Consider the following 127,197-nt stretch of genomic DNA (forward strand, 5'->3'; position numbering starts at 1 on the left):
GTCCTTGATACTTCACCTGTTTTCTAGGATTTCTCAAAAATGATAAAAAGAGGTTCCGAGAGTCAATCTGCTAGCTCCTTCAACACCCTAGGATGCAGTTCATCTCGACCTGCATCCTAGGAACTTGAACTCATTTCAGATGCTTAGATATTCCCTGGCCATGTATCTGTCAATCTCAACCTGTACTCCTACTCCTTCAGCCCATCATTACACCTGATGATTCACTTTAAGGATTCAGATAAATTTAAATGAGTTTAGAGAAGAGCAACAAAGATGATCAGGGGACTAAAAACTAAGCTCTGTGAGGAAAGATGGAAGGAACTGGCCTGTTCTCTATCATCCCAGGGCCTCTTTGGGAGAAGACTGAACCAAAATAGGAGTTGAGCAGTTCCACCTTTTCTTTGTCACCTGTCAGCATTTTGCCATCTTTGCTGAGCAGCTGGTCTACCATTACTTTTGTCTTCCTTTTACTTTGAACATATTTAAAGAAGCCGTTTTTGTTAGTATCCCTCACAAACCCCAGGCTTTAGCCTTCCTGACACCATCTCATCAGTTCCAGGAGATCTGCCTGTACACTTCCTTAGTGACCTGTCCCTTCTTCCACCTGTTATAGGTGTCCTTTTTATATTTTATTTTAAATTTTCAGATAATCGCTAAGCTTTTTGTGTAGCCACATTGGCTTCTTCTGTTGTCTTCCATTTTTTTCCTCACTGGGATTGTTTCTGATTGAGACTTTAGTAAATCTGTTTTTAAGGAACTCCCATCCTCCTTAAACACTTCTTCCTGTTAGGTTTCCCTTATTAAAATCAGCTTTCCTGAAGTCCAAGGTGCATATTTGACTATACTCAGCTTTAGTTTGTCCCATTGGTGTTGCTAGCAATGTAGGGAATGCTAATGGGATGTTAAAAGCTAGCCATAGCATGTTAGAGTCACTGATTCCGAGTAAAAAAATATACACAAATAGCATTATTTATGAATGGTGCACATGTATGTAAACTGTGGTGGCTTGCTTGCTAAGTAAAAGGTAAAGGTGTCCCCAACCAGTCGTGTCCAACTCTAGGGTGTGGTGCTCATCTCCATTTCTAAGCCGAAGAGCCAGCGCTGTCCGAAGACGCTTCCGTGGTCATGTGGCCGGCGTGACTGAACACCGAGGTGCACGGAACGCTGTTACCTTTCCCGCCGAGGCGATACCTATTTATCTACTTGCAATTTCTTGCTTTCGAACTGCTAGGTTGGCAGAAGCTGGGTCTGAAGACGGGAGCTCACTCCGTCACGCAGGTCTCGAACTGCTGTCCTGCTGACCTTCCGGTCTGCAACCGCAGCCCCCTGCTTGCTAAGTACTCATAATCAACAGTCAAGAAAATAAGGGACCTCTTTGTGTATTGGAATCAAAAGTCACAGTTTGCACTTGCGGGTGCAATACATCTGATATTATAAACCTTATTATTATGGGTTTTGCTAACATTATAAACAAGTCTACATTATACAAGTAAAAGTTACATTTATATCATCATGAGGAATATAATCTGTTAATACAAGTTTAAGCAAAATGTTGACAGATTATTTAAATAATAAATTCTTATGGTAATATGCATTTTTCCATTATGGATTCCTACTAAAGGGCTTTTTACTAGGCTCATGAAGAATTATTTTTGTAGAAGTTTGATGAACACATAACACCTCTAATCACAATTATGTGTGTACTACTTCTTAGAGTACCATCCCTTACGTTTTTCCAGTAGCATTTGGTTCCCAGAGGTATACTACATCTGAACCTGGAGCTGTTTGTTTGTTAAGTTTGTATCCTACACCTTCAGCACAAAGAGTTCAGCATACAGTTCCCCAGCAACTGCATGCCAGTTGCTTAGGCATACACTTGAGTTTGTTCCCTCTCTCAGTGAAACAATAGAGCCGATTTAAGTAATCCCTGGCATTCCCCCCGCCCCCGCTTCAGTAATCTAAGCATGGGGCTAACTCCTTATTTTTAAATCTGACTGACTGGCATTGCAACAAATAGTATCTTATCTAATAGCATATATTAGATCAAACATTCTGCATTTTCTTTGACACAGTAATCCAAGGATCAAATGAAGTAAAGGGTTGGGAATTATGGACTGGATCCGATGTTGGCCATCTGCCTGTGAAACTGACCCCCCCCCAACCTGCCCTGGAAGGCTGGGGGAAGCTCCAAAGTAGATTGGGGGGACATGAGGGGCTGAAGGGGGCAGGAGAGTAAAGGGAAGTCCTGTTGTGTTGGATGACTTGTCCTCTACTAGGGCTACTAGGGAGCGTCACAGTGCTGACCTGTCTGTGATTAGAATTGTGTGCCTGCTAGTGCTCTTTGCTGTGGGTTATTGGTCTTGCCCTTGTGCACAAATTGTCCCAAGTTTCAGTAGTGTGGGCATTACACTCAGGTGGAAGAGGTCCACAAGCTTGCAACACAAAAGATCACAGACATATCTCTAGATCTATCAATACTATAAGGGTGGCAAATATACCTAGCAATGGGACTGAACTTGTTCTGCAGAATGCTGCCATTGAGTTTGATGGGAAGGAACAAAGTTGTACTAACTGAGATAATACATAACCAGAAAAGAAAGAAGGAGCTTCCATAGCAATACTTAGACTGGTTGTTGTTGTTGTTGTTGTTATATACATGGGCATGGCAAATTAAAAAGTACAAGAGGATAGATTCCTGGCCCAAGGTGCTTGCTATCTAAATATCAAAGGAATGGGTGGAGAATGAAGGCAAGAGTAAATGGGGAGAATATGCAAGTATGTGAATAATACATACTTAAGCTTAGGTGCAGTGGGGTAAGAAGACTAAAGGGGAATGTCAAAGGCTAATTTGATTTATTTTACTCAAAAGGTTCAGGGGTCAATGTGAGCAAGTTTACAGGCAGATGTTCTTTCCCACCCAAACTTTATGTTCAAAGCAATTCAGCTGAAAACAGTCATGCAACATCTCTGCTGTAAATAAGGTGAGGCATCACGCTGCAATACAGGTGATGAGAAGAACAGCAAGGCTGAATGAGCAGGAAGAATGTGCGTTTTCACTCCAGCATGTGCCATGTGGAAGAGAAAGTTCTGAGTTGTGCTTTGCATATAGTCAAAGGGCTGTCAGTTATCCTTCCTTTGTGAAGCAGAACTAGTGATATTTTTAAACCTTCACGGCAGGGCAAATCTGCTCCTGGAATGCAATCTTGTACTCTACAGCAAACAGAATGATGAAAGCCAGGGCTATCGAATTTCCTCATTCATATTTTCCTCTGAAACAAAGGGGATGCTATGTGAAGGCAAACAGCTCTTCCATTGTTCAGGAGAGACATGCAGTAAAAATTTCAATGGATAAACAATCACTCAAGGGAGGCAACCACAGATAAAAGGCATTATTTGAGCAAAGACTTGGATACAAATCAAGAGCCAATTCTAAAATGTATTGCTTACTGTAGAGCAGTGGACAATATTAGACACTGTTTTTCAAGACGCCAAAGAATTAACTGAATTGTGTTATCGTTGTAGAATAATCTTTTGTTCAAATTAAGTGGTTTTTTTTTAAAAGTGGGGGTTACACTTGAAGATAGGCCTGATCTACACTGTGGTACAGCCTTCCTGGGATTGAATTACTTCAGAATAGAGATGGAGGGGGGGTCACACAAGATAATGCTTCCCTATCATAAACAAATTCCCTGCCTATGGAAAGTGAGCATATAACTGAGAATGATTATAATTTAGCCTTTTATCTTATCTGAAGTGCTTGTTTTCTATGTACAGGGAGCTTTTGACATGGGAAAGAATTCAATCATGTAGTCCCTTGCCTGCTTTTGAAATAGTGCTGTTCTCAAAGGGCTTTATCGCTGGTTTTTCTGAATGCATAGATTGGCCCTTTGATTACCAGCATGGGCAAGAATGGCAGAGCAGTGTCTTACTAACCATAGCAGGGAGTATTCAATTTCCCCACATTACAGATGGCATTCTCTAGCAATATGTGGTAGCTTTTAAAAAAAATAAAGTTATTCTGTATTTAGAAAAACTAACTTTCCTACAGAGTCTTCAGAACAGATCCTTTATTAATGCTTTGTAGTATGTTAATTTATCTAATTGATTTGCCGATTGACTAATTAGTTGATCAAATAATTAATCAATTAAACCTTTAGATTACATCAACAGAAGTGTAGTTTCAAAATTATGGGAAATAATAATTCTACTCTACTCCACGCTGGTCAGACCTCACCTTGAATATGGTGTCCTGTTCTGTACCCCAACACTTTAAAGATTCAGATAAATTGGAACGTGTTTAGAGAAGGGCAACCAAGATGATCAGGGCACTACAAGCTAAGTCCAACAAAGTAAGATTGAAGGAACTGGTTACGTTTAGCCTAGAGAACACTGAGGCGGATATGGGAGCAGTTTTCAAGTACATAAAGGGCTGTCACACAAAAGGGGTCGCAACCTGTTTTCTGTTATCCATGACTGTAGGACATGAAATAATGGGCTCAAGTTACAGGAAGGCAGATTTCGGTTGAACATCAGGAAAAACATCCTAATGGTTGGAGGACTCAGATAATGGAACCAACTCTTAGGGAGATGGTGGGTGCTCTGACGCTGGAGGCAGAGACTGGACAGCCACCTGTCAGTGATGCTTTAAACTAAATCCATGGACTGTGAAGAGAGTTGGATTCACTGGCCTAAATGGCCCCTTCCAACTCTATGATTCAGAGTTTTTTTAATTGTTTGTGAACCTACAAGTAAGAAGATGTCCAGTACTGGTATAAGATGGGAGTGAGAGCAGCCCTGGCTCTAAACCTTCACTGCAATTGGAATGGAAAAACAAAAGCATGGTTGGAAACTGCTTGCCTGTGCAAAATCCAGTTCTTATTTCAGATTGTTTAAATCTGCTGGACAGTCAAAGATAAGAAAATGCATCTGTGTAAGGGCTGCCTTGGTATTCAAACTGCAAATAACAGACATTAAGGAAGTGTATGCCTCTGTAACAGAGACATTTGCCTAATGCTGAACATGCCCACACAGTTGAGTCAGAAGAATAAGCTGGGGTTCTGCTTCTGCACTATGTGGGTTGCCCGGATTACGGGTTACCCTGCAGGACAAGAGCAGTTGTGCAGTGGTAAATTTTGAAGTGCAGGAACTCATCATGATAGTCCCCATAGCTGTGCCTTCAATGAGAGTCCAAAAATGCAGGCAGCTGTGTGGAACCATATCAACAAGCTAATTCTCACAGTCTGCATCTCCAACAGGAGCAGGTCTTTTGTAAATGGATCTTAACTGCATATTCCAGATCAAGCCACTGCAAAACCCCTTGCATTAAAACAGGGAACAATATATTGTTGCTGGGAAAATCTTCCCCCCACCCACCAACTACTCTGAGGATTGTAGCTAAGCACAGAAGGAACAGGGAAGCATGAAAGTGGTGGCAGATGACATCGGCATCCCTGCTAAACAAAACATGCTGGTGCTTTGTCCCTGCAAGCCCTGGCTCCACGACACCACTGGACAAGACTGGAGAGAAGAGCAGCTTCCGCCAGAACAAGTGGGGTGTTGATTCTGCTCCTATAAATTGGACAGAGCCTGGCTGCAATTATTTGCAGGCTGTAAAGGGTGTTACAGTCACAGGGTGTGTAATTTACACTAGCATCTTCATATTAAACATATGGATATATATGAAATCAAAGGGACTGTTATAAGATTGGGACTGTTATAAGATTGGGACTGTTGGCCTTGTTGACCTCCAACTCACTTCCAAGTCTGGCTGCATTTGGATGATTGCGGGGGTGAAAGAAGCCAGTGTGACTTCTTCCCCTGTCCTGTGTGTACCACCCCTGTGACTGCGATTTGTAGTGCACGGTAAGGGTGGCTTCTTAACCATGCCACAACCCCTACTACAAGCCATGGGTTGTGTCATGGTAAGAAGCCACCCCTGCCACACACTGCGCTGGGTTCAGACAACAGGGCAACCCATGCTGTGTTGCAGGTAATGATGCAAATCATGGTTGCATGGGCGGCACATGCAGAGCAGGGGAAGAAGCCACAATGGCTCCCCCCCCCCCGCAATCGTCTGAACTGCTCAGTATTTTGTGATTCTAAGAGAGCGGGTGAATTGGCCTGAAAGTTGCCAGATATCCAGCCTCGTGTATTCCATTACTAGGTCAATGAGAGGTGATACATTGCCATGGGATCTAATAGTAGGCTGATGGCTCTTAATGGCTGGCCTTATCAATGGCCAGCAAATATGTAAAGGAGATGCCTCCTCCAACACAGCTAAGGAATAATCCAAGGGCTTGTGCAAAAGAGGTAGCCCAGGGGGTAGGCAACATGTTTGGCCCATGGGCACATGTGACTTGCGGGGGGCACGGGCACATTTTCTTCCCCAGGCTTCCGGGATTCCAACTTTTCTTGGTGGGGATGTTCCGGGATTCCAACTTCCTTGCTCTCCCCTTCCAGGATTCCCACTTTCTTTGTTCCCCCTCCTCCCCACTCTGATTTCCTTGCCCCGCACCTCTCCTTTCCCCTGCTGCCACCCCTGCTGCTCCTGCCCCCTGCTACTTCCCTTCTCACTCCCATTGCTCCACCCTACTCACCCTCACTGCTGCTTCTGTTGTTGCTTCTGCCTCCCACTGTGCTTAGCTCAGCAGCACCTTGTAAAGGCTGCCAGGTTCTGAGTCTGGAAGCAGACTGAGGACAAAGGCAGAACTGAGGTTGGACTTGAAGCATCTTAGGGTACATGCTATTCTCCTGGAAGAGCTGATTTGGGAACAGCGGACATTGGGTGTCTCCTGGAGTCTTGACCCCACCTGTGTTCAACCTGTATACCTGTAAATAAATGCAAACCTTACAAAATGTCATAAGCCTTCTGCAGTTTGGGTTCCTTGTCTCTTTCTGACAAGGAACCCAAACCCAGGTGAGCGCTGCTCAGCACTTGGGAAACTGGGCTGTGAGGATTTTTATTTCACTTTTCACTCTACCTCCCTCAGCCATCCTGACTTTCCTTGGGTACAGGATCATGTAGAGAAATGACAATTTTATTTATTTAAATATGTATAAGCTGCCTTTCTGGATGAAGCCCACCCAGGGCAGCAAACAAAATATACGTTTAAAAAAAGTATACAAGTATGAAAACAAAAATTCAATACTATAGTAGTACAATAACATTTTAAAATAAAAAGCAATACATTACAGTAGCCAATATATAAAACATGCCCAGAGCCATCTCAATAAATCAATAAAGCAGCACCTGACTAATAAATTACATAAATTAAAAGCCATTTGAAAGAGGTGGATTTTCAACACCTTTATAATAACTGCAACTGAGGGGATGACCACATGTTAGTTGGGAGGGAGGTTCCATAAAGTAGGGGCCACTCCTGAGAAGGTCCTGTCCCTAGCACCCACTGATCTAACGGATTTTAAAAGGTGGCCAAAAAGTCGAACCTCTGAAGCTTTGGGAAGGAATCTCAAGAATTTTGGGGCCCAGATAGCTTACTCATCCATCCTTCCAGTAGTTAGAAGAGGGATATAAAGGTAAAGGAAAAGACTCCAGGTGAATGACTGGCTATGAAGGTGGTGCCGACGTGAGAGATTTGGATTCTGGGACCATGGGCTATATTTCCTGGAAGATGGACTGTTGGCAAGGGATGGGTTGAACCTCACAAGGGCTGGGAAGAATGTGTTTGGCCACAGCATGAAGAACTTCATCAGGAGGGCTTTAAACTGAATCCTATGGGGAAGGGAGATGTAAAGTTGGGAGTAATGATGGACCACAGTGGAGAGAACAGCTCTAATAGTGCCCAATAATAGTCTTCACAAACATGTAGGAAGAAAGCCAGACTATAAAGCACATAGTCTTCGATGTCTATATACTAATGCCCAGAGTATGGGAAACAAACAGAACGAACTTGAACCCTTAATACAGGAGGGAAATTATGACTTGATAGGTGTAAATGAAACTTGGTGGGATGACTCCCATGACTGGAATACAGCAATTGAAGGATATAACTTGTTCAAAAAGAACAGAAGGAACAGAAAGGAAGTGGAGTTGTACGATATGTTAAAAATACATATCGCTGCACAGAAATAAGGAGGATGAGCTTGGTAGCCCCATCGAGGCATCTGGGTTAAAATTAATTGAGCAAAGAATAAAAGGAACATGGCGGTCAGAGTCTACTACCAGCCACCCAATCAAGGAGAAGACAAGGATGAAACTTTTGAAAAGCAAATAGCCAATGTTTCAAGGAAGTATGATGTAGTAGTAACGGGGGAACTTCAATTTCCCTGATATTTGTTGGGAGACACATTCTGAAAAACATGGCCCCTCCAAGAAATTCCTGACTTGTGCTGCTGATAACTTCCTCCTACAGAAAGTAGAGGAAGGAACTAGAGGATTGTCTACCCTTGACTTGATCCTAACCAACAGAGATGACTTTGTGGATAAAGTAGCAGTTACGGGATCTCTGGGGGAAAGAGACCATGTTATACTTGAGTTCATGGTTCTAAAGGAAGCAAAAGCCAAGTGTAGCCAAACCTGTACCCTGGATTTTAGGAAAGCCAATTTTAATGAACTCAGAACAGTGATAAGTAAGGTCCCATGGCAAGCGACTCTAATGAGAAACGGAGTCCAAGATGGGTGGGAGTTTTTAAAAAAAGGAAATTCTAAACGCACAATTACAAACCATTCCAAGAAGAAAAAAAGGTGGAAGACAACAGAATAAACCAATCCGGTTTCACAAAAAGCTTAGATATGACCTGAAAACAAAAAACAACCTATAAAGGAAGTGGAAGGAAGGCCAAGCTATAAAGGAAGAGTACAGGCAGGTAGCACAGAAATGCAGGGATGATGTCAGGAAGGCTAAAGCTGAGAATGAGCTGAGGTTAGCGAGGGATGCTAAAAGCAACAAAAAGGCTTTCTTCAGATACCTGCATAGTAAAAGACAGAGGAAAGAAATGATGGTTCAACTGTTAAATAAGGATGGCAAAATGATAACAGATGACAAAGGAAAGGCAGAAGTGCTCAATTTCTACTTCAACTCAGTCTTCTCCCAAAAGAGGGTCTATGTCCCCCCTGGCAAAGGCAAAGTACAGGCTGAAGGGGCAGGATTGCAGCTTGAGATTGACAGACATATGGTCGAGGAACACCATTTTACTTTGAATGTGTTCAAATCTCCAGGGCCAGATGAACTGAATCCTACAGTAATAAAGGAACTGGCAGAAGAACTCTCAGAACCACTGTCTATTATCTTTGAGAAATCATGGAGGACAGGTGAAGTGCCAGATGACAGGAGGAGGGCTAATGTCCTTATATTTAAAAAGGGCAAAAAGGAGGAACCTGGAAACTGCAGACCAGTAAGTCTGACATCAATTCCAGGGAAAATTCTGGAGCAGATGATAAAGCAATCCATCCGTAAGCACCTTGAAAACAGTGCAGTGATTACTCGAAGCCAACATGGATTTGTCAAGAACAAGTCCTGCCAGACAAACCTGATCTCATTTTTTGATCAAGTGACCTCCCTTGTGGACTGTGGGAATGCTGAGGACATAATATACCTCAACTTCAGCAAAGCTTTTGACAAAGTACCCCATGATATCCTGATGAGCAAACTAGCTCAAAGTGGGCTAGATGAAACAACTTTCAGGTGGATCCATGGTTGGCTACAAAATCAGATTCAAAGAGTGCTTATCAATGGGATCTTCTCAAACTGGGGAGAGGCAACGAGTGGGGTACTGCAGGGCTCAGTCCTGGGCCAAGTGTTCTTCAACTTTTTTATTAATGACTTGGAGGACGAGGTGCAGGGAATGCTTATAAGATTTGCAGATAACACAAAATTGGGTGGGATAGCTAATACCTTGGAAGACAGAAAACAAAATTCAAAGTGATCTTGATAGGCTGGAGTACTGGGCAGAAAACAACAGAATGAAATTCATAGGAATAAATGCCAAGTTCTGCACCTAGAAAAAAAAACCCAGTGCACAGTTACAAGATGAGGGATACTTGGCTCAACAATACTACAAGCGAGAAAGATCTTGGAATTACTGTAGATCACAAGCTGAATAGGAGCCAACAATGTGATGCGGCTGCAAAAAAGGCCAATGCTATTTTGGGCTGCATTAATAGAAGTATAGCTTCCAAATACCGTGAAGTACTAGTTCCCCTCTACTCAGCACTGGTAAGGCCTCATCTTGAGTACTGTGTCCTGTTCTGGGCACCACACTTTAAGAAGGATGCAGACAAACTGGAGAGGGTTCAGAGGAGAGCAACAAAGATGATCAGGGGACTGGAAACAAAGCCCTATGAGGAGAGACTGAAAGAGCTGGGCATGTTTAACCTTGACAAGAGAAGACTGAGGGGAGATATGATAGCACACTTCAAGTACTTGAAAGGTTATCACAGAGAGGAAGGCCAGGATCTCTTCTCGATCATCCCAGAGTGCAGGACATGGAACAATGGGCTCAAGTTACAGGAAGCCAGATTCCGGCTGAACATCAGGAAAATCTCCTGACTGTGAGAGCAACACGACAATGGAACCAATTACCTAGGGAGGTGGTGGGCATTCCTACACTGGAGGCATTTAAGATGAAGCTGGACAGCCATCTGTCAAGGATGCTTTAACATGGATTCCTGCATTGAGCAGGGGGTTGGACTCGATGGTCTTATAGGCCCCTTCCAACCTTATTCTTTGATTCTATGATACTGATCTTAAAAGAACCAAGTTCATATGGGCTCAGGTGCTCCTTCAAATAACCTGGTCCCAAGATGTTTAGGTAGGGCTTAAAAGGCCAAAACGTGCACTTTGAATTGGGCCTGGAATGTGAAGTGATGTATACACAGATACAGCCAGCAGCAGATAGTGGGGGTTCTCTCATGAATGATCACAGGAGCTGGAAAAATTCTGCTGCAATCTTGGAAATTGATGGCAGCTGTTGCTGGCTGATTCAAATAAAAATCCAGAGGAAAAATGTTTCTGCCTTGCATCTGTGTCTTGGACCTCTGACATCCCTGAATCTGAATGAGAGGGCGGCATTAAGAAATGGTTAGATGAGCACTTTTTTTTCTCTGAGGTGCAAACTACCCATGATGTTAAACATATGAAGTACCTCCTTACCTACCCCAAGCACATTATTTTATAGACAGATAGGAACATAAGAAGCTTATACTGCATCAGACCATTGGACCATCTAGCCTAGTCTTGCCGACACTGACTAGCAGCACCTCTCCGCGGTTTCAGGCAGGATTCTTTCCCAGCCCTCCCTGGAGATGCTGGGGATTGAACCTGGGACCTTCTACATGCAAAGCAGGGGCTCAACCACTGAGCTATGGCCACTCCCTCTAAAGTATTACCTAAAGAGCTAGTGTGGTGTAGTGGTTGGAGTGTCTGGCTGGGACTAGAGAGATCTGGATTCCAATCCCCTCTCAGCCATGAAGCCAGCCACTGACTCTCAGGCTAACCTACCTCACAGGTTTGTTGTTAGGATAAAATGGAAAGTGAGAGGATCATGTAAGTTGCCTTGGGTTCCTTGCAAGAGAAAAAAGGTGGGATATAAACTTAATAAATAAAATAAAAATAAAATAAAGTTGTCCAGGCTGCCATCTCCAACAGGAGACCAGCATGGGGGTCAGGGCATCTTAACCCCTTTTCTGATGACAGTTTTCTACCTCCACATCATCTCCCAGCTGCTTTTAGCCACCATCATGTATGGGGTGGGGGAAGCATCTGGCGAAATTTGGCTCTGGAAAAACACCAGAAAGGAAAAGAAAGGATATGTTTATATACAGACACATACACACACACACACACACCAATCTCTCACTGAAGTTTGCAGCTTTTAGGTTTAAAAAGACAAAGTGTCACAGGAGGAGGACTACATATGATTAATGCCGCATGTACTTTAAGAACCTAAGAAGAGCCCTGCTGAATTGGACCAAAAGCCTACCTCGTCCAGCGTTGTGTTCACACAGAGGCCAACCAGCTGCCTTGATGGGAAGCCCACAGACAGGGCAACACTCATGAGGTAGGATGCAGCTGGGTAAAATGTAATGCAACAGTTGTCTCTGCTTCAGAAGACTTGAAAACAGTTTGGATATAGGCTATGAAAGGCTCTTGGCAATACTTGTGGAGAGATGAATAGTGACAGTTGCACATTGACTGGCTTGCCTTCTCTGAGGGTAGCTTTAACACTTTTTGCACATCCTATAACGTGCACTGCAGTGTTTCTCAGATATTTTCACTTGAGCTGCCTCAGATTCTAAAATTGTTCTGCCTTCTGACATCCCCCCCCCCCAATCTCCCCATCCAGCATCTCCCACAGCAGAGTGGGAGAGTTAATTGCAAACATGCTATCCTCACTTTCCTGAGTCTTCAAATTATGGTGAAGGTTTCCTGTGATTTAAAGAGCAATCCTATGCATATTTAGACTGAAAAAACTCCTTGGACTCCCAGCATTCCTCCAGCTAGACATGCATAGCTGGCTGGGGAATGCTGGGAATTATAGGAGGGTTTTTTGGTCCAAACATGCATAGCACTGCACCCTTAGTGTCTCGATTAAAAATTAAGTGTAATGATAGAATATTGATTTTATCCTTTTTATTATTCTGCTAGTATATTTTTCTTTCAAAACAAACATTACATGTAAAAAATGCCTTGGAATTCAAGAGACCTACTATACCTCAATAGTGGTGGCTGTCTTACTCTCTTGGTTGCACCTGGGTGGCTAAAGGGCTCTGAGTTGGAAAAGTCACAAGAGTTTATCCTTAGGCCCTGGTAAGCCCTATTTGTTGCATATTTATCAGGTCTTGGCCAATAGTGGCAGCATAACTCTACACCAAACAGAGTGAGAATCTGTCCTTGCAAATGTTGAGCTGTTTGTGCAGTGTGATACTTACAAAACAAACATTATCTTTGTTTACATATTCTTTATCTAGCTTCACAAAAGTGTACATTTCCACAATTGGCATTCCTGACATTTACATTTTACAGTGCTCCTAATTTTCCCTAAAAAGGTCACAGTAACTATCCAAACATCTTCCTGTCCTACTTTTCCCAATCCTAAACTATTTCCATTGATAACTTAATGGTTTAACAGTACAATCTTATACATCCCTACTCAGAAATAGGCCCCACTGAATTCAATGGGACTTACCTCCTAGATGTGGATTATAGAGCCTATGCCTCCAAACATATGCACACTTACTTGGGAGTAAGCCCCACTGTACTCAATGGGATTACTTCTGAGTAAACTTGTAGGGTTAGGCTGCATAGTATTGACAGCAATGCCTATCCAATTCACCTGCATCTTTTTTAAGAGTAGTTAAACCAATGTGGAGGGGAAAACTTAATGTAATGTTCTAGTTTTCTCTAGCAGTAAACAACCCAAGCCACAGTGTGAATAAGAAATGAGCCGATTCACATATCACAGTGGGGATGAGCTGAGAATGCTAGTCATTTCTGCTTTCAATTAACAACTGAGGAACAACTAACCATGGGCAATTGTTGGGTTAACTCTGGGTTGTTTAACCCATAAACAACCTAGAATCTCTGGATTTGCACATCATGAAACAACCCAGGAAAGATTTGTTCCTAGATTGTCAATTAAAAGCAGAAACATCTCACACTCTCCACTCGTCTTCACAATTTCTGGGTTAAACAACATAGGAATTGCCGCTGTTACATGTGAACCGGGTCAATGTGTTAATGATGTCTGTGAAACTCTTCCTCTAAAGCAGGGGTGGCAACTTGTAGCCCTCCAAATGTTTTGGCCTACAATTCTCATTGCCAGCCCTAACCAGCATGACCACTGCTAAGGGAGGATGGGAGTTGTAGTTAAAAACCTCTGGAGGCCATAAGTTTCCCATCCCTGCTCTAAAGACATCTGTTTGGAGTTCATCACCATACTGCTGGAGTGCTTAAAGAAACTCCCATACCAGATATTGATATATTGAGGGTTAAACCAAGTTCGCCTTTTAAATACTTTTTTGCAATTAACCTGCAGTTTAAAAAAAATGTAAATAATATCAGCTGGAGGGGTTGATAATTATTGGGATTGCAGCAAGTGTGGAAGAGGACTTTAACGCTTTCCTCCCCTGCAGCTATCCTGAAAAAAAAAAACCCTTCTCCGAGGCTGCTATTTGTTTACAAGAGAAATTGGCCCCAGTGGAAGGGGCTTGATCCTTGAAGTGAATAGGGGGAAAGGCATAGGTTTTCAACATTGCTTTGGAGCCTGCTCACCTTAGGCCAGCCTTCTATATAAGAGAACAGCATTATCCATAGGAACAGCGTTACCCATTTTTGTTCTGTATAAGTTGCTATATTGTAGTAAGAATACATAGTGTATGCAGAACGTACTTTACTTTCATAATCAGAGAGAAAGTGGTCGAAGGCAGAACAAGTAGAGAAAAGCCTTTAACACTAATGGAAATTTGCAGGTTGCTTGTAGATATAACCATTCAGAGGAGGAAAAAAACTACTGATCTATGTAAACTAGTGTAAGTGGCTACATTTAAAATGGCTCTCACATTTAACAGATGGCATCTCATCTTATCTGAAAGGGGAATATGTGAATGAGCTCAGAGGGCATGGCATTCAGCTCTCAACTGGGGAAAGACTTATGCCAGGCCTGCTTAGAAAACGTTGGCCACCAGAGGGATGGAGAGGTGTAGTCTAGGATCCCTTGCAACATTCAAGAAGCTGCTGAGGTGTATAACACATTGCGCACACCCCTTGGGTCCACACTGCTTCATTGGCATCCCTGAACATTTTGCATGGTGTAGTTGGGTCTGATCTGGAAACAAGAACATCTGAGACAGACGAGGAAAACACCTCCCAGTGCAGCCTTCAGGTTATGCTCCCCCCACAATGAATTTACAGTACAATCCTATACATGTCTACTCAGAAGTAAGTTCCATTGAGTTCACAGGGGCTTACTCACAGGTAAGTGGATATGGAATTGCAATATCTGAGTCTATTCAGATATATCATTCAGCAACAGATCATAACACAACCTTCCCTAACCTGGTGTTCTCCAGAGGTGTTGGACTACAACACCCAACATCCCTTAGCCAGCCATGCTGGCTGGGGATGGTGGGTATTGTAGTCCAACACATCTGAAGGATGCCAGGTTAGGGAAGACAATTATAACAACTGGGATATGAATTCCTATAAATCCACAAAATTTTGAATAGCAGGCATACACAAATAATAAGCCAGTCTTCCTTACCTGGTGTCCTCTAGATGTGTTGAACTACAACTCCCAGCATCCTGACTGGGAATGGTGAGTGTTGTAGTCCAAAACATCTGGATGGCATCAGGTTGGGAAAGGCTGTAATAGTTACTTATACTATTTTAAGTTGTAAATAAAATAAAGCATTATTTTAGAGTGGCTGGGTGACCAGCCAGATGGGCGATTAATAAATTTAATAAATAAATAAATAAAAGCAGGAAGTCCATGGTTTAAGCTGGCTGCAAGCATTCTTAAGGGTACAATCCTATGTGCACACTTACCTGGGAGTGAGTGTCACTGAATTCAGTGAGACTTATTTGTGAGCAGACATGCATTTGTTGTTGTTGTTCAGTCATTAAGTCGCGTCCGACTTCGTGACCCCATGGACCATAGCACGCCAGGCCTTCCTGTCCTGCGCTCTCTCCCAGAGTGTGCTCAAGTTCATATTCATTGCATCCGTGATGCTATCTAGCCATCTCATCCTCTGCCGTCCCCTTCTCCTTTTGCCTTCAGTCTTTCCCAGCATCAGGGTCTTTTCCAGGGAGTTTTCTCTTCGCATTAGGTGGCCAAAATATTTGAGCTTCAGCTTCAGTATCTGTCCTTCCAATGAGCACTCAGGGTTGATTTCCTTTAGGATGGACTGATTGGACCTCCTTGCAGTCCAGGGGACTCGTAAGAGTCTTCTCCAGCACCACAGTTCGAAAGCATCAATTCGCCCTATAAGTCACCTTAGGCATGCTACTCTTAGGACTATCTGCCCTCTCCACAAATGGTAATAATAATAGACTGCCTTACAGGAGTATTTTAAGGATTCCTGTAAGAATATATGTGAAGCGATTTGAACGTTCTAACACGCAGCTATAGCGATGCTATATTAATTTTTGTTGTTATTTATGTAGCTTTTTTTTTTTAAGTACAACCCACCACCAAAATCCGCCAGACACACGTCGTAGTGACCCAAACTACTGTAAGACTACAGTTCCCAGCATCCCTCCCACGGAATGCCGGGCAGCTGCAAGCAGGCAATTTCGTCTTTACCTTTCCACTCCGCGGGGCATTCTCGGGCTGGAGGGGCTCGGCTTGGAGAGTGCTCTCCCCGGTCTCTTTCCCTGCCCGGCCCGCCCCCGCTGCCGGGAGCTCCGCTGCGCCGAGCGGGAGGGCGGCGTCCCGCGTGCGAGTCCCAGCGTGCGAGGGGGAGTTTCCAGGAAGTGGCCATATTGGATTCATTCAGTTGCATCAATCCAGGAGGAAGAGGGCAGGTTTCCAGCCAGGCGGTTTCCTAGATCCCGAGGAGAAGCCGCTCGCCTTTTGGCCCCTGGAGCCCTCCGGCCATGGCCGCTACGGACGTGGAGCGCTTTTCTGTGAGTAGCAGCGAGACCGCGCTGGCTAGGGCAGGGGCACGGGCGGCGCGCACGCTCCCTGCCCAGCACGGGAGGGTGGGAGGGAGGCTGGCTGGCTGGCTGATGGGTTCGAAGCCTCTGTCTGCTTTGTGACTGGTGGGAAGCGAAGGCTTGCCCAGGGGAAGCTACGGGGCAGGTCTCTGGCTGCGGTGGAGGGGTTGGGGGTCTTCTTTTCTCCCTGGGGAGGTCGGATTGAACGAGGGTTGCGGGTGCTCGCCCGCGTCACGGCTCTCTTCGTCGGAAAGGGAGACGCCTTCTCCTGCGAGAGAGCTGGCGCCCAAGCGCGCTCCAGAACACCGGCTGCTTGCCACGGTCGTATTGCCAGCACGAGCCCCACTTTTGCGTGTGTGGCAGGAAGGTGGCTGAGTGAGGCCACCCCGTCAGGCTCAGCTTAGGGCTGGGGCGGGTGGGGTGCTAATCTCCGTCAGGAGCGCGCGGTGTGTATGTAAACGAGGGGTGGTAGCTGAAGACTAACTGCTCCACTAATTGCCGATACTCAAAAGGTATTGTAGCCGAAGGGGGTGGATTCGGGGGGACGACGACCCCCCCCCCCCGGTCTACTGCCTTCCTCCCCTCTCCACCGGTTAGGGACCTGAGCATTCCAATGGAGTTTCGCTCTGGCCCTGCAGCATTTCTTTAAGCTCTGCGGCAGGGGATCTGGGCGCCCGCAATGGGAACTACAGCTGCAGTCGTAAGCAGACTTGCAGCACAGTCCCTCTTTCTTTACTCAAAAGTAAGTCACACTGTGTTCAGTGAGGCTCGTCTGCCCCCCTCCCGAAGCCCCATTTAAAACAATGGGACTTTTGAGGAAGCGGGTGTATGTGTGTTTTAGGGGGCGCGTCTCTTTAATGCTAAACGAGCTATCATTCAGGGAGGTGGTGGTGGTATTACCTAAAAGGGATTCTTCTTGGTGGGGGATATTGTGCATTTAATATCTCCTTAGTGGGAGGGTGGGGAGTCAGGTTATCAACAGAAACATTACCCACAGTTGGTTGCAAAGATGTTGCTGTGTTTGTGATTACATATGCAACATCTTTTAAACTTGATGAAGCTTTAGATAAAGAGAGAGGCAGGGTAATTGGGCCTGAAGATACCTTTGCTGTTTAGTGATGTTGTTCACTCCAGTAATAATGAGAAGCTGTGTTTAGGGGCTCAAGTCTGTAGTAGAACTGAGGTTAAATAGTGTGTTCCTCTTGACATGTTAACCTAATCCTAGAAGTGTACTGTTTCTGGTGCAGTCCCATTTATTGCATGGATACTGCCTCTTACCTCATCCTCTTGGGGATGAGAGTATGCAAACACAGTTGAGACAATATTAGCTTTGAATTCCACAAGTGGTTTCTCACAAGTGTGTGATGCAATGTGCAAGATAAGAGTTCATTCAGCATGGGTGGATGAAACTTGATGTCTATGCTGAATATATAATAAATGATTCATGCTGTCTCTTTCTGGCACGTTTTATGTGCTCTGTAAAGGAGTGGGATATCTCTGTTTCCATAGGATCCTGGGTTACTCCACTTTTATGTATACCATAAATTCTGTTTGGTGTCTACTAAAACAAACAGATATTTTTTCTTTCTCTCTTTCAGAATAGTTTTTTGAAAGCTGATTGTCAGACTTGTGTGTGTGCCATTATCTTTATGCAGAACACAACCAATGTTTTGTTTCAGTTGCCAGATGTCTTTGGCCATTGCAAATCCTTAATTGTGTAAATGTTGGCATCTCAACAAGGCAGAAGCCAGGGATGGCTTTCTAAGCCAGCACTGTGGGTGTCTCTGAATGGCAAAATCTATTAAAGGTTGATTTGCACATTTATAAAATGCACATTAAACTGTGCCATGCTGTGTGTTTGAAATGTCAGATGGAAAGTTTGGAGAGTGTAGTGTATATGTTGAGTCTGAAAGAATTTATTATAGTCCTGTTGAGGAGAACTGGAATATTACATACATAATATACAGCTTATACATTGTGCATAAGTAACTGTATACATTGTATTATAATCTCATTATGCACAGTGAAAGACACTGGTTAGAACATCTGATGCTGCCTTGCATTGTATTTGTATCTGACTGCTCAATTGAGCAATTATGTTTCCTACACTGCCTTTTTAACTTGTGCTGATTCACAGGAGCATTTTCTCTTGCCATCTGGAGGAGACCCTTTTTGTGTGTGCATCCTAAGCCAAAAGCCAAGTGGAATTCTGGGTTGTGAAAGGATCTAACGTACATTTGGTTTATGGCTTATGGCAGTCACGCAAATAGCAACGTTGATTTCCAAAGCTGGTTTTGTGTTGGGCGTTTTCTCAAGATGCGGGTTCTTTAAGTGGTTCTCAGCAACAATATCTGCAAAAATCACAATAAGGTGGGAGAAAACATTTTTGTTTACAGTGCTGATGGGTTTGAAAATTATTTGGTTACAATGTTGAAGCAACTGCAGCTCTAGGGAGCTTGTTAGTATTGATTGTGTTCAAACATGTGCCCCTTTCTAGCAGGCTTTACATGCTATGTATTCCTGTTATCATTACATTTATTTTAGGTTTGTTCAGATATTGCCTTTTCTCCCCAATAAAGTTGCCCCCAGGCTACTGCTGAATTGTCTGCTTTAAGCTGACAAGAGCTGTTGCTGTATACAGAAGCTGATATGCTATATTGTGGGGGCCCTTGTTTGAACAATAACTTTGGTATTTTTCCTGGGATTTTTGATATTAGTGTGGATTGTAGGTGCTAGCAAGAATAGCTGACCAATATGTCTCTTACAGCCAGTTCCAATAGACTTCTGGCATGGGGAAAAAGATAATTGGAAGTACTCCTTGCACACAAGCAGTTAATGGCCCAAGGGGGAAAAATAACAAGTGCCGAGTGAAATTTACTATAGAAATGGTGTTCATGTACAAATTGTATCAAAGAGACAAAATACCCTAGTCCAGTAAACTGAGCTGTATGAGGATGCCTACATGTATAGGGGTTCTGTGTATACAGTATATTGGGACCTTACATGGACTTCTGGCTTGTGGGCAAGCCAGGAGAAGAGAGACTATTGTATTAAGGGAGTCTTCCCCAACCTGCCACCCTTGCAGTGCTCTGGACTACAACTCCCATCAACCTCAGCCAGCATGGCTAATGGTTAAAGGTGATAGGAGTTGTAGTACAAAATGCTTGGAGGGCTCCAGGTTGGGGAAGGCTGTATTAAGGCAAGAGCACGTTTCATTCAATGAGTGAAGTAGCCTAGTTGAGACACAGAGCTGATTCAGATGTTATGCATTTCCTAATGGTAGGAAAAAATATCATGTGGTCATCATGTCCATTTGTTTTTTCACTGCATGTATACATGATCAGAAGCCACCTCTGGCCATGGCTTTCTGGTATCTGTGCATCACAGGTATGTGCAGTGAAATAGAAGGGTGTGTCACACTGTTAATGGCAAGTTTCATACAGACTTCAATTTTGTAAAGTGTAGAGTTTGAAGCCGCCCATGGATGAGGATGATCCATAGTGAGAATGAAAGAATGTGCTGATGTCTGACAGGGTAAAGCACTGTGCTTGGGAACATTATGGCAGTCAGGGCAAAGCTTGACACTGACATGGGTACTGCATGAGTAAGAGGGTACAGTGTGTCTCTGTGCAAAGTACTCAGGGGTTCCTGCAATACGCATCCTCTCTCTGTGATGGCATTTCATGGATGGCAGGATGGCATTTCACTAGCTGAAGCATAAATACTAACTGATTTGTGGTAATTCTAAATTTGTGGGGTGGGATCTTTTAAAAGTTTACCATCCATTATTGGTGTTAAAAGCACAGGTAGGCAATGAGATAAGGGGGATAAAAACAAGCAGAGTTAAGGGTTTTGTTAAAACAACAGGCTCATTTGTATTCCAGTTCTGTGTTGATGCCTTGAAACCTTTCCAAAGGCTTGCTCTCAGTAGTTACTGTATTTCCATCAAGGGTAATTAGCTCAGAAGAAAATTGTTCCAGTATTAATGTGAGAAGCACACGGAGTGCAAAGCATAACAAATAAACATAACAAAAATGGAGCAGGCCTTACATTTTAGCTTGCATGCTGTCCAGAAATCTAAAGCTTTGTTTACATGAGGTGAATAGCGTAGGCAATATATGCTGTATAATTGCTCCCAAAACTTAAGCTAGGTGGGACCTTTTGTAGGGTGGGTATTGTTCAAAAGCTGATGTCTTGCTGAAAAGTTCTTCTGAAGGAATTAGAATAATAAAGGATACTTCCTAAGCTAAACCGATGATGATGGTAGCAGTAATATTTTGAACTAGCATATACACAATTCTTTTTCCTTCCAGATTGAATGAGTCTTTCTGCCTGCTATCTCTTCTCCCCTTAAAAATCTCCAAACAAGAATGTTAAACTGTGCAGCCTGTGCTGGTATTACCCTTGTGGAGAACTCCGAAGCCGGTTTGGTTTCAAGCCGTTATGCAGCCCACACAGTAGGGAGAAAGTAAGCAATGTACAGGGCTATACCCATTTATTTGAATATAGCAAATTTCTAACCAGTCAAGCCTGCCTCTGGAAAACCTTGGTTTTTAAAATTGGGGGCCTACTGAGATACCAGATTCAAATAAATGCAGCACAGAGCAGTTGGTTCATTACTTTCTCCAGGAGAGAAAATGAGGTATTCTGTCCCTGGAATGTAAGACCTAAGCAGGTCCCTAGTGAACAAGAGGACCTGGTAGCAGGTTATAAAGATTTTTTTTAGTCTGAATTTAAAATTTAGATTTACCGTATTCTACAAAATGGCTTTATTACTTTTTTAGGTATTTGGTGTGTGTGTATCTGTACGTTGTATGTATGACAGTAATTGAAATTGAATGTGGAGAGCTTCCCACCAACACTTGTTACGTAAGATTTTTCGAGAGCATCAGGATGCTCTGTCTGTCTGTGACCTTAATGCTGGCTTCTGGAAGATCAGATCAATACTAATTAGTGCTGTGTCCAAACTGAACAGCCCTGCACAAGTATGAATCTTACCAGGCGGCCTTGGGCAAGTCACAGTCTCTCAGCCTGATCCTTCTACAGGGCAGTTAGGATAAAATTTTAATCCGTGCACTAAAGTGATGTAGAAATGGATGCTTTTTATTTTGTGACATCTCCCAAGGCTGTTAACTGATGTTTGTCGAACTGGTGCCCCCGAAGGCATATAATACATATACATATGAAATGGAATCTAAGACTGCATTCCTATGCATATTTGGGAGTAAGACGTCTGTGGGAATCACTGCTGAGTAAACATGTGTAAGGTCAGTCTGCATGTTACATTGGCCAACTTTGATCAGGAAGATGATCACTTCACTTTGTTCAGGTGCCAAAAGACCGAGACTTAGATGGACCCAGGGTCTGACTCAGTATAAAGCAGTTTCCTGTATTCTTATGTTGGGTATTTCTGATCAGATAGTTGAGTGCTTTGTTTCCTGAAATAGCAGCATATCACTTTAATTTGTATGAGTTTAGATGGCTTGTGAGTTTTGATGGATGATGTTGTTCTTATAATCTCTTGTTTGTTGGTTGGTTTGTTTATTATATTTTTAGTCTGCCCAGTAACCAAAGTTATTTGAGTGGATTACATGGTACTAAAAGAATAAAAAGCCAAACAAAACAGGGGGACAGGAACCCTCAGTAGAATCCCTAACAAGATCAAATGGAGCTGGTTCACTGTATCTATACACAGGTTAATCTATTCACCCAGATACTTGGGTTGGCTTATTAATGTCATGTCCTGTTGAAAGTGATATGTCTTTATTCAATTGACGATGTATGACCACCTGCAAGTTTGTCAAATATTAATATTTAAAGACAGTGTGATGTGCATGTAAACTTCTGGTTAGCCAATTTTGTGTGTGAATTTCACTATCATATTTTGATTTTTATAAACATTTTTAGCATTATAATTGAACATATTATGTTTCTTGTATTTGATCTGGTTGGAGAGACTAAAAGAATAAAAACACAGTACTCAGTAAATAAAATCAGCACTGTTTGAACTAGGCCTGGCAACAGACTGGAATCCAGTGCAGCTAACAAATCACTGGCATTAAGTGATTGTATTGACCAGTCCCTATTAGGTTACTAACAGCTCTATTTTGGATTAACTGAAGTTTCCAAACCATTTTCAAAGGCAGCTCCATTTACGTCTGCATTACAGTAATCCAATGGGATTATTATTTCAGTCTTAATATGGAAAATATGTGTTGGAGATGACCTTAGTATGGTTACTAGAAAGAAAGCCCCATTGAGCTCAATTGGACTTACTTCTGAGTAAACAGACTTAGGATTGCACTGCATGCAATACCACTCATTGACTGGGGTTGGACAACACGCTGTGACTCTTGTGGGTTATTTAACTCACAAAACAAGCTGGGGCACCCGCAGACTCCATATTGCATATCCAGCACCCTCTCATGGGTTGTTGTGCGAACCCAGCTAGCATGGGTTATGCGAGGGTTAAACAACCCTCTCATAACCCTAAAACAGACCATGGGTTAGGCGAGGGTTGTTAAACCCTCACATAGCCCATGCTCACCAGGTTTGCATGATATGACAACCCCCAAGCAAGGGGCTTCACATTGAAAATGGCAGCTGCATGCACCGCAGCCTCACTGTGGGTTAAATAACCCATGGTGGGCTGTTGTCTCATGCAAACAGCCCCATAGATTATGCTACTTGATGAACAACTGATTAAAGCTTGAAATGCATTGGATCACATTTCTTATAATAAACTTACAATAAACCTCTCTCCATCTGATTACTGATTGTACATATTTCTGATATATATTTTATCAACAAAGCCATTCTTTGCATTAAATGGCTTGTGGTTTTAATGTTCTATATATTTTAAATTGTTTTATTGTGTGTTGTTTGGTTTTAATTTTTGTGAACCGCCCAGAGAGCTTCGGCTATTGGGCGCTATAGAAATGAAATAAATAAATAAATAAATAAATAAATAAAATCGTCAGATTTGCAGTTCCAATTTTAAACTGTTGAAAACAAATGTTTTCAATTATTGTTTTTTGCTGCATCCAAACTGTGAAGCTGTTTGCCAGGCTCAAAACAAGTCAAAATCCTTAATGCACTTCAAATTATAGTTTAAGATCTTGGCTTGTTCCAAACTGGGTAACTATAGTTTCCTGGTTTTGATGTAATGAGAAACTATGGTTATTTGAAGATTTCTTGGCTTATTGCAGACTGTTCACTAAGAAGGGAGACCCTGTGGCATGAGGATAGAGTGTGTGAGCAAAAGATACATGCATACCTTGACTTATTAAGCTGAGAAATTATCGTCTAAACTAGCCATTCACCTGCCTTGCATGGGATGACAACTCATGGGTGTGAGAGAGGAGTGAGCAAGCATGCTGTCTCCTACCCACTCACCGCTTCCACTTCCTTTGCACTTTTGTAAAAGCTTTTTCTTGAAGCTTTCAAGGTTTGATGGGAATAACTGGGAGGAAAAAGTTCTTCTGTTGGTGTTAGTGGATCCTTAATGTACTCGAAACTTAATTTGAGCCAGGGAGCCTGTATTGAAACCCTTTTTTCAGTGCTATGTTTGGACCCTGGAATATTTGGAGAGCCAATAAACATGGAGTCCTTCTGAGCATGTATAGAATGCTCTCTTCATCATTGTGCATGTTGGGATCTTGTTTAAGTTTCTGTGTATGGGAGACAGAGTTGCTTTCACAGCAAGATCCCATTGTGGACTGTTTACAGGAGACGGCTATTTTGTATGTGTGAATGTCATTAGTGTGTAGAAGAGCTTTGCTGGATCCTTATTAAACGTATCACTCTTCCTCGTCAACTGTTGACACATTTGAAGCTCGGTTCCACATCAGATTTTGAGGGTTTCAAGTCTGTTTGCTTTTGGAAAGATGCCAACACTTCCCAGGATATGCTTTAAAAGAAGCCAGGCTTTTCCCACCCCGCCCCCCTTCCCCTCAATGGCTAAATGCAAAATATGACCAAAGGAACTATTATATGAAGCTGACAATTACAAGTTGAAATGTAATAATAAAAATTTGGTATTGGACAATCTGGAAGCTGGGCTTGTTATGTAGGGCTCAAAAATGCTAATGGTTTTATGCTTCACCTCCAACTCCCCAGGCTTGGTATAAAGCTTTTAGATGATAGGGTGTTCTTGGCAAATAGAAGAGTTAGAAAAACATTTCAAAAATGTTACAAATAACTGAGGCATCAGTGTGAGAACGGGTCATGTGCTGCTCTGCTCTCATTTCGTAACAGACCACAACTGTGAAATGTTCTGCGGAGCATTGCTGTGGGAAAGTTGATGCCTGTGATTTCCCTCTGAGTTGCCTTGGAACTGGTTTCTGATACTTCCTACCTAATAAAAGATACAGGGCAAAGAATCTCCTCCCAAAAGGAACTGTGAGGGTCACGTTTTTAGGTTTGTTTCTCCCCCGCACTGGCTTATTTCCTTTCCACTTGAGCCCTCTTTGAGTGTGGTTTTGTTTTGTAGGAAATTTCTTTAGGAAGGCTATAGGGGTGGTGTACCCAAAATATTATAGTACAATGTGATATATACAATTGCAGTTAAGTCAGATGCAGATCCAACAGGGCAGCAGTAAAAATTAAGCAGAGCAGATTAAAACCAGCTCAGTTATATGCAGGAATGCCTGGAAAATCAATACACCTTCACTTGACATGAGAGGGACATCATAGTTGGTGCCAAGTGAGTCTCCCTGAGGGTAGGGTATTCTATAGGCAGAGTGCCATGACCACAAAGGGTCTCTCCACAATCCCTATTCATGTAATTTCAGTTGTTGGGAGGATACAGAGGACGGCCTCTGATAATTACTGCAGTGTGTAGGCATGCTCATGTGGTAGAATGAGGGATTGCTATGCCTGGACCCATGGTGCCCGTTCCCCGAATCTATTTCCCAAGGCCCCGGATCCATTCCACAGTGTCCATTGGTGCTAATGGAAGTATCCCCCCCTCAATGGACAGAGCAATCCTATGGCCACTAGTCAGTGGCTAGACAGCCATAGGATATCTGGCTTTCCGGGAACTGACCTCAGAGCCCATGCTCTGAGGTCAGTTCCCAGAGAACCAACCTCTCCCCATTTCTATGCTGCCTCGGAGGCAGTGCAGAACAGCCCCATGCTCTGTGCTCACAAGAGGAGTGTGGAGCGGCTGAAAAGGGGTGTTCCCGGAAGACGTTCTGGGGCGAGGAGGGTGGAAATGCCTGTATGACACATCCAATGTGTCGTACAGCAGCTGCCTCGCCCGCTCTGTCCTCCCACGGCTAGACAGCCCCCATCGGCTGTCTAGCCAAAAATGCAGGATAGGAGAAGTACGGAGGGACTGATCCCCTCCGTGCTTCTCCTGCCCTGCATTGGCTAGGTGGTCGCCTCTGAGTTCGGAGGCAGCGGCCTGTCTGCATAGGATTGTGCCCTTAATTGTTATGCAGGTTGACAGTTTTCAAGGGCGGTTGCAGCTGGGAAAGGAAGGTTTAATGCTGGACTTCCCACATGCTTCAATACCGCCCCTCTCCTACAAATCTCCTTCTGCATTAAGGTTAGAAAAAACCTTTTCCCATTGGTTTGGGATCATCTAGGTTAGGGTGCAAATTAATGGAAGAATTTATTTTATTTGAGATTATTTGGATGAAAAATTAATTGTCTGGCTTTGCTTCTTGTGAAACTTATATCCTAGTAGTTATTTCTAAATTTGCATATATAGATATAAATTACATATCCAGATTTTATGCAGATTTGTGTCCTGTGGGCCTGGACCCCAAATCTTTTAAGTGCCTACCTAGCAATGCAAGAGCCAGTCGTTTAGGTGGTACTGATGATCAAACATAGGTCAATGGAAAATTAGTTAACAGGACGGAAGCCACATTGGTTTTCTCTGCAATAGAGACTGCTCGTTTCTGTATAGTGCAGACGTGAGGCGGTGGAAGAGGAGATTTTGTGTTGTTTTTAGAGAGGCTGTTGAGTTTCATCAGAAATGCCAAACAGAAGCAGATGTTAAACTAAAGTAGGTAACTATACGTGAAACAGATGGGAATGCACAATTTCTCCACTACAAAAAAAAAACAAACCAAACATGGACACAGGTCTAGCTACAGAAAAACTGTTTCACTTCTTCCTCAAACAACACTAAATTAAAAAAAAAAAAATGGAGTGGGGACACCGTTTTGTGTGACTTGGGGAGGGGAAAAGGGGACTTGAATGTGTGCGTGGGGCAGATTCTTACCTAGGCCAGGTCTTTGCTTTTTGTAAGATTACATATTAAAAAGAGGTGTATTTGAAGAGCATCTGTCGTGGTTACATTTTTATATCTAACAATCACCAGAAAGATACATACTCCTCTGTAATAAGCATTGCATGTCTCAAACATTGGGAGTGGGAGGGGAAGGGTTGCTTCCCTGCAGGAATGGACAATTTTTGGCTGCCTGCCTTAGCCAGAAAAAAAATTGTGGTCACTGGGACGGGACCCTGCTCCTTTTCTAACAGGTAGGATTCGGGTCTTGTCTCTGATGTTGCCTGGTACTTGGAGCATCTTGAATGGGCAGCATGAGGTCAGGGCTGATCCTCTGCCTTCTTTCTGAGCATGGACAGGGATCATTCCCTCAGTTGCGTTGCACTTTCCAGATTCTCCTAGCACCTCAGTACTGCAGTGCAACAAAGGACTCAATCCCATGCATGTTTAGACAGAAGAAAATTCCTACAACTTCCAGCATTCCCCAGCCAGCCTTGCTGGCTGGGGAATGCTGGGATTTGTAGGAATTCTTTTCTGACTAAGCATGCATAGGATTGCGTCCTAAGAGGAGTATTGCCTGCTCTTTCCCCACCCTCCAGCTCCAAACTCAGGAGAGAACTGCAACTCATCACCTTTGACAGAGCAGGAGGGGGTGCTCACTGTGTGAGTGAACGTTTGGACCCCCTGCTTTCCCTGAGTGGAGACCCTGACTTTAGATGCACATCACTTGCATCTGAATTACAACACTATTCTGTTTTTTCTGTTCATTTAATATATTCATAGCCTGCCCTTGAACTCTGAAACATGCTCAGAATTACTAGCAAAATAGTTATCAATGTTAAAATGTGTAGCAACAGAACATTAAAAATGGTGGTAGCTATGGAAAAAAAAACACATAACTAGAGCTAGGAGGATAAAAACAGTAGCAGAACAAAAACCTGCTGTATGCTAGATGTTCCAAGTATAATCAGATTCACAGTCTATAAATAAGAGACCACATTGATTATGGTTTAGTTATCACTGAAAGATCTGGAGATCCCAGCATGCATGTATGCTGTGTAGTACAGGACACAGAACCCATGGTCCTCAGAGCCTCCACAGTTTTGTTTGAGCTCTTTTAGCTGCAAAAATAAGCTCAAAAATGTGACAGCAATGTCTGTAAAAACCTGGAAGCAGAGGTAGACAAAAGGAATATTTTTTAGGGCTCAAGTGGGGACCTCAATGCTGTGCACAGCTCCCTTCTGCGTATTTCAATGGCGTTTGTTCCCGGTTAATTAGGTGTAGGCTTGCAACCTTAACTGACATAATTTATACAGGACACAGAAATAAGCTTTTTCTTATATCAGAATTTGAGGGTATTATTATTATTATTATTATTATTATTACTGTTTTCTAGTGCAGAGCAATCTATACCTGCATTTGGTGAAGAACCCGAATGAAAAGGGCTTCAACTGCAGGGGCACTCACCCCTTTTTACCACTTTTACCAGTGAGATGTTGTGGACAGGGTGTCAGTCTGGGGCATGGTTTGACCCCTGCATAACTGTGAAGCACACCTTGAACCGGTCTCTCCCCCTGACCCGCCCCACAGAGTTGCTGTAAGCCTAAAATGGGATAACCCTCTCCACCAGCCTTCCCCAACCTGGTGTCCTCCAGGTGTGTTGGGCTACAATTCCCATCCTCCCCAGGCAAATGGGCATGCTTGCTGGGGAAGATGGGAGCTGTACTCCAAGCACCTCTGGAGGGTGCCAGGTTGGGGGAGGCTGCTCTGTATGACCCTGAACTTCTTGAAGGAAGGGCCTTGTCCAAAGGTGAGAAATACTGACCCCCACGTCTGGGGCCTGAGCTCTAAATTTCTGAAGATTTGCTTAATGGAGCTGTAAATAAGCAGCAGCGCTAGGATTTTGAGCCCTAGATTTCAAATGTGTGATGTATCAGTATAATATCTTTCCATTTTTTAAGAGCTCTGAGACTAGTGGTGAGGAATGAATGTTCTTAACTCCTCTAAAAAATTTTAAATGAGCCATGGCTTGTTAGCATTACTGATTTGTTCTTTCTTTTTTTAAGCCAGACACTCTTTTTGTTTTTCAGTGTGACCTCATTTGGAGAATGGAATTCTTGTGCCGCTGAAATCATGAACTCTCTCATCCCTTAAGGTCATTCTGGAGGAAATGTCTTTCATTTTTTTGTTTTGTTTTATGGTTTCCCTCTGTGTTCATTAACTCCTCCAAGGCATCTTTTGGGTCTACAGAAGCGTGTTCTGTTCTGTGCATAGTGATAGGATCCTGATTTGCTTGGTATAGCTGTATCTGGCATGTGCCACAAGGCTGCATGTGGGGATTTCATTGCTCCTCCAAATGAAAAAAATAAAATAAAATCACTGCACATAGAAAGCTAGCATGTCAGGGAAAGGGGCTGTAGTACTGTCTTCACTTTTACATGCTAGTTTTGTAAGTACTGGAAATGCTTCTACCGATGAGCACTGAAATAATTTGAGCCCCACTTGCAGACTGAAGTGGTACAGCCTAGACATGAGTTCACTACTTCAGTGAGAACTGAAGGCTAGACCAAACCCTATTTTCACTCTTTTCTCATCTCTAAACATTAGGTTGCTTGGGGCAAAAAAAAACAAGCAATAACCCTCAGAAAAACTTGGTAGGTGCAGCATTCTTTCAGTTTCTGCTTGGTGGGGAGGCATCATTCCTAAATCCTTACCCATCTGTATAAATACTTGGGCAGCTATTCTTTTAGTGAACACAGATTGACAGGGGTTTGAGCTTTGACCTGAACTGTTTGGGTTTGACTGATTTGTTTGGCCTAGAGAACTTATCACAGTTTTAATCTATAGATGTCTGTCTGGTTTTGCAATGGAAGCTTCTAGAAAACTTACTTTCAAGGGGCTTTGTGGGAGGGTAACTGGAAAATATGCTTGGTGGGTAACAGATTTTATAGAGACAGCACGGCAAAGACATATTTATTTAGGCAGGCCTGGCCCATAAGCTGACTTGGAAACATGTTATAATTTTTAATTTGTTGTTATTAATTTCTATTGCTGTTTTAGGGCACAATCCTAATTAGACAGGTGGCCACCTCCGACCTCGGAGGCGACCACCTGTCCAAAGCAAGGTAGGAGAGGCATGGGGTGATCGTTCCCTCTGCGCCTCTCCTGCCTTGCTCTTTTTTGCTAGACAGCCGTTTTCAGCTGTCTAGTAGTGGGGGGCCGGCTGGGAGAGGAAGCTGCTGTATGACATATAGGATGTGTCGTACGCGCAGCTCCACTCACCCTGCCCCGGAATGCCCACAGCGCCGCCCCTTTTCAGTCGCTCCACGCTTGTCTTCCAAGCGTGGAGGATGGGGCTTCTCCGCGCAGCCTCCGAGGCAGCGCGGACAAGGGGGAAGGTCAGATTTCTAGGCACTGACCTTGGAGCATGGGCTCCGAGGTCATTTCCCAGAATAGAGCATATCCTATGGCCCACTAGACAGTGTCTAGCGACCATAGGATTGCGCTTTCCACTCTCTTGTTTGTTATAGTTTTAACTTTGGGTTTTATTGCTGTTTCACTGAATGTTATTATATTTTATTCTATTTATAAATAGAATAAATAGGTGCTCTTCATCCCCTTGAGCACCATTGGTGGAAAGGCAAAATACAATTTAAACAAATACATATTGGTACCCTTTTTAAAAAGTACATTTTGTGATGAGGGGATCTAGACATTGGCATTATGTTGCAGTATTTAAAATCTGAACAAAGGGCAGGAATAAAAGAACTCTGTGAAAATGTCTGCCAGCGCAGTGGGGACCTAGTGGCTCCTGCAGCAATCAGAAATGAGCATAAACACTTGTTTCTGGAACGGCCTGAGTCAGTGGACCTAGCAGAAGTGAGCTCTACCGACCTGTCCCATCGTGAAAATAAGTTTAAATGCTCATTTGCAGGGTTCCTTTAGCAAGCGCTAGTTCCTGTTGTGGTTGTGGTGGGTCCTGCAAGCACAACAGAACCAGCAGAGGCACAACAGCTGTACTGGAAACTGCCCTGTGTGTGTGTACACTGGGAGTTCCAGATTTCCCCTGCCTGCACTGAATTCCCATGTGCTGCATTGCCATGCTTCCCTGGAGGGCCCCCTGACCGTCAGGAACACCTTTTTGAGGGAAACAAGGGGCTTTTTTGGCCCCCTTCTCACTGCAGCCCTAGTACATGAACTGAACCCCATGCAGAGTCCTCTGGGCCCCACCCAACCTGTGTTCCCCAGATTCTGAAACACTTAGATTCTATCCCTTGTTTCATTAAGGAAGAGATTACAATGCAAAATTCCACATGATTTTCAAATGCAAAAGGCAGAGGGCAGCAATGCGGAGGGCGCTTGTGCCCTAACACCCTCCAAGACCTCCAAGTGACCCACCAGACTCCCGTAGCCCTTCCTTCCTCCCTCCCCTCCCCTCCCTCTGTTGCCACTGCATGTGCACTGCCTCTCCTCTCCCCACTGCCTCACATTTCCTCTTCCACTGTTGCCCCCAGGCACTTCCTCCCCCCACCCTGGCACAGCCACCACAGCTTTTCTTCCCCCCTCTGCTGCTCCTGCTGCTGCAGTGTGACCTTTCCTTCCTATGTCCCCCTCTGCTGCTATGCCCCCCTCTGCTGCCGCCTTTTGTCCTCCCTGCTGCCCCGGCTTCCTCCTCTCTGCTGGTGCTGCCATGTGCATGCAGCTGCCACGGTCTTTCCTTCTTGCCCCCTCATGCAGCTGCAGTGGCCTTTCCTCACCCTACTGCTGTTGCTGCTGCTGGATGCGCTGCTGGAACCTTCTCTTCCTTCCCCTGCCACCACCGCGGCCTTTCCTTCCCTCCTGCTGTGCTTCTGCAGTTTGGGAGATAAAGTGAGCATGGCAGGAGTTGTGGGGGAGTAGAAAGGAGTTGTGAGCAGTAGGGGAAGGGCAGAGGAGGAAGGAAATAGTGAGCTGTGGGGCGGAGGAGAGGAAGAGGAAGAAGGAGGCAGCGGCCATGAGTGGGTTGGGTGGGGGAAGAGGAGGAAGGACATAGAGAGGGGGGAGGAAGAGGAAGAACCCACCCCATCCACCACAACAACAACTTTTGGTGGTGCCCGTGGATATATTTCAAAACGTAAAACATGCCTGTGAACCCAAACACCTTGCCTGCTGCTGGCATAGGGTGTAATGCGAGCCAAGCATGGCCAATTGAATAAAAAGCTGAGTTTGCATTTTGATGTTAGATGGCTGTATGTTATGTCCTCCTTCCTGATATTCAGAGGTAGTCTTGCTGCACTACATTCACATCTGCTATAGAAATGAAGTTAATCGAGTGCAGTCGGAAAGGCAAGGGGTGTGTGTGGAATCAACTCTTTGCTGTCCTGGCTGGGATGAGCAACTGGCAGAACATGTGTTTTTGGACTAAGCAGCTACTTCTTTCACAACTTAAGTTTTTAATGCCTTGATCATTTGTAGGCTTTTCTTGGCAATTAAGATGTTGGGGGTTGGTTGAGCAATCCCTAATGTTTGCTTTTGAGGACAAGTCCAAAAGCAGTGTTTAGATAAAGGAGATTAAATGTAAGACCTTTGATTATGTGCTTATAGGTAGAGCAGAGAGTGTCTTCTCTTGGGAGATGTTGAAGTATAGAGTGAAGAACCAGGATCCTAGTATTCATTATATTTTTATCCCATCCGTACTCTGAGATGCTCAGAGTGGCATGCGTAGGGTGGTTCAGTTTCTATCATTACACCAATATTGCCAGGTAGGTTAGAATGAGAGGTGGCTGCTGGTCCAAGGGCAGCCACTGAGCTTCATGGCTAATTTGTGAATTAGCCTAGGTTTCCCCATTCTAAGATCAGTGCTCTAGCCCAGCCTTCCCCATCCTGGTGCCCGCCAGATGTTTTGGACTACAACTCGCAGCATTCCTAGCCATTGGCCCTACTGGTTGGGGCTGATAGGAGTTAAAGTCCAAAGCATCTGGATATAAATCATGGATTTCATCTGTAGTTTGGCCCTCCAATGTTGCCTGATATTTTTTTTAACATTCTAGGAAAGAGATAAAAGGGTTGTTGTCTTTAATTTTCAGTTAAATCTTATGCACAGTGGTGGAGAGGCTGGGTACTGTTTACTATCTCAGCTCCTTTGAGAAATCAAGTGATCCTTAGCTGTGGCTACATATAGAACTCTCAACTCCCAATACCGCCCAGGGGCTGCGCTCTCACCGGCATGTGCTGTCAAACTGTGGTGGCAGTGGCACAAAACAGTTGGTGGGTACACCAACTGCAGTGGTGGGCTTAAAAAGGCCAAGGTTAGCTTTAAAACTAGGCTTTAAAACCGATTTTGCCAAAATTTGGTGGCAGACTGCCAGTTTGTTTTGCCACTACTGCGACAGTGGCAAATTTGGCAGCAGGGGCCATAGTTAAGGCTGGGGTGCGGAGGCGGCCCATGGACTGCATGTGCCACCCTTGGTTTAGTTAGTGCCGGGTTGCTTGGTAGAAGCCACAGTGCGTTGAATAGCCTTCTGTACGTGTGCTGGGGCTGTTGAGGGGAGGGCATTTTATCTTGCAAGAGAATTCAGTTTTGAATTACTGTCCATATACTATCAGCACCATGGAGATGCTTCTCAAAGGTCAGAGAGCAACATTGCTAATAGAGCTCCCGCTCTGCTGAGCGGAAGCAAATATTTTCTCTGTAGAGGTCTGCAGTTTTAACACTTACTTGCAGCAAATTATGGGGAGTCAGTTTATCATCATAGTGAAACTTACTCTTCGCATTGCAACATAGATGGCTATAGCTGAGAGTATAAGAAGAGCTGGATATTATTGTTGGTACATTGTCTGCTGTGTGTGGCAAGGGGAGACTGAGGAGTCAATGAACATTTTCTCTCTGTAACTCAGTTTCCCCATTAGGAAAGCAGTAGAGTTTATTTTAGAACTGCTTGAAGCTACAGAGTTGGATGAAATGTTTTGCTGCTCCATGTTCCAGCTCAGTAAAAGTAGCATCAAAACTGAATATGTTCAACGATTCTTCCCCCTTCTTCCCTGATCTGCATTCTGGGATTATACTGCAGTCTATCATTGGAGAGAATGTAGCCCTTCCTATGTTCTTTTCCAGCATTGCACAATCTGCCCAAGTTGGCTACTGTGTTGCATTCTGGATTTTTGAAACACTTGATCCATATTAATGAAAGAGAATCTACTTTAACAGCATTTTGTGGCATTTTCTAGAAAAAATTATTCAAGGTTGATACGTGGTTGCTGATGAGAGTTTTGTCTGCATAAACCGAATGGAAATTTAGCCTTAGTTCTCCCTGAGGAGGTTAACTTGCCTCTGGGCTGTACCACTTTGGACAGCGGGTGGAGGCGCACATAACTGAACATCCCTCTATACAAAAAATAAAACAAATCCCTAATCCACATAGATGTTGGAGAGGAGGATTCGTATGCTGGTAGATTATATATGATAAATACTGAAACTTGTGAACTCCCATGGTTGAATGCTCCTCTTTACAGCTGCAGTGGTTCAGTCCAGACGCAGGTTTATCTCAATGAAAACTAGAGTTGGCTGCTGTTTGGTGCAGTATGGCTAGAGGCTACTGTGGCCATTTAAAACCTCAAAATTTACTTACAGTGGTTGATCAAGTAACCATTTTGTTTTTGGCAAGAAGGGGTGGTCCCTGCTGTCCTTAGTGTAGTGTGACCACCCCTGAAGAAGCCCACTCCAGACCCAATGGTATTAAACAACTACCGTCCAGTTGCAAATGCCCCTTTCACAGGGAAGGTACTTGAGAGGATCACGGTGGAATATTCTTGGAGGATACTGATTATCTGGACCCATTCTGATCTGGGTTTCATCCTGTTATGGGATTGAATCAGCCTTGGTCACCCTGATGGATGACCTTTATCAAGAGTGGGATGGGGGAGCGAAACCCTCCTAATTCTGTTCGGTCTATCATCGGCGTTTGATACCATCAACCATGGTATCCTCCTGGATCGACTCCATGGGATAGGCATCAAAGGCACTGTGTTACAGTGGTTCTGGTCCTACCTGTGGAGGCGAATTCAGAGAGTAACATTGGGTCACCATTCTTTAGCCCCTTGGCAATTGAGCTGAGGGGTTCCACAGGGTACCACCTTGTCACCAATGTTTAACATGTATGTGAAGCTTCTGGAAGCAGTCATTAGGGGATTTGGAGCCAAGTGCCATCAGTACACTGAAGACACACAACTCTTATCTCCCTGTGACATCTGAATCAGGTGAGGCTGTGTAAATCCTGAATCAGTGCCTAGACTCAGTGATGGGCTGGAGGAGGGCCAATAAATTGAAACTGAATCCTGGCAAGATGGAAGCCCTGTGGGTGAGTGGTTCCTGAGCCTGGGAGATAGGCTCATTGCCTGTTCTAGATGGGATTGCACTCCCTCTGAAAGATCAGGTCCGTAGTTTGGGGGTAATGCTAGATCCATCACCGTTGTTGGAGGCCCAAATGGCCATGGCGGCTCAGAGTGCCTTTTACCAGCTTTAGTTGGTTCGCCAACTATGTTCTCCCCTGGACAGGGATAGCTTGGCCACAGTGGTACAGGCATTAGTAACATCAAGACTGGATTACTGCAATGCTCTGTATGTGGGGCTGCCCTTGAGGCTGGTCCGGAAGTTGGAGCTAGTGCAGAATGCAGCAGCTCAGCTGTTGTCGGGAGCTGCTCCTTTTCAGCACGCAACTCCTTTGCTGAGGAAACTGCACTGGCTGCTTATTCACTACCAGGCCAGGTTTAAGGTTTTAGTACTAGTGTACAAAGCCCTAAACACCTTGGGACCAGGATACCCGAGAGAGCATCTTCTCCCTTACCCACCTGCCCGGTCACTGAGGTCATCAGAGGGCTTGCTCCTGCTGGTTCTATATGGACCTGTGGCCTGACTGGAGTCCACCTGGAGAAGAGCTTTTAGTGTGGTGGCCCCCTTTCTTTGGAACTCCCTGCCCACGGAGGTCAGGCAGGTGCCAACACTGTCGTTGTTTCCAGCGCCTTCTGAAAACATCTCTGTTCCAGAAAGCATTCCATAACTGCCCAGCCAAAGTTTTTATTAGCATTCTATTTTTTAAAAGAATAATTTTAATATGGTGTTTTAATCTGTTTATCTTTTTACTATTTTACCTTTTATGTTCACCACTGAAATCTGTTTTCGATATGGAGTGGTATACAAATGTTGTAAATAAAAAAATAGTACGTTCTTTTAATGTGTCGCAAAACCTGCCCACAGCTGAGGACTCCGTATTTAACAAGATATGTTGGGTTGCTCTGGTCACATCTTCCGTACATGCAGAGAGAAAGTAATTCAGAGTAGAGAGAGCTGTTCTTTGTATGTTTGTTTTTTCTGGAATGCCTCAAATGTTTGACCAGCTAGTGTTACACAAACAGGACTTGGTGGCTATGGGACAAGGCTTGCAGGAAATGCAAATGCCTCCTAAAAAGTGGTCATGTAAACAAGGCTTGAGACACTAAAGGGAAATGTGATGATCAGTTCCAGCCTTGGGTTGTAGCCAAGCTGCTGAACAAGTGCTGCAATAACTTCAGAGTGCCAGTGAGCAGCTGGTCAGCATGGAAAGTCACAATGGCAATTCATTGTGAACTAGAGGGCTGCAGCCAATTAGCATATTTAGTTGCATGCAATTAATATAACCATTACTTTCTGGCCACCCCAAAACAATTCTTCATGAACTACAGGCAACGGTCATTGGGGTGGTTCACACTGTGGTTTATTTAAGCCACGGTGGGCTGCAGCGCGGGTGGGCAGCATCCCTTGTATAACCCATGGCCTGTTCTAGGTTTGGATGACACAACAAACCATGGCTGTCACTTGAATATTCAAAAACCACCAAGCATGCGGTGGGCTGAAGTGACTGTGTGAACGGGATCATTTTCTCAAGGCACATTTCTGCTCTGTTCGTGCACAAAAGGACACTCAAATGACTCTTCCCCCTGCCCCCTATCTCCACACACACTCAGGCCCGCCCACTCCTGGCTTGCATTGTGATGTGACTGCTTACTGAAGAGAGACCGCCTTTTCCCATTTACTAAGCTAAGGAGCCTGTTTAGTAATTCTTTCACTTTTCCAACCCCTGACTCCTTGAGCAGGTTCTGAATTTTTGCTGGGCTGCAGGAAATATTCTTCTATAAGCCAATACAAACCAAAACACTCCAAGTGCAAGGAACCAAACAACAATGCCCTGGACCAGTAATTCACTTTTTATACAACATTTATAATATTAAATGGTACACTGAAACGCAGTAATTATTTGAAATACTCATATGAACAGTCAATAGATTTTCAAAAACCACAGTATCAGTAAAGGTCATAACAATCAGTTTCACAAAAGAGTTATACCAGCCAATGGATCTAGGAGTCTACACGTTTTAAAACACACCAACTGTATCTGGCAGTTTGCTACACTACTACCGACCTGCTGTGTCTGCGACTGGTCATACGAGTATTGACTTTTGGGGAAGGGTGAGCCGAAGAAACAAGAGGGATTATCTCACCATTATTCCACCAAGAAATAGGCTATTTTGCCTTACCAACCTGCAGACTCTTGACAGTTCAGTTGTTTAGGAATGTTAAATGGGTTTTCTAACACTATCAGTCCTTACAAACTGTCATGTGTTTTGTAAATTATTATAAACTGTTATGAGTTATGTCTATCTGAATACCTGAGGAAGACTTCTCGTTCAAAACGGAATCTAATCGGGGGTCCGTATTGTATTAGTTTAATGGGAACCTTGTTTTTGCTTAACAAACATTCTTTTATAAGCCACCATGAGAGGGTTCTACCTTTTATAAGCCACCATGAGAGGGTTCTACCCTAAAGGTGACCTAAAAACTACTTAAAATAAATAAAATAGAAGATGTAAAGGAATGCCATTTTAATCAGTGCCTTTTGCTTGGAGCAAAATCAGAACATTTGAGGTATGTGCTCCTATGCCACAGAAGGGTGGTGTTGCGCTCATGCCCTGCTTGTGGCTTCCTGGTTGACAGCTGGTTGGCCACTGTGTGTACAGAATGCTGGACTAGATGGACCCTTGGTCTGATGGCTGTTCTGATGTTCTTAAGGACATGCAAAATGGCTGAATTAGTTTCTGTCCTACTGCTCAGATGTTGGAGTTCTGATGAGAATCCTTAATATTTCCCGTGAGTATGTTCATTGACTATGCTAAAGCCTTTGATTGTGTGGATCACAACGAACTCTGGAAAATTCTGAAAGAGATGGGAGTACCAGACCACCTTACCTGTCTCCTGAGAAACCTGTACAAGGGCCAAGAAGCAACAGTAAGAACCAGACATGGAACAACCGATGGGTTCAAAATTGGGAAAGGAGTACGACAAGGCTGCATATTGTCACCCTGCTTATTTAATTTATATGCAGAGTACATCATGAGAAATGCCGGGTTGGATGAATCACAGGTCAGAATTAAGATTGCCAGGAAAATTATCAACAACCTCAGATACACAGACAATATCACCCTAATGGCAGAAAGCGAAGAGGATCTAAAGAGCCTCTTGTGGAGGGTGAAAGTGGAGAGTGCAAAAGCTGGTTTGAAACTCAACATTAAAAAAACGAAGATCATGGCATCTGGCCCCATCACTTCCTGGCATATAGAAGGGGAAGAAATGGAAGCAGTGACAGATTTTATTTTATTTTCTTGGGCTCCAAGATCACCACAGACAGTGACTGTAGTCATGAAATTAAGAGACGCTTGCTCCTTGGGAGGAAAGCTATGGCCAACCTAGACAGCATAGTAAGAAGCAGAGACATCACCTTGCTGACAAAGGTCCATATAATCAAAGCTATGGTTTTCCCAGTAGTAATGTATGACTGTGAGAGCTGGACTATAAGGAAGGCTGAGCGCCGAAGAATTGATGCTTTCGAACTGTGGTGCTGGAGAAGACTGTTACGAGTCCCCTGGACTGCAAGGAGGTCAAATCAGTCAGTCCTAAAGGAAATCAACCCTGGCTGCTCATTGGAAGGACAGATACTGAAGCTGAAGCTCAAATATTTTGGCCACTTAACGCGAAGAGAAAACTTTCTGGAAAAGATCCTGATGCTGGGAAGGATTGAAGGCAAAAGGAGAAGGAGAGTGGAGGACAGGAAAGCCTGGCGTGCTATGGTCCATGGGGTCACGAAGAGTCGGACACAGCTTAACGACTGAATAACAACAACATGAGTATGTAGCTTTTCAATGCCTTATCCTGTGTTTGAAAGTGGTGCACAAAGTATTCAGTAATAGGTATCGATCTGGTTGCAACCTGCAACTGTGCTCTAATTGGGTACCTTAAGGTGACATCAACTAGGTCAGAGACTTTCTTTTATGGGTTTATTTTTCATGTGATCAATGGATCCTGTAGAGTGTTCTGAATCTTGAAGATATCTTTGTGTGCATTACATATAATCTGAATTTACAACTAATTTGTGAACTGCCCATAGAGCTTCAGCTATTGGACAGTATCAAAATGTAAAAAATTGAAGTTACCAACAATGGGCAGTTAAAACAAGCAAAACACGTTAAAGGTGCCCGTTGGATTGTATTGGAAACTAAAGGTGCCTTGTGCCAAGAACTGGGAGTGAGATGGGTGAAATCCACCCCCTGCCAAGAAATGTGTTGCCCCAGTCCTTGGGGAGAGCTAGGATTTTGCCCCCACCCCTGATTTTCAACACAAGGTACCTTTAAATCCTTTGCCAAAATTTCTGCACAGTGGTCTTGCCACCACCCCGCGGGGTGGGAAAAAGAAGGGTTAAAATTACCCATTTACCTGTGGGTTTCCCAGTCGTGCGATGATGGGGGGCATTGGGGGTTCCCCCATATGGCCCCTAACTCCCCCTGGCACAACCTTCTTCCCTTTAAAAAAGCAGGTTTATCCTCAGGGCGGGGCAAAGATCTTTCTCATGGCTTGACTTTTGGCAGTCAAGAAAGATCTTTCCCCCGGCCTAGGGACAGGTCCTCAATACAGGCTTTCCCCTCCTGCACCCTTGTATGTTTGCCAAGTGCAACATACAGGGCTGCAGGAGGATCAAGCTGGTACCCTTCGGTTTCCTGCTGTTGTGCACTTGCACAACTGAGGAAAACCAAAGGAAAAAAATAAAAATTCCACACATTTCCTGGGCACGGGGAAGTGCAAAAAAAAATTCACGGTCCCATTTTTGTGCAAAAACTGGACTGTTAAATTTTTTTAAAGGCCTCCAAGATTGTGATCGGAGCCGGGAAGGGGGACTTGGCAGCAGACAAGACAGTTCTGCTGCCAGGTTCCCTGGGGTGCTGGGTAGAGGACTGAGGTGGAGGGAGTGGGAACAAAGGGCTTCTTTGCCCGATCATCTGGGGGGTGCGCTAACCATGGCTAGTCACTCAGCATGGGCTGGCGTAATGTGTGAACAGGCCCAGAAGCTGTTTCAGGGCAAGAAAATGTCTGTCTTAGGAAACTCATTAATATATTAGTGTTGCAGCCCAGATGAGCAGGAAGACAAAGAAAAGGTTGTGGTGATTTCCGTATAAATTTGTATTTTATTTGTAAAATTTTATATCCTGCCCTTCAGCCTCAAAGTGTTCATAGTACAGCTAAGTTAAAGACAAGTCACTTAAAATAACCAGTCTTCATTAACAAAATACTAAAAATAACACAGTTAATATACATATATCAGGAGCGAAGGGTAGCCTAGCCTGGAAGCCTTTGAGGCAGGTTTTACAATCAAATGTGCAATGCAATTAAGGCTTGGTACATGTGTGTGTTTCCATCATAATGCCTCACTGCTTATTGTCCGAACAGCGAAGGGGAGAAGAAAATAAACTATCCTATGCATTTCTACTCAGAAGTAAGCCCAGCTGAGCACAGTGGGACTTACTCCCAGGGAAATGTGTATAGAATTGCAGCCTTAAACAAGAAAAAGATGAAGTGCCATTAAATCGACATGTCTGCTGGAGAGTTTCCTACAATAAATTTGTGTGGACTTCTGACATGTGATCTGGAAGAAGATGACTGGAAAATGTGGCCCTGTAGCTAGATCCACAGAAAGAAAAGAAGATGAATTCAGAGACCAAAAATGCAAAGTAGGAAAAATACAGTGGAATAAAAGTAAGAGTGATTAGCCGTAGTGGGTGTTGGTGCTCGTCCGCAACTCCTTCATCCATTTTAGTGGCCTTTGGCGCAGATCCTGATTTTTCCACTAATAGAAGGAATTCCAAGCTTTGTGGGGGTTCTGCTGCCTGCCAAAGCTTCTCCAGGAGTTTGAATACCTTCTTCCCCCACCAAGCACACTCAATAGGCATCATTTAGCAGACCAATTCTGTACAGAAGAAGAAGAGCTTCTCTAGGCATGCACAAATGTCAGTGTGTGCATACTGGGAACATACATCTCTCTCCCATCTTTCCTTCCCCCTCAATTGCAGCTCTTCATCTTGCAATGGAAACCTCTTCTGTATGTCTGCCAGATTTCAGGCACATCATGTCAGGAGGTCTGGGGGCTGCTTTTGGAAGGGGAAGCTTTAGAAGCACTGCTTAGCTCACCATAGAGCTTTTTGGCTCATGGCTCAAACTGGGTATAGATTATTTTCAATGAATTTCTTTCTGGAGAATAAGAGATGAAAGATACCTTCTTACAGATTTTGTAGCAGCTCAAGGTCTGGTTTGTGTAGGAACTTGCAAACATTCAAATTACGCAAACTCTTTGCTGGATAGAACAGAGAGGTAGGTCTCAGCCTATGTAAGTTGGGGACATTAACATTAGTTTTCCTCTAGTCTGCCTTGTAATACTCTTGTTAACAGAATACCAAATAATTTCTCAAGTTTATGTAGGCATCTAATATTTATTTGTTTAACATATCTGTGTTAACATATATAGTATCTAAAGTCTGCTACCACCCACCAGAACTTTACAAGCAAGAATCTGCACTATAGATGATGCCTCTATCCAGTAGTGGGGTGCCATTGCTGCCAAGTCATTTGTGGTAAGAGGATCTGTTAAGATTTCATGTTTTCTGCCATAATCTCTGAGCTCCTGGGAGGCATCCAATATGCACTTACCTGAGAGTAAGTCCAATTGAATTAAGTGGGGCTTACTTCTGACTAGACACATATAAGATTGTGCTGTTATGAATGTCATATTGTGAGTGTTACAAACTGTACTTTCATATATATAACAGAATTTGGCATAGGCTTTTAAACATATTCTTAAGTTCTGTTGCGGGCTATGTTGGTGTTGGCAATAAACCTAAAACATGGCTTCTGTATTCTTAGGTATATTTAGATCCTGTGTTACGAATAAAGGGCGCTTACACTGTGTGGTACACACTGCTGGAATCAAAGACCCTCCCTAGGATCAAATCGGAGATCTCTTAATTGAGAGCAGTGTATCATAGACAGTATCATAGAATCATAGTGTTGGAAGGAGCCTACAGGACCATGGAGTCCAACCCCCTGCTCAATGCAGGAAGCCTGATTCCCAGGCAGTCTCCCATCCAAGTACTAACCAGGGCTGACCCTGCTTAGCTGCTCACACTTCCCCAACCCGATTCTCTCTGGATGTGTTGGACTACATTTCCTATCATCCCCAGCCAGCATGGCCAGGTTAGGGAAGGTTGGGCTAAAGAATGGAGTGTTAAGTATAACAGGGTCTTTACAGCACTATCAACAAACTAATTAGGCATGTGTAGTCTTGCTGAAGCAGCACATCTATAGTAGCTTATAGAGGGAAGGTTGGTCAGCTGTTTGTAGATTACAGCCTTAGGAAATGTTCAAACACATCTCCTTCCTCCATCCCTGTTCAGCTTAGTTTAGAAACAAGGTGATCTTTTTCACTTCTAAGAATTCCTTGATTAGTTGATGGGCTGCAATGTTTTTGTATATCATGTATTTATTTTACTTTTCTAGCAAAAGTAGAAATGTTGACCTAATTCAAAATTATTTATGGTCATAGGGAATGACCCAGCCAAAGTTCAGCACCCTTAGGCCCTGTTGAGTTCAGTGCGAGAGCAGAGAATGTGCTCATCCCTCCCATTGAAATCAATGGGCCAGAGCTGGACCAATAGGTTGTTTAGGGGCTAGGCAACCCCAAGGTTAATCCATATATTGTTGTTGGATTAACGGTGAGCCACTTACTCCTAAACAACCCATTGTTTGAGGTCAGACAATGTGCTCAGCAACGTACGAAAGAGCTGATGGTAGGTTGTTCATTAAAAGTGGAAGTGGCTGGCATGCTGCAGGCAGCACCCCTCTCTCTCCCACTCGTCCCTGACAGCCCATGGTTTGTTTAGCCCATGGGCTGTTGTTACATGTAAACAGGATTGTGTCAAGGGCTCCTTGGAGGCCTCTCTCAGTCTAATCCAGTAGCCAAGTCCAGACACAGACAAAGGAATTCCTTTCCAAGCTTTATTCTTCTTTTACAACTTAACAACTCTACAGGTAGCAACTAGATCTGAGCAGCAGAGTACCTATGCTCTAAGTTGGAACAGTTGGTCCCTGTTTGAAAGGGAATTACTGGCAGAGCCCTGAACTTAAGGACTAGGGAGAGTCCCTCCACTTTTCCCTTGGATCCTCTGGGCGCAGCTGTTGTTTGCGCGCCAACCGGGCACTACGCCTCCTTTCTGCACCCTCCATTTGGCGCCGCTCTCTGCGTCGGCATCGCGCGTCCACCAAGTCTGCTATTCGCGCTCTGTCACTGCCTGGACTGCTATCTAATCTAGGAATGCTGGTGGGAGGAATCTCCGTCAGCTGTGGGCCCTGGGAAAGAGGAGCGCGCTCCTCTCCCAGGAGCGACTGCTCTTCCTCAGAATCAGAACTACTCGGGGATTCTATGGGCTCAGTGTCCACCCTGACAGATTGTTGTCTGAACCAGCCCCACCCAGCAAACTATGGTTTGCAAGTGATTGCCAAACCAGTATCTGAAACTATGGTTTGACGTTCATTTGCAAATCACAGTTTGGGCAAACTCATTTATCATGACATCTGAACAGACAAACCACAGTTGCTTCATCCTCAGACTCTGTTGCTTTGGGGATTCTCAAGGAAGCCAGAGGAAAAGCGAAGTAACACAAAACATATTTGCCTGTATGTCTGGAATTTAAGTTGCACTTAGGTCATTTCTCCAGGTGCATCAACAGAGAATGCTGACCAGCTGGCTCTGTGGCTCCTTTTGTGTGTAATCTTTTGTACATACTCTGGCCATGATCTGGGTCTTTGACTTTTTGTAGAATTTGAACCTCTGCTCCCCCTTGCTGCATCACAGACTACCTTTGAGACCCCATTGAGTTTCAAAGGTAGCTTGCTATGCCCCATGAAACAAGTCAAAAGCCCTGTAGCTTTTGCTGGGCCATACCATTTCAGACTTCAGGTTGCTGGAGCACATATTTGAACACTCCTCTGTTTGTTACCAAACATGGAGCACCTCTCTGCATGATAAGTAGTGGGGTTAGCTTTCTCCCTGATGTATTCATTGATTCTGGCAGCTGTAGAGACGACATCAACCCTGCTCAAGTTGAATTTGACCACAGTTTGGCATGGTGAGACATAGAACAATGACACATCATTTTCAAGGCAGATTCTTCCATTTGTTACTAATGGAGCATCCCTCTTCCTCTTATCAAGGCATCGTAGGTTTGCACTTGGGGCATTATCTTTGACTGATGCAGAACAGGCAGCATAAGTGCCCCAGTATCTCTTGTGGGCTGTTATCTAGTTGTTAGCACAAGTCAAGGTACAGCCTTTGACCTCTTAATCTCTAAAGAGTTTGAGTTCAACATACCAAAGAGATTCCCTTTCATTTTATGGTCTATGATGTTTGAAGAGGAATCCTCCCTGCACCACATTTGGACAATGAAGACTCAAAGCAATTGAATCTTTGCTGAACACCAAGGTTGAGCATCTTTTGAAGAATTGCAGAGATTTGTTTGGCTTGGTTTTTCATGGTGAAAGCTAAACTGGAAGGAATAGATGCCTTTTATATATATATATATATATATATATATATATATATATATATATATTTGCCTATTTTAAATCAGTACTGTTTGCTTCAACTTACAAAGACTAGACAGCCAACAATAATTTGAGATGGATTTCTTCTGACTTCCTCCCAAAATGCCTACCTTGCAGACTGTCATACAAAATTTATAACTACTGTCTTTCCCCATCCATATTGAACTCTAACACCCCTTGTCTGGTAACACAAAACGTTTACAGTGGAATGCATGGATAGGCTCTTATTAGTAAGTCAGTATTTTTGTCAGCTGGGAATGTGATTTTTTCACATGCCCATTTGGTTCAGCTTCTAGCAGGCCAGTCCGTACTTTTAAAAACCAATATTTCTGGCACATATACTAAAGTAGTGGTTTAGAGCTAGCAAGGCTATTGGTCCAATTCACTGAAGTACCAACACAGTGTGGAAGATTCTGTACATACGTCCCCCTCCAAAGAGGCTGCCATGCCAGAATTGGAATGTGTCTCCAGGCAGGCCAGCTGTCCCAAGTGCAGGAACTGAGCCACCTCTACAAACCTGTTTTTGCATGCAAATTGACAGAAAGCCTTTATTGAACTTGAAACAGTAATGCCCTCCATTGGTTTTATAGTATTACTTTTATAGTATTACTTTAGCCTGTACTCTGAAGAAACTGTGAACACCTCAGGGGGGATGGGGGAGGTCCCAAGGCATTTATTATCTTTTCATCTTGCCTTTTCAGATTATTTTACTTTGTGACTTGGCTTGGCTATGAGGGAGCTTGCTTTTAAAGTTTAAACTCATAATACTGATTCTGGCTGTTGCTTAGAAACATGTCTCTGGTCTTTGGGGGCATTCATATTCTAATCATAGTTCTCTAGCAAAGCCTTGTTTACTTCCTTTCCTGGCATTGGAGATGATGAAGCTCTGAAGGTTTCTGTTTATATTTGCATTTCATTTCATTTATACTTAAAATAAAATGGGGGTGAAGAGTGCCTCACCTAGCCAAATTTGCATTTGGAGTACACTTTCTCACTGTATTTAATTTATGTTCACATTTTGATAGGAAAAGTAGGCCTGTAAAAAGCTACTTGCCTGGCTTTCTGTGATGAGGAAGAATGATCAGATGACCAGAAAAGAGAAGCTTTTGTAAACTGGAAAAGAATTGGTTCTTTTCCTCTCCTTCTTCCCTCCCCGCCCCCAGGGCTGCCCCTACTGTTAGGCAAAGTGAGGCAGTTGCCTCAGATGGCAAATGCTGGGAGGCAGCAGCCAAGTGTTGAAGGAGAGAACGGTATGCCTTGTGGCCTGCCCCACAGCCCCTAAGTTAACCTGCTGCCTTCAGGTGTGGTGGAGGATGCTGTCCCATTGTTAGTATTGAAGAAAGATTCAACTGCAAGTTCAGCTGGCTTTTGTACATGGAAAGGGAGGGGATGCCATTTTGTTCCTCTGCTCTGGCAGCAAAATGTCTTGGGCCAGCCCTGTCCGCCCATCCCCCATTCAGTGACTAAGAGCCAAACTGTTGTTGTTGTTCTTCAGTCGTTCAGTCGTGTCCGACTCTTCGTGACCCCATGGACCATAGCACGCCAGGCCTTCCTGTCCTGCGCTCTCTCCCGGAGCGTGCTCAAGTTCATATTCATTGCATCCATGATGCTATCTAGCCATCTCATCCTCTGCCGTCCCCTTCTCCTTTTGCCTTCAGTCTTTCCCAGCATCAGGGTCTTTTCCAGGGAGTTTTCTCTTCGCATTAGGTGGCCAAAATATTTGAGCTTCAGCTTCAGTATCTGCCCTTCCAATGAGCACTCAGGGTTGATTTCCTTTAGGATGGACTGATTTGACCTCCTTGCAGTCCAGGGCACTCGTAAGAGTCTTCTCCAGCACCACAGTTCGAAAGCATCAATTCTTCGGCGCTCAGCCTTCCTTATAGTCCAGCTCTCACAGCCATACATTACTACTGGGAAAACCATAGCTTTGATTAGACGGACCTTTGTCGGCAAGGTGATGTCTCTGCTTCTTACTATGCTGTCTAGGTTGGCCATAGCTTTCCTCCCAAGGAGCAAGCGTCTTTTAATTTCATGGCTACAGTCACCGTCTGCGGTGATCTTGGAACCCAAGAAAGTAAAATCTGTCACTGCTTCCATTTCTTCCCCTTCTATATGCCAGGAAGTGATGGGGCCAGATGCCATGATCTTCGTTTTTTTAATGTTGAGTTTCAAACCAGCTTTTGCACTCTCCTCTTTCACCCTCAACAAAAGGCTCTTTAGATCCTCTTCGCTTTCTGCCATTAGGGTGGTATCGTCTGCATATCGGAGGTTGTTGATAATTCTCCCAGCAATCTTAATTCCGACCTCTGATTCATCCAACCCGGCATTTCTCATGATGTACTCTGCATATAAGTTAAATAAGCAGGGTGACAATATGCAGCCTTGTCGTACTCCTTTCCCAATTTTGAACCAATCGGTTGTTCCATGTCTGGTTCTGACTGTTGCTTCTTGACCCTCGTACAGGTTTCTCAGGAGACAGGTAAGGTGGTCTGGTACTCCCATCACTTTAAGAATTTGCCACAGTTTGTTGTGATCCACACAATCAAAGGCTTTAGCGTAGTCAATGAAGCAGAAATAGACGTTTTTCTGGAATTCTCTTGCTTTCTCCATGATGCAGCGAATGTTGGCGATTTGATCTCTAGTTCCTCTGCCTCTTCGAAACCCAGCTTGTACTTCCGGTAGTTCTCGGTTCACATACTGCTGAAGCCTAGCTTGTAGGATTTTGAGCATCACCTTGCTGGCATGTGAAATGAGCGCAATTGTGCGGTAGTTTGAACACTCTTTGGCGTTGCCCTTCTTTGGAATTGGAATGTAAACTGACCTTTTCCAGTCTTGTGGCCACTGTTGAGTGTTCCAGATTTGTTGGCATATTGAATGCAGCACTTTAACAGCATCATCTTTTAGGATTTTAAATAGCTCGGCTGGAATACCGTCATCTCCGCTAGCTTTGTTGTTACTAATGCTTCCTAAGGCCCACTTGACTTCACTCTCTAGGATGTCCGGCTCAAGTTCAGTGACCGCACTATCATGGCTATCAGGGACATTCAGATCTTTCCTGTATAGTTCTTCTGTGTATTCTTGCCACCTCTTCTTAATCTCATCTGCTTCTGTTAGGTCCCTGCCTTCTTTGTCCTTTATCATGCCCGTCTTTGCACAAAACGTTCCCTTGAGATCTCCAATTTTCTTGAAGAGATCTCTAGTCTTTCCCATTCTGTTGTTTTCCTCAATTTCTTTGCATTGTTCATTTAAGAAGGCCTTCTTGTCTCTCCTTGCTATTCTCTGGAACTCTGCATTCAGTTGGGTATATCTTCCCCTTTCTCCCTTGCTTTTCGCTTCCCTTCTTTCGTGAGCTACTTGTAAAGCCTCATCACACAGCCACTTTGCTTTCTTGCATTTCTTTTTCTTTGGGATGGATTTCGTTGCTGCCTCCTGAACAATGTTACGGACCTCCGTCCATAGTTCCTCAGGCACTCTGTCTATCAGGTCTAATCCCTGAAATCTATTCCTCACCTCCACTGTATATTCATCAGGGATATGATTTAGGTCATACCTGAATGGTTTAGTGGTTTTCCCGACGTTCTTCAATTTAAGCCGAAATTTTGCAAGAAGCAGCTCATGATCTGAGCCACAGTCAGCTCCAGGTCTTGTTTTTACTGACTGTATGGAGCTTCTCCATCTTTGGCTGCAAAGGACATAATCAATCTGATTTCGATATTGACCATCTGGTGATGTCCATGTGTAGAGTCGCCTCTTGTGCTGTTGGAAAAGAGTGTTTGCTATGATCAGCATGTTCTCTTGGCAAAACTCTATTAGCTTTTGTCCTGCTTCATTTTGTACACCAAGGCCATGCCTGCCTGTTATCCCGGTGATTTCTTGACTTCCTACTTTAGCATTCCAATCCCCTATGATGAAGAGGACATCTTTTTTTGGTGTTAGTTCTAGAAGGTGTTGTAGGTCTTCATAGAACCGATCAACCTCAGCTTCTTCGGCCTCAGTGGTTGGGGCATAGACTTGAATTACTGTGATGTTGAATGGTTTGCCTTGGATTCGTACTGAGATCATTCTATCATTTTTAAGATTGTACCCCAGTACTGCTTTTCCCACCCTTTTGTTGACTATGAGTGCTACTCCATTTCTTCTAAGGGATTCTTGCCCACAATAGTAGATATGATAGTCACCTGAATTAAATTCGCCCATGCCTGTCCATTTTAGTTCGCTGATTCCCAAGATGTCGATGTTCAATCTTGCCATCTCATGTTTAACCACCTCCAGCTTACCTTGATTCATTGATCTGACATTCCAGGTTCCTAAACAATATTGTTCTTTACAGCATCGGATTTTCTTTTCACCACCAGACACATCCACAGCTGAGTGTCCTTTCGGCTTTGGCCCAGCCGCTTCACTCTTTCTGGCGCTACTTGGAAATACCCTCTGCTCTTCCCCAGTAGCATATTGGACACCTTCCGACCTGAGGGGCTCATCTTCCGGCGTCATCTCGTTTAGCCTTGTGATACATTCCATGGGGTTTTCTTGGCAAGAATACTGGAGTGGGTTGCCATTTCCTTCTCCAGTGGACCACATTTTGTCAGAACTCTCTGCCATGACCTGTCCGTCTTGGGTGGCCCTTCACGGCATAGCTTATGGCTTCATTGAGTTACGCAAGCCCCTTCACCACAACAAGGCAGTGATCCATGAAGGGGAAGAGCCAAACTACATGTAACTTTTTAATTACATTTATATACTACTTTACCTCCAAGGAGCTCAAGGCAGCACATATGGTCCTTCCCCACTTTTATCCTCCCAACGGCGCTCTGAGGTAGGTTAAGCTGAGAGCAGATGACTTGTCCAAGGTCACCCAGTGAGCTTCATGGCTGAGTGGGGATTTGAACCTGGATCTCCCCAGTCCTAGTCCAACACTATTTTTTATCAGTGTCCAGGGTGGGGTGGGGGGAGAAGCAGAATTGGGACTGTGGTACATAGGAGGGAGGGTTTACCCTTTTTCTGTACACTGTAGACCTACTACCCCCCCCCCCACCTAAGAAGCTGAAATTAGTCCTAGGAGGGAAGCTTCCATTGGTTCCAATGGCTGTTTCTCTCCTGGGCTGAAACAGAAGTTTTTAGTGTTTTAGGGTTAGACACGCCCCTCTCTGCATGATGGCCACTTCATAATACTGAACAGCTGCATAGGGCTAACTTATGGGTCCGGGTCTTGTGTTGCTTAATAAACTGTGCTCAGCTTTTGGTACTCCAAAATAACTTCATTAGTGCTAGAATGAAAAACCTGCAAGTCCCACTGGGACGTTTGGGGTGACAGCTTTATTACCTGTTGGTGAGCTTGAGCACAGTCAGTGCTGATGGGTTTAAAAATTGCAGTTGATGAGAGTGGACCAAACTATCACAGCTGGATTATCTTCTTATCTGGCTACTCCCGTTGAAGGCACTTGGGCTGCTCTTCATCTGAGGGAAGAAGAAGAAAAAGGAGCAAGTGTTGATCAAAAGGTTCAGTAAAAAGGATTACCATTTCAAAGAGAACTTGAATGCCAGAGTTCCATCATAGCCAAGAAAGCTGCTTTAGATTTCTTGCCTTTTAAAATAAGGAAGCATGTGTTTGGAGGAGGGTATTAAAAAGGTTTGGGCTGTGCTTAAGTTGAACGTATTTAATATTTTGTTTAGTAATCTTTGGGGTGGAGGGAGAGAAGAGAGAAGTCTCAAGCTTCAGGTCCTCCTTGGGAATACATTTAAAAACTGGCAGCCAATCAAGGCTTCCATAAACATTTAGCTTCTGTTGACTGTTCTGCATGCTGGAACATCATGACAATTTATGCGGGTGGGAACTGAGAGACGTGATCCAGAAGCAGAGAGATATTTATATTTTTCCTACTGTCATCTTAAACCTGAAGTATTTGATAGGGGCATTAAAATGGGTTGACACTAGAATTGCCAGCTTTTTCTGTGGCAGGGCTCCTGTGCCTAGCACCTGCATGAGGACCATATATTTAATACGTGAAGCCTTTCTTGGCATGGAGGTGCAGCAATTTGGGGGAAAGCTTTTCCTGTTGTAACTTTTACATGGTGGTTAAGGGCACAGAAGTCGCACCAGTGAAAAGCTGGCACTTCTCAAGTTGCAACAAAGACGTGATTCCCATAAAGCTAGATGGCTAAAATAGTCGAGGGGGGCGGTACGATATCAGGCACAAGCAGGAACTGGTAGTCTTTGGGCTGGAGCAGGTTGTAGAAGGCTTGAGTATGTGGAACGCTTGAGGAGTCCGTAGCTCCGTAACATCATAACAGCCATCATCCCACTTCCTTTTTATGTAATGCTGTTGGCTTTATTGCATGCCACACAGGCAGGGCTTCACTTAAAAAAACAGTTGAACAAAAAAATCAGCGAGGAAGAGGCCAAGAAGAGCCTTTTCTGCTGTGGAAAGAGCTCCCTTCATCTGGCACCTGTGTTGTACTCCTTCTCATGCCAGGTGAAGTGCTTTTTATTTTCCCAGCATTTCAGCACTCTAGTCTTTTAGCTCTGCTATTTTAAATCTGTGTTTGAAATCTCTGCATTGCTGCTAGGTTTTATTCTGGTTGTACTTTTATATTGCAGTTTTAAGCTTTCATATTTTATGTCGTTTTATGTTGTACTTCATAGTTTTAGTTTTTGTGACCAGCCCAGAGAGCTTCAGCTATTGGGTGGTATATCAATCAATCAATCAATCGTCTAAAGGCACAATCCTATGGGTTGTGCTTCCATTAGAAGGAAGCCTCTGGAGTCAGAGGCTTCAGATTATTCAGTGCAATGCCAGGCTACTGGCAGGAGGGTGGGAGGAGTGACAGAGGCAATTTTTGCCTCCCTTTTTATAGGAGACAGCCACTGCGCCTGTCTATAAGAGGGGCAGGTCTGGGTTTGGGATGGCTGTAGGATTTTTCATGTCCTGGCCTCTCCCCACCTACCAGAACCCTGCCTTTTTGACCTCTTCAAGGCCCTCTGAGGCCGATTTGCGACCTTGGAAAGAAAATACTGTGGTTCTTTCCACAGCGGCTGCGAAGGGGAAGGGAGGGGTGAGGGATTGCGTTTTGCAGGCCCCCTCCTGAAGTTATAGCAGTGTCTACAGCTTTGGGGGGGGGGGAATCTGAAAAATCTTTTGGTTCCTGGGATGCTCTTCAAGAACTATAGAATTGTACCCGAAGCCAGTTTTCATTTGGCTGGTTCACACATAACACTAATCCATGGTATGAGTTGTTGAATTCAGGCTTGTCGTGATGTGTGAATATAGCCATGCTAACAAACCATGCTTTGTTAACCATGAACAACCTATAAAGAGAAGCCATGGTTTATTGTTGGATTGTGAACAGTAGATTGTTTCAACTATTCATTGTTATGTGTGAACCCAGAACTTCATAGAATAGTAGGGTTGGAAGGGTACAAGACCATCGAGTCCAACCCCCTGCTCAATGGAGGAATCCAAGTCAGGGCATCCCCAAGAGATGGCTGTCCAGCCTCATCTTGAATGCCTCCAGTGTGGGAGAGCCCACCAATTACCTCCCCAGGTAATTGGTTCCATTGTCGTATTGCTCTTACAGTCAGGTTTTCGTGATGTTCAGCTGGAATCTGGCTTCCTGTAACTTGAGCCCATTATTCCATGTCCTGCACTCTGGGATGATCGAGAAGAGATCCTGGCCTTCCTCTCTGTGACAACCTTTCAAGTACTTGAAAAGCGCTATCCTCTCTCCCCTCAGCCTTCTCTTCTCAAGGCTAAACATGCCCAGTTCTTTCAGTCTCTCCTCATAGGGCTTTGTTTCCAGTCCCCTGATCATCTTTGTTGCCCTCCTCTGAACCCTTTCCAGTTTGTCTGCATCCTTCTTAAAGTGTGGTGCCCAGAACTGGACACAGTACTCCAGATGAGGCCTAACCAGTGCTGAGTAGAGGGGAACTAGTACTTCCCGGAATTTGGAAGCTATGCTTCTATGAATGCAGCCCAAAATAGCATTTGCCTTTTTTGCAGCCACATCACATTGTTGGCTCATATTCAGCTTGTGATTGACAGCAATTCCAAGATCCTTCTCACTTGTCATGTTGTTGAGCCACGTATCCCCCATCTTGTAACTGTGTATTTGGTTTCTTTTTCCTAGGTGCAGAACTTGGCATTTATCCCTATTAAATGTCATTCTGTTTTCTGCCCAGCGCTCCAGTCTATCCAGATCACTTTGAATTTTGTTTCTCTCTTCCAGAGTATTAGCTGTCCCGCCCAATTTTGTGTCATCTGGAAATCTGATCAGCATTCCCTGTACCACCTCCTCCAAGTCATTAATACAAATGTTGAAGAGCACTGGGCCCAGGACTGAGCCCTGCGGTACCCCACTCGTTACCTTTCCCCAGTTTGAGAAGGTCCCATTGATAAGCACTCTTTGAGTCCGATTCTGTAGCCAACCATGGATCTACCAGATCGTTGTTTCATCTAGCCCACTTTGAGCTAGTTTGCTCATCAGGATATCATGGGGCACTTGGTCGAAAGCTTTGCTGAAGTCGAGGTATATTATGTCTACAGCATTCCCACGGTCTGCAAGAGAGGTGACTTGATCAAAAAATGAGATCAGATTAGTCTGGCAGGACTTGTTCTTGACAAATCCATGTTGGCTTCAAGTAATCACTGCATTGTTTTCAAGGTGCTTACAGATGGATTGCTTTATCATCTGCTGCCGAATTTTCCCAGGGATTTGGAGAAGACTGAGCCAAAGTCCCCCATTACTAATACATCATGTTTCCTTAAAACATTGCCTATTTGCTTTTCAAAAATTTCATCCTCGTCTTCTCCTTGATTGGTTGGCCGGTAGTAGACTCCGACCACCAGGTTCCTTTTATTCTTTGCTCCATTTATTTTGATCCAGATGCTCTCGATAGGGCTGCGAAGCTGTCTCGCGGGACCACCTTCGTAGCCAGTCATTTCACCCAGAGTATTTTTCATTCCCTTTGTATCCCTCTTCTAACTACTGGAAGTATAGATGAGAAAACTATCTGGGCCTCAAAGTTCTTGAGTTTCCTTCCCAAAGCTTCAAAGTCTGATGTGAGTTCTTTGGTATCATTTGTTCCCACATGGATGAGAAGAAAGGGATACCTGTCAGTGGAGTGCAGGCAACCTTTCAGTCACATCTCTAATCCGTCTTCCCGGGAGACAACATACCTGGTGAGTCCATGGGTCTTTGCGACATACTTGGGTCTTGATCCCACGCAGCAAGGAGTCTCCGACTACTTCCACTCTTCTCTTCTTCGTCTTGTAGGCCTGGGTTTCATTGCCTCTGTTTGACCTTCAGCCTCTTGCTCACTCTCATGTAGGTTCCCCTGTGATTCTTCCTCTGCAGGCTGTCCTCCAGTCTCATCCGCAAGTACCTGGAATTGGTTCCCTAGTTCCACTGCTTCCACTGGTGCAGAGTGGCGTCTAGTTCTTCTTCTCCTAACTGTCACCCTTTTCCAAGGAGTATCCTCTACTCCATTTTTCTTCTCAGCATTTCCCACTTCTGCCTCATCTTGCTGTTGCTCTTCAAGCTTCTGGTCTTCCCTTTGCTGCTGTAGTTCCCCCATTCTGTCCAAAAACTCTTCGTGTTCTCTTATTCCCCGGAGGGTCGACAGTCGCCGCTCCAGTCCACTTACTTTTTCTTCCAGCAGCGTGATCAACTTGCACTTGTTGCAGGTCTAGGCTGTGTTGTTCTCAGGCAAGAAAACAAACATTGCAAACACCTTGCGGGTCACCACCACTGTGGAGAGTCTTGTCGTTCCATAGCCTCTTTTCCCTTTTTGTGTCTAGCTTTGTGATTGTTCTAGACGAGCCTGTGCCTGCTCCTCTACTCAGTAGAGGTTAAAAGCAGAGTCCCACTGGTGTGGAAGTGTGTGTTACAAGACAAATAAATGGGGAGGAAAAGTTTGTTGAAAATGGAAAAAAAATGTTAGGGGCCTCCCCCTTGACCTCCCCCTTGACCTCCCCTGGCCAACTCCTGTTTGCTTTCCCTGTCCACTCGCTCTGGTTGTTCGCTCTCTGGGAGCTTGCTTGCTTCTGTAGTCCCTGGACCAGGTGGAGCAGCTTGCTCTGCTCTGCTCAGTGGGAGGCAGGAAACAGACTGAAGCTTCCTGCCCACTCAGGAGTACTCAGGAGCTGCTGGGAGTACTCAGGCCACACGCACACACCCCAATTCAGTTGGAGCTCTCAGAAGCACCTGGTGAGCTCACAGCCACTCAGAAGGATAAAGGGCAGCCCCCTGGGCTTCCTGCAACCCACTTACCTCTTAGCCTCTGTCTCCTTTGTCTCTTCTACCACTGCAACTCCCCTGGCCAACTCCTGTTTGCTCCCCCTGTTCACTCACTGTGGTCGCTTGCTCTCTGGGAGCTTGCTTGCTTCTGTAGTCCCTGGACCAGCTGGAGCAGCTTGCTCTGCTCTGCTCTGCTCTGCTCAGCTGGGAGGCGGGAAACAGCATGTTGGCTTCGAGAAATCACTGCATTGTTTTCAAGGTGCTTACAGATGAATTGCTTAATCATCTGCTCCAGAATTTTCCCAGAGATTGATGTCAGACTGATTGGTCTGTAGTTCCCAGGTTCCTCCTTTTTACCCTTTTTGAAGATAGGGACCACATTAGCCCTCCTCCAGTCATCTGGCACTTCACCCATCCTCCATGATTTCTCAGAGAGAATAGACAGCGGTTCTGAGAGTTCTTCTGCCAGTTCCTTTATTATTCTAGGGTGCAGTTCATGTGGCCCTGGAGATTTGAACTCATTCAGAGGAATTAGGTGTTCCTTGACCATATGCCTATCGATCTCAAGCTGCAATCCTGCCCCTTCAGCCTGTACCTCGCCTTTGCCAGAGGGGTCATAGACCCTCTTTTGGGAGAAGACTGAGCCAAAGTAGGAATTGAGCACTTCTGCCTTTTCTTTGTCATCTGTATTCATTTTGCCATCCTTATTTAATAGCTGAACCACAATTTCTTTCGTCTGTCTTTTACTGTGCACGTAGCTGAAGTAAGCTTTTTTTATTGCTTTTAGCATCCCTCGCTAACCTCAGCTTGTCATCAGCTTTAGCCTTCCTGACGCCATCCCTGCAATTCTGTGCTACCTGCCTGTACTCTTCTTTTGTTACTTGGTCTCCTTTCCACTTCCTATATGTGTCCTTTTTTGTTTTCAGGTCATCTCTTAGCTTTTTGTGAAGCCACATTGGCTTCTTCTGTTGTCTTCCACCTTTTTTTCTTGTTGGAATTGTTTGTAACTGTGCCTTGAGAATTTCCTTTTTTAAAAACTCCCACCCATCTTGGACTCCTTTTCTTGCTAGAGTCGCTTGCCATGGGACCTTACTGATCATTGTTCTGAGTTTATTAAAATCAGCTTTCCTAAAATCCAGGGTACGGGTTTGACTACACTCGGCTTTTGCTTCCTTTAGAACCATGAACTCAAGTATAACATGGTTGCTTTCCCTGCAAAGTTCCTGTAACTGCTACTTTATCCGCTAAGTCATCTCTGTTGGTGAGGATCAAGTCAAGGATAGCCAATCCCCTAGTTCCTACCTCTACTTTCTGTAGGAGGAAGTTATCCGCCACACAAGTCAGGAATTTCCTGGAGGGGCCATGTTTTTCAGAATTTGTCTCCCAACAAATATCAGGGAACTTGAAGTCCCCCATTACTACTACATCATGCTTCCTCGAAACATTGGCTATTTGCTTTTCAAAAGTTTCATCCTTGTCTTCTTCTTGATTGGGTGGCCAGTAGTTGACTCTGACCATCAGGTTCCTTTTATTCTTTGCTGCATTTATTTTAACCCAGATGCTCTCAATGGGGCTACCAAGCTCATCCTCCTTATTCCTGTGCAGAGATAAGTATTTTTAACGTATAGTGCAACCCCACCTCCCTTTCTGTTCCTCCTGTTCATTTTGAACAAGTTATATCCTTCAATTTCTGTATTCCAGTCATGGGAGTCATCCCACCAAGTTTCATTTACATCTATCAAGTCATAATTTCCCTCCTGTATTAAGAGTTCAAGTTCATTCTGTTTGTTTCCCATACTCTGGGCATTAGTATATAGACATTGAAGACCATGTGCTTCATGGTCTGGCTTTCTTCCTACGTGTTTGTGAAGACTATTATTGGGTGCTATTAGAGCTGTTCTCTCCACTGTGGTGCATGAGCCTTTGTCCATTGTTACCCCCAACCTTACATCTCCCTTCCCCGTAGCATTCAGTTTAAAGCCCTCCTGATAAAGTTCTTTATGCTGTGGCCAACCACATTCTTCCCATCCTTTGTGAGGTGCAACCCATCCCTTGCCAACAGCCCATCTTCCAGGAAATATAGCCCGTGGTCCCAGAGTCCAAATCTCTTTCATCAGTACCACCTTCGTAGCCAGTCATTCACCCGGGGTATTTTTCTTTCCCTTTCTAACCCTCTTCTAACTACTGAAAGGATGGATGAGAAGACTATCTGGACCCCAAAGTTTTTGAGTTTCCTTCCCAAAGCTTCAAAGTCTGACATGATTTCTTCGTAGCTCCACTTAGCGTTATCATTTGTTCCCACATGGATGAGAAGAAAGGGATACCTGTTGGTGGGCTTTATGAGTGCAGGCAACTCTTCAGTCACATCTCTAATCTGCCTCCCGGGAGACAGCATATCTGGTGAGTCCATGGGTCTTCGCGACATACTTGGGTTTCGATCCCACGTAGCAAGGAGTGTCCCACTACTACTACTCTTCTCTTCTTGTAGCTGCAGGCCTTGGTTTCATCGCCTCTTGCTTGCTCTCATGCAGGTTCCCCTGTAATTCTTCCTCTGCAGGCTGTCCTCCATTCTCATCCTCAAGTACCTGGAAACGGTTCCCTAGTTCCACTGCCTCCACTTTGGGTTGTTGATGGGTTGTTTTGCTAGGCTGCAGAGTTGACAGTAAAAAGAGCAGTAAAAAAACCAGCAGCCACTCCACATGCCAGCACTACACTGCAATAAAGGCATTTGGGATACTGGGAGGGACCAGGCAAGGATGGTGGGAAACAAACAATCTGCAGATTGAGAAAACAAACCTCTGGACAAACCCAGGGTAGGGCAACAAACCATGGGTTAAATAAGCAATGGGTTAGCTCTTTGTGTGAAACTGGCCTTAGAGTTGATTTATTTTCCTGTCAGTGGCAGGTGGAGAGTGAGTTAATAGTGGTAAAATGTAATCTGTGAAAAGGGTCTTGTTGGCTGTGTTATTAAATTTTGCAATTTTAATACCTCATTTGTAACCCTTTGGGGTTCAGGAGGGTTCTCCCCCCATGCATAAATTTTTTGGATTCTCTTGTATGACCATGGCATACTACCCACAACTACACAGGGAAAGTTTGGTGGCATAGAGTTGGATCCAGCATCTAATTGCCACATATGGAGGTTATTTCTGTGTGTTGTGTTGTACATTCTCTGTCTCTTTCTTTCTCTGTGCCAGTTTCAGTAGAGACATTGACCTGGTTCGCATGTCATGACCAGCCATGTTGGGGGAGAAATACCTAGAGCCCCTGCGGTATTCCTAGGTTGTTTTGTAATCTGGAAACAAAACAATAAGCGGTCAAGAGGCAGGGTGCTCGCTCCCATGTGTTAAACTCCCATGGGTTTAACAAATCACGGGTTACATCTGAACGAGGCCAGTAAGTGTATGTGTTGTCATATATGTTGCATTCTTTGCAGAACGTGGCTTGATTTGCAACTGGGTGAATTACTTGACTAGAACCTTTCTGTTCGTGACTAATTGTGGCACAAACCTGCCTTTAGTATTAGTTTATATGTGATCCCTTCTAATTCCATGCTTTGTGCATGGCATTAACTCTAAAATATTTGACTCATCTGATATAAACAAAGCTTCCGGAAAAGGTTGTCAGCCTAACGGTTGGCATCGAGAGGAAAGGAACAGATGGAAGTTCCTGGAGATGGAAAAGAGATGATGTTAGAACAAGACATTGCTTTAACAAGAAAAACTGGCTTAGTCACAGATGGCGTGGTGAAGTGGTTCAGCAGTCTTGCAGAGCCGCCCCCACCATTACTCCCCTTGGGAGTGTGATTGAACAAAGCTGCTTATGGCTGAGTTAAAGGAAACTGATCAAGGACTCCTGAGAAGCACTGCTGGCGAACGTGATTCAGGTGCAGGACACTTTAGGAAATGAAAGGATTGAAAGTGGTAAATCATGTGCATTGATTCCCCCCCCCTGCTTCTTAGCACTTAGATCCTATTGTATTTTGATTTTTCTTTCAAAATGACTTCACAGTTTTGTCTCCTGTCTCTTTAAGATAATTCTCTGTTAAGATCAGAGAGGGCTCCCCCCCCCCTTCTGATGCTTCACTATAATTACCAGTATGTCTGGAATGCGGCATATAAAAACATAATAAACCTCTGCGTGGGCAGCTGTAGGATTACTTCTGTGACTTACGCAACCTGCTGTACTTCGAGTAAAATGGTAGCATTTCTTACACCTTTTAAATGTATTTTTTTCCTCTAGCTCTCATTAATGTCCCGTCCAGTAGAATCCTGCTAACTAGTATCATTGCCTTTAACAGAATGAGGAGAAACGAAATCTCTCTCTGGGGGGCCATGTTGGATTTGACAGTCTTCCTGATCAACTTGTCAGCAAATCTGTGGCACAAGGCTTCAGCTTCAACATCCTCTGTGTGGGTGAGTAGAGTGTTTATGGCAAAGGAGAAGTGCCTGGGGATAATAACACGCAGAAATCAGCTTGCTAGAACCAGGGGAGGGGCCATAGCTCATAGGAAGAGCATTGGCTTTGCATGCAGAATGTGCCAGGTTCAATCCCCAGCAATTCCACTTAAAAGGATCAGGTAGCAGGTGACGTGAGAGACCTCTGCCCTGAAGTGAGACCTCTGCCCTCTCAGACCCTGGATTGCTACTGTTAGTCAAGGTAGACAATGGGCAAATAGTCTGATTGGTATCCTGTATTCCTCAGCCACTGTTTGAAACCAGCACCTTTAACCATAGCTAAATCTAAATCTAACACCAGGAAGTTAGATCTCCAAAATCTGGGATGTGGCATGCTCTGTCTAGGGTAGAGCTAAAATCTCATTTCACAGAATTTCAACCTCATATACCCCTTTTTCAAGTGACAGGAACCCAGTTTGAAGCATGCTCCTGAGTGCTCTCCTCCAACTTGCTTCGTGGTACTTTGATTTTTGCAATATAATTATTATATAAAAATGGAGTACATAACATAAATATACATAATATAAGCGAAAACTATACATGACAAAAATACAGAGGAGTGTGAAGAGACAGGAAGGAGAAAAAGGTGTGTGTGTGTGTGTGTGTGTGTGTGTCTGTGTGTGAAAGACGGGAATAATATACAGGTACTTTTGACAGCAAGCAAAGTAAAATTAAAGTATAGTAACAATGCAGTTCTTCATGTACTTTGAAATTTGTTATTACAAAAGTTAGTAAACACTGATCATCTGTCTCTAAATCTGTATATTTGTGTACCACTATAGTTTCTTGTCAAATAGGTCAATTAAGGCTATCCTTCAGATTTTCTCAAACCATTCTAAAACTTGTGAAATGTTTTATTTTCCAGTATTTAGCTCTATATATTTTTGAAGCCATCAGTAAATTTTTCATGAATTGTAAGTCTACTGAAGCTGCCTTTTCTTTGAGATATCCCAATAAAATTATGTTAAGTTCAGGGGGACCAGTATCCCATAATTTGATCATTTTAAGTAAAAAATGGCCTTCCAGAACATTTTAAGAAGGTTTGAAGTTGCCTTATTTCAGTAAGCCATAGTTCATAATAGCCACAGCCTGTTCAGTTTGGGACATAATGGCAAACGGTGGTTAATTAAAAATGGAAACAGAAGTTTTTGTCTCACTGGAGGGGGAGTGGCGGGCGCATCCGCCCAAGGCAGCTATAAACTGTACTTTATCACTGACCTCAAATGCAGCCATTATGCTTAAGTTTTTCTCCCGTACCTATGTTGTGATATCATCATGTCTGGTACTAGCCCATCCCACATCAGTTGCTGACAATGGGGCCAGGATTGCTGGGAGCCAGAATGACATCCCAACATGGGTAGGTTTGTCTAAACTTTGTGGGGGAAGGTCAACACAGGTTTGTTGTGTTTAAGCAGCAGCCCCCATGTTATCCACGCACCAGATCAATTTTTTTGTCCATTTAGTCCAGCATTATCTACTCTTGATAGGTTGCTGCTCTCCAGGGTGTCAGGCAGAGATTTTCCCCATCACATGCTGCCTGATCCTTCTAACTTCAGATACCAGGGAGTGAACCTGGGACCTACTACATGCAAAATGTGTGCTACCACTGAGCTATGGTTCCTCCCGAATGATATTGAGCATATTGTCCAGCTATGCTCCTAATTACCATCTTTATCTTACCTTGATCTGGATAGAAGATTGAGGGAGGTCAAATGCAATAAAATGTATCTCCATGAGCTACATCTGAATGTGCGTGCGAGAGAGAGAGAGAGAGAGAGAGCGAGCGCAGTCATGTGGGGGCACTTCCCAGATCTTTGTTTTTTGTCAAGACTGTATGATGAACTTGTGGATCAACGAGAGTCGTCCATTATTTGCTAATTGTACCGTGTGGCCTGGTTTCATATTTGAAAACTTTACCATACAACCCATGGTTTAAAGCTGCCTTGTTTAGTACTTGACTAGAGTTTGTGTTAACGTATGATTCCTGTTTGATAAGTAACAACAAGCCAGGAATAATAGAAACTGAATCCTGATTAAGTCCTCTTTCTGGCCATGGGGGAAGGGGTAGGGGGTGGACGCAAGCTTGAGGCTTTGCTCAAGCTCACAGAGGCTTGTCCATATAGCACTAAATCACAGCTTGGTGTTATGTGCGAACGTAGCCACGGAATACCAGAATTTTTTTAGCCTCTCAAGCTGCCTTGAAGTGAGCAAAGGAACTGTGGTGCCCCAAGTTAGCAGCCTTCCTTCTTATTTCCTCATCCATATTTTGATGGATGCACCTCCCGGTTCTTCATGACTTTCACAGAGAGCATTTATGTCAGGCTAGTATACTTGTTATCAGGTTTGCAGGTGGCAGTGATCATTCGTGCCTTTGATTTTTTGAGATGCATTAATGCATACAATCTTTGTTTTATCAGCAGGGAAAACAAGTTTTGGCTTGCATCTCCAGAAAGTGAACTGATCTGCAAGGCCAAATTCATGCTTTGCTTTCTTTGCAGATTTAGCTGAAACAAAAATTCCATAAATACCTTCTGTGCTCATTATAAATTAGCTGTCCAGTCTGGAGATTATCAGGAAAGACTTTACTTCAAAGCTTTTAAGTAATATGTTTTTCTATGTGCTCATGCTCTTTGTTTAGCAAAATACCTTGGGAAAGAATTTAATGCATACCAGGTGTCTCTGGGTAGCTGTAGATATATACCAAAACATCTGTGTAGTTTTATGATCTTCTTGGTGAATCTCTCGGCTGGGTGAAACCTCTTTTCCTTGTTTTTCACATCACATCTTTCTGCTTAGCTAAGTTATTTAACTAGGTAAACACTGTTCCTCATTCAGCAAAGATGCCCCACGTTGTCCTGGTCCTGTATTGCCTCATGAAGCATCTAGCCTTAGTGCTAGAAGAGGACTCCCTCTCACTGTTTAACGTGCCCAGCTACTGATGTCAGCAACAAACTGCCAACTCACAGGATGATACCTCTAGCAAAACAGTAAGGCTCAGATGCTTTATAAGGCCACCAGGACAATGTGGGGCATCTTTGCTGGTCCCAGGCAGTCCATCCTCCCCATCTGCATTAGGGCCTGAGAGACTGAGGAAGAGTTTGGATGCATGGAGAGTAAGTTGTAAGCAAACACAGTTTGTGAGATTGTACAACATCATCACTGATCCTCATCAGTTAAGGCATCAGCATTACCTTCCAATTTCCTGGCTTTATGGAGCTTGAGCTTAACTTTGTTCTTAAACTGTCAGGGTTTTTTTTAAACCAGTGTTTTTTATCACACACACACACACGCACACACACACACACACACTAACAACTTGTAGTTTTAAAGGGCTGCGGTGGCTTAGTGGTTAAGACGCTGAACCGCAGACTGGAAGGTCGGCAGGTCAGCAGTTCGAGACCCGAGTGCTGCGTGACGGAGTGAGCTCCCGTCTTCAGTCCCAGCTCCTGCCAACCTAGCAGTTCGAAAGCAAGAAATTGCAAGTAGATAAATAGGTACCGCCTCGGCGGGAAAGGTAACAGCGTTCCGTGCACCTCGGTGTTCAGTCATGCCGGCCACATGACCACGGAAGCGTCTTCGGACAGTGCTGGCTCTTCGGCTTAGAAACGGGGATGAGCACCACACCCTAGAGTCAGACACGACTGGTTGGGGACACCTTTACCTTTTTTTTAAGCTTTTGAGGGCATTTGATGTGTTCCCTAGAAAAAGGAAAGAAGAGCTGGATGTTGATTTTTAAGGACCCAAATGAACTTTGAATGTAGCCTGGGTGCTGCATTCAACACAGGTTCATGTAACAAACAAACATGATCAGTGCTGATGTAAATTTTGACAGTGAAGCATAAAGTGCTAATGCAGCACTGTGGGTGGGGAGAAGGGATTAAGGCTAAAGGCCATTAATCCAAAGAAATGTATGAGCAATCTTTCTGCAGCTTGGAACGTCTTGAAAGAATCTCAGTTACTAGTGGGCCTGGGCCAGCGTTAAAAACCTTTTGTTAACTTGTGTTTCAAAATATACCCACACTTCATTGCCTCTTTGACAAAACCACTTCGCTATTTCACAAGCCTGGGTAGCTGCCAGCCATAGCCCGGAGCGAATATTCCCTGATCCAGTTCCCGTTTGCTACTCTGACTCTGCCAGCAACACATCCTTGCATCATAAAGCACCAACCCAGGAGTTTCTGGGACTCTGCCATCTGTCAAACAGGTCTGTGTGGAGGATTTGAGATATAGTGAAATGATTATACTGCTGCACATTAATTCCTGGTCTTTCAAAGGGGTCTTCTGTCAGTAGGTTTCCTTTCTGCTAAAGTCCATTCATTCTCATTCATTCTCTCCTGAGGGGGAGAGCAGGAACATTTCTCCAGCCCTGTTGATAGGGCTGGAGGATTCTGTTCATGGTGGGGGGGGGAGGCGTTCCGTCTCTCCCCCCGGAATCCTCAGCGGGGGGGGGGGGAGGCGATCCAGTCCTCCCCCCCGGAATCCTCGACAGCTGGCTGTGCTCCGTGGCGGCGCCGCGGAGCAGCCGGCCAGGCCCAGGCCAGGGCCGTCTGCAGCCGGATTTCCGGCCACGGAGGGCTCTGGGTAAAAAACAACAACAAAAAAACACGTACGCAAATGGTGGCGGCTGCGTCAATATTTATGTAGACTAAGACGAAGAAAAGAAAGGGGAACGTAAATAGCATAGTGGGTGCTATTTGCGTTCCCCTTTCTTTTCTTCGTCTTAGTCTACGTAAATATTGACGTAGACTAAGATGGCAAAAAATAAGGAACGCAAATGGCGGCGGCCGTAGCCACCGTCATTTGCATACGCGTTTTTTTTTTTAAACCCAGACGTGATAGGTCTATCACATCTATGGGGGGGGGAGACACAGACTGCAAATGGCGGTGGTGGCAGCCGGTTGGAAGACCAGCCGCTGCTGAAGCCGCCGCTGGAGCCGCCGCCATCCGGAACATCCACCCCAGGTAAGTCTTGTCCCGGGGGGGATCCGCAGGGGGCGGGGGTGGCAGGCCGTTCCGCGGTGGATTTCAGGGGGCCGAATGCACTGGCATTTGGCCTCACCGAGATCCGTCACGGAATTCTCTGACGTCCCTACCTGTTGAAAGGCCTCCCTCACTAAGTCTCCTCCTCCCTCAGCTGTTGCCACCAGCACCGATTCCAGCCAGCTGAGATGAGAGAGAGGAGAAGGAGAATAGGGCCATTCCACTAGCCCTGCTAAAGGCTGATTTTCCCCCTCTTCCCTCCCCATTCCTTTTTCCTTGTGCATTGTGTCGTTTTATATTGTAAGACTTTGGGCAGGGACCGTCTTTCTTAATTATCATATTTAAGCCACTCTGGGAGCCTTTCTGACTGAGGAGCAGCATAAAAATACTTCAACTCAATAAATAAATTATAGATAGATATAGATAGATAGGTTTTTTTTCTCATACCATAAAGAGGATGAGTACTCTCCTAGAATTGCAATGCATTAGCACATCTTGCTGGGAGACTGCGCAAACATTGGCCGTGCTGGTCTTCGCCTCTTGCTGCTTGTTCTGTAGCTAGTGAAGCACTGCAAGCCCACGGCTGCTTAGAAGAGCAGAGGACAGAACCTGGTTGAACATTGTACTTCAAAAGCTGAAATGTTTATAGCTGTGAAAGGACTCTGTTCTGTGCTATTAACGCAAAGGAAGTGGGAAGGGGACAGGATACACCGTTTACATTTCAACAGAGGTTGAGGAGTTGTATATACAGAAAGCTTGTTCATTAGAAGCTTTTGGGAAGAAAGGCAAATAATAATCAAAGGCGGTGACTTTATTTCTAACCCCTGAGGGTTGTGCTGCAATTCTCTGGAACCAATTTGCTTTGAAATCATGAACAATCCCCAGTGGAGGAAAAACATAACTGAAGCCTTTTTTCTTTCTTAAATTTCTTAGGTGAAACTGGCATTGGCAAATCCACACTGATGAACACTCTCTTTAATACAACATTTGAAACGGAAGAAGCCAGCCACTATGAGCATGCGGTCCGCTTAAGGCCACGGACATATGATCTGCAGGAAAGCAACGTCCACCTGAAACTGACGATTGTAGATGCTGTGGGGTTTGGGGATCAGATAAATAAAGACGAAAGGCAAGTCACTTTCTGATTTGGCCCCAAAAAGCTTGCAGCCGTTGGATGTGTAAAGGAATGTAATTCTTCTTGGAATCCAGTTGGATCATAGTTCCCATGATCATCTGCTTACAAGATCTGTCATGGAAGGCTTAGAGGACACACCAGTCAGGAAGCTTTTATTGTCCATCATAAACCAGAATAGAGCAGTAACAGGAAACTCCTGACTCTACAGCCAGATACCATTAAATCCAGCGCCACCTAGTGACTAAACTGTATAATGACACTATCCACACAGCCTACACATTTAATAACTTTTTCCAGATGTGTTGTGCTTGGTAGGAAACTGCAGAATTCATGTTGGCCATGAACCTCTGACTTTTGGGTGTGTTACCTATAGAGACGTGAGGGCCTGGGGAAAAAACCATGAGAATTTGGGAGGACTGGAGAGGATTTTTTCCCCCCTCAAAGATAAAAGAAGGCTCTAGGAGGGGATTTTCCCCCCAAATGTTTCTGTTCTCCCCCCCAAGTTCTTTTTCCATGCCTTCACATCTTTAGTTGGCTACATTCTTTCTTGTTTCCTCAATTGGACATAGTGCAAACTGCTGTGTTATGTGCAGGTTAAGGGGACAGCTAGGGAGTTGAGGTACTGCTGCTTCCCTCCATCAGCTGTTTCCACCCTTCCCTGATTCTCTTCCTGAAGTATGATGGCTGTGGTTAGTTTTTTCCCTATTTTATTGGCAAGATGGTGGCTGCTGTGCATCTTCCCTCCAGACGAGGAAAAGGAAACTTGAGAGAAGGGATTTGTAGGTGGAAGATGCCACTGACACTGAGTGGCAACAGGAGAGAGCTATTGCTTTAATGTCCTGCTTGTGGACTTCTGAGGTATCTGATGGGCCATTGTGGGAAACCAAATGCTGGACTAGACAGATCTTTAATCTGCTGCAGCAGAGCTGCTCTTATGAGGATAGTAAACAATGTAGTATTTCCTCTATTGCTTCCTGACCCTTTCACTCTGCATGTGGTGTCCCCCCACCCCAGCTTCCATTCCTAGAAACAAAGGGAGTAAAAGATGCAGTACCAGAAGGACCTTGCAGAATAGGAGGGGAAGGAGGAGCATTCCTAGCTCATAGGGAGGTAGTTCAAATCCTGCCATTTCTGTCTCCACTCCCTGCCCATGCCTGGAGGAATTTGGATATACTCAGCCACTCTGATATGTGTCAAGTACATCTTGCCTAATAACGAATTGTAGGTTAACTGTGGGTTATTTAACCCTGAATTAATCCATAGTATCCAGGTTCGGATGCCACAGAGCAACCTCCAGTTGGGCCAATCGGAGGTTGCACATGCAAAATGGCGGTGGCACACACCCATCATGCACCATGGCAAATCGTGGATTAATTAATTAATTAACCTACAAATTGCCACCAATACATGCAAAATGAGTCATTGTGTAGAGAGCAGCTCTAGTTCCATGTTATCTCTTCTTCTTTATAATAACATCATCCAGCTCAGTACGTCAAAACATGGCACACACCAAAAAGCTTTTTTGGCAGTTGTTTACCATTTTCCTACTCCTTTTGTGAACCACCTTATGCTAATTTAGCTTTGACCTTGTGGTGTAACTTGCCAGTTAGTGCTAAAGGCTTTTTAATGTCTTTTGTACCAAATTCCAATCAAAGCTTGGTGGATGGGAAAGACCGAGCCCGTTCTTCTTGCAGATGTTTCCAAGCGATGCACCTGATAGTCATTGTGTATGAAGTGTGCCGCCCATTCAGGTTGCTAATGGAATTAGTTTGTAGTTACAGGCCGATAGTAGAATACATTGACACGCAGTTTGAAAACTACTTGCAAGAAGAGCTGAAAATCCGGCGCTCCCTCTTTAATTATCATGATACAAGAATCCACGTCTGCCTTTACTTCATCACTCCAACTGGCCACTCACTGAAGTCCTTGGATCTGGTAACCATGAAAAAGCTGGACAGTAAGGTATGTACTTGAGGGCATGCACGTCTCACAAGCATCGGCTTTCAGTTACGTTTGTCTTAACAGTAGCTGTGGTTAGCACCTTTCCTTCACTGGACATATTTTGGATTCCAGATAATTTGGACAAAACCCTTTGTCAGGGTTCCCCTTATGGCCTGGACCCCCTGAGCAACTCCTTAAAGATCTCTTGCCTCCTTAAGAATCCCTTTCCTTCTTTTAAACTTCCCCTTCCCAGTGATGTGGGTTTAGACTGTAGACGTGGGGTGATTGGCACTTCGGATACTTGGGTTTTAACCACAACAGTTTACTGGTAAATTAAAGCAAGCAAATCACAATTAAAGCTATTTACACGATAGAGCTGAGTGATACAAAAGACATTAAGAAAAAATAAAAGTTGCAAAACACAAGTTCCTTTACCCTAGCTGACCTTCGACTTCTCCAGGCTGCTTCTTCCTGCTCCTTCTTCAGGCTCTGGTCTCCCCTACTCTGCTCTTACTGGCTCTCTAGCTGTCTTTAGTGGCTCTCTCACTCATCCGTCTAAACCGAAAGTACTGCTTCAAATCTGAAGAAATGAAACTTAACTGGGGAAATTAAACTTCTCCTCTCAGGGATACCCCCTCCCAACAAAAAAAAACCCAGGCCTCTAAGCCTGACCTTTTTACTTGGCTCTGTAGGCCCCAAAACTTCATACCCTTGTAGGATACTAAATCCTCTCACTTGCCGTACTTTTATATAAATGTTTGTTCTCTCTCCTTTTATATACACATGTGCACATGCGTGCACTGCAAAGGAAGTATAATATATTCTGTTCTCAGTAGCCTCTATGGGTATTTCCCCTCCCCACTACATTATGATCATTTTGAGCAGGGCTAGTTCAGTATTATTAAATGTGTTAATTTTCTAAATGCCATCCTTCTGGAGATCCGGAGTGGTGTGTACATCTTCAGTGCTATCACTGATTCTACTGAGATGCGCATGAAGAGAGAATAGGTTAGGGAAAGGAAATCCAGCCTGTGCATGGAGCTTAATCATTACTGCTCTGCTTACAGCAAGATCATCCTGACGGTTGTGTGGAAAACAGCTTAACAGGCAAGTTATGAGAAGATGGTTAATATGGTAAATCAGTTTGCATGAGTTGTGGCTGTTCTGATGCAGTAGCCACCAGGATATATTGCTCTCTTGGGATGCTTCTAAGGCAACAACCATTTGTGGCAGTAGTAACCAAGCTTAACACATCTTAGGGACGCGAATAACTGCTTCCTTACAGTGTGTTTCCAGTGAGCCTGGCTGATAACTGGCCATTTGATTTATCACATGGTGCTGAAAGAGAAAAAGCAAGTCCTCTGTAGTGCATGCTGTGAGGAGAGCTTGGGGCAAACTGCAAAGCTCACTGACATCAAAAAATTCATGTTCAAAAGAAAAAACAGTCATGTTTATGTCATATTTCTAATGAGTGGCCTTTTTAAACAAATAATATTAAACACAAAACAACCAAGCAATGCCCTTGTCAAGGGCTCTTTGGAGGCCTCTCTCAGTCTAATCCAGTAGCCAAGTCCAGACACAGACAAAGGGATTCCTTTCAAAGCTTTATTCTTCTTTTACAACTTAACAACTCTACCGTTTGCAACTAGATCTGAGCAGCAGAGTACCTTTGCCCTAAGTTGGAACAGTTGGTCCCCGTTTGAAAGGGAATTACTGGCAGATCCCTGAACTTAAGGACTAGGGAGAGTCCCTCCCCTTTTCCCTTGGATCCTCTGGGTGCAGCTGTTGTTTGCGCGCCAACCGGGCACTACGCCTCCTTTCTGCGCCCTCCATTTGGCGCCGCTCTCTGCGTCGGCGTCGCGCATCCACCAAGTCTGCTATCCGCGCTCTGTCACTCCCTGGACTGCTATCTAAGCTAGGAATGCTGGTGGGAGGAATCTCCGTCAGCTGTGGGCCTTGGGAAAGAGGAGCGCACTCCTCTCCCAGGAGCGACTGCTCTTCCTCAGAATCAGAACTACTTGGGGATTCTATGGGCTCAGTGTCCACCCTGACATCCCTTTCTTACATATTAATAGGAACATCTAATCTGCTGGAAAATAGAAATGTGCCCCCCTCCCACTATCTTTTTCTGCTACCCACCTATAGTTCATCGCCTTCACTCTATGTGCTGTGTACCCTGGACTGGACGTGTAGAGCTTTGCATGTTACCTTTGTGTGGGGCTGTGGCTATTTGCACACTAGTCTCCCCTTCCTTCACCAGCAGCTGCTTCTGAGAGTGTCACAAACCTAATTCTATGTGCATCTCTCCTTTATACTTGATAGGCTACAGGCTGGCCCTGTCATTAGGCAGAGTGATGCAGCTGCCTCAGGTGGCAGATGCTGGGAGGAGGGCAGCAACAACCCTCCTTCAACTGCTCCCCCTCACTCCTCTAAGCTATCCTGCTGTATGCTCACTAAGCTAGCCAGCTGCCCTTGGGTTCAGTGGAAGATGTTGATCTGTTGCCAGTCTTGAAGCAAGATTTAACTGCCATTCTTCTCCAATTCCATGTACAGAATTGTGTGTGTGTGCTTTGTCCTTTGCCTCAGGCAGCAAAATGTTTTGGGTGATCCTGAGAGATTACATGTGATGATTATGCTCAAGCATGCGTATCCAAACAGAAAAAATAAAGTGAGAATTATCCCCAAGTAAACATGCTTAAGATCTGGTTTTAGCTCCAAATTGGCCACCCTTGGCATCCAAAGTTCTTAAGTGTGAGACATCAAGCCAAGGATCAATCTGTAAGAACAGTGGCTAACTAGAGTTGTGTGTTTCCACCACGGAACTTATTCATATTTTGCCCTCCCTCATTACAGCCTGGCTCAAGTTCTTAAATAGCGGCATGGATTCTAACACAATAGTAAACTCTTTGGAAGACCAGGAAATGTAATCCCCATTTTACAGAAGGGGAGTGAAAGGATATAAGGATTCAAGGGCAGTATGGGTAGATCTGGGTGACAAACCTCTGATGAAGGTATTCAGGGTGTGTGAGGTAGGTAGGAAATAATGCTCTCATTTTCCAGCTCTCTCTTCTGTCTCTTCTGGAGTCTAATATGGATTAGATACTACATTGGCTTGAGATCAGACATCTGCTTAGTGAAGATGTCTTTTGGTAGGCATCTGAATTGGTTATACATAGATGGGGGCAGCTGTTTGACAGCTCTGCAGTGTCAGCAGGATGATGTCAGAGATGGGGTGGACTGTCTGGGTTTCCTGTGATATTCTTGTATCTTGTTAATCAGAGTGACTTCTCCAGGCTTTTCCAGGGTGGAGGATCTTTCGGCAGAGTTTGCTCTTCTGTCATGCATTTGTGTGCGGCTGAGCTCATAACTAAACCAGCTGTTGCCTACTGTATCTAATTACTTCCAGACAGCCAAAAAGTCATCTTCAAAGCTGAATGCTTAAGCTAAATCATAAATGCCTCAGAGTGCAGTTGAAACAAGTGGGGTAGACTGGAACTGAACCATGTCTGGCTGTTCATATGGAACAGCAAAAAAGTTGAAAGGAGTCAGTCCCATCTGATATACCACTTTATCTTAACTCAGTGTACCTGTTGGCACAATAAAGTAAGGCTGTTTTGGAAAGCCACCTGCCTCTAAAAGGCCCTTTGTGATCTACACATGTTTTGTTATATTGGTTTGAATATATGATATAATAAGCAGGTGTTTTCCATCTTTAATCTAGTTCCATACGTGTTCTTGTGGTGGCCTCAGCCTATAGATTCTGGCTTCATTCCCAGCTCTGGAAATAAGATTGGGAGATGAAGACAAAAGGATCCACTAGATGTCACAAGTGGATGCAATTTTGAGAGGAGTGATGGATTATCTGTTAGGAAATTTAGAGATGAATCTTGCAATAATCAAAAGACATGTAGGGCATAAGGATCCTTACTCAGAGAATGAGTTCACTAGTAGTATATATAGGATATGGCTAGCTAGGACTGAACTGAATTTGGAATCACAGACGTTGGCTCTTCCAGTGCTCGTGTGAGCACTGTCTTGTTCATCCTTTTCCTGAGTGCAAACCTTAATATGCTGTAGTCTGCAAATGGGCATATATTGGCCAGATGGCTAGCCTTCATATTCTTTGGCAAGCCATCGAAATAAAAGCAGAAAATAAGCCAACTATTGATCTGCAGAGACAGCTTGGTATATAAAGGTGGCCTATTGATTTGACTCACCAATTTCAAATATGGGAAACGCTTTAAAAAGTTGAATTGCATCTGATATAGGTCGCTACAGTGGGAGGAAAGATACTGTCCTCCTGTTCTAGTATGTGGAGAAAATGCATTCTAAATTGTGACTGACAACATGGAGCCAGGGCAGTTCACTCTATCCCATCTTACTTTTTCACTGTTCAGTTGTAAACCTTCACAAGCAACATTGTTTTGGTGCTGCTGTGGTCCAGCAATTGTACTAATTCCAAGGAGAGGGAAAAAGTTACTGGGAAACATTCTGGTGAGCACCCAGGATGCTCTCTTTCTTGAAGGGTTTAGGGAACTTACCCAGAAGATAGTCAACCATGGAGGGAGCAATCCTATGGCCACTAGTCAGTGGCTAGACAGCCATAGGATATGTCGGTTCCCTGGGAACCGACCTCCCCCCACCCTGCTGCGCTGCCTCATAGGCAGCTCGGAATGGCCCCGGGCTTGGAAGAGGAGTGTGGGGTGGTAAAAATGGGGGGTTCTGGGGGGCATTCTGGGGTGGGGTAGGTGGAAATGCCGGTACGACACATCCTGTGTGTTGTCTGGCAGCTGCTTTGCCCGCTCTGCCTTCCCACAGCTAGATATCTGAAATTTGCTGTCTAGCTGCAAATGGAGGGCATGGAGGGGATGGTCCGCTCCGAGCTTCTCCTGCCCTGCATTGGATAGGTGGTCGCTTCTGAGTTCAGAGGTGGCAGCCTATCCCCATAGGACTGCGCCCTTAAGGATTTGTGTTCAAATTTAGTGTTGGATTTTTAAATATGTGTCTCAGATGGGGCAAGGGAATCCTTAAAATGAAGGGTATAGGGTGTTGTGGTGGGGAATGCGTGCTCATTATATACGAAATATATGCCATAAATGATTGATTCTACAATCAAATAACCATTAAATTAGTCAGTCAAATTACTTCAGTCAATTCAGTGTGAAAAAGCACTTAACAGATTAAATCATTCCAGTCAAAATGTTAATACTGCCAAGGGAGCATTCTTATGAAGCTGTCTATTCCAGTAACTTAGAGACCAGTTCCAAATTTCATAAAAATTATTTCATTTGACATTTCCCTTCCTTCACTTCACAGAATCTTGCCAAATGCAAAACATATAAGGTATTCCAAGTCCTTTTTAACCAGTCTACTGAATATGGACCCTTCAGCCTCTTTCCTTTTGCTATTTATCTCAATTCTAGCTGCAGTCCTAACCAATATTAGTATTTATTTTTATTTATCATATGGCACATTCACGTCCGTTACAATTTAAAAACATAGAGCATAATAAATATGAAATATAAAATATAGACAGGAAGATCACAAACATATGTCTAGGTTACAGATGTAGTTTTTTGCTTCAGTTGTCACAGCCAGGAAATCAGCAAAGTCTCCACTGTAGGCTCGGTTTTGACACTCTGTCACTATATGTTGGATAGTTTGTTTTTCAGCCCCACAATCATAATTTGATGATGCTATTTGCCCCATTTATAAAGGGCATCTGCACATCTACCATGATAATACAATTTTATAACCAATCCTTGATTATAAGGATGATAAGCCTTAAAAATTGGGTTTTAATTATGTCCAATTGTTTCCTTCCTGCACAGGTGAACATTATCCCTATAATTGCCAAAGCTGACACCATCTCCAAGAGCGAGTTGCACAAGTTTAAGATTAAGATCATGAGTGAACTGGTCAGTAATGGAGTCCAGATCTATCAGTTCCCCACAGATGATGATGCCGTAGCTGAGATTAACTCTGTAATGAATGTGAGTAATGGGCTTTCTGCTCCACGCTTGTATAGTTTTGCATTTATAGCGGTTACATTTCAAAATGGAAGACTATGTGAACTGGTGGACTCTGTTCATGGTGGTGCTTAGGTGCTCCTCCTCCCATTTCTTAACTGGGTGCTCCTTTTATAATGAGGAGGCAGTGGAATCTTCTCACACTGGCTGTTTAACTTAATTTATGTAGAGGCATTTGAGCCTTGCCAGTAAAAGACCCGTAGGGTTACGCACATTTTCCAAAACAACCTGATTACCAGAATGGGAGACATTTTGTGCCTCTTGCTTAAACTTGCAATGTGCTAGCCTTCCCCAACCTGGTACCTTCCAGAAGTTTCAGACTACATCTCCCAGCATTCCTCATTATTAGCCGTGCTGGCTGCGGCTGATGGTGATGGCGGAAGGCTGCAATATGGTATACTTCATCATTATTCCTGCGTTAAGCAGGGGGTTGGACTCGATGGCCTTGTAGGCCCCTCCCAACCCTACTATTCTATGATCATAGCAAATCGCACTTTTGTCAGGCAGCAAGCAAAGACAAGACATGACACCTTGGATAAAATGTAGGGATATGGACCTTTCCCCTGCATACACGTCAACTGTCCTTGGTGCTGGTGTGTGTGTGTGTGTGTGGGGGGGTGAATTTACAGTGCCAGCCAGAAGCATACCAATGCATGCAGGCTTCGGATGGAAATAATGTATGAGTTCCCTCTTCATGCGTTTGAATAAGGAGCAGACTGGGGAAGCTGAGGAAATGGTATATCAAACATTTATAGTGCTTCACATGCATTGTGTCAGTACGAGAGCCCAGTGCAATAGAACAGTGTTAGGAGTCTTCTAGGAGAGGGGAGGGGGCTGAGGCTTCGCTTGCGTACAGTCATTTAGTGAGGTGAGATTTATTTACCACATCCTACCTTACTTACAAAGGGATTCAAGGCAGCATACATGGATCTCTTCCTCCTCCCATTTCATTGTCACAACAACCCTGTGGAGGTCAGCTAGGCCGAGAGGAAGTGGCTGGCCTAGCAAATTTAATGGGAATTTGAATCTGGCTCTCCCCAGCCCTAGTCTGACACTCTGATCTCTACATCACAGTGGTTCTGCCCAGACACTTTTCTTGGCTACTACACTATACTAGCTGAACCCTGTAGAGTGCAAAAAATACTTCCTAGTAATCCTCTAATAATCCACAGTCATAAGGATTTTCAGTGCTACACAGGCATTCTTCTGCTTCTATCTGCTGAAGTTAACCTCCTCTAGCCACGTAGTACACTTTTGAGCAAGGTTACAGGAAAGAGCCAAGTGGGATGTTGGGAATGTGGTGTGTACAGTCCACCACAAAGGATTATTGGTAAAATCTATGCACTTAGAAATTCTCTGCATGACTACATAAAATCTTCAGTTATTGTTTGGTTGAAAATCCTGGAATGTTTAAAGTATGTAAGGGCTGACATTTTCTCAAGATGAGTGTTTAGTTTTGGCAGTTTCGCCTTCACAGCATGCAAGTACCACAGACATGGAAGGGTCAAATTACTTGCTACATTAATTACGTAGCATGTAGTTGACCTAAGTACATGTGGTCCAGATTTGGATTGGGACCACTGTGCACCAGGAGTGGAGGATTAAATCCACCCCCAGTTGTTTGCTTCCCAAAACTTGCCTCCCCCCACATGGGAGAAAAACGAAAAAAGCCTCCATTGGCATTAAATAAAACAAAAAACCTCCCCCATTCAAGGAGGGGGGCGGGATTTTAGGAAGCAAAGAATGGTGGCCATGTCCTCTTGGTGCATGTTGATCCCAGTTCAAATTGGGGCAACACACACTTTAGAGTAAGAAAATTAGAGGGTTCAGCTACATGCTATGTAATTAATGCAACTTGGGGTTTGGCCCTGAGAAAATTGAGTTTAAGAGCCAAATGAGACTAAGAGAGAAAATGACCAGTTCTATGAGACTAACAACTAAAGTTTTATCTTTTGCTTGTAATTCCATGGTGACGTGTCATTTTAGGCTCATCTACCCTTTGCTGTTGTGGGAAGCACAGAAGAGGTAAAGGTTGGAAATAAAATGGTGAGAGCTCGGCAATATCCATGGGGTGTGGTACAAGGTAAGTCAGAAGCTGGGCCTCTCCAACAGTGATGTGCATCCTTGCCTGTAGTGGCTGTTAGGGAATGTTTCCTACTCATGTAGCCATTACAAGCAATGGGTTAACTAACACTGTTTTGTGGCCAGTGGCAGCTTGCCTTGAATTCCTGAGAATGTCATGGTCATACGTTAGTTGAACAGTCTTTTGCACAGGAAGCATATCTGTAAGCCACTTTTCCAACAAAAAATCTGGAGCGCAGAGTGACTCCCAATGATATAAAAGTATTAAAAAGTGTATAAATAACATTTCAGTCAATCCATCAACTTATCTGTATTATTATAATTTATTTATTATTTATTATTAAATTTATTAATCGCCCATCTGGCTGGTCACCCAGCCACTCTGGGCGATGTACAACATACAATAAAACAGTTTAAAACAATAAAATTCTACAATAAAAACATTTTCTAAAATACCCTAACCCACCCCAAATGCCTGCCTGAACAACCACGTTTTTAATGCACGATGGAAGCTCATTAAAGAGGGGCATGACAGAGTTCCCTAGGGAGGGAGTTCCACAGAGTGGGGGCCACCACAGAAAAGGCCCTCTCCCTCGTCCCCACCAGTCTAGCTGTCCTGGCTGATGGGACAGAGAGAAGGCCATCCGAGGCTGATCTTGTTAAGCGGCCTGTCTGGTGCTGCTGGAGGCGCTCCTTAAGATAGGCTGGGCCGGAACCATATAGGGTTTTAAAGGTCAAAACCAACACCTTGAATTTGGCCTGGAAAACAACTGGTAACCAGTGCAACTCCTTCAGCACTGGAGTGATGTGATCTCGCCGGCGGCTGCCTTTAATCAGGCGAGCCGCCGCGTTCTGTACCAGCTGCAGTTTCCGAACCATCTTCAAGGGTAACCCCACGTAGAGTGCATTACAGTAGTCTAAACGAGAGGAGACCAGGGCATGTACTACCGATGGGAGCAGATGGTCGGGAAGGAAGGGGCTCAGCCGCCGTATCAGATGGAGTTGATACAGCGCTGTCCGGCTCACAGCTGACACCTGAGCCTCCATGGACAGCTGGGTGTCCAAAATGACCCCCAGGCTGCAGACCTGGTCTTTCAAGAGTAGCCGTACCCCATTCAACACCAGGTCAACATCCCCTAGCCTCCTCTTGTCTCCCACCAAAAGTACCTTGGTCTTGTCAGGGTTGAGCTTCAGCTTATTCCTCCCCATCCAGCCACTCACCGTCTCCAGACATTTGGACAGGGATTCTGCGGCCAACCTTGGTGAAGATTTGAATGAGAGGTAGAGCTGCGTGTCATCCGCATATTGATGACACTGCACCCCAAACCTCCTGATGATAGCCCCCAGCGGCTTCACATAGATGTTAAATAGCATCGGGAAGAGGATGGAACCCTGTGGCACCCCACAAGTAAGTGGCCACGGGTCCGAAACCTCCTCTCCCGGTGCTACCCTCTGGTACCTGCTGGAGAGGAAGGACCGGAACCACCACAATATGGTGTCTCCCATGCCCACCCCCTCCAGGCGGTCCAGGAGGATACCGTGGTCAACGGTATCAAAAGCCGCTGAGAGGTTGAGGAGAACAAGGAAGGAGCATTCACCCCTATCCAGAGCCCTCCTCATATCATCTACCAAGGTGACCAAGGCCGTTTCTGTCCCATGCCTAAGCCTGAAGCCCGACTGAAATGGGTCTAGATAATCAGTTTCTTCCAAGTGTGCCTTCAACTGCACCGCCACCACCCGCTCAATCACATTGCCCAAAAATGGCAGATTTGAGACTGGGCGAAAGTTGTTCAGAACTTGGGGATCCAAGGAGGGCTTCTTTAAGAGCGGTCTTATCGCTGCCTCCTTGAGGGCTGATGGCATCACTCCCTCCTCAAGGGAGATGTTCACCACCACCCTGATCCCCTCACCCAGTCTCTCTGCAGACCATAATGAGCCAAGATGGGCAAGGATCAATGTGAAAATTATAATGTGAAAAGCAGAATGTAAAAGTAGTGCAAGAAGAAGAAAAAACAATGCAATAAACAATTCAAAGAGTTTGAATGAAAAAACATAGTTTTTTCCCACAAAAATCAAAATTTAATATATACATTTCCATGCAAACAAGGCTAAAAACAGAGCAAAACAACAATATGAACAATATTAATTATATATCATAATATATCAGTGTGATTAAATTAGGCTGCAATCCTAAACACAACTGCTAGGTAGTAAGCCCCTTTGAACAGAGTGTGATTTCCTATGCATCTTCACTCAGACTGCACTATAAAACTTGCTAATCCTGCTGTGTGAAGCTTTGATCCTGTTATCAAAGGAAGCACTGTTTTCATTTTACTTCGGATGTTATTCCAACAAAAGAGATTCCAGGGTTTTGAGACTAGTTATTTAGTAACCATTTTTTAAACGTTGGTTATGCTTCTTCTCTTTGTGTAATCAGTTGAAAATGAAAGCCACTGTGACTTTGTGAAGCTGCGAGAAATGCTGATCCGTGTCAACATGGAAGATCTTCGGGAGCAAACTCATGCTCGCCACTATGAGCTCTACAGGCGGTGTAAGCTAGAAGAAATGGGGTTCAAAGATACTGATCCTGACAACCAGCCATTCAGGTGAGAGAGCATCCCCTCAGTTATTTCTTTCCACTGGTGTACCTGCACGGATGTGTGGAAGCTGGAATATCACGGATTTTTGCGAGCACAATGAGAGTAATGTGACATGTTTTAATGCTAATCTTCTGTGTTGCTGCCAATCCAAGGTGTTTTCTGTCTTTGACATGTGCACCCATTGCAAACAAGCGTATGCAGGCATATCTTTACAGCTGTTAATAACATTTCACTATTTTAAAAAACTTTTTAATGTCACCATGATTTGGGGTTTCTGTGTGTTGTGTTTTCAACCAGCCTTCAAGAAACATATGAGACCAAAAGAAAAGAGTTCCTCTGCGAATTGCAGAAGAAAGAGGAAGAAATGAGACAAATGTTTGTAAACAAGGTCAAGGAGACAGAGTCGGAACTGAAAGAAAAGGAGAGAGAAGTGAGTGTGGCAGAGCGTGAATCTGGATTACAGATTGATCTACTAGAAAGTACTAGTTTTGTGTACACCTGTGATTAATATGCTATAAGAAATGAATCCCAACACTAAAGAGCTAAGAAAGGGAGAATTACCTTGCTGGAACAGACTCAGGCCTGTCTAATCCAGTATTTTGTCTCCAAAGGTAGACCGCCAAATTCCTCTCGAAGCTTGAAAAAAGGAAATTAATGGGATTCTTGTTCCCTGGTTTTTTTCAGGAGCATCTTAGTCCAGCTAATTAAGAATTTCAGGATTAAACTATGACAAAAGTAAACTACAATTTTTTGAATCATTAAAAAGTAAACTGAATTGGGACAACAAAATAATTTTTGTTTGAATTTTGATTTATAAAGCTTAGAATTTTTTGGCTGGGGGACCCTTCAATCTTTGAATTTCCATGTTTGACTTCATTGGATGTGTTTGGACAATCGTAGCAGGGGAAGCAACCATCGTGTCTGCTCCCTCCACCCCTGTACATGTGCCCGCCATTTGTATTATTCCCTGCGCCACAGCATGGGTTGGCGTGTTGTCCAAACCCGGCGTACGGGGCCGCAGGGGAAATGTCGTACCCACCCGACAACCTCTACTGCACGTTGTGGCTTGTAGGGTGGGTACGATGCCGCCGTGCCCCCGGCCGCATGCCATGCTCATCCAAACCACACTGCAGTGCAGGGAATAATGCAAATGGCAGTCGCACCCAGGGGCAGCAGCCACAATAGTTATTTCTCCTGCTGCGATCATCCGAACCCAGTCAGAGATTTCATAAGATCTAGTCAGAGCGTTAACAAAATGGCTTCTAGTGTCTAAAAACCTTGGTGAAGTAAGCACAAAACCTTTGACTGCATCCACGTTGCATTTCCAGCACTGCTTTTCCTGAACCAGGACATTCTTTCTATAATTTTTATATATTAAAAGAAATCTCCCAATGAACGTTGAAGCCGTGTCATCACCCTTCAAGGGCAGAGGGACTAATTTCACACGCAAAGGTCAGGCAGCTGTGTGTTTGGTTGTGAGGGAAAAATTCATACATTTACTCTTAATAAGTAAGGGTCAGTTCCTATATTAATGGAACGGAGCAGCTGCTGCTTTCACTAGAGTTGGCACCTCTGCCCTTCTGGTGATGTCTGCAAAGAGCAACCATATGTGTCATGCAAATTATGTGCTTTCTTCCCATGCTGGTGTGCGTGTGGACAGTATTTAATTAACCCATCCCTCATGACCCCTCATTGCAGGTATTACCAGACCAGCAGCAACAAAATAAACAACTCAGACAATTCAGTTCATTAATACTAACATTATCACATTTTAAACACATTACAAAGTAGGCAATATCAACCATTACAGTACAATGCCCTGGCTCACACATAATGACAGCCCATTGGTTTAAAAAGTGATGGGTTGTCATGCGTGAGCAGGAGAGAGGGGTAACATTGCCTGCAGCATGCCCACCTGCTTTTACTCAGAAACCCATGATCGGCTCCTGCTGCATGTGGCATCCAAACCCATACCGCTGGGTTGTTTAGGGACTAAATAACCCAGTGGTTAACCCATGGCTTGTTGTTGGGTTAGCTGCTAGGTTGTTTTAGGGGCTAAACAACCCAGTGGTCCAGGTTCACACATCATGCTGCACAACCTATGAAGGAGCCAATCATGGGTTGTGTTGTAAAGTGGAAGAGGCGGGCATAGTGGAGGCAGCACACCCACATGTCCCCAACAACCCATTGGTTTTTAAACCAATGGGTTGTCATTATGTGTGAACAGCCCCGATATAAATTGTTGTAACTTATCAGTAAAGTGTAAGCCAGACCCAAATACATCAAGCCTTTCCAATGCATTGAGACATTAACAAACAACACAACCTGCAAACGGCTAGCCTCCAAAGTACAAAATTCATGAAACAGCAACCAGATTTCTTACAGCCTGCATCTCTCCAGTGCTCCACTCTCTCATTTTGATGCAGTTCTTAAAGCTTCAGCAGAGACAAGGGTGAAGGTGTTTAGTCTCTTCCGCTGTGTTCTGGATGTTCCCCACTGCTCCAGCCATGCTGATGTGGCACCTAAGTTGCTCAGTAACATTTAAATCATCCCCCGCTGAGTTCCTATGGGACACTCCTGCTCGAGTGGTAGGCCCCTACTGTAGGTCAGGAGTGGGTCCTCCTGCCAGGTAGAAATGAAAGCAGTGTTAATTGAATTTCTGTCTTTCCTTCTGCCAGCTGCATGAGAAGTTTGAACATCTAAAGAGGATACATCAGGAAGAGAAGAAGAAGGTGGAGGAGAAGAGAAGGGAGCTGGAGGAGGAGATGAACGCCTTCAACAGGCGGAAGGTGGCAGTTGAAACGCTGCAGTGTCAGTCTCTGCAAGCCACTTCACAGCAACCGCTGAAGAAAGATAAAGACAAGAAAAAGTAAGCAGTCCAGCTTGAACGTTGCTTTGTTTCCATCTTTGCCACGGTGCACTTAGGGCACAATCCTATGTATGTTTAGACAGGAAAAAGTCTTACAATTCCCAGCTGGGAGTTATAGGACTTTTTTTCTGTGTAAACATGCATAGGACTGAGCCCATAGGCACATAAAATGACTTGTCCATACAACACTTAGGGTGCAATCCTAACTAGATAGGCAGCCGCCTCCAACCTCGGAGGCGACCACCTATCCAAAGCAAGGCAGGAGAGGCACAGGGGGATCGTTCCCTCCGCTCCTCTTCTTCCTTGCTATTTTTCACTAGATAGCTGTTTTCGGCTGTCTAGTGGGTGGGGGGGCGACCGGGAAAGGAAGCTGCTGTATGACACATTGGATGTGTTGTATGCACAGCTCCGCTCTCTCTACCCCGGAATGTCCCCCAGTCCCGCCCCTTTTCAGTCGCTTCACACTCCCCTTGTGAGCACGAGGACAGGGCTTCTCTGCGCTGCCTCAGAGGCAGCACGGACAAGAAGGGCAGTCGGTTTTCTGAGAACCTACCTCAGAGCACGGGCTCCGAGGTCAGTTCCTGGAAATGTGCCTATCCTACGGCCCATTAGACAGTATCTAGCGGGCCATAGGATTGCTCTCTTAGTCATATAAAAATATTGCAACTGCTTAGTTACTTAAAACCTCTAAATATTTTATTATATTTAGCAGTATATAAATACCACAGATAAATGAATAAATAAGCCTGTGAGAAGAGATTTAGGTGACTGCCGGAATTCTAAAGGAGCACGCATTTCTTGCTCAGAACTGCCTCAAAGCTAATAGGAGAAGCCAAGGCAGTACTGTATAAATGTTAGCCTTGGCTTCACAACCATTCCAGAGATAGAGAGTGGACAGACCTGTATCTTCTCAGACTCGTGAAGGTGATCCAGTTAATGCTTGTGAAGGCCCCAGGATAGCCTCGATTTTCCTAGCATCTTCAGTCTTAAAGGAATGCTGTGTCTGCTGGTCACCATGGAAGTAAAATAAGGATGTTTTATATTGACAAAGCAGTGCAGTATTCTGCAGTGTTTAACCATTAAGCATCACCAACAGTGGCTGGGATTTTTGTTCCATAGGATTGCAAAATCCAGTTGGCTAACTTTTGGTACTTCTGCAAGACACACAAATTGGGCTTTAAAAAGTGAAGAGTAGGGTATAGCAAATTGGGTACATTCTCCATATTTTTGACTCCATAGCATTAGTTAGAGTAGGTCTGTGTTCCAAATTGCTTTACTTGTTTTATTGAAAAATACGTAACAAATGTGTGAACATGCGCAGCTGCCATATACTGAGTCAGACCATTGGCCCATCTAACCCATTACTGTTTGACTGGTAGCAGCTGTCCAGGGTCTTAAGCACAGATTTTCCCCATTGATGCCACCAAAATCCTTTTAACTAGATATGCTGGGTACCTTCCTCTTGCAAAGCAAGTTCTGTACCACTGAGGATTAGCTGCTCCTGATGGGCATGAGATTTGCCTTATTGGATCGAGTCAGCGGTCTGCTGAGTCAAACAGTTGCCAGCCACGTGTCCCTGAGCAGGCCACAAAGAGGTCATAATGGAGAAAACCGCCATCTGAAGTTTTCCTCCAATGTCTGTCAACCAGCATGATAACTAAAACAGAACTTCCTTACTCTAATAGCTGTGGATTCGTCTGATCCCTTTGTAAAAACATCTAAGGGCCAAAACAACCCAGGTCTAGCAGCTACATCTTTTTTCCCCCTTCATTTGTGCTCTAGGAGCTGGGGGCCCAATTTTGGGGGGGGGGATCCAGCATTGTGGTTCCGCCAGCAGTCCCCCAATCCTCCAGAGGGTATTTGGAAGATGCAAGGGTGAGGTGTGGCAGGGGATGGGGGGAAGGAGAGGGTGTGGAAGTCCTGTTCTTCCAGCAATATTCTGCTGGGGGCACCACAATGCTGTATCCAACCCTAGACCTTTGAAGCCCTCCTACCCACTATGTTAGGGTCTCAGTCCAGAACCACCACCCCCTCCCCTACTGTAGAGTAAAAGTGCATAGCTGCTAGACACAGATCTAAAGTCATGTCTGTTTTGGCCCCAAGCCTCTTGTGTCACTCAACTCCATAAAAATAAGTCTTCAATATACAAATAAATACATTTTGTCTGTGATGAATCAAGTGCTAAAAGGAAACATTTCTCCAGTGTGCCCTACCAGTAGGTCACTGCTCCTTAGAGCTGCTGTTGAGCCATTACGAAATGGAAGGAGTTTAGAATAAAAGTCATGCTATTCCACTGCTATACATGATATTTTATATTCCTTGAATTAAAATATTAATGCTCAAGGATATTCAGACCTTATTTTTCTTAACCATTCATGATAGTGCTAATAATGGAGAGACTACAAGGCAAGGGTTAGCAGCATCATATTTCAAGTTGACACTTGAATACATAGCTTCAGGGTTTGCTTCTTTCTACCCAAGATTGTTTCAAGGCCATGAATTTCCACCATTGAGAATTAACGGTGGCGTTTTCCTGCTCAGAGTGTACTAGAACCTCTGTAGCATATTTTGTTGTCCTGCCAGTACCACAGGGGGACACCTACCTTTTAGATCCTAAATAACAAATAACGTGACCTGTAAAGTCCTTATGTGATTGTATCATGAGGCACGTTGAGAAGAACAGTCTACCTGTGAGCAGTGGGGAGCTGATCCCTGGTCAGTTAATTGCTCATCACTGTTCAGACTTAATCCATGCATCTTGGGAAGAATTGCGTGCTGCTAAAATGGGAGGAATTGCTTTCTCCTAATGATAAATATAGGAGGTGATTCCTCCATACGTTCCGCGGTGCCAGCAAACTATTGTCTCTGCAGCTACATCACAGAATTGGAATAGCTGAAACATCACAGTGCGCAAGAGCTCGGGAGGGTACAGAAGTGGAAGAGGTGCTTTAGGGCAAAGTTAGGAAGCTGCCTTTTCAAAGTCAGACCGCTGGTCCATCGAGCCCGGTATCGTAGACGCTGACTTGCAGTGGCTCTCTGGGGTTTCAGACAGGAATCTTTCCCAGCCTACCTGGAAACGTTGGAGATTGAACCTGGGACCTTTTGCATGCAGAACAGGTACTCTACCACTGACGTGTGGTCGTTCACCTGAAGCAAAGTGACATGAGCTTGTACAGCCAGCCAATTTCTAAGTTACCAAGCGTATTTAAAGTGCATTCTTAAATATTAGCAAGTTGAATAGTGTTTGCCTCTACACATCTTAGTAGTATTGAATTAATTTCTTAACTCCAATAGAAGTGCACTAGTGATCGTTATATGCTTGACATTCTTTCCTGTTTTTTCAATAATTTAATTTAATTTTATGTTCAGGAATATGATAAGCAATTGTACAAATATTATGAACTTGACAGATTAGTATGAACTGTCCAGTTGTAGAGCTAGATGATGTAACATTCAGTTCTTCATCTGCCTTAATTATGAGATGAGCATAGTGTATTTTTATTGACAGCCTAGCTAAAGATGCAATTTCAATGACTGGTGTCATTAAAATACAGATAGAAATTTTGCTATGGGGCAAAAGTAGCAAAAGGCAGCTACAGTAAAAGGCAATTTTTAAATCAAACCTGGATTTTTTTTCAAATTTGACTGAGCTGACATACCACTGGTATCTGGGCAGCTATTAAGAAAATGTAGTAGTAATCAAAATCTTAGGTAGTACAGAAAGCAGAATTTAGTTGTTTATTACAAGAAATACTTTTTCATTGTGTGATATCTTAAGGTTTGAACTTTAGCGAAGTTGTAATTGTAAGTTGATAGTTGGCTGTGTCTGATGAAATTGCTCCCTGTATTCTCGCATGAACATTTGTTTTATGGTAAACTTAGCAGCATTTAATGTGTTTTTAGGAGTGTGTTTTCATGTCAGAATAGTCGAGTAATACAGTGTGATCCACTTTTTTAGTACATACTTACACCAGGTAGCAGTAACCTGATCCAGTAGGTGGCAGCTGCTGTTAGAGAAATTCGCCGTCTCTTACTATGAGTCCATACCAATGCATCTAATGCAAGACCTAGAGAAGTTAGAGAATCAGACCACAAGATTGCTGCAGCGGCTTCGATCTTGGCACATCTAAGTGGTTTCTTTGGTCTTCACTCATATGCCAAGTTTCAGCTTTTATTGTCCTCCACGAATTATGGATGGTGATGATCTGAGTTTGTGCTTAAGCTTAATATCGGCGTCTCCTGTTGAGAGTTCCCCAGCTAGCATTCTTAGTTATGTCTCATATTGGTAGTAACTATTCCTCGGTTTTAATCCCAGTAGCTTTGGTGAACAATCAATTTAAGCACAGTGTGTTCAGGGGAATTGGTTAATGTACGAACGACATCCAGTGATAACATGACAGTCATTTCTGCCACGACTTCAAGCGTAATGAGCCATACACTGAGTCACAATCTCCTGGCATTGGATATTGTGGAATTGGCATTATCAATAGCATTGTCAGCCATGGCTGATCCAAGTTCTCAGGCAGAGCCCAGTCCTGCTACCAGAGATCATACAAACTGGGAGATGTCAGTGATTGAACCTGAGGCCTGGTAGAGCTTAGCTGTAGTGCAGTTACTAGGTGGGGAATTTTTCAAAACACGTATCATTCAGTTTTGATCTCATACTGGTGCTGTTCACACAACACGCTAACCGGTTGTTTTGAACAGTGGGATGTTGAACCATGGTTTAGCGTGTTGTCTGAACACAGCCAGGGTGGCTTATTAACCATGCAGTGTGTCTTATTTTCTCAAACAATCCATCTTGAGAACCCATGATTTGTTTTTGGGTTGTTCAAGTTGGTTAAAAAGCCACATGGCATGGTTAATAAGCTATCCTGGCTGCATTCAGACAACATGCTAACCCACATTCAACAAACAACCCACTGTTCATAACAATGCACACTCAACCACTAAGTGTGGGTTAGCGTGTTGTGTGAACAGCCCTACCACATCCCGAAGGGTCACATTGCCTTTTTAGCCTGATTTGCTGTTATGTTTTATGTTTCCATTGTATTTTAATTTCTATAGTTTAATTCATGCTTTTTATGCTTTTGTTTCAGTTAATCTCACACACAGACTTTCATGCCGGGAACGGACTCTGTACATTCATACGTTTTAGTTGCTTGCTTTTCCACCCAGTGAATCCTTCTATCATACCATTTGTGCAAGTGAGACAACATGAAAGACAAATTGACCATCTTCTGCCTTTTTCAGTGAATGGATTGTGACTGCGTGGGATGTTAACTTTGTTTAGAAAAAAAAACTTGTCTTTCCAGATTCCCTGTGGAAAGTGCTTCATATGTCTAGTTCTGAAATGTTGGGCATTTAATTTCTTTAAACTCATCGAATCACCATCTATTTATAAATGGGCCCTAAATCTATCTAATACATTTTAAAAATCTAGACTAAGGAGTTCAACATAAAAGTTGCTGTTAGGAACCTCTTTTGTTATTATTTTTGACATTTATTTTGATATAAAGAACACCAAAATTTTATTTTTGGTCAATAGTTGTAAAATGTGTTAAGAGTTTGAGGTGACACTTTAAATTTCTTATTTGAAGGAAACACTTTTAACGTCATAACTTGCACACTTCCACGCTAGTGTGTTATTTAAACAAACCCCTTCAACATCTTGTTTGTTGTGTGTAGTATGCAGTAGTAATATAAAAGTAATATGTCAAAATTTAGCTTTTCTGTTGCTGAAATGCAACTTTATTAAATAGGGATTTCAAGAGGGATCATGTTCACTGTATGCTATGGGAGAGACATGAAATTCCTTTTCTTTCACTGGTGTATGCTCCTGTCCAAGTAGATGTTTCATCCTCAAATCTAAAAAAAATACTTTAATAACATCGCCCTAAACAAAGGTAGGAAGTAGAAAATCGCAGTTTAAAAAAAATCAGCATCTATCTCCACTCTTTCAAGGATGGTGCGTCTTCCCTTTATACTGCCGCCATTTTTTAAACCTGTTGATTTTTACTATCTTACAAAGACGGAAAAAGTATATGGGACTTGAGTATTTCATTAGCTAATGGAAGCTACTGTAAACAACGGAAGTGAGACAATCAGTGGAAATGGCATTAATAGCAAGAGCTCCATATACTTAAGAATTAGGCAGAGTTGTCAGCTAAAGTAATCCGCAAACACTCAGATGTGGAAATGTATTAAGATCATGCCTTTGTGCTGATTTACATTCTTAATTGAGCACATAGACACATACACGATTGGGGTGATTAACTGACCAAATTCAGAAGGCCCTTTAGACACTTGGCTAAATGAAAATGGAAAGGCAAACTGACATAACTGGCTTTTCCAAATACATCCTGAGTTTTTGCCACATGCTTTGTGAAAATAGGCATTTGAAACATGGGCCTGTGAAAGGGCTCCAGCATACCTTTAGTAGTTCCCCAGCTTACTAAACAGGCAATCCTGGGATGTGGCAGGGTAACTCACTGTTGGATACATGTTGGATACATTCATGAGTTAGAATTCAAAATGGAGATTGGTGAGTTCAAGGACCTCCATAGCGAAAGATCTCCCTGTGATGGGAAAATCAGTTGCATGACCTGACTAATTATGTTAATGAGGCTGCAGGGCAGCAGAACAGAATTTGATCAGGTTAGATGTGAGCTTGCACTAATACCTTTGAAGAACACAGTCTATTCTTTCTACAAGAAATGGTAAGCAAAGCCATATGCACTACTAGCTGTTAGAAGCGTGAAAGAAGCATTGAGTGTCTCTCACCAATTCTTTTCTCCCATAGCATGCAAAGTGGAATGCATCTCTTACCCACAGGAAGGCAGCCATGATCCCCAGAAGTCATGCTTGGTTGGGTTTTTTTTTACCCCTGCTTCCATCTAATGTTAGCAACTGTTCACAGATCTTGTTGCTCTGGAAGCATTTTACCTTCCAATTAAATTCCCTTCAGTGCTGTAGCATAGCCTATATTTTATATTTAAAACATGAAAGGCATTTTTTCTTGTCTTTCCAGAAGTAGCATTTAGTTGTATTGTGGGCCTGAGGTTCTTCATCTTATGCATCCTTTAGAAGTTTTGAGATATTGAAATATTGTCTTCTGTTGATTTTTTCACTTAAGGCCAATGTCTGAATATATTGAAAATCATGTTACAGTATTACTTGATATTTTTAAGAGAAAAAAACCTCATGAAAAAAATATATACAGGTACTTTTTAATGGCAAACCACATAATGGTGGTATAGGGGATAGTTAAACTTTTTTCAGGAGTTTGTTGTAATCTGACTCTCTTTTTTTAAAGGCTGTGCCTCTATTAAGCTAAATATATATTTTCTAAAAGGTAACTTTCAAAATATTAGGGATGGGGAATAGCTGTGTACAGGATCAGATACATTGTATTGTTATGTACATGATGACAATCCTGACACATGATTGGTTAAATTTGCAAAGCAAACCATGTTTTCCTTTGTGAGACGAAGATTTTGTATAAGCCTACAAAATTAATACGAAGGAGGCTGCAGGGCAGTAGAATAAAGTTTTATCCAATATGCAACTAGTGCAGCTTGAGAGTTTTTCTAGCAATTGCTAAAGCCAACAAGATCTTCTATGCAAATATTTTCTTTCTGATCGGCTTGCTGAAACTCAGTTTGTTCCTGCCCTTTTTTGGAAGTTTATGAAAATGTGGTAGTAATAATGAAAAGATAAAACATGTAGAAAACATGCCATAATGGCAATATATTTCTGATGAAGACATTCAGAATGTATGTAACAATATATTAATTATTTTATATATGTATGTGTGTATGAGTGTATATACTTATACTTTATGTTGTGCTGACAGTTTTGTCATTTTTAGTGATATCCTGGCCTCAACTTTGCCTTGGTCTTTGTTAATCTTTTTGTAACAGTCTTCCCCAATAGAAACCAATATTGTTTTCTTGGTTGGGGTCCTATTTGGTAGTACTTGACTTCACATTTTTGTATGAGACCAAATGGCATATTGTAGTTCTAAACATTATTTCTTATTTAAGAAGTTACTGGTTGTTATAATGTGACACTAATCTTAAATTAAATCTTAACTAAGTTGAAGATTCACCTCTTGTGTGTGAGGTAAGAAAGGCAGGAAAACACAACAATCAGTTCAAATTTTCCTGTTTTTTTTTATTTATATATATATATATATATATATATATATATATATATATATATAGACTAATGGAAAGTTGTATCTTTCCTTTGAACTTTAACTACCACATATTTTTTTCTGTTCTCAAAACTTGTCTATTTTAGCTGGATATTCATATTGTAGTTTGTGTGTTGCAATGAGAGCAAAGCAGAAGATTCCACCCAGAAGATCACGTTGAATGAAATTTGCAAGACATCAACAGGAAAACCCATAGAGCAGCTTTCATGAAATGTTAGCATGTCACTCTCATTTTTGTTTTACCAGGTTTTTTTTAAAAGCTTTCACTTTTTTCAATTTCCTTTGTACTTCTTTCGTTTTATTAAATGTTACCTTTTATTTTGAATTGTGTTTTATTTTTTCACGTATCCTTCAACCTTATTAAGCTTCTAATGGAAAAATAATCAACAGTGACTTGACAGTTCCAAGATTTTCATGTACTGCTGTGATCTATCACACACTTAAGCTGATGTACCTGGGCTGAAACCATAATCTCATTGATGTCAATGAACCCAAGCCATTTTACATACAGGAACATCTGGAATTACATTTGTCTGGGTTTAAAAATAGGTGACTCAGTAATATATGGCTTATACCACAAACTTAAAATCATTTTGCTCCAAAGGTGGAGAAAATTCATGCATTTTTTACACTGCTCTGGGGAACATCAAAGCATGCCTTGCACTTGACAGAGTTGCCAAGATGACAGCATAAAGTGTAAGGTCAACCTTGCTCCAAAAGGACATGAGCCTCATTTCTGGTCAGGTTTAGGGCACATGAGAGTCTTGTTGCTGGACTTGTTGCTGTATTTGTAAAAGTATGGTGGAGTGCCCAATGTGCACTGTGTATGTGTGAGGAGTAGTGTGCTGGGTAGATGAAGTTGCATTATAATATATTACAATCTTTGGCTTCCCAAGAGCAATCACGAGGCTAGCTTTAACTGTGATTAAGGGATGCATTGACAACATAAAGGTGCCAAGTGGAGAACCTAAGGAGATCCTTCCTATATTGATAGAATGGACTAAAGGAGTAGGATAGCAGGTTTCCAGCTGCTGTGCTGGAGCAATGAGAGGGTTTGGATGGGATCTACTTGAGTTCCATAGGCTTATATTGTGCTGATAAAAGTGCCTGGAATGCACACAGTGCAAAAAGCCTAGAGACCAAGGATCGCGAGCATAACCTACCAACTGTTGTATCCTCTGTTCACTTTAAAAGGGCCTGCATTTTGCACAAGTCCAGTGAAATGAATGGATATTGAGTAGCAGCAAGGTTTACTGGATTGCACTTGTAACCTTCTATTGACTGCTTCATATTATAGTGGGAGTTGCATGCATTTATGCAGGGCTAAGGGATTTCACAGTACAAATCTGGAAAATATATCTCTAGAATAGACAGATAAGGACGTTTTGAGAAATATGTTTCTTTGGACAATGACAGCATGAGTAAGAGGAACTCAGATTATTCTTGCATTTAATACATAATCTCAACAGCAGAGGGATTTTAGCATATAATACCATCCCACTGTCCTAATAGGCTGAGTTGTAAGCTCACCATTGTGAAATGCTGCAGTGTTCAGTTTAATAATTTGTAATAGTGGCACCAGCATTCTTCTGTTGCATGAGTTATATTGTCCCAATCTTCCCGCCCCCTGCCCCCAAAGGCTCATTCAGCTGTAGTGACAGAAGAGTATGTGGGAAACGGAATGGCTGAATGAGCACATCCTTTCTTGATGACAGCGTCATAGAGGCATAGAGATCCTTTAAGGATGGCAAGTCCCTGCCGACAGTCAGTGTTCAATCTTTTACTGAAAGCAGGGTAAATCTCGGCTCATGCCTGGAGCTGCTTTATGTTCTGGTAACTGCAATGCTAAATGAAAATGCTTGGCTAGGCAATCTGGTAAAATGGTTCTTGAATGAGATTTGCATTACAAAAAGAATATACACATTTAGAACTCTTTCTAGACTTGAAGCAGCTTTCCATACTGAGATGCAAAGACATGGGGCAACTTGCTCAAGTCAAGTCAGAACCATGGGTAGATATCATTTTGGAATGAACAGTGTCTGCCATTTACTACTAATTTTACCAGTTGGATTGCTTCTAAGCAAGCCTTCCCAATGTGGTGCCCTCCAGATGTGCCATACCACAGCTGCCAGTACCCCAGCTATAGTCCAACACATCTGGAAGGAACCAGGTTGGGGGAGGCTTTCTAACCTAAGGGTGGGCAGAAAGTAGATCTCCAGATGTTTTGGGCTTCAATTCCCAGTGGCCCCTGCCAGCATGACCATTGGTCAGGAATGCTGAGAGTTGAAGTCCAACACATCTGGAGCTCTGCCTTCTGACCACCCCTGTTCTAACTCATGCAACTGCAATGCTATCTATGTCCATGACTTGTTTTCTCAAGCTTTATTGAAGGCATTTTTTTTTTGATATTTGAGTGATTTGCGTTTAGTGCATGATTTCTACATCTTTAAGAGAAAGGTATTTCTTACATATCATGGGAAGACAGAAATCCAAAGAAAACACAGAATTGGTTCATATGATTAATGTAGTTAAGCTTTAAAAAGCATAAATTGGAGACCAAGAAGGAAGAATTGAACCACTTGGCTTCCTTTTGGGCTCATCTTACACCAGGGGTTGGTAGAAGGTAAATCTCCAGATGTTTTGGACTTCAGCACCCAGAAGTCCCTGCCAGCATGGCCAATGGTCAGGAATGCTGTGAGCTGAAGTCCTAAACACCTAGAGATCTGCTTTCTGCCCACCCCTGTCTCACACTATAATCCAAACAGTGGCATGAACTGTGGGATGGCCAGACCAACAGCACTGAAACCTGTACTTTGTGGTCAAATACATCACTTGAGAATCGAAGGGAGGAAGTTGTCCTGGCTTGGTTAAAAATTGGGCATGAAGCCTCAGTATCTATTGAAAGAGGAGGTCTCACCCATGTGTATCCTGTCATAGTTAAACAACTCTTGCTGGAGTGTCTACAAGTCTCCAGTGCATGATAGGCCTTTCTGCACACCCAGTTCCCTGCTCCAAACTTAGCCACAGGCCAAACTACACATTCTACTCATTGCATTGTTGTAGTTGAGTCTGCTGTTTTCGTTACAATTGTGTGAGTGCGTATGGTCCCAATCTGGACTGGGATCATGGTACTCTGGGAGTGTAGGGTTTAAGCTCCCCCGTTTCCCCTCCCAAAATTCCACCTCCCCAGGGGGTTTAAAAATATTCCAATGGAGGCTTTTTTTAGCCCCCCCTCACTCCATGGAATTGCGGGGGGGACAGATGGGAGGAAGCTTAAACCCTTCCCTCCCAGAGTAGCCTGGTCCTAATCCTGAGCTCTGTTGACTTGCAGTCCTGGTGTTTTTTTTTTAAGGATTGTTTGAACTATTAGGAGCAAGTAACTGGTGACAGAATTTCCATGCATTTGAAAGAAGGCTAGTTTGTAGTGTGGTATGGCCTAGCTGCCACAGTGACATAAACTTTAATAGACCTATCTGCATACCTGTATACCATATAAGTCTTCTGTATAAAAGGTTGGTGGCCAAATATCCCCCTAAAGTTTAGCTGCAGGTTTAAATATCCTTGTTTCGAAATGGAAGATGGGAAACATTCCCGTATGTGTCACTGGGTTTTCATGCTTCTCTGAGTTGAACAAGGTGCAACTGTGCTCCCTCCATTTGTAGAGAATGTGCTTTCATGCTGTGCACTTGATGTAAATAAGTAAACCTGCAAGCTAAATATTGGTTCTCTCTTGTTCTTTCTGTAGCTTCTTTAGTCTTCCCAGCTCGTGCTCCATAACGTCAGGAAGATATGTAAATTAGAAGATTTGTTAAGGCCAAAACACTTCATGCAGAAGAAATTTAATTGGTGCTTCTACTTTTTTTATGTTTGCAATGTATTGCACAGAAGAGAGTCTTAAGCAAGAACTGATTTGGACAACAATGCCTGACCAGGTTCCTTGATTAAGTAGAAACTCTGATAATCCAACTATATACTGTTAATTCAGGCTAAATGCATGGCATGCACTAAAACCAAAGTACTAATCTTCTTAGTAGATGGGGAAAGAACCCCAAATAAAAGTTTCCCAGTGGCAGATTGAACACATTTGGGGAAGTATTCATCACGAGGTAGATGTTTCAGACTCACTGCTTTAAACTGCCAATTGCAATTGGAGGCTTGATATGTTAATCTATAAATGTGACTTTGATTCAGTAACACCCTGTATCCTAAATATGCTACATGGACAAGTGTCCCACTCTTTTCTAACTTTCTTTTGTGGGACTAATAACCACTCAATTGTATTTAAGACTGGGATTTAAAAGACCATTAAAATACCTAATCTGTCTGTGAAATTTTGATATCACTTAGTGCTAAATATTTTGCAGAGGGTTTCCCGTGTAAATCTATACTGAGAACTTTTCTATGGAAGGAAAGTTAATTGCTCAGTTTATTAATAGTTTCCTAATAATAATGTACCTAGTTTCATAGAGGAACTTCTCCATTCTTCTCTCCCTGACCCATTTTTTCCCCTTCCATATTTCTGTATTTCCCACTGTTTCTTCTTTCAGGAATGGCCAGAGTGCCCTAAATCCTTTCCTGTCTGCAAATAATGAATTGAACCTGATTGTGAAACCATTTTTGAAGGACAACTAAATGGGGCAGGGGGATACATGTGATTTCCTAGCATCCTAAAATAACAAAATGTATAGCCCTCTCCCTTTAAAGAAACAGTGAACAGGTTTGTATGACCTTGATGTATAGATATTGTCCTGTTCAAGGTAAGGTAAGATCCAAGAAAGTGAAAGCCAAACTTATCCAGGGCTAGGAAGCAAAATAATTTTCTGCATTCAATTTGTAAACCTATCGCTTGTCACTGAAGACTAAAAGGGAAAATTGTCGGTGTAAGCCTGAAGGCTGAGGTGGGAGTAGAGTTGCTCTGCCTTAGTAGGGGTTATTACGTGCTTTGGTATATTTTGTACAGTTCTGGAATTTTCCTATTTGCAAATCAGTGAAACCCGTAAACAAAAATTGACAAGTGTTGGTAGGGCAAAATTTGAGGTGAGTTTTTATGAGATTAGTCACCTGTGGTGTTCTGCCATGTACTGTGGTGCATCCAGGGCAAGGCTGTGGGGCAGAGGTGAGCAAAATGAGGAGGGATCCCAAATGTAGCAAGGTTGGCTTGCCACATCTTGAAGTAAGTGAAGTAATACACATTGCCATCTAAACAGGGTGGCCCCCATAAGGCCATTAAGTCTCGGAGGGTGAGAGGGTGCATAAGACCATTAAATCCAGAGACTAAAATGATCAAAATACAACACTGAAAATGTAGCAGACTGTTAGTTCTTGCCAAATTTAGCAATCCTCTGAGGGTTAATGTAAACTGGCCATTCCCTCACTTCCTGACAGTTGATGGATATGGGGAATGGCTGTTGTGAAGAGATAACAGCATTCAGCAGCCATTGACAGGATAGCTGTCTATTTTCGTAATTCCAGCTACCAGATACAGACCTTACATGTCCCTGCCCCCTTTTTTGAAGATTTCTTCCACTCACCAAAACATCCCAAGAAATTGGTGCTCTATACTGAGAGTGCCTGTTTTCCTGTGGTCTTAGAATCTGATGAGTATATATTTAATTGTGGTCATAGCTTTCCATCTTAAGGACCATGATAAGATGTAAGGAAGGAAGCAATAGCAGCTGTGGATTTTACAAATAAAAAGAAACTGCTTGAATTCTGCCTGGAAGGCAAGGGAAACTAAAATAGGGTGTGGTACATTGCTGTAGCTGTTTCTGGCAGTCCAGCCCTATCCAGAGGTATGTTGCCAAATATGCAACCAGTACAATCTTGAAATGTTCTTCAGAGAAGGAACCTCATGGAGTGTGATTGTCTTGAAACGGTGAAAGCATTACCAGGAGGGAAAGCTTCAGGTGCAGCTGAGGGGTTCCTTAGCTACGGCCTTGCTACAAAACATGTTTTGGGTGCTGTGTCCATATTTCATCATCTTTTGGGTCCTAAGGAGTAAAAGACTAATCAAACCATCTAGTAGCTGGTTCTCTTTGAAGTTTCCCTCAGGATAGCTGGTACTCGTAACGCATAGGACGTGAAAGATGGTGAACTATGCCTGGACAGGGCAAAGCCAGAGGAAACTCTGGTGGATTTGCTCCTGATGTGCAAATCAGTCATCAGACTTGAGTATAGGGGCTAATTGAAGCATCTAGTAGCTGGTTCCCTCCAAACTTTCCCTCAGGATAGCTGGCTGTATCCATATTGCTACAGTACTCGGAGATCCCCTGCCATTATTACCTCAGTCTTGTCTGGATTCAGCATCACTTGGCTGAAGGGAACATTGGAATACAAGTAACTGAACCATTTCAGGGTTACTTTTGTATTCAAGAGTCTAGAATTCCTGCACTGAAATGTGTTCTACCTTCTTTTTGGCAAAACAGCCTTTATATTATTGGACAATAGCTGAACTTTCCACTGACAAAGAGCTGGATACAGCTGGATACAGCTTGAAACATGTTGGGTCTTTATAGGATCACATTCTACCAAAAATCCAGTTTTGCACTTAGTTATTGACCATTTGATTTTGAGTCCTTAACCACAGCTGGACAATTTCCCTTCAGAAGGCTGAGAGGGTATTACTTTGTCGTTGTTCAGTTGTTAAGTCGTGTCCGACTCTTCGTGACCCCATGGACCATAGCACGCCAGGCCTTCCTGTCCTCCGCTCTTTCCCGGAGTGTGCTCAAATTCATTTTCATTGCATCAGTGATGCTATCTAGCCATCTCATCCTCTGCCATCCCTTTCTCCTTTTGCCTTCAATCTTTCCCAGCATCAGGGTCTTTTCCAGGGACTTTTCTCTTCGCATTAGGTGGCCAAAATATTTGAGCTTCAGCTTCATTATCTGTCCTTCCAATGAGCACTCAGGGTTGATTTCCTTTAGGATTGACTGATTTGACCTCCTTGCAGTCCAGGGGACTCGTAAGAGTCTTCTCCAGCACCACAGTTAGAAGGCATCAATTCTTCAGTGCTCAGCCTTCCTTATAGTCAAGCTCTCACAGCCATACATTGCTACTGGGAAAACCATAGCTTTGATTATACGAATCTTTGTCAGCAAGGTGATGTCTCTGCTTCTTACTATGTTGTCTAGGTTTGCCATAGCTTTCCTCCCAAGGAGCCAAGCGTCTTTTAATTTCATGGCTACAGTCACCATCTGCGGTGATCTTGGAGCCCAAGAAAATAAAATCTGTCACTGCTTCCATTTCTTCCCCTTCTATATGCCAGGAAGTGATGGGGCCAGATGCCATCCAACCCGGCGCTTCTCATGATGTACTCTGCATATAAATTAAATAAGCAGGGCGACAATATGCAGCCTTGTCGTACTCCTTTCCCAATTTTGAACCAATCGGTTGTTCCATGTCTGGTTCTTACTGTTGCTTCTTGACCCTCGTACTGGCTTCTCAGGAGACAGGTAAGGTGGTCTGGTACTCCCATCTCTTTAAGAATTTGCCACAGTTTGTTGTGATCCACACAATCAAAGGCTTTAGCATAGTCAATGAAGCAGAAATAGACGTTTTTCTGAAATTCTCTTGCTTTCTCCATGATCCAGCAAACGTTGGCGATTTGATCTCTAGTTCTTCTGCCTCTTCGAAACCCAGCTTGTACTTCTGGTAGTTCACGGTTCACATGCTGCTGAAGCCTAGCTTGTAGGATTTTGAGCATCACCTTGCTGGCATGTGAAATGAGCGCAATTGTACGGTAGTTTGAACACTCTTTGGCATTGCCCTTCTTTGGCATTGGAATGTAAACTGACCTTTTCCAGTCTTGTGGCCGCTGTTGAGTGTTCCAAATTTGTTGGCATATTGAGTGCAGCACTTTAACAGCATCATCTTTTAGGATCTTAAATAGCTCCGCTGGAATGCTGTCATCTCCGCTAGCTTAGTTGTTAGTAATGCTTGCTAAGGTCCACTTGACTTCACTCTCTAGGATGTCCAGCTCAAGTTCAGTGACCGCACTATCATGGCTATCAGGGACATTCAGATCTTTCCTGTATAGTTCTTCTGTGTATTCTTGCCACCTCTTCTTAATCTCATCTGCTTCTGTTAGGTCCCTGCCTTCTTTGTCATTTATCATGCCCGTCTTTGCACAAAACGTTCCCTTGTGATCTCCGATTTTCTTGAAAAGATCTCTAGTCTTTCCCATTCTATTGTTTTCCTCGATTTCTTTGCATTGTTCATTTAAGAAGGCCTTCTTGTCTCTGGAACTATGCATTCAGTTGGATATATCTTCCCCTTTCTCCCTTGCTTTTCGCTTCCCTTCTTTCCTCAGCTACTTGTAAAGCCTTATCAGACAGCCACTTTGCTTTCTTGCATTTCTTTTTCTTTGGGATGGATTGAGTTGCTGCCTCCTGAACAGTGTTACGGACCTCCATCCATAGTTCCTCAGGCACTCTGTCTATCAGGTCTAATCCCTTAAATCTATTCGTCACCTCCACTGTATATTCATAAGGGATATGATTTAGGTCATACCTGAATGGTTTAGTGGTTTTCCCCACGTTCTTCAATTTAAGCCGAAATTTTGTAAGAAGCAGCTCATGATCTGAGCCACAGTCAGGTCCAGGTCTTGTTTTTACTGACTGTATGGAGCTTCCCCATCTTTGGCTGCAAAGGACATAATCAATCTGATTTCGATATTGACCATCTGGTGATGTCCATGTGTAGAGTCGCCTCTTGTGCTGTTGGAAAAGAGTGTTTGCTATGATCAGCATGTTCTCTTGGCAAAATTGTATTAGCCTTTGTCCTGCTTCATTTTGTACACCAAGGCCATGCTTGCCTGTTATCCTTCTTGACTTCCTACTTTAGCATTCCAATCCCCTATGATCAAGAGGACATCTTTTTTTGGTGTTAGTTCTAGAAGGTGTTGTAGATCTTCATAGAACCGATCAACCTCAGCTTCTTTGGCCTCAGTGGTTGGGGCATAGACTTGAATTACTGTGATGTTGAATGGTTTGCCTTGGATTCGTACTGAGATCATTCTGTCATTTTTGAGATTGTACCCCAGTACTGCTTTTCCCACCCTTTTGTTGACTATGAGTGCTACTCCATTTCTTCTAAGCCCACAGTAGTAGATATGATGGTCACCTGAATTAAATTCGCCCATGCCTGTCCATTTTAGTTCGCTGATTCCCAAGATGTCGATGTTCAGTCTTGCCATCTCATGTTTGACCACCTCCAGCTTACCTTGATTCATTGATCTTACATTCCAGGTTCCTAAACAATATTGTTCTTTACAGCATCGGATTTTCTTTTCACCACCAGACACATCCACAGCTGAGTGTTCTTTCAGCTTTGGCCCAGCCGCTTCACTCTTTCTGGCGCTGCTTGGAAATACCCTCTGCTCTTCCCCAGTAGTATATTGGACACCTTCCGACCTGAGGGGCTCATCTTCCGGCGTCATATCTGTTAGCCTTGCGATACATTCCATGGGGTTTTCTTGGCAAGAATACTGGAGTGGGTTGCCATTTCCTTCTCCAGTGGACCACATTTTGTCAGAACTCTCCAGCATGACCTGTCCGTCTTGGGTGGCCCTGCACGGCACAGCTTATGGCTTCACTGAGTTACGCAAGCCCCTTTGCCACAACAAGGCGGTGTTCCATGAAGGGGGGGGTATTACTTAGTGTGTCATTAACCCTTATTGGACTTGCAGCTGATCTTGGGAACTGCTGGGCTCCACTGAAAACTATTATGTTTGAGGTGAGTGAGTGAGTGAGTGAGTGTGTGTCACACATCATTCTGTGGAAAGTGCCTTCCTCAGTATTTGCAGCCAAAATGAGGGCTGGGAATAGTAGTTTGAGGACAAGGATTATTATTCCCCCTTTCACTCCATTTCTTAGCACCCATTTATTTTACGTTATTACATGTCTATTTAGCTGAAACTCTATCCACTGCTCTCTTATCCTCTCTTGACTTTGTGCCTCCCCTTCCTCCATTTGATTCTGGCTTCTCCTTCCACACATGCCTTAAGATGCCATATATCCATAAGAAATAATATATAACAAAGGAGAATTAGTCAAGTTGAGAAAACGTGCAGAAATCTGATGGCAAAATTGCCAGCCTCATCCTATGTATGTTTACTCAGAAGGAAAACCCATTGAGTTTAATCGGACTAACTCCCAGGGAAGTGTGTGAAGGATTGCAGCCTTAAGCACACTTGCTCTTTTCCTGTTTAAAAATACCCCCCCCCGGCCCCCAAATGCATATGTTAAAAGAAACACAAAACAAGTCAGACAAAAGATTTCAATTAGGTTTTTATTTATAACAAATTTGGGTGGGGAGGGAGAAGCACCCACCTTTTAAAATATAAAACAAAAACAACCCAAGTTTTGCCTACATTAAAAATACAGTCAAGTCACAGTTTGTGATCAAAGAAAATGGCAGTGCTTTTGGTCCCACAACTGAAAAGCAAGATCAAGAACTGCTTGTTCCAAACTTTTCCTTAATAACAAGACATCCAGACATATGGAAAGCCTCAAGTAGATACTGCAGCCTAATATCTGCATAATTTAAATCCCTATGCCCTAGCTTATTTACTGTGTATCAGCAGCACTCCTGCAGCCTGGTGCTAAGGCACTGCTTTGAATTCTTTAGCACTAAGCAGAGCATTCACAGCTTGGGTAGATGGGAGGGGGTTGCTGGTAGCCTTCACGCTGCAGCTTCCCTGATATATTCCAACACTTGTTGAAATGTGCACTGCCACATGGGCCTTCAGGGGGACTCTTCACACAGGCATGTGGTTATCACAAAGCCCCTGAGAATGCTGTGTGGGGCAGCTGAATGGGTGCATGCACAGTGTCTGTCATATCAGCTTTCCTCAACCTGGTGCCCTCAAGATGCATTGGACTGCAACTCCCACATTTCCCAGCCAACATGGCTATATATATCATCTGTATTGCTGGCAGACAGACACATGGGGCAGAATGAATTGGTTTCTGAAATAACACAACAGATGTTTGTCTCTTGAGCATTTGTAGTGGTACATGCCTACATCCAGCTGGCAATAGGCTGAGGATCTGAACATCACCTATGGTTTTCTATGGCTACCATGTCACACGGTCCTCTTTGAAAGTTCCCCCCTGTTCATATTAAACATCACTTGGATATTTTCACCTTGGTACATTTAGCACCATTTTGCCGTTTTCTTTTACACACATCTTTCTAGCCCTACCATTAGGCAGGGTGGAATAGCCCACCCCAGGCTGCAGAGGCATGGGTACTATTAGCCAATTATTGTCAATTATTGAGTATATTATTATTTTACTGTCAGGGTGGGTATATCTGGATTTTCTGCCTTGGGTACCAGCGTGTTTGGGGCCATCTCTGAACCAATTTATTTTTAAGGTAGTCCCAACTGGGTTATACGTGAATAAATGTCTTCAAGGATTTGGGGCAAAACATCTCAGGTATCTCCATATTGATGTTTTTATAACTTGATTCATGGTTTTTCAGTATGAAACCACTAGTTGGCATGAGCACATAATGAATTTGTATATTGTGATGAATACAGCTATTCTGCAGTATTGCCAATGTGTGTGGGAAAACTGTTGTGTGTTCATTTTATTGATCTTTATGTTAAGTGAGAATAGGGGAGAGACAAAGAGACTGCTCATCCGGCAATAAGGGAGCTGCAGTATCACACACACCCATCTTTTTCTTTTCAACAGCTTGCTGGAGTCTGCAACTCCAATTGATCTACAGTTTCTGTGAGTACTCTGGTATACTCTCACTCAGTCTTCCCCAGGCTGGTGACTCCAGATGTGCTGGACTACAGCTCCCAGCCAGCAGGACCACTGGTTGTGCTGGCTGGGGTGATGGGAGTTGTAGTCCAGCACATTTGGAGGACTCCAGCTTGGGGAAAGCTGGTCTAGTCGCAGCTAAGCTATTTTTGCTCTATCCTACCCTGCAGCGTTATGATGCCATAGCCAATTTTATGGCACAACTCAAAACATTTGTGCTGTAACACCCTAATGGGGAGATGCTTCTCACAATGAAATCTCTTATCTGTTGAATCAAGGGTTTGGTCCATCATAGATGGGGCTGTGTATATATACTTTTTTAAACCTCAAAATAATATGCTAAAATAATAAATGCTGCTTAAAGGAAAGGAAAGCTAAATTGTGAGCTGTGTAAATTTATGAGAAATAAGCATCTCTTTTCTTATTTTGCACAACTTATTCTACTGTTGCTAGTCATTAGGAAGACTATATGTTACCCAGGGGACTGAAACCCCTCCCTGGATCACTGGAAATCCTTTGTCCTCTTTGCTTCTGAGATTTCGCCAGCCAGGGAAGCCTGTGTTCAAATCCTCACTCAGCTGGACAAGTTTATATGAGTGACCTTGGCCAGCAAGCATCTCTCTGCTTTAACTGACTCACAGGGTTGCTGAGAGAATAAACAGAAAAGGGACTGTGTATGCTGCTCTGAGCTCTTTGAAAGAAGGGCAAGACAACTGATTTTAGCATAGAAAGGCAGGGGGTATAAATGTTTAAATAATTAAGAATCTAATCTACAACTGTAGTCTACATCAGGCAGCTCACCAGACATGGTGCCCTGCTACAGCTTCAATAAGACAGCTTTTATTGCCTGGTGGGGATTAATAATAACATAAGAACCATGCTGAATCAGATCAAGGGTCCATCTCATCCAACATTCTGTTTACACAGTAGCCAACCAGATGCCTATGGGAAGCCCACATGAGTGCAGTAACGCACTCCCCTTCATGTTCCCCAGCAACTGGTATACAGAGGCTTACACCCTCTGATATTGAAGGTAATACCCAGCCATTGTGACTGGTAGCCATTGATAGCCTTATCCTCCAAGAATGTGTTTAATCTCCTTTTAAAGCTATCCAAGATGGTGGCCATCACTACATCTTGTGGTAGTGAATTCCATAGTTCATGCACTGTGTGAAGAAGGACTTCTCTTGTCCTGGATCTTCCACCAATCAGCTTCATGGGATGACCCTAGGTGTAGCATTACACTTTCTCTACACGTGTATAATATTGTACTTCTCCATCATGTCTCCCTTCACTCACCATTTTTTTTTAACAATCCTAAACATTGCAACCTTTCCTTGTAGGGGAGCTGCTCCAGCCCCTCCATCTATTTTGGCTGCCCTTTTCTGCATAACATTTTTCTGGACTACAAATACAAGGGGGCTGATATCCATAGTACATGGCTTGTGGATTTGAGCTGGGTAGGTCACAGTTTCTGCAGCCATACTTTGCATTGCTCTATAGGGACTAGAAAGTTTTTAATTAATACAGAGAGGAAACAGATTCTTGGGATGGTCATTTCTACACTATTCCACAGATGTGTGGCATAAATGAAATAGTACCGTACTCAAAGACCATGTGCAGAAAATGTTGCATCTCTACCTACTGATGACATAGGAACTGGAAAGTGCCAGAAGGCCACACTTTGATACTGTGTAACAGTCATTTCTTGCTAGTGAAGCTCATCTGATGAGGAAGGGACATGTGAAACAGATAGAAAGCATATTCACCTGTCTCAACCCAGGTTTGCACCATTCTTGGACTGAGGAATAAAGCACCAGGTGCTAGAGGACTTCACTATCATCTGCACAGTTGGATGAACGACATGATTTGTACGGCCTTCACAGCGGGCTGAGTCACATGACCCTTGGGTGTGCGCCAGGCTTCTTTTTTTCCTATCTGACCTGACAGACCAGATTCACACCTGATTTAGCACACTATTGTAAAACAGCCCTAACATGGGATGCTAGTGGTGTGTGCCCTGATGCATCAGGGATTAATTATATGGCTGCTATATCATGAGCTCATTTGAATGATCAGCTTGGAATGGGAGGGGGAGAGAGAGAGAGACAGCTTACATGCATTAGGGTTGTATGAATGTAACTAGTGATGAATGGGAAAAATATGACTTCCCAACTTTGCAGGATCAATGTCCAAGACTACATTTTTCAATTAATATATGAATAAGCTTTAAATGCTGCCTCTACTCATTTTTTTTTTTAATGTTACACTTAAACTTCCCCTGCAACCAGTCTGTTTTCAAAGTGTAACTTTCTACTTACATCAACTTGTTGTGGAGAACTGGTGATGAAGAAGCCAGAGGTGTTCCATACTACATTGTGAAGAAAAGTGCTGATGCATTAGGGCAGCCTTTCCCAACCTAGTGCCCTCCAGATGTTTTGGACTAGAACTCCCAGCATTCCTGACCATTGGCCATGCTGGCTGGGGATGTTGGGAGTTGAAGCCTAAAATATCTGGAGGACACCAGGTTGGGGAAGGCTGTGTTAGGGCTAGTCCCACAGACCATGGATTATGAGTCTTCAGTAAGGTTCTATCCTGAAATGTGCTGAGCATCCAATTGTTCTTTGACTTCAGAGTCAGTCAGCAGGAAGAAGCACTGAATAGTTCACTAAAGCTTGATTCTTCTTGTGGCACAATTACTATCACTTAAGCCCGACTCAGTTCAACCAAGTGGTGATTGCTACCTTGTAAGTGTCTAAACTGGACCTTAAAATGTCAGGCCCATAGTCTTAAGACTCATGCAGCTCAGCTAGGTTTGTTATTAGTGCTACCCATCCCTACAGCTAATCATGAGAACTCATCCACAGCTCATTAATGCACAATAGTTTAGCATGTGCAGGAAAGCAAAGTTACTGTCTGAATAAAACCAAACTCTGAAGCTGCCCTAAAGAGAAATGTAGCACGCTCCAACTTCTTCCTGGAATTGGGTTTGATCTGTATTTCTAAGCAGAGCACTATCGGCTGAATGTTGATCCCTGAGGCTTTTGTCTTTCGGCTGCTCATAGTTCAGATCTGCATCCTTTTGATTTATATTGTGACAATGCTTAAACAAAAAGGTATGTGGTTTTGCAGGAAGCATTTAAAAAGGTGCAGAGTTAGAGGCTACAAAATAGGAAGCGCTCTTTGGAAGGACACCCCCCGCCCAGCTCTACTAACCTTTCAAATACTAGAAATCACCTTTAGAGCCATCTGGACCCTTGTCGCTATGTAGGCCTCACTAGTTAAAATGAGGGGCAGGCTGTAATGGTGGACAAGTGCTATTACTTTCCTCCTGCCTCTGATCATAATGAGTGCCCATCCTGCTGGTCTCCCCAGCTTCTGGCATCTCATCCTCGTTGTACAGGTACTTGAATCCATCATAGAATTCATCAGTCTGCATATCACCTTCATGGGCTTTTGCTCTGAGAAGTGTGGAAGCTGCTGGGGCTGGCCAGTTCCCTCTGGCTCGTGAGCTAATTTGTATTGCTTCCTTCACTGTGGAATAATAGCAGCAGGGTAACCTTTCGTCCAGGTGAGTTTGGATGTTTTGGTTTGCAGGATTGAAAATATAGACAGCATTGGATGTTTGGAAGCCCAGGAGCTGCTGATCCACAAGCTCTTTACAGTGGATGAACTGCATGCTGTCAATCTGTAATGCAATATATAACAACATTTTTCTCTTGCTTCTGACATCAGCTGCCGCTGGTGTACTTTAACTGACGTGTAATTACAAGCATGCAAAGATGGAACATTTTATTTCCAGTATCCCCGGCTATGCAGCTATATTAAACTAGTTGAGTCAAAGTCTACCCCAGGGGATATGTATAATGTAGCCTACAACTCCCATCAGCCCTAGCCAGGATTGCCAATGATGAGGGATCTAACAGCTCCTGTAGAGCTTGAGGGGAAGAGCCTGAGTTGCTCTGGATCTGTCTCCTAAAGGAACTGGAAAGTAAGGCAAGGTGTAAAGCTCTGTGCTATACTGTGTCCCACCTAACCCATATGGTTTGATAGTGCTGACCTTCAGTTGGTCCATTCCACCCACCCCTACCTCCATTCAGCTCCATGGTAATTGGAAGGTTGTATTAGCGGCTAGTGCCAAATCTAACCACTCCAGGCTTCCCTAGATCTTCATTTAGAGCTTGGCTTGGTGAATTGGAGATGGCCACCCAATATGAGGCCATGTGAGACTTCAACGGATTATAAAGCTAAACCATGCAACAGTTTAGGCAGGGGTGTCATCAATTCTCAACAGCCAGAACAGTAGTGATTCTCTTGTTTTAGATGAGAACATCTGGGGTACATGCTGGGCACTCTTGAAAGTGTGATCTAAAGCACAGTGTCATGATATCACATAATCCAATAATGGGCTTTGAATAGCTATTCTTCATCAGGACGTTAACCCTCATTACACTAACGTGGAGTTTTGCATCCAGCAGAAATTTCATCCTAACAAAGACATGCAAGCACTCCGGAGAAGTACATTTGTAAAAACGTGCAATGGTTTTAAAGTATTTGTGAGTCCGTCCCCCGCTTTTTCAACCTTTGTGTTGGCCTCAGATTTGTGCTGCAGAGGCCATCATGACTCCTACCTGTGCTTTTTTTAGCAGATCAGTAATTACAGGAAACCAGTCAGGAGTCAGCCTCTCCAGCTCTAAGGTGATGATCACCAAAGCCAATGTGGAGCCTTTAAACTGCAGTACTTGGTGGCATGCCATACAGTGCTGTAGCTGTTTGGTCAAGAATGCGACATGGCGGGAAGGATTCCTCTGAGGCAGCCCATTTAGTAGATGGGGCCACTTGGACATCACCATGGCATGGAACTGGAGAGAAGATAAACATTTATTTATATTATAAATATATATATATATATTTAAACACCCACATATATCTGGATATATATATTAAAAACAAAACAGAGGTCTACCATGAACTTTGTACGTTTTCATATGTCATTGACCAGAAGTGCAAACTAATTCTTAATTCATGGCAGGAAACCTCTAAATTTTATTATTTTTGTGTACCACTGTTACCATTTGTGTCGTATTTGCCAAATATTGAAATGTTTAAGCTTATACTGATGTAACTAATTCTGAATTCATTGCATTGTCGCAATCGTAAATTCAGAAGGTTTGACTTCTCATTTGTATAATTAAGAAATAGTGATATTCAAGCCAGCAAACAGAAGCAGAAGAGGGTGAAAAAAAACCCACTGGCAATGCTTGAAGCAGATTGAACACCATGTCATCATCCTGGTTGTGACAGGACACTTCCCCAAACAATGGACTAAGAATCCGCCCTTTCCCATAAAGAGATAAGCTTCGAGACATTGTTGTATCACATGATTTTTGCCTTACTATAGCACATGGTAACTTCTTAAAGGGGAATTTTCTTTCTATAAATGTTTAGCAAATAAGATGTGACTTAAGTGCCAGATCAGAGTGATCTATTTTGCCTAAAATGAGGGTCAAGTGTGTTTATGCAGGGTGAAAAAAGAAAAAGATAGCTGATCTGAGATGCCCTATTTGTGAAATGTAGCAAAAACTCTGAAAGCTTTTTATGTACAGTATTAAGAGTGCAGATAGTTAGAAATATTTTTGCAGTGTGCATTTAAACAAAAAAAGATCTCTAGTGGTATAGTATAAGTAACTCTTTTTAAAAGTTCATTTTAGTTGTCCTTTCAAAATGGGAATCTACATTTGTAAATCAGACTGAACCATTTGGAATAGTGGGGTGTTCAAATGGAATTTAATGGTGATATACTTCAAAAGACTTGCAGATAGCTAAGAATATGTGGTCTTTGAGGTTAACTAGAAAGGAATGTGTGTCCACCATTTCTGTTTTTTAGTCTTATTTGGTACAAAAAAAAAGTCTAATCCAGACTTTTGCAACAACAACAAAATATGTTTAATGCTTACCATGTTTAAGAAATCCATTGATGTTGCTGTGTAAAGATCCCAGTGAAGTTTATCAAGTATGATTCTTTCCATTCTCAAAATTTCAGCTGGAGAACATTTACAACCACTCTGCGCTGCAAGCTTCTTTACTGATGGTATTATCTGTTTTTAAAAAGAAAGGAAAAATAATAAACGAAGCCCAATTCCTATGAAATTCTGTGTGGTGGTGGTAGTGGTGTGTGTACAATTACCTGAAAAATGGAAGAGTTGCCTTTTAGACTGTTTACTTGAGTAACAACTAAGTGGTCCTTGAAATAATTGCTCTCTGAAATTAAAAATCCAAGGCTATGTATTAAAGGGCAATATAAGGTTTTAATAAATCTAATTTGCCCCTGTACTGAATTCCCTTATGGGTAAGGTTAACTCCACTGAGGTAATCCATATTGAGGATACGCGTGAAAAGAATAACTTGTCCTCAATTGTTTTGTTTTGTGTTCTGAAGCTATAGCTGGACTGCTCTTTCTAAACCTATATACACCAACCTATATATACAGCAAATAAAGGCCCGTTTAAGGTCCTTGGGAATTCTGATAAAGTCTGCTGCTGTTCTTTACATGCCAGATTTCACAAGATTCTTGTTGCCTACTTGCATTCTTGCTTCCACACCGACCACATTTCCATGTCATAAAATCAAACCTGGCCGCTAACACTCAATTTTAAACGATGTTTCAAGAAAGGAAACCGTTCTTTTACAGGCGGATTGGCTGAACAATAGAGCTTATAAGAACTTGCAGGAATGTAATGTTGCAGCTTGCATTATTTGCAATGTTGCCAAGGATATCCTGTGGCATCGCAGCATGGGTCAATACTACCACATCAGCAATCACCATCTACCAAGAACGTAGCAAAGCATTAAGGCACAATGAGAAATGGAGAAGGGTGAGTGTATGACACCAGCAGACTACAGCAAGTCTAGACACCATTCTTAAGAGCACTTTTGCCACTAAAGAGCCAACTACGTCAAGGAAAAAGCAAAAGTGGTCTTGCTGGCCATAAATCCCCACCCCCAAATCCATATCAGGGTAATACCTTTATTGGGCCAACCAAAATGTCACAAAACAGTGTGCAAGTATTTTGAGTTTTCCATAACTCTTCATCAGGGTAGATGGTAAACAAAGCGGGTGGGTGGGTGATAACTTCAAGTGGATGATACTGAAGCCTTGGAGTTTGCATTTTGTCACAGTCTTAAGACGGAATGTAGGAGGAAGCAGCAGACATTCAAATGAGGCTCGGTATACTTGGATGACCTCACATTTTTGAAAATATAAAATCCAGCTGTTATCTTTTTAAAGATGACAGATAAACCATTGCTTGTTTTCTTCATCCCAGCAATCCTAAGTGGGGCCACTGCTCAGTGGTAGAGCACACGCTTCGCATGCAGAAGGTCCCAGGTTCAATCCTCAGCATCTCCAGGTAGGGCTAGACATACAACCCTGCCTGAAACCCTGGCGAGACGCTGCCAGTCAGTGTTGATAATACTGGGCTAGATGGACCAATGAAGCATAGGGTTGGAAGAGGCCCACAAGACCATCGAGTCCAACCCCCTGCTCAGTGCAGGAAGCCTGATTCCCAGGTGGTCTCCCATCCAAGAACTAACCAGGGCTGACCCTGCTTAGCTTCCGAGATCAGGTCTGACTCTATATAAGGCAGCTTCCTATGCTTAGCTTGAAACCATCATAGCAGCAAGACTGAGCCCAATTTGAATGTTTGCTACCTCCTCCTATCTTAGATTCTATCTTAGGTTCTATCTAATTCTATCTTAAGACTGTGAGCATCTCTACACCAGCCTAAAATCCCACATTTAAAACAGGGCTTTCTGCTTCTGTTTTAAATGCAGGATCACAACTGACTCCCTTTACACGCACTTCCTCCCCCCTCTTTTCCCTCCCTTATCTGAGTCTTCCATATGTTTCATTATACAGCTGCTAGATGGCGCTGTGGTCTAGCTCCTCTTACTGCAGGTTTTCCTCTTTTCAAGAGGGAACTAGTGCTGTAATTTGATAGCTCATTATCTCCGATCTTTTAAAAATGGGATAAAGGTAATTTAGTGTGGGAGATGCCCTGGAGGTTAACAACATAATTTAAAGGACCTGCAAACTTTGGTGAGTAACCAATCTCAACAGAAGGATAAAAGCTTCCTGTAAAGAAACCCTGTGATTAAATGGCTTCAATATAAGCCATCTTTGCGTCCAATGGCTTCAATATAAGCCATCTTTTCCCCTCCCTTCCTACCCTCCCTCTTCCACCCACTTTGTTAACCATCTGGCCCGCTGAAGAGTTCTAGAGAACTCAAATGCTTGCCTACTATTTGGTGACAACTCTGTCAGTGTAACCCTACACACCTGATACACTGACCTAAGCGACTATAATGGGATTACAACTGACAGGCAGCCTAGAGGAGACAGATGAGCCCCACTAGTCATGCAAAGTTTGCCCTGTAACTCCATTAACTTCCACAATGGGTTATGCCATTGCAGCTACACCCCATTTATAACAGTAGGGTGGACATCCTCTTAACGTAAGATGGATCCCTCTGTTAACTTATATTTAAAACCAAACATACCTCATCTTCTTCATTGATTTTTGCTGCAAGCACCAGACAAGCTATTGCGATGCATCGTAGGTATTTCAACTGTGCCTGAAAGAGAGGAGGAAGAGGGGGAAAAAGAATGGAGGATGGCACCCAAGTGGGGAAAGAACTACTGAAAACCATATAAAGAAATATTACAGTTGAAGCTTCTGAGCTGGTTTGCTGAAGTGCAGCAAGTAACAAGAGAAGCCTGCCAGAAATTGGAATGTGGAAGTTCAGCAGCAGGCAACAGGGAAATGCGGAGAGGACAGGCCCAGCAAGCACATCCCTTGCCCTCATGTAATTCTAATTGCATGAGGGAGGGATAGAACAGTTGCATAGGTTACTGTTCATAATATATCATCATAAGTAAGGTAGTGGAGACAATTAGAGTAAAACAGCCTGAGAGGTGACGCTCACCAACTATTGAGTGAGTTAGTTGGTGCAAGTTATGTAGCCAAATCATATTGGGGTGTGTGGGGTGGTGGCGGGGGGGGGGAATGCATTTGTATTTAATTGGAATGTGTTCAGAAGCTTGAAGGGCTTCCATATAGGAGAGAAACAGAAACCATGGCTTGGATCCAGAATTGTAGTTCCACCAGCAGAAGGATACTGCTGGCAGAATGGAACTTCTGCATCCTCTCCTCCCTCCTGCAGTGCCCCCTGCCCCCTCCAAATCTCCAGGGGGCACGCAGGGGGTGCAATGGACAGGAAAGGATGCAGAAGTCCTGTTCTGACAGCAGTGTCCTTCTGCTGGTGGAACAACAATTCTAGATCCAACCCCATGCTGCCATAACATTTTTTAAAATTCAGATTTCTTGCTTGCACTTGCTGAGTAAGTTTGTACATAATCATGGTCTCTGGAAATTGTATCAATCTGATTACATATGATACTCGACTTTGCTGCTGTATACAATTACTTTTCAAGGTCTTCATGCAGGCATCTGAGGTCATTAGGTTCAAAATGATGAAGCAAAGCTTTAGGAGTTACCTGCAGTCTGATGTAGAGACATTTTTGGCAGTACTCGCCAACTACGCTCCAGAATTCCTGCACTGTTGGAAATTCCCATTAAAGGTGACTGACTATAGTCTGGATATATTCAAACAGCCTTGCTGTGGTAATGCACCATCTGCGGAGACTTTTGTATTGTGCTTCCTTTATAATTGTGTTGATTGATAAGGTTGCAAAAGAGGTCGCAATTCACTGCAATCATCTTCTTCCAAAGACTCACCTGAGGCATTCTCACATTGCCCCTACTTTATGCACATGGTAATGCACAGCCAACTGCATAATAGTGGCACATCCCATTGTATGAAAGGAACATATATCTATATTTTGCTTCATTACACTTTCAAATACCTGTGAGTGGGAGTGCAAGGTGTTGAGTACATCTCGGTTCCAAGCCTTAGGGATCTTCTCAACCACATAATTATAGGACATAGGACACCCTTTCCTCCCGACTAAGTTAGTTGCACTGAAGTCCCACTGAAATCAGTGGGACTTAATTCATGACTTAGGGTGCAGTCCTATGGCCTGCGCCCTCACTACTTGGAAGCCCCCAAACTTGGAGGCTTCCGAAATTCCTATGCCCTGCTATGCTGAATCCAGCAGGGTGAGAGGAGCGGTGGTGGTGATCTTTGCCTCCCTGTCCTCCATTCTTTGCTTCTTCGCTACATGAGCTTTTCAGTTTGTCTAGCGAGGGGGAGGGAAGGGGGCTAAAGGAGGCTCAGGATAAATCATATCCTGGCCTCTCTGGTCTCCTCCCCTCCCACTGGAAAACTCCCCTTTCTCCCCCTCCAAGGTTGATTTTCTGACTTTGGAGAGGCACCCAACACAATTCTCTCCACAGTGGCTGCGAGGGGGTGGGGGAGGAGGGGGAGGATCTCTGACTCTCCTTTCTGACCTCGGGGGGGGGGGGTGACTCCAAGCCATCCTACGGTCCCTGGGACACTCATTCTTAACTTTTCACACTGATTTCAGTGGGACCTAAATTCAGCTTACGAAGGCTGCAATCCTATATGCACTTTCTAGGCAGTAAGCCCCACTGAATACATGGGGCTTATTTCTGAATAGATAGGTATAGGATTCTGCTGTGAGGCTGCACTCCTACACACACTTATCTCAGAGTAAGTCTCATTGGGTTGGATCCAGATTTGAGCTGGACCAACTGCACTGATGGAACTGGGCTTCCCCACTCCCTCCTTCCCACAGCAGCCCCTCAGCCCCCAGAAAATGCTACACAGAGAGTCAGGAGACCTGGCTGAATGGGCTGAGCTGTGTGGGGGAGGGAGGATCCTCCAAAATTGGGCAGTGGAAGGCCCCGCTCACAGAAGGCAGATCCTGGATCCAACCCATTGAACTCTGTGGGACTTATGTTTGAATAGACACACTTAGGATTATGCTGTAAATCTGGATCTAACCCCCTGAGATTACATGTGTGTGCATGTTGCAGCAAAGTGAGATCTCCATTACACTTTTTATTGTTAGTATAAACAAGAGGGAGGGGCCCAGGTTCCTTACCTTTACTGATGCCAGCAACCGGTTCAGAAAGCTGATTGCCAGGGCAAACGTTTCAGAGCAAAACTGAAACTGGGAGCTTAATTCTCCAATCCACAAAACTGCCTTCTCATAATACAGTGGAGAGATGTCTGTGCCCTAAAATGGAAGAATTGAGTTAAAACTGATGAAACAATCATTTGGGATGTCCCAGAGTTTAAAGATCATCATTGTGAACAAGGCTGGAAATGGATTTCAAATTCCTGGGTGCCTCGTACATTTTTTTTAGGCACATGCTAAATAAAAGCACTTAATATTTTGCTCCAGCTTATAACTGCTGAATGTAATGGGCACATGATGCTCATTTCTAGGAAGAGGTTTTTCAGACAAACAGACCCCAGGCCTCTCCTCCTCCTCACAAGAGTAAGAGGGTGATTGGCAGGTGTAGCCAAAGAAACTGAGAACACAGCTCTTCATTTTCACCCAGGTTCAGTCTTGGGAAGGACACTGTCCTATGTAAAATGTTACTAAGTGTATGCAAGCTATGTAACACCCATCTAGCTAATGGGCAGCAGTGCATGTGGAAAGAACGCGTGGGTGCATATGATGGCCTAATAATTACCAGTCTTAAGGTTGGGAAAAATTAGTCTAGCAGGGTGTAATTCTCATATGCATGTGGGTCTCAGACTGCATATATCATAGTTAGTCCTTTCATATGAAACCTGGAAGAGCATACCTTCAATGTGAAATCGTGGAAGAATGGCACCTTCCAAATCTTTGCCTCTCTTGCTAGAGCATGCTCCAGCGCCAAGGCAAGTTTCTGGCTCTCCGAAGGCCCTGTGCACTTCATAGCTGTTACTGAATAGGCCTGTTTCCTCAAAAGGAACCACTATCTGCAACCAGAAAACCAAGTATTATTTTATTTCCAAACTACAGTCTCATGTGTCAATGTCCAGTGTGATGCGAAGGCCCATCTTGGCACAGCGACCCATTTTAAATATATGAGTTAAAAGTCTGAAGCCCTGGCAGCCTTCCCAAGCCTGGTGCCTTCCAGATGTGTTGGACTATATCATTCCCCAGCCAGCATGGTCATTGGCTGATGGGAATTGTAGCCCAACATCTGGAGGGCACCAAGTTGGGGAACGCTGCATTGCCAGAATGCTATGACTGCCAGACTACTGCAAGGGGCAACCCTTTCTAGACAGGCCAGTATACCCTGGCTAATTCTAACCCTAAATGCAAAGTGTCATGATTAAGCAACTTAAATTAATAAGACAGTAAATAATAAATCGAGCACCCTGATTATATTTTATTGCCTTCTGGCTGGTAAGGCTTCCTCTGTTTTTAACCTCCTCTTTTCACACCCTCCTGGGTGGGGTCCAGTAAATATGTTACAGCCACCACATGGAAGGTACTTCAAAGGCACAATCCTATGCATGTTTAGACAGGAAAAAAGTCCTACAACTCCCAACATGCTCCAGCTAGCATGGCTGACTGGGGCATACTGGGAGTTGCAGGCCTTTTTTCTGTCTAAACATACATAGGATTGCACTCTAAATCACTTCACCTGGCAGCAACTGTTTCCATGTGGCAAGCTATTTCCATTCAGCAGCTCACACTGTGAGAGAATGATTTCTGCGATGTCACGACAAAGGCCCTCCCCGAAATGTGGAATGGTGAAGTGGAGAAAATTGCTTGACCCACACGAGGAGCAGGGGCACAGAAACAGCTTTATTATTTAACCCTCCTAAACGAGTGGGATTGCTGTGGACCCAAGCAGTTGTTCCAAATATTCATAAAACATTTTTAGCAAACCTAAACCATTTCATAGTCCATGTATTCCTCAGCAATTATGGGATCAGTTGTCCCACGGTGTTTTACTGTGCTATCAGAGGTCTCGTTTACCCGATTGAAATGAATGGTAAAGTAAAACTAGCAAATACCTAATATAACTGGACTCCATTCTATCCCCAGCAACTTCTCAAAAGAAGGTAAGGGAAATAACTTGGCATTTTGCCTGTCTCATAAATTTTGTGGCTATTTCTTTACAAGTATTTCTAAACCACTTTCATCTCAAGATTTCTCAGCAGTATACAAAATGCATAGAAACATAAAAAATAAAGATGAATATATAGAACAGATCATATCTACATAGGATGGTAGACTGCAGTACAGAGGGAAGGCCTGCATAAACCGATGGGTCCTCAACATCTGCCTAACATGTGTTGGCACATGTCTAATGGCAGGAGGAAGATCATTCCATATAGCAATACCACTTCAAGAGCACTAGAGTACTTTTTTCCTGCTCTTGTAATTTTTTCCTGTACATTTCTGTGTGTACAAAACTCATTACAAAGCACTACATGTGACCACTAGCCCCGAGGAGTAAGTTTTACCCAAGGACAGGTTTCCCCAGTCTTTTGAGGCTGGTGGGCACATTTGAAATTCTGAGAAAGCATCAAGGGTGCCGTTACAAATTAGCTGCTGTGGTGGGTGCAGCTGGTCACAAAACACGCATTTCACAGAATGTTCACAGAAAACTGGTGAGGTTAAAGACAAGTAATCTTGAGTATAAGGCAGAGGTGGGGCCTGAGCCTTAAAACATAAACCCACTCCTTTGAACCCTGTCTTTCCCTCCCAATAACTCTCTCTCTCTTTCCCTCTGCTGGGCTTGTAGCTCAGGGAAGCTGCCCCTCCACATTTTCTCTGCCCCTCTACTTTTTTTTTTTTTTTTTTACAAAAATAATAATTAAAAAACAGTTTACAATTTTGTCTTTGAAAGGCCTGCACACCAGATGAACTGCCCCCCACTTCCCTCCCCCCAACTTTTAAGCTGGCTACAGACTTGCTCTCTGCCCCACCTCACACTCCTAGCACACATGATCCATTAATCCCAGTCATTCATTCACATCTCTCTTTTGGGTTAAAAAAAAAGGTAAAGGTGTCCCCAACCAGTCGTGTCCGACTCCAGGGTGTGGTGCTCATCTCCATTTCTAAGCCGAAGAGCCAGCACTGTCCGAAGACGCTTCCGTGGCCATGTGGCCGGCATGACTGAACACCGAGGTGCACGGAACGCTGTTACCTTTCCCGCCGAAGCGGCACCTATTTATCTACTTGCAATTTCTTGCTTTCGAGCTGCTAGGTTGGCAGGAGCTGGATCTGAAGACTGGAGCTCACTCTGTCACGCGGCACTCGGGTCTCGAACTGCTGTCCTGCCGACCTTCCGGTCTGCAGTTCAGCATCTTAACCACTAAGCAACCGTGGCCTCTTCTCTTTTGAGTTAACTCCCCCCAACTCTTCCCTCTCTTACACACACCACCACCACCACCACACACAAAACACACACACACACCCTCCCCACTTTCTCCCCTCCGGTCAGATTGCCCTGCAGGCCTCCCCAACACCTCCTGTTGTTCCCCACAGCCTTTGCCACCCCAGCCACCCAGCTTCTTCCCCTTTGCTGGGTCATCCCCAACCCTCCCCACTTCATCCTTTCCCCTGGTCAGGTTGCCTACTGCCTTCCCCTAGTTGCCCACTGCCTCCCCAAGTCTCCCCCTTACCAGGCAGTGGTGACAGGGCCTCTTCCATCTTTTTCTAGGTGGCTAGGAGTGCGTCAAAGCAATGCTTCTAGCCATCCCTCATCTTTACTTGCTAAGAATGCCTCTGGGTCCATGTGGGGCCCAGAGGCTTTCTGGGATGTAAAGATGGTGGGCAGCTGGAAGCCAGCACTCCACTTTGAAGAGCTCCCAGCTGCCCCCTCCCAAATCTTTAAGTTTAAAAATCCCAGTTACGGAGAGTGCTTCCTGGGCACCAAGGGAGGTGCCCACAGGTGCAGTGCTGACCCTCTTCCTGGGGAATTAATTCTGCCACAAGTTGGCTTTACCTTGATATAGCAGTTAACATTCTCATAGCAGAAATTGAATTCTTATTTGTAAGGGCAGGGGAGAATAGGCTATTGGGATACGTTGGACTCTTTCCATTATTTACTACAGTCTTTCACCTAGTCATTCATTTTTGGTTTCTGTTTTGTTTTTCCTTCTACTATGAGTGCAGTATTTCACCTAAGCATTTTTTCATGCACTTTGCCTTGCATGTAGTTGTGTCCCTCTGCTCACGGAAGCAAGGGCCTATGCACCAGTGGAATCTTCCATGAATGGAAAGGGGAGGGAGGCCATAGCTGCAAATCCCCCCTTCTCCTGCAGCTCCCATACCACCTCCCATGCGGTTCCAAAGGGCCCCCAATTTAAATATATTTTAAATTGGGCAGTGTGTGCTCTCCTTGTCCAGTTGTAAGCATTGCCTTTGATTAAAGACTTCTCCAACTGGGTGCCTTCCAGAAGTGCTGGACTAGGATCTCATCATCCTCAGCCAGCACGGCTGGTGATGGGAGTTGTAATCTATGACATTTGGAGGCCAGCAGCTTGGGGAAGGCTGTATTAGAGGAAGGAGAAGTCCATTTTGTCTCTGCAACAAGGCTATTCCCCCCACCCGCAAAGCAAGGCTTCTCCTGTTGTTCATTATCTTTGAACAAGCTGCTAAAGCAGGGTTGGGGCCAGTGCACCATACCAGCATGGGGAAATAAGTCCAGAAATAATCACCTGTACACACAGCCTGTCCCACTGCTTTCCCCATGTATGTATGTGTCCCATCCCCCCTGCCGCTGCCCCCAGTTCTTTCAGCAAGCTCCTGTGCTGCCTGGAACCTCATATTCATTGATCACCCAGAGACCTATGAGAGCATGATTGTGTGCAAATGGCCAGATGATCTGTAACAGGGGAAAGGAGGCCACTCAAACGCATTGTCCAATCAATCATAATCCATCGTTAATGTTGTTTTAAGTCATATTGCCAGTTGAATCTGGGAACGTGTACACATGATTGACACAAAGATTTATGGATCTACATTCAAACATACAAATGATTAAAACATAATAATAATGACAACACAGGGTAGGTGAATAATATGCTGGAACATCTCACTCACAGATGGATCGAGCAGCTGTCCTGGATGGGCGAGTATTGAATAGCTGTGCTAGCCTCCTGGTTGATCCATGTCTTTGTGTATGTGTGTGCGTCGGGAGTGGGGGGGTGTCCCTTTGTGAAGTTCTAATGCATGGGGCACCTTTTGTGTTGCAACGTTATGTCCTACAGCAGGGCTGGAGAACCTGCGGTCCTCCAGATGTTGCTGGACTCCAGCTCCTCTCAGCCCCAGCCAGCAGGGCCAATGGTCAGGGGTGATGGGAGTTACAGTCTAACAATATTTGGAGGGCCACTGGTCTCTCTCTCTCTCCTCTCTCTCTCTCATACACACACCGATCTACACTAACCAGACATCTGGCATAAGATCCTTCACGTAGCATGATAGCGAGAGATCAGATTGTGTCATACATGTCAGGATTCCCCTCAAAACAACAGGTGGGACCTATTCAGCTGAACAGGTGAAAGCACACAAGCAAGCCGTGATGATGTCACGCACAGCACCCCATGTCCTATGCCAGGTATCCTGTCTGAAACTGCATGTTCTGGGTCAAGAAACAGCAGACAAGGTGAGTTTCCCCTCAATTGAAGACAGAGAAGGTAGGTGGAAGGGCTATCTCAGGAGAAGGCCCTCTGGGTAGCTGAAGAGATGGGATGAGAAGTTAAAAATGGCCTGAAATCCATTTGTACAATACTGCAATCACAGCAGCCAGAATGTTCCTGTGACTGTTTTAGGACTACATCTTATCAGGTTTTGTAATGCGTCCCACACATTCTCCTTTACAATCCAGCTCTGAGCACAAATTTTTGTTTCTGGAGCACTGAAGTGCAGGTGTTAAATACACATCCCTAATATATGTCTCTCTCTGTGTGTGCACGCAACTCATTGGTTTCTTCCTGTTTTCACTAAGCAGGAGCTTGAAGTCACTGTGCCTATATTTCTGCTCACACTTTAGGGTGACCTGTTTATAATCTAAACACTGTTGGTTTGGTGCAGGCTTTAGCCTGTTCCTTCAAAGCAGTTTCATTTATAACTATGGTGCTATGCCATGGAAACTATCTGAAAGCTCTGCAAAGTCCCAGTCCCACCCCATCTGGACGCAAGGGCTAATATTCACATTTTACACGGCGCTGGGAATACATTGCAGTAAACGTGTTAAGTGTGAAAGCCTGGAAACACACGTCCCCAAGCACTTAGGACCCTGCAGTGGCCATGCTCCAGGGAATCATGATAGTCTGTGGATGCTTGTCACGTGTCTACTATCTCCACTTCTCACTTTGCATTTTCAGTGCTGCCAACACCAGTTTTACACAGAATGCTACATACAGTGTGAATTGGCTCAACACAGCTACCCCAAAACCATAAGCCTAGCAACATAATCAGAGACTCCCAGAGATGTAATCAGAGACATCCAGGCCAGATTAATCATCCTCAAATCTGAGACTATAAAATCAGGTTAGAGCAGGGCTAAAGAACAACAACAAAGAATTCATTTCTTCACCACAATTGATAACGCCCTTGGGTTAACTCCTGGAATAATGCCACAAAGTGGTGTATTGTCCAGGCCATGGAAGGCTTGCAACTGATTCTAGGTGCTAACAGGTCACAAACTGTTAGCGCTTAGCAGCGGGTAGCAGTGTGAGGCTTTCCAGTGGTAAAACGGATCATAAAAAGAACCCTCTTTCCCTATCCTGAGAGGCCCACCTGGTGCCTACCTTGAGATCATTTCAGCACCAGGCATGAACTTTTAAATTCTCTTAGGCTTTTTAATTGTCTGCAAATGGCTCTTGAAGCTGATCTGGTCGTTTTATTTCTGCCAAGTGACTTTTATGCTGCTCTTTTAAATGGTGGTGTTTTAATGTTTTTGTTTTAATTTGCTTTTATCGCAGGGTTTTGTGTTTTTTTTTGTAAGCTGCCCTGGGAGTGTTGTTGAAATTCCACAAATAATAAATAATTAATAACGCCAGCGATGGGCTATCGCAAAAAACAAAACAAAACCCTGCGCTACATACATGTAGTGCCCTTCATAACTGGGGGGGGGGGGCGCACATGCTTAAACTGAGACCTAGTCAAAAAACAAAGAACAAATTGAAAGTAAGGTATGAAGTGGCTCTGAGTAACACTGTTGCTGAACACATCCTGTCTGAAGCTTTAAAACCTGCCTTGCACAAGAGAAAGAAGGCAAGAAAGCCAGTCACCCGAGCAGACACAGCCAAGCCGCTGGTCTCCTTCCGTTTTCGTGAAAGCAAACAGGAAGCAAAACACGTGACGTCGATCATCGGAGTGGCTGGCACTTTTTAAAGCAAGGAAGAAAGTCAGTAACAAACGCGATCAGCCTCTGGAAAGCGCGCTCCGGGCCGGGGCGCCTAGGCAGGCAGGGGGAAGAGCTCAACAACATCACGGGCAACATATCTCCCAAAGTGTCGTCCTCAGGCCGTGAGACACATCCGGCTACCGTCGGAGAACGACCCTCTCCACACACACCCCTCCTCCCTCGCCTTGGGTGGGCTCTTACCTCCCTGGACCGGCCTGACGAGACATTAGAGAGTCCAGCTGCGACGGGGGGTCTCTGCCCGGGACGCCTTTGTTGTCTCGCTCATGCTGTTTCGCTCCACTTCCCCGGCAAAGGTGCGATCGGTGGACAGGAGAAGGAAGAGGAGGAGACGTCTCCGCCTGTCATACTTGTCGGTGAAGTTGGTGGTCCCTCTGCAGTTGCTAAACTCGGAGTGGGCAGAGCAAGGTCTTCTGGCTTCTAACCCCCCCGGGGGGGGGATCAAATAAAAGAACAGCGATAACAAATCGTGCTGCCTCCAGAGCAGCAGCCCCGCCGATTGCAGGCGCCCTTCCCAGGAGCGCGACGGCCAGAAGACAGCCCTTCGAGGGCGGGATCAACCGCACCAGGCTCCGCCTTTGTGCTTGGGGGTTGCTCCCTCTCCTCGACATCGCCTTCACTCCGTTGACTCTTGGGGGGTTGCTCGGGTGAGCCAGCTACGTGACGCACTGCATGAACCCTCCATGGGTGGGATGGATGGGGCGGGGGGAAGAGACAAATGCTGGTTTAGAACTTACCCTTCAACTGACTGAATTCTGATTTTTTTTTTTTCCACGAGGGATCACCACTATTTGCATAATTTCTGCTGTCCCACCCTTCTGGGGGAATCGCTAGTGTAGCGATGTCTCTTTAACTGCCCCCCCCCCGCGCGCGCGCCAACTATAACAGCATGACCAGGCTTTGTTTGAGCTGTTCTTCGGAGCGAATATCCAGGCCAGATCTACAGCTTGTGTTGTATCATTACGATCCCGTCATAATAATGCTATATCCTCCTTGTGCATTTAGACGTCTTAGGACGCACAATGGCATTTTTTGCGGCATATGGGATAATGTGGAATACAAAGCAGGAAATAACACTACGAAAGCGGTATATTGAATGTGTAAAGTGCCCCAACAGTTATCAGTGCATGTCAATACCACTGTAAAGCAGTAGTGTAGATACGTTGTTCAGTCGTTAAGTCGTTTCCGACTATTCGCGACCCCATGGACCATAGCACGCCAGGCCTTCCTGTCCTCCGCTGTCTCCCGGAGCGTGCTCAAGTCCATATTCATTGCATCGGTGATGCTATCTAGCCATCTCATCCTCTGCCGTCCCCTTCTCCTTCTGCCTTCAGTCTTTCCCAGCATCAGGGTCTTTTCCAGGGAGTTTTCTCTTCGCATTAGGTGGCCAAAATATTTAGGCTTCAGTATCTGTCCTTTCAATGAGCAGCCAGGGTTCATTTCCTTTAGGATGGACTGATTTGACCTCTTTGCAGTCCAGGGGACTCGTAAGAGTCTTCTCCAGCACCACAGCTGGAAAGCATCAATTCTTTGGCGTTCAGCCTTCCTTATAGTCCAGCTCTCACAGCCGTATGTTGCTACTGGGAAAACCATAGCTTTGATTATATGGACCTTTGTCGGCAAGGTGATGTCTCTGCTTCTTACTGTGCTGTCTAGGTTTGCCATAGCTTTCCTCCCAAGGAGCAAGCGTCTTTTAATTTCATGGCTACAGTCACTGTCTGCGGTGATCTTGGAGCCCAAGAAAATACAATCTGTCACTGCTTCCATTTCTTCCCCTTCTATATGCCAGGAAGTGATGGGGCCAGATGCCATGATCTTCTTTTTTTAATGTTGAGTTTCAAACCAGCTTTTGCACTCTCCTCTTTCACCCTCAACAAGAGGCTCTTGAGATCCTCTTCGCTTTCTGCCATTAGGGTGGTATCATCTGCGTATCTGAGGTTGTTGATAATTCTCCCGGCAATCTTAATTCCGACCTGTGATTCATCCAACCCGACGTTTCTCATGATGTACTCTGCATATAAATTAAATAAGCAGGGCGACAATATGCAGCCTTGTCGTACTCCTTTCCCAATTTTGAACCAATCGGTTGTTCCATGTCCGGTTCTTACTGTTGCTTCTTGGCCCTCGTACAGGTTTCTCAGGAGACAGGTAAGGTGGTCTGGTACTCCCATCTTTTTAAGAATTTGCCACAGTTTGTTGTGATCCACACAATCAAAGGCTTTAGTGTAGTCAATGAAGCAGAAATAGACGTTTTTCTGGAATTCTCTTGCTTTCTCCATGATGCAGCGAAAGTTGGCGATTTGATCTCTAGTTCCTCTGCCTCTTCGAAACCCAGCTTGGACTTCCGGTAGTTCTCGGTTCACATGCTGCTGAAGCCTAGCTTGTAGGATTTTGAGCATCACCTTGCTGGCATGTGAAATGAGCGCAATTGTATGGTAGTTTGAACACTCTTTGGCATTGCCCTTCTTTGGCACTGGAATGTCAACTGACCTTTTCCAGTCTTGTGGCCACTGTTGAGTGTTCCAAATTTGTTGGCATATTGAGTGCAGCACTTTAACAGCAGCATCTTTTAGGATCTTAAATAGCTCCGCTGGAATACTGTCAACTCCGCTAGCTTTGTTGTTAGTAATGCTTCCTAAGGCCCACTTGACTTCACTCTCTGGGATGTCCGGCTCAAGTTCAGTGACCGCACTATCATGGCTATCAGGGACATTAAGGTCTTTCCTGTATAGTTCTTCTGTGTATTCTTTCCACCTCTTCTTAATCTCCTCTGCTTCTGTTAGGTCCCTGCCTTCATCGTCCTTTATCATGCCCGTCTTTGCACAAAACGTTCCCTTCAGATCTCCGATTTTCTTGAAGAGATCTCTAGTCTTTCCCATTCTGTTGTTTTCCTCGATTTCTTTGCATTGCTCATTTAAGAAGGCCTTCTTGTCTCTCCTTGCTATTGTCTGGAACTCTGCATTCAGTTGGATATATCTTCCCTTTCGCTCTTGCTTTTCGCTTCCCTTCTTTCCTCAGCTACTTGTAAAGCCTCATCAGACAGCCACTTGGCTTTCTTGCATTTCTTTTTCTTTGGGATGGATTGAGTTGCTGCCTCTTGAACAATGTTACGGACCTCCGTCCATAGTTCCTCAGGCACTCTGTGTATCAGGTCTAATCCCTGAAATCTATTCCTCACCTCCACTGTATATTCATAAGGGATATGATTTAGGTCATACCTGAATGGTTTAGTGGTTTTCCCTACGTTCTTCAATTTAAGCTGAAATTTTGCAACAGGAAGCTGATGATCTGAGCCAGTCAGCTCCAGGTCTTGTTTTTACTGACTGTATAGAGCTTCTTCATCTTTGGCTGCAAAGGACATAATCAATCTGATTTTGATATTGACCATCTGGTGATGTCCATGTGTAGAGTCACCTCTTGTGCTGTTGGAATGTAGATATACCCCTGTGATCTATCAACTCTCTGCCTGAAGGCTGCAGAAAACACAGCTGGTCTGGCAAATGATTGGATATGGGAATTCATTAGCAGCCATAGACTATAACTAGAATTCTCTTTCCCTGGGTACTTGCCAAAGCCAGAGTAGGATGGCCACTTGTGAATCAGCAAAAAAGGGGACCCGCATCAGCAAAAACGAGGACAAAACAGGACAGTGGTTTGCAAATGCTACTTTATATGTATTTATGCACATTTAGAAATTATTGTAATTTAAACAGAAATACAGTACATCTTCACCCTAGCAGGGAAGACTGTGACCAGGTGACCTGTGTGCCTTTCTCAGTCTGCTGTCCAGGTGCTGTTGATGGGCAACTTCAAGGCCCAGCTCTCCCTTCTGATGATTCTTTATCTTTAAATTAGATTTAGATTGGACAGCCCTTCAAACAGAAGATGCCTTCAAATGGAGGGCTGTCCTCTGTAAAAAAGGACACATGGCCATCCTAAGCCAGTGCCTGTGAGGTTTTTTTGGACTGGTTTTGGGTGGCACTTTTATAGGCAGAATAAGTAAAATTGTCACCTAAGGCCTTTGGGATGAGGCAGACTATATATCCAAATAAAATAGATCTAATTAAACAGGTACAGAGAGTATAATGTTAGCCTTAAATTTTGGGAGGTCATCTGTCACACACTGATTACATGGGAGCTCATAAATAATTAACTTGTATGACCAGTACACTTGATTCCCACCCCCAAATGTTGATTATAATCCCTGCAATAATGAGTGATAGTTTCTCATCTCAACACCTTGAAAAATCAGGTACGCCATGCATTCCTTACAGAACCCTTCTACAACCTGGCACTCTTCAGGTGTGTTGGACTACAACTCCCATCACCCCAGCCTGCATGCCCATTTGCTAGGGTGATGGGGCTTGTAGTCCAACACAACTGGAGAGTGCCAGATTGGGGAAGACTGCCCTACAGAGTGGAATAGAGTCAGGTGGGCTACTTGAATCATCTGGGACTGTTGCTAAGGCTGCGTTCCCCTCCTTCTTTCCCTCAGATAATAAGATGAAGAGCCAGGGAGGGCTACAAAGTGTTTTTCTTTATATTAGTCTTCTTATCTTCTAAAATAAGGTAAAGACCTGCTTCAAGTTTCCTGCTATACAGGAAAACAGTTCACTAAGAGACGGGGCCTTTTCAGATGTGGCCCCAGTATATTGGAATTCCCTATCTAGGCCTGAGCCCAGCCTTGGCATAGCTTCAGGAAACTGTGCAAATTCTTTACAGTTACTAGGAATGCATTTACATTGCCCTATGAGATTGTATGTGTGGTGTTTTTTTTTAAATGAAGTCTTACTATTGACTTCTTTAACATTAGTGTTTCATTGATCTAATTTCTACTAAGGACTGTCTCATCCTGCATGATCGTGCCCATCTGCTCGAATCTTGTGGGGAGGCTCTCCGTAGCCCTCCTCTGTTCTGGTTAATGCTATAAAAAGGGATTTGGGATCACTGCTTTTTTCTCAATATGGAGGCAAAGCAAAGAGGAACAGTAGCGGTTTAATCTCCCCTGAAGGGACAGTATGCATATTACAGAAGTGAAATAGTTCACGGCTGAAATTAATATAGAAATAATCTGCTGCTGAACTGGGAAGTAAAAATGTGTCACAAGATTTACACAGAATACACACCAAACAAAGGTTCGCAGCCCTGTGTATAAGTATTTGGAAATAAATTCAATTAAAATCAGTGACACACAGCTGTTATCGAATGTCCTCTCTAGAAACATGTACAAGTGTACAAACGTTCGGAGATATACCTGTCTAAAAGACCTCTGAACTTTGGTTGTAGCATGTTTTGGCAGAGGTGACTAAGCGATAGACACCCAGAGATCTCTTCGAAAATGGGAATTTTATTGGACACACAAGAATAAAAAATATATACGCAAAGATTGCTCTTTGGGATTAGCTGGTTGTCAATAGGTACTATATGAACTTTAGAATAAGAGTAATCAATTGATGCATTATGAACAAACCTATTAAGCAAATGGAACAAAAGGCAAAATGAATAGGGTAGACATCCATGCAGGAGAAATTAGCTCAAACACCTGTTCAGCAGCCAAACTGAGTGCTGCAGGGTACAGAAGACTAGGCCACAAGCATTTGCAAAGAGTCTCCAATGGTGGAGAAATTAGCTCAAAGACCTGTTCAGCAGCCAAACCAAGGGCTGCGGGGCACAGAAGACTAGGCCGCAGGCATTTGCAAAGAGTCTGAGTTGGACTGGCTTGGACTATGGTTCTGAGGGAGTTATGGAGGTCATGGCCAAGCAACCTGGGGCCCTAGTGCTGCTGGGACAGAAAGATAGAAAAGAAAGTTTGGGGAGGTGCGACTGCAAGGATGAGGGGAAAAAGAGCTCACAGAGCTCTTTACCAGCGGGCGGGTGCACCAAAGCTAGTCCTTGTGCAGTCACAGTGACAAAAGGGTAGGGCTGGACTTGGGTTGTCTATATCCAACTCCAATTTCCAGTGCCTTGTGCTCGATTTGCTTTCTCAAGTTCCCTTCAACAATCGTCCTTTGGACCATTTCTATTTTATCAAACCGGCACAAAGACTTGCCAAAAAATAGAAATGGCTCATTGGAGAAAGGGAAGCAAAGGGGACCCAAAGGGGGGTTCCAGCTGCAATCCTTCCCACTGGACAACCACGACAAGGCTGCACCAACGTGGCTGGGCTTCTGACTCAAAAGCTGGTCTCAAAACCAGACCGAATTCCTAAGCCCACTCACACTATACACAATAGGAAAGTGGGTACAGGGGTGGAGGCCTCTAGAAGATAGAATGGAATTGAAAGATGACTTTCCTGTGATCCTTAGAGATTGTTCCTGAAGATGGCAGTGGGGTGCAGGAAAACTCCTGAGGTGTCAGCAAAACGAAGCCTTGAAAAAGGCGGCAGTCAGGTCACCATTTCAGATAAAGTGGGGACTTGGGTGGCCAGGGTGGGTGCTCTGGGAAAAGGACGGAACCCTGGTTCTGTGGTACAGAGATTGCAGTGGAGGAGTAAGAACCAACTGGTACAACCAGAACAAACAGAAGTGATCTCAGCGAAATGGTGCTTTGGCCTTAGGTGACTAGGAACCCAGTCAGCTATTTCAGCAGAGTGAGACCGGTGCAGGTGGCTGTACACAGACAGCTTAGAGCCCACGGTTTGTATAGGGTTTAAACAAATAGTACAAAGGGAGTAAAGGCTTTGGGTCTAATGAGGACAATAAAACCAAAGAGATGAGGAGACTCGTGCAGAATCGATATTGGTTTTGGATCCCTAAATGATCAAGCAGTGGAGGCTGGTAGCTCCTATTTCAGTGGAGCAGTGAATCCACTCTGGGTTTCCATCAGAATGCTAAAGGAGCTATCCAAGGTGCTGAATCCATTTTGAGGATAGGGTTCAACACCTTGGATACTCCCTTTAGAGTTCTGGCTGGTTCTGACTAAAACCGAGCAGATTCACTGCCCCACTGAAATAGGAGCCACCAGCCTCCACTGGGATCAAGATGACTTGTTGCTAAGGCCGTCAGGGGTCGCAAAAGGGCTGGCTTAGGAAGGGCAAAATCTGATCGACATGCTGCTGTGCTGAACTTGCAGTGTATAAGGTTGGAGAAATCTCCATCCAACTACTGTATGTAACAATACTTATGCCACACCTGGAGGAAAGCCATTCTGTGCCTGGGGTATATGCATATCAAAGTTCCTGACTGTGGTGCCCAGTCTAATAATGGGGCACAAGTGGTGCTCGATTAAGTGGTGTTGCTAAATCTGGACCGACGTAGTGACCAAGCACTGATGCTTTCCTGGCAAAAATCACTTGCTAAATACCTTGCCCTTCAGCTGATCCCATAAGTTCTCCATGCCTTGACTCACTCTGTCCTAAGCTGAATTTCTTAAAGTGACTGCATCATATTTTGGTAAATACTGGGCTGGGCTGTCTGCACATGCTCTGTGCCAAGCAGCTTGCCAACACAATTCTAAGTAACTGTGTTTAGGACTGTGATGTAAATGAACAAATTGAACATGGTTAAAATAATAATCCCCTTAAATAATCCCCTTCATGGATCACTGCCTTTTTGTGGCGAAGGGGCTTGCGTAACTCAGTGTGGTCCACTGGAGAAGGAAATGGCAACCCACTCCAGTATTCTTGCCAAGAAAACCCCATGGAACGTATCACAAGGCTAACAGATATGAC

The 127,197-nt window shown here is 43.9% G+C and overlaps 1 protein-coding gene and 1 long non-coding RNA gene across 4 annotated transcripts; one reads left to right on the forward strand and one right to left on the reverse strand.

The window, feature by feature from the left end:
- The first annotated feature begins 16,465 nt into the window (after positions 1–16,465).
- Positions 16,466–105,969, forward strand: SEPTIN8 (septin 8). 3 transcript variants are annotated; one of them, XM_084838825.1, is made up of 10 exons: positions 16,466–16,583; positions 59,376–59,490; positions 65,446–65,641; positions 67,423–67,609; positions 73,420–73,581; positions 75,604–75,700; positions 78,137–78,305; positions 78,597–78,729; positions 80,978–81,168; positions 105,804–105,969. In XM_084838825.1, the coding sequence occupies exons 1-10, from the start codon at positions 16,554–16,556 to the stop codon at positions 105,967–105,969; spliced, it is 1,446 nt and encodes a 481-aa protein (XP_084694951.1). In that variant the 5' UTR covers positions 16,466–16,553. The 3 variants fall into 3 exon arrangements, with proteins under 3 accessions (XP_084694951.1, XP_084694949.1, XP_084694950.1); XM_084838823.1 differs by lacking the exon at positions 105,804–105,969 and adding an exon at positions 86,268–89,267; XM_084838824.1 differs by lacking the exon at positions 105,804–105,969 and adding an exon at positions 86,268–89,267 and having other exon boundaries at positions 67,429–67,609.
- Positions 99,660–105,230, reverse strand: LOC146354421 (uncharacterized). The gene is made up of 2 exons (XR_014788387.1): positions 103,885–105,230; positions 99,660–103,576 (listed from the first exon to the last, which is right to left on the reverse strand). It is a non-coding gene; the product is annotated as an uncharacterized LOC146354421 (long non-coding RNA).
- Positions 105,970–127,197: the final 21,228 nt, after the last annotated feature.

The sequence above is a fragment of the Heloderma suspectum genome, chromosome 2, assembly GCF_057233095.1.
Source record: "Heloderma suspectum isolate Gila_16-S chromosome 2, 16-S_ref, whole genome shotgun sequence".
Classification (NCBI taxonomy): domain Eukaryota; kingdom Metazoa; phylum Chordata; class Lepidosauria; order Squamata; family Helodermatidae; genus Heloderma; species Heloderma suspectum.

Excerpts from the sequence above, each read along its gene's own strand:
- SEPTIN8 (XM_084838825.1), top strand. The coding sequence starts at position 16,554 with ATGGCCGCTACGGACGTGGAGCGCTTTTCT. Across the intron at positions 78,306-78,596 it reads CCTGACAACCAGCCATTCAG|CCTTCAAGAAACATATGAGA; the intron begins GTGAGAGAGCAT and ends GTTTTCAACCAG. Across the intron at positions 81,169-105,803 it reads AAAGATAAAGACAAGAAAAA|CAGATCAGTAATTACAGGAA; the intron begins GTAAGCAGTCCA and ends TGCTTTTTTTAG.